Source organism: Labeo rohita, chromosome 17 (assembly GCF_022985175.1).
Source record: "Labeo rohita strain BAU-BD-2019 chromosome 17, IGBB_LRoh.1.0, whole genome shotgun sequence".
Taxonomy (NCBI): Eukaryota; Metazoa; Chordata; class Actinopteri; order Cypriniformes; family Cyprinidae; genus Labeo; species Labeo rohita.
The window spans coordinates 16,459,812-16,584,006 of record NC_066885.1 but is presented as its reverse complement, the minus strand read 5'-3'; the positions used below and the strand labels follow the sequence as shown (position 1 = coordinate 16,584,006).

The window sequence follows — 124,195 nt, the reverse complement described above, 5'->3', positions numbered from 1 at the left end:
AGATGAATTGTGGAGTAATTGCAAACTTGACATTTACCTCAATTAATAAATCATACGCTAAATGGACGGGTCACCGCTCTGTTGTCAGCCAGACGCTGGACGGTATTCTTCCGAGGTGAACCTTGCCACACAAGTACATCTAGAAGAGCTGGGGTTTTATATTCGCTGCATCTCCAGTCCTCTTGGTCAGTATGCAGATCGATACAGGAAGGCTCATGAGAGCCATTTAATGTCCGTGTGTCGATTATGTTTGGCTGTACTCCAGCGGCTCAGAGTTGTTTGTCACGATAATGAAATACATAATGCATGATGGGAAGGGAGAAATAAAGAAGCTACATCTGGTCCCTTACGAGAGAGGACAGAGCTGGAAGGAGAGCGAGAGGATGATGGAGAATGCCGTAATTCTAATCAGATGTTAATAGTGTCTTACGCGAGATGAGAAATGCCGACACGGATCAACCTGTTCTTAGCCATTTGTGAGAATCACAAAATAAAAACCCGATACAGAAATTAAATTACCGTACACGTCACCTGACCTCCATCTGTTCGCATCTAATTATTCTCACGTCGCGCATTAAAAGCAAGCAAACAAATGCAAAACCTCATAACACAACTGAGCTTCCTGTGCCTTGAAAATGAATAAATATTCTTTTATTCTTCTCAGAAGACATCCGCCGAATCACTCCTTTGTCCTCAAGCGACCTCATTTAGCCCCAGGGCTCAGAATCCCGTGAATCCTGTGTGATTAGTTTGCAGAATGAGAGACTTAATGTGTTATATATTAGTCAAATGCTAATAAATACAAAGCTAAAGTGTGACATATTATGTTTTCTTTGCTTCTGAAGAAAGTTAAAGATCGTAGACGCATTCGTTTCTTGTTCCTTTGGTATTTAATGCACTCTTCAGGCAGTTATATTTATTCATTCAGATTGTTTGTTTATCCATTTATGTATTCAGGGTTGTTTTTCTTGTGAACAATAAGTGAATGAACTAATGTGCTTTCTTATATGTCTGAGGTAAATCCAAGCACACAACGAACAAGAACACACACATAAACAGACACATTATAAACTGGCTTGAGAGAGAGAAAGAGGGAAAAGAGAGGAAACCAGTAGAGAGGATGAAAGAGGGAATTTAGATCCCCCCTTTTGAACTCCCTATCAAAGCGCATTGGTTTAAGTAAAGCAGCTCTAAACTGCATGGCCCGAGCTGATCCTCAAACTTCTACCGGGGTATGGAAAGAGAAGAGGAAAGGACCGCGGAAACTGACACTGCAATTAAACTAGGGTTCCCTTACGGCAATGCTTCTTAAATTTTTTTATGGTAACGCTGCACTTTGAAAGAAAAAAGAGGCAGCTGACCTCCAGAATATTTAATCTAAAAAGGGACAATGGATGCAAAGTTCACTTTTTCATGGTGTTTGCATATAAATGTGTCATAGCAGTGTGTGGACAATGATAAAAATCATTCCCTCTTTTTTTAAATCTCAAAAAAACCTATACTGTCTCAACTACCAAGCCGCTTTGATTTTCTGAGCAGTATGATGTCATATTGCTCAGGCCCCACCCACGACTGTCCCGTATTAGCATATTTATTAGCCTTCATATCCTCAGCCAGTTGTACACTGTCCACCATTTTCTCTGCACTCGAGCAGCTGTAAAAAGCATAACGGCTAATGCTAGTTCTTCCACTTTGGCGGTACACAAGAAAGGGGACTAGAAGCTGTTTTTTTTTTATTATTGTCAATGAAGGAGAGGCTTCACTACAGTGAAATAAACAGCTTTTGTGAGAAAACAGCAAATAATTTAATGAATCAACAACCTATCAGCTAATCTTCAACATTTGTGTTTTACACCAAACAATAGTTTTGGATTGAACTGTTTTTACAGTCTACATTTTTAAAAAAAATGCTGTTTTATGAGAGAAGTCACAGAGTTTTTGTCACTTTTTGTGGCTCATTGGAAATACGTGCCTATATACATTTATGCAAAACTGAAAAAAGCTATACCTATACCTATATGAACACTAGAGGCAGTAAAACTCAGACAACCTTTATTCCTTTTCACACAACCTATGATTTACAGTAGGGCTGCCCCCTAATAGTTGACTAACCATTAGCCGGCAAGAAGAAGTCGCGAGAAAACTGCACAGGAAGTAGTGAAGACGCACAGTCTGTGACGGACAGAACGTTAATGGCTGGTCTATGTAGTAATACAGTACATTGGGCAGTACATCCAAACACCTATCATTCAATGACCATAAAAGTAATACATCTTTTGAATCTGTAAAGACTGATGTTTTTTTGTGTGCACTCACAATAATGACAAAATGTTGTGCTTTTATAAAATAATTAAAGCAAACAGGATGCGCTTTCTGGCATCTCGGCTTCTGTGAACTTCGAAACTCTGTGTTCACTTGCCTTACTGACATGAAAAATATACCTATAGAGAGTGAAATGGCTACTTTCAAATGAGCCAATTCAAACAGAAAACAAATATTCTCAGATTATGTAATCCACATGAAATTTGCATACAGGTGCACCACTACTGCAGAGATGACAAGTCAGTGTCGCCAACTTCACCTCTTAAACCGAAACAAAACAAAGCACTAGTTTATCAATAAGTTATTATTAAAACGTTCATGCAGTCTTTTCCCTGACACATTCATTATTATTATATCTGCCAGTGCGCTTTTTTGTGCGCTTGAGCGCTTATTAGGCTATGCAGGCAATTAAAGGCTCATTACTATTATTTATATATAGGTTTATTAATAAACGTGCGACTAATTGTCAACTAATGCTTAAAATGAACGACTACTAGTCCACCACAAAAATCTTTAGTCGAGGGCAGACCTAATTAACAGGTACAGAGTTTTGATTAATAAAGCCTTTCACATAATTACTTGCAGAATATTATGTCATGACTTAAAAACTATTAAAAAAACTATTTGAAAATTGATACTTTTGAACGTTGTCATCAGAATTCAGTAGGTTTGCCCATAATGCACCACGAGAGTCGCACGTCGAACGAATTCCCAAGTCTAGCCAGAAGATTCCGCCAAACAGCCGAATCATCCATCCAATCATTTTACAAACCACTCATCCACGGTAGAGTAATTCTACACAGGTATAAATTCATTGTAAATTGATTATTACATTGTTTAACTAGGGTTAACACATAATTTCCATGACAAAGTTCAAGTTAAATCCTTTAATATTACTAACAGAGCTGCCAGGCTGCCAGTTGCAAATGATGATTGCAAATGATTATTAAACAGCAAGCCGAATTCACTCACTCGTTTTCATTTGCTCCTTCAAGTGAACTGAATTAGTGACCTAATATTAAATGAGGGTAGAGTGATTCAGACACAGCCAATCTCTAGTAAAGCATCAGCAAGTACACAAAAAATGAAAGAGAGGGGCGGGGTAAGCAGAGCTCATTAGCATTTAAAGAGACATGCACCAAAACGGGTCGCTGTGAACAGAGCTGTTTTTGACAAGATAAAAAGGGCGTTGTTTTACACAGCCACTGAGGCATTTCAACCAAAGTATGTTGCAACTTGTGGTAAACGTGCATCCGATGTGCCATTTAAAATAAAAAAAGAAAGAAAGAAAAGGATTGCTCAACAACATTAGGAGAAGGTAGCAAAGGAAAAGAACTGTGAAAAAGAATACAATAAAAACACTGCTCTTGGACATCAATTGTACACTGTACGTTTGAACAAGTAGATGTGAAAAAGATGTGAGAACTAGTTTTCCACAATTTGAGAACTACTGCCCTAAGGGTTTCATTCATACACTCCATAATATTACATCAACGTTACACTACAGGACCGCTGAACAGATTTTATTGCCATTTATTGTCAAGAAAGTTCAACATTTATCGCCCTGCTTGAAATATTTGGATCCGGTACATAAAATAACATTAGGGGACAAATGCAATTTTCTGTTCATTTATTTTTAATGCACAACCTTTAAAGTTAGCAGATTAAAAGATATTTGAATTTCAATGTTATGTTTTTCTAATGAAACACTCTGTTTGGGTGACATATTTTTATGGTGGGGGTAATGTCACTCACTTATGTAGCGTTTCGTATATTCCATTAAGGGCCGAGATCTAAAATTACATACAGATGTTGCTGAGAATTAATGAACTCATTTGGTTTAATGTTCAAAAGACATCATTTGTTTTATAAGAGCATGTATAAATGATAAAATGAGATTGATTTAAGTTGTAAAGTGTGCGAATAAATAGCTGTATGCTATTGTGCACTTTTATGTGCGCTTTTACTGGAGTGTAAGATAATGATATCTTTTCATAAAAGAAAGAAAATTGATGGGGTGGGAGGAGAGGGGGAACAAATAAATGGATGAACCCTGTAGAGAGAAGTAGAAAATGCTGAAAGGAAAAGGAGAGAATTAAAAAGACATTCTAAAAGCAAGTGGCAGAATATTACAGCTTATGGCTAAAATACAATTCATTATAGACTAGCCCTATATGTGAACACATATACTTACACACAACGAGTGTGCAGTTTACCTCCTTCCATTAGCTTGTTTTACGTATGAGAGTCAAAGAATCAAAGTTGCATTTATTTGATCACAAATACAGAAAATAGTAATATTATGAAATATTATTAAAATTTCAAATTTAATATACTCTAAAATATGATATATTTCTGTGATGCAAAGCTGAATTTTCATCAGCCATTACTACTGTCATACAATCCTTCAGAAATCATTCTAATATGCTGATTTACTACCAATTTCAGAAACAGTTGTGCTATATATATATAATATAGCTGTGATACTTTTTTCCAGATTCTTTGATTAATAAAAATTTCAAAAGAAACAGAATTTATTCTGAACAGAAATCTTTTCTAAAAATAGTCTTTACTACCACTTTTATATCAATTTAATACATACTTGCTGAATAAAAGGTATAGTTTTTACTGCCCCCAAACTTTGAATGGTATAGTGTATATTGTTAGAAAAGATTTCTATTTTAAATAAATGCTGTTTTTTAATGCATTATTCATCAAAGAATCCTGAAAAATGTATCACAGGTTACAAAAACAATATTAAGAATCACAACTGTTTCCAACACTGATAATAAATCAGCATATCCGACAGCATATTGAACAGACTTCAGCTTCTTTTTGCTGGATGACGGTAGAGCATAACAAGTTGCAGCACAATATTTCTTTCTTTTTTTTTTTTAGAAAGAATAGTTTAATTTTATTCAGCATGGATGCATTAAATAGATTGAAAGTGACAGTAAAGACATTTACAAAGTTACAAAAGATTTTTATTTCACATAAATGGTCTTTTAAACTTTGAACAAAGAATCTTTGGGAAACAAAACAGTTATTTACTATTATAATATTTAAACAATTACTGTTTTTTTTAAATATATTTCTAATCAAATAAATGCAGTCTTGGTGAGAATAAGAGAAAAATACAAACAAAAAAAATCTTACAGACTCCAAACTTTTCAACAACAATGTACATTCTTTCAAATTCCTTGTCAGTAAAGAGGAGCATGAAATGAGATGTGTACATTATAAAGTACTTTCCAGTACAGAACGCTATTAAACATGACACACATTGTGACGTGATGAAAATGACATTTTCTGGTTCATAAAAAAGTAAAAAGTTAAAAAAAAGGTGTAAAAAGTGTGGTTTATTTTCTAAAAGTTCACATATGCCAAAAGTGCCCACTGTTGAAGAAAAAGCCACAAACCCAGTGTCAATCAAATCTGACAACTCCTTCTGGTTGTGCACCTGTTCGGTGTCAGTCAAGCTGTTACAATAGTTTTTTTTTCTGCCATTGACATGTCATATTTACACAGGCCTTCCTCTCTTCAGACAGCCTGTCCTCATTTCTCATTCCCACTTACGTGTACACCAAATAGCTTGCAGGCAAAATGTAAAGAGCATAATTAAAAATGCATAAAAAACACTATGTATTTTTACTGCATCTAACCCAAACCTTAGCATAGCTGCTGGTAAAACAAGGCCCCACTTCAAGTCAATATTGCACACCAGCTTGTAATCCATCTGACTAAAGAGTAGAAATGACCAGGTTGGATCAGTAAGAAATATGTAAAACCAGCAGGGTAGTAATACTAGCTAACACATTTAATGCAATTTTATTCTACTACACTGTAAAAAATAAAAAACACAATTTGTTGAGTCACCTTAAAATAATTTGTTACCCTGCTGCCTTAAAATTTTAAGTTCAGTCAACTAAAATGAGTTTAGTTAACTTGAAATGTTAAGTTGTACTAAGTAACAACTTAGATATTTGTGTTTGCTAAACTTAACAGACGGGTAGGTAACCCAACTGCCTTAAAATTGTAAGTTGATTCAACGCAAATATCTAAGCTGTCACTTAGTATAATTTAACATTTCAAGTTGAATACACTTTTTGTGAGTTGACTGAAATTAAAATTTTAAGGCAGCCAGGCTACAAATAATTTTGTTTATTTTTGTTTATTTTATTTAAGTTGACTCAAAAAAATGTTTTTTACAGTGTAGGGAAAATAACAAATTCTCTTCAAATTCTCTTCATAGAATATCATAGTTAATAGGTGACTGAATGTTAGCTACAGAAAAAAAATGGCAAGAATTACAAAATGTGTCCCACGTGTCAACAGCTCGTAAATCAGCGGAAATCAGAAAGAGGATGCTAATCAAAGGAACCAAAAGTGCATTACATCTTCAGACCAAATGTCAGGTTGTTCTTTGAAACATGCTTTTATATAGAAAAAGTAGATTTGAAAGCATTTTAAAGATGTGAAGTGTTTTATCACCCTATACAATCTGACTGCATGTGAAAGTTGTTATTATCAAAGAAAGCTCAGCCTCCTCTTCCTCCAGAACTAGAAGCATCTGTACATGCTTGGAATAAACAGACTGGACAGATGAAAGTGATGTTTTAATCAGGACACCTGCAGCTGTCACATCTGTGTGATTTACAGAGCTGATATGAGGAGCAGGACTGAGGGGGGAGGGACGACTGAGGCAGCTGTGTCTGGACGCCACTTCAGTTCAACTGAAGGGACCACAGACAACGTCTCAGTGAACACCTCTTTTACCTTCCTTAAAGGGATAGTTCACCCAAAAATGAACATTCTGTCATTAATTACTCACCCTCATGTCATTTATTATGTCCCGTAAGACCTCGGAACACAAATGAAGATATTTTTTGATGAAATCCGAGAGCTTTCTGACCCTGCAAAGACAGCAACGTAACTGACACTTTTATGAATGTGCATCAAAGATAAGTAATGTCATTATTTTTGTTTTCTCTGCACACAAAAAGTATTTTCGTAGCTTTATTATATTACGGTTGAACCACTGATGTCACATGGACTATTTTAATGATGTCCTACTACCTTTCTGGGCCTTTGAATGTGTCGGTTACGTTGACGTCTATGCAGAGTCAGAAAGCTGTCAGTTTTCATCAAAAATATCTTCATTTGTGTTGTGAAGATGAATGAAGGTCAGGTTTGGAATGACATTAGGGTGAGTCATTTATGACAGAATTTTCATATTTGGGTGAACTATCCCTTTAAAACAGAATAAAACACAGTGAAGTTATTTATTCACCCTCAAGTTGTTCCAAACCTAAATGACTTTGTTCATATGTGGAACATAATATATATATATATATATATATATATATATTCTGAAGCACCTTTTCTGTCCATACAAAGAAAGGCAACAGTGTCCAAAACAACATTAGACCCTCAGTAATTTTTTACATTTGAAATATTTGTCAGAATACTTATTTATTTTATTGTTCAGTGGCTACTATAAGTATGCTATTCAAGGGTTTGTCTCCCCTTAAGGTGTAAACACTGAGTGTCCCAGGCATCATGCAAACACTGAGAGATGTCTGTTCAGATCTGTCAGTCTCTTTCCTGCTCAACCAAGAGTTTGAGGCTTGGCTACTGTAGCAGGCTGAGTCAGGTGGTGTTTAGCCCATGTGGGATTATGGCTGATGCATTTCATGAGAAAAAAAAATCAGACTTGGTTACAGCAATACAAGCCAAAATTCTTGCCAAAATACACAGAGACAGACAACGGGGCAAAACAAGGGAAAACATTGGCGACGGTTTTACAAGATGGAATGGAATGTTTGAGTTTTAATCAAGACACTGACATTGCAGAGTTTCTTCTCAACAGTTAAGCTAAACTCAAGTTTTTGCCACACGTTAGCTCTTTACTACAGCCTCAAACATCACGCCCACAGACCACCGGCTGAACGTCTGATGCATACAGCACACAAAATTGGAAACACTTCAAGAGTCTCAAAGTTGTCATCGGATTGGTTGAATTATACAGGATTTCCGGGAGACATGTGTGTTGCGTTCTTTAAGGTTCTGCCAGGAAACAAAAATCGGTTGCTTTACCTGTCAGTCATATGTCGTCTTTGGTGGGCTTTGGCCATTTAAAGCAGCCAAGGTTCCCAGACCTTCTGCAGTCAGTCTGCGGTCAGTCTGAAGGTCTGGCTATGTGAGACTAGCTCTTTACTGTCAAGCCACAGACAAAAGATATATACCCTTTTCTTAGACTTTGATAACATAATTCCACAGGGACATCGGACACTCATTTTCCACAAGTTGGTATGATTCTTTAGGTTCTTCATTAAATGTCTGCAACATACTTTGGTTAAAATGGTGTAAAACAACACCATTTTTGACTTGTCAAACAGCTCTGTTCACAGCAACCCGTTTCAATGCATGCTACTGCTCACTCCACCCCTCTCTTGCATTTTTTTGTGTATTCAGTGACGCGTTACCATCAAAAACAAAACTAATCCACTGTACCCTCAGTGGCTCTGATGTTGGGAGAAAATGAAGACTCGTATGTTCACTTTTACATCCAACTACAACACCTGCATTGCTTGAGCACGGAGACAATGGCGAACAGCATACAACAAGCTGAGGGTAGAAATATGCAAATACAGGACGACCCATTAGGGGTCTTGGGTTGGGCCTAAGCAATATGACTTCATACTGTTTTGGGGGGGTTAAATTTGCACATTTATATGCAATACACCATGTGAAGTGAATTTTGCATCTGATGTCCCCTTTTACATCGTAAGTTTTTTATATTTAAATTTTTACAAATTTTTATGTACATTTATAAAACTATATTTTGTGTTTTGTTACCTTAGCTTTATATAACAAAACTTACTGCTGCTGTAAGTGTTTCTATTACAATGGCTGAGCAAATCTGACATCTTTCTCTCTTTTGTCCAACATACTCAATCTCTCAAATTTGTTTCCTCTTTTGAAAGTCACAAAAACACTATTGTATATTTTTTCCTTTCACTGTTGGACCACATGAGAAAGCAAAAAATAACTTTATGTAATTTTCCTTCACCACTATAGAAATTTACCCAACTATGATGACTTCGTCTTCTGAGAACCCCAATTGTGAAAAATTGTGAAAAGGGTCCATTGTAAGGACAAGAATAATTGTAAGGGCTTGTTTGAAAATATACTTTTTTCCCCCAACATTTTTTCAAAAAATCTTGTTTTAGATTCAACTAAAGAAAGTACATCATAAAGGTTTGGAAAGACCTGATTAAATATTTTCTGGGTGAACTATTATTTTGAATCTGTAAACAGCATAAGTCACATTTTAGTGAATGCTCTGCTGGTTTTATACTTTGTATTATAAGTCTCTCCTTCATTGTTCTTTGAAATCTTAACAGTGTAATTTGTGCAACCTTCCACACACAAAATTATAGCATTCTGCCAAACCCCTGTGATGAACACTGCCACACATATTCACATGCAAATGAGCTTTTATGGAAAACTGCTTGGCAGAAGTGGCAGTTCTTACCAGAGGTTTGCCGCAGGTTCACTGCTAACACTACCTGAATGCTTCTGGCTAACAATCAAATCTACCAATTATTCCATACAAGTTTGTCTATACAAGATTTTTTTGTCTGAAAAAACATGCGGCTTTGATCATTGGACAAATATACAGAACATCATGTATGTTGCTATCTCTCTCTCTTTGTGGTCCGATGTATGTGTTAGAGACCTATCGATGATTGTGTTTGGCTCAATAATTTCACAGCGAGCTGAAATTTGTTTAGTAATGACGTCATATGGCGCATTGTTCATTAGAAAGCCCCCGGAGGTTTGAACACCTCTATAATGAATTTATTATCTTCCTGCTCCCTATAGCTTTTCCTTTTTTATCCTTTTTTTCCCCCTACATTCTCCATTTCTCTGCCTCTCTTTTAATCACTTACTCCCTTACCTTCAAATTCTGAGAAGCAGTTTTGGCAGGAGTATCAAAATGCAATAGTGCCAAAGCAATATGAATTCAGCTGCTGAAAACAATAAATTAGAGCATACTGGGGGGAGAAAAAGAGAAAAGATTAAGGACGAAAGGAATAGTTCTAATTACATTCATAAAAAAGTAGAAAACTACATTATCTTGTAGTTACCTTTTCTAATTTTGAAGTTTTTAAAATTATTAGTTCATTAAAAATTATTAACATTACTATTTTCATTTTTAGTGCAATCTGTATATTTGCCTTGTTTTCCAATAAAACAATCCAAGAATTTTTAAAAGAAAACGGCTAAAGTAAACAAGATGGTCATTCCACAGAGAGAAGAGAGGGGTGGGGTGAGCAGAGCTCATTTGCATTTAAAGGAACAACCCCTTAGAATGAGATGATTTTTGCGGAGCTCATTTTGACAAGGTAAAAAGGGTGTTGTTTTACAAAACCATTGAGAATTTTTAATCAAAGTATATTAGAGACTTTTCATTAAGACCCTAAAGAATCATATCAACTTGTGGAAAATGAGCATCCGATGACCCCTTTAAACCCTTAAAATAAATAACATTTCTGCAATCGTTTAACCATGTAATATTTACTTAGTTTGCTGTGGTGGGACACAAAAAACATTTTCTCCGACATGCTGTGACTAACAATAGAACCATAAAACACACCAAACACGCCACATAATTACAAAATGATTTTATTTGTGCGCTATAATCCAGATCTTCAGAATCCATATGATTGCGAGGAACAGACCCAAAATCAAGACTTTATCTGGCGATCTTCACCTCCATCCGAGCAGTGAGTCCAGTAGCAACAGCAAATAAACAAGCGCTGAAGTGCATTTTACAAATTCAAATACTGCCGCATCAAGAAACTACAGGTTTTACGGTAGGAAAATCGAACGCTCATTGGCTCTCGCCTGCATTCGTCACAGATTACGACATGCCGGGTTTCTGGTGGGAAGTGTTTGAAAGATGCGCGGGTGCCTTCTTCACGGTGTGGATCAGGATAATGATTTGAATGATATGTTCACCGATTAACTATTTAAATTTTGCTCTGCACCTCAAACAAACCTACTGTATTCCGGCTGCAACGCGTCGTCATTTGGATTACTTTTGGTACTGCTTTACGTTTTTCCAATAAATAAATGAATGTGATTGCACTTTTCTGTCTGCCATGTTTTTGTACAGAGAGAGTTATGATTAACGTTAGGTTTAGAGGCAGGAGTGGGATTAGTGACAATAAAAATATTTTAATGCTGTATTGTTACTAAAATGGTAATTTCCCTGCATATTTTGATCAGTTACATTTTATATCTTTGTATATTCGCTATAAAATTGGTAGGTTTAGGTTCGGGGGTAGGTTAAGGAGGCTAAAAATCTAAATCGCTTAATAAAATGATAAAAATACATATTTGCTATAAAATGGGTAGGTTTAGGTTTGGGGGTAGGTTAAGAGGGTTAAAAATCTAAATCGCTTAATAAAATGACAAAAAGGCACTGATACGAATGAAATAAAAGATATGTAAATATTTTACGTTTTTTAACTAAAATTACATAGCGATTTGTACATTTTAAATGTTGAAATACGTCTAAATTGTACATTTTAGCATCAATAAAAACGTACAAAAATGTACGTTTTGTGCCTCCAAATGTTACGTATAAATACCTACGTGTAAAAAACGAGACCAGGCTGTCCTATCCCACTGGCAAACTGTTTTTAGTAGTAGTAGTACTTTTTAAGCTAAGACTCAGATAACTTGGTTAGATTACTGCTAAATCAAGAAAAAAAAGCACATGTTTTAAGCAAGTCTAGAAATTTTTACTGGAAAACAAGAATTTTATTTATGCAGAGATGCTGATCTGGTTGTTTCAGTGCCTTTGTTTTCTCCGTTCCATTTCTAAGCTGCAGCACAAGCCTTCCTTTAATTTATTTAATGGTTTGGTAACATGCCATTTTCTGGACCTGCTCAAGGTCTGCTAACATTTGAGTTTGTTAGAGGTAAGGGGCAGGTCTAATTCATTTTTCAATATTATATCATCATAGTTTATTAAGTTTTCATTAAATTTGTTTAATTACAATTTTGAGGTTTTGTGTGAGGTCAGCCTGATTGATTATTCCACTAATTAAAACCTAAGACCACATAAGACGTGACTCTTTTTTGAATCTCCATATTAAAGCCCAGTTCTGTCCTGCAGAATTGCAGAATTTTGCTCCGTGTCCTTACTGTATATTTATTCATTTGCAGTTGGTGAGTTTTTGTCTGTTAATCTTTAATCTCAATTTTAACGATTTGAAACTGACATTAAATTCATTATTACTCATGTCTGAATATTTATGACTGAATTAAATGAGTGAATCTATATTTAAATTGTGATTTTATAGCTATAGGCTATAAAGCTGAGTGCCAAGATGCTACAGTACCTCTTAGAAAGACCTTTCAACACACAAGCGAATGGTTCTGGATCACTACAGCACTGGTCCCCACCCTTTACCTTTCTCTCCCCAGACAGCTGTCCCTGATCCCTGCAGTTTGCTGTGTCTGAGCGTGGTCTGACTCTGTTGAGCTCTGTGTACGTGTGATACGCGTGGCCCCCACCGGGCATGACTGCAGTGGAGAGCGCTGCTGCCTGTGGGAGGTCAGAGGCTGGAATCTGGTGTCATGCCATCAGAGGCTATTAAAGCACTGAGTCCTGCAGCGAGAGAGTCAATGAGCCTGACACTCCACCGTCAGCTTCTGCTCATCAGCCTGGGAGGGACAGAGATACTGCTGGGATTAACAAACACACAAACACACCTGCAACAGACTGTTTAACACACACACACACCTGCAGCAGAACATTTAACTCATAAACAAACATACACACACCTCTAGCAAACAGTTTAACACACACACACACACACACAATGTTTACTATAAAAACGACAACTTGCTGCAGTATGTACTGTAGTATGTAATATTGTATATATTTATGCAAAGTTGACAAGCTGAGAATTATTTTAAGATAAATAATGGATATTAAAGGAGAAGTCCACTTCCAGAACAAAAATTTACAGAAAATGTACTCACCCCCTCATCCAAGATGTTCATATCTTTCTTTCCTCAGTTGTAAAGTAATTGTTTTTTGAGGAAAACATTTCAGCATTTTTCTCCATATAGCAGACTTCTATGGTTCCCTGAGTTTGAACTTCCAAAATACAGTTTAAATGCGGCTTCAAACGATCCCAAATGTGGTTGTAAACGATCCCAGCTGAGGAAGAATGGTCTTATCTAGCGAAACAATCAGTTATTTTCATAAAAATAATACAATTTCTATACTTTTTAATGTCAAACGCTCATCTTGTCTTGCTCTGCCTGAAATCTGTTAGTTTCCGGTTCATGACAGTTAGGGTATGTTGAAAAACTCCCATCTCATGTTCTCCCTCAACTTCCAAATCGGCCTATATCGCTGTTTTACCTTTTTTGTTAAGGGTGTTTGATCTTCTTTGCATGTTCACTTTGCAAAGACTGGATCAGTACTTCTGCAGCGATGCAGGATGATTTTGAAATGATTTTTGAAATTGAGGGAGAAAACACGACTGGAGTTTTTTGACATACCCTAACTGTCTTGAACCAGAATACACAGAGTTCAGGGAGAGCAAGACGAGATGAGCATTTGAAATTAAAAACTATTTAAATTGTATTTTTCTTAAGAAAATAACCAAGTGTTTCGCTAGATCATTTACAACCGCATGTGGGATCATCATTTCTTTACAACTGAAGAAAGAAATATATGAACATCTTGGATGACAAGGGGTTGAGTACATTATCTGTAAATTTTTGTTCTGGAAGCAGAAATGTTCATATCTTGCTTTCTTCAGTCGAAAAGAAATTAAGGTTTTTGAGGAAAACATTCCTGGATTTTTCTCCATATAGTGGACTTTAATGGTCACCAATGGGTTGAAGGTCCAAATTCTAGTTTCAATGCAGCTTCAAAAGGCTCTACATGACTCCAGATGAGGAATGAGGCTCTTATCTAGCGAAACGATTGGTCATTTTCTAAAATAAATAAATAAATTTATATACTTTTTGACCACAAATGCTCATCTTCATGCATTACGTAATTACATTTAAAAAGTCACACATGGTTAGTTTTTCATCCGTGTGTCATCCGTGGTTCAAAAAGGTAGGGTAGGGCTAAAAACTCCATCTCCAACTTCAACATCATTGTTTTACTTTTTTGTAAAGGGTGTTTGACTTTCTTTGCACATTTGCTGGGTAAACACTGGGTCGGTACTGCCTACGTCACATGCGTGATTACGTTATGTGTGAAGTCGAGCATTTGTGGTTAAAAAATAATAAATTTTAATTATTTTTAGAAACTGATTGATTATTTAGCTAGACGAGAACTTTATTCCTTATCTGGGATTGTGTAGAGCCCTTTGAAGCTGTATTGAAACTGCAATTTGGACCTTCAACCAACTGGTCACCATTGAAGTCCACTATATGGAGAAAAGTCCTGGAACGTTTTCCTCAAAAACTCATTTCTTTTTGATTAAAGAAAGAAAGATATAAACATCTAAAATGATAAGGCTTTATTATCAGGTAAATTATCTGGATTTTTTTTTATTCTGGAAGTGAACTAATCCTTTCAAATACCTTTTTGTTTGAATTAAAATGAAAAAACAAAGCATCCTAAATGCTACACATTAATTTAGGCATCTCAATATTATAATGTGCAGTAGGAAATTCATCTTGAGTTTTGATACAGATTGCATTTGACAGTGTTATTAATAATTGAAAACATTTAAATTATTAAGTGTTGAAGATTAACTTTAATCTTGTATAATAATTATAATATATATATATATATATATATATAGTAATATAAAATGTAAAATATAAGGACGAGCAAGTGGCCAGTAGCGATGCATCGCATCCTTAATGAAAGCTCAGTGGATTTAGTTAAGATGCACATTAACTGCTAGATTTACAACTCTCTTGCCTTCACGTAAAGCTCTGTCTTACTTTTGACCGCTTCATCTTCCTCCAACAGTCAGCTTCAGGCCATACGCAGAAACGTAATGAGTTTTTAGCATGGTGAATTGATTGGGTTAGTAGAAATCTGACTTCCGAATAACAGGGATGAGGCAAGGCTACGTGCTAATCATCCGACTGCGCCTTGCTTGGACTTCACACTTTGAAGTTTGCCTAAAATAAATAAAATGGAGCTTGGGGTCTGCTGGTATTTATTCAGCTAAATTTAAAATGGAGTGTAAATCGCAAAGTATATAAATATTGCATCAATTTGTAAATGAAAACACATATTTAGAAAAATCAGTTTATGTTATCATCATACACTAAACTCTTGACCTGTCCCGCAGGGCTTTTTGTGTGGCTCTGTGTATCTATAAAATGATGCACATGTAAAGCACCTATTATGCCTCATTTTACAAGATGTAATATTAGTCTTGGGTGTCCCCAGAATGTGTGTAAGATTTCAGCTCAAAATACCCCACAGATAATTTATTATAACATCTAGAAAATGGGGTGTGTCTAAAAAAGAACCGTTTTGGTGCGTCAACTTTAAATCACTTTAAATGCAAATGAGCTGCATATCCCCCCCCCATCTTCAGAAGAGGCTGTAGCATATACTTCTCTGCTTTGCATACTACAGCAATAAACAGTCAAGGCATTGAGGGCACAATAAACCAGACCATGTAAACAAACACAGAAACACGAATCAGCCATCATTAAATAATTAACTGTCCGAAATATACACCGTAATAGCATATTTACATCTATGTACTCACTTTGTGTAAACGTGTGTTGAAAGAGGTGGATTTCCTCTGTGAACCCTGATAAACACAACCAGGACACAGAGACGTGAAGATGAAAGCAGTAGAAGGATCTCTGAGCCCCAGAGGAGCATTTTAAAGACATCAGACTGAGTGAGATCTCAAGTAACTGCACTCATGCAGAAGAGGCTTCCATCCAAGAGATTTTCAACTGGGAGAAAAGTGAGGCTTCTGAGGAATGTAGAAAAGAAGAAACATGTGCAACATAATGAGGTCAATTATGAATCATTTTTGAGTGGCACAAATCTGAAGAGGACATTATTGTGAGAACCTGCAGTATCAGAGTGAATTCTCCACGCCTTGCACTAAAATATTTTTGGAGTGTAATCCTTCAGATCTAACACTCCAAAAATGATTGTTGCTCCTTGTTTGATTTTTTAATTAAAATGATCTAATTTAACACAGTTTTTTAGTTTCATTGCGTACAATTCACATCTCTTTTACTTAATCTGTTTGTGTAAGGACTACATGAATAATTGCTGTTGGTATTCACTGAAACTGAACAGGGAACTTCTACTTCACAGCATACTTTGTAAGATTCTGAATAGAGACTATGCACATTCACAGTGTTTTTCAACAAGATGTTAGCATTTAATGTTATGCTGGAAAGATTCTGTTGATTTGTGCCTCCAAAAACAGCAGCTGTCAAACCGTTTGGTTATGTGGGAGGGGAATTAAAGTCACCAGAAAATCAATATTTACAATTCACATTTTTTATATGATAAATTATTTATCTGTGCACATCATTATTATTTTTTTAAACTCATGTGCCTTTGTAATCTTTCATCAAAAACATTAAATTCCCCTCCCCCTTCAATTCTCATCTATTTTCTATGATGTGCACTGGCGTGAGAGCGGGACAATAATCTATCACATCCAGCAACCTGTCACTCCCATAAGATCGCAGTAACAAAACAAACAACCACAATTCAATCAATTCTCAATGAACAAAATTATAGTCCCATCCTACATTTTGTTTTTCTGTCTCAAGAAGCTGTTTTATTTGGATATACATCACAACAATGAAAAAAAAAAGTAATTCTGACAGTTCACAAGTTCAATAAAGTTTGTTAATAGGCATAACTTGTATTTACATTTTTCTGCGATAATTCACCACAAGTAGTGTTTAATGCTGCAGATGTTATGGATTTGAATCACTCTATTCAAATATTTAGTATTACTTTGCTTCTTGCATATTTCGCAAAACCTTCAAAATAAAATGTCTAATGAGTGATGCTACAAGCACAGTCAGTTTTTGTTATAATTTCATGAAGCTACGAGAATACTTTTTGAGAAATAACTTTATGCAACAATTCCTCTCCTCTGCGTCAGCCTAACGCCATTTTAGAGAGTATCACAACGCATGCACGCCCTTGCTGTCTATGGGCGGGATTCAATCTTGGGACACCCAAAGCACCATATAGTGGTGCACTGCCCACAAGACTACTGGCGCCGACGACACGGAGCATCTTTTGTCTGTCGTTCTTCAGACATTACAGTAGACATATTTTGGTTTACAAACTGTATTGTTTCATCAGTTAGTGATGTTAGCGCTCGGCTAACTTAGCCATTCGTTTGCATAAGTTTTAAACAAAACGTTTTTATGTCATTATTTTAAGCATAGATTGGAGCACTGTATTATTGTTTTATGTAAAGGTGCATGCTTTGTCAATGGTAGGGTTTGCTCACTAACTTGCTCAAGTACTCCTCTCTGCACCAATCACAAGAGACTTGGCCAGCTGACCAATCAGAGCAGAGTAGGCTTATGGAAGGGAGGGGTTTACAGACATAACTGCTCCGAATTAATCATTTTGAAATCATTGAGAAATGACTCTAATATTAAATGTATATTCTGAGACCTTGCATTTATACCTTTTGTAGAGGACTCTAACACAATATTAGGACACTTTAAAATACCATATGACCTGCTCTTTAAAGGAGAAGTCCACTTCCAGAACAACAATTTACAAATATTTTACTCACCCCCTTGTCATCCACGATGTTCATGTCTTTCTTTCTTCAGTCGTAAAGAAATTATGTTTTTTGGGGAAAACATTTCAGCATTTTTCTCCATATAATGGACTGATATGGTGCCCCAATTTTGAACTTACAAAATGCAGTTTAAATGTGGCTTCAAACGATCCCAAATGTGGTTGTAAATGATCCCAGCTGAGGAAGAAGGGTCTTATCTAGCGTAACGATCGGTTATTTTAATAAAACTAATACAATTTATATACTTTTTAATGCCAAACGCTTGTCCTTCTCTGCCTGGACTGTTTTTTTCCGGTTCATGACAGTTAGGGTATGTCAAAAAATTCCCATCTCATGTTATCACTCAACTTCAAAATCATCCTATAATCGCTGTTTTACCTTTTTGTTAAGGGTGTTTGATCTTTTTTGCATGTTCACTTTGCAAAGACTGGGTCGGAACTTCTGCAATGATGTAGGATGATTTTGAAATGATTTTTGAAGTTGAGGGAGAAAATACGGTTTTCGACATGCCCTAACTGTCTTGAGCCAGAGTACACAGAGTTCAAGGACTGCAAGGCAAGACTGTTTGAGAATAAAAAGTATTTAAATTGTATTTTTATTATGTGAATAATCGATCGTTTTACTAGATAAGACCCTTCTTCCTCGCCTGGGATAGTTTACAACCGCATTTGGGATTGTTTGAAGCCGCATTTAAAGTGCATTTGGGAAGTTCAAAATTGGGGCACCATACCAGTCCATTATATGGAGAAAAATCCTGAAATGTTTTCCTCAAAAAACATAATTTTTACTTCTAGTGTTCTTTCAGCTAGAAGCTGCAGGGAATTTTATGTAAGAGTAAGTTTCTGGAGTTTTGCAAAAGTGTACTGTAGGTAAAGGCATGTTTTTCCAATGAGCCTAGGTTGAAATTGTTTGGACATGGTATACCTCATGCCGTGCCTACATGGAACTGACCCAGAAACCAGTCCAGATTTGTGAATAACACACTCGCACCACGTCTAATGTAAGGCTTAGCTGATTATAGACGGTCATCAAGAATCTCAAGCGTCACAAACACCTCTACAAATGCCTTGGAAATTACAAGGAAAATTCACATGTGTGAGTCAAGACACTGAACACTAGTGAACTGAACTTACTAAAACTTTATAAATAAGCTGATTTATTATGATTTCCAAAGCTGTAATGAAAGTGCAGCCATCTGTCATAACCTGAGTTGTGACAGCAAAATAATCAAAATGGAAGTAAACAATGAACCTGTGCAGTTTATGAAGCTCGCATGGCTTTATTTGCATTTGCGTGTGCTGTTTGTTTAAGGAGGGCATGTGGCAAATCTTTTTAGCGGGCAGTTCTGCTGAGAAAGAGAAAGAGGCTGCAGTAAGATGGAGGACCTTTCTAGGAGTCCAGATTTATATTAATTCTTCTTGAATCATACACCTTAATATAAATATGAGAACCTTCAGTCCCCATCCAGCGCTCTGTAGAAACCCCTCTATTAACATCAATCATGTCTTATTTTACCCACATTTATCATAATCATGCTCACATACTTTCTCTCTCTCTTCCACTCTCCTATTTCGACCTGCAGTAGAGGAGACAGGAGCAATTCTAGCAACCACAATTTTTCAGTTACATTTCTTCAGACATTCAGTTTTCAGATTTCTTACCTCCAATCTAAAGAATGATGACTTTGAAGTTACAAAAAATTATATTCAAAATTACACAGACTAAAGTAAAATTGACTGTTTCATGCAATGTTAAAACAAAAGAAAAATCTAAATGTTCGAAATACTATCAGTATGAAATACTTCAAATTACTGTTAGTTAATATTGTCATGACTTCAGAGTATTCTTAAAATATTATGACTTAATTCCTGAAATCCTATATTTTCATTTTAGTGTGACACTAATACAACATCATATAAGTTCACCCAAAAATGATATAATCTGTTATCAGTTGATGAATATATTGTAAGGCACAGTATACTTTATATAACATTGCACTAATAAACTAAACAAATAATTATAATGCAGCAACGCAGATGTAAAGTGGCAATGTAGAGTAAGTAGCAACATCTTTTTTTTTCGTATTGTGATGTATACGAGTAAACCTATGGAAGCTCCTTTCTGCCACTGAATACAAAATTTATAACTGCAGGATATAAACTCGCAACTGTGAGAAAAAAAGTCAGAACTGCGAGGTATAAACTCTGAAATTTTGACTTTTTTTCTCAAAATTGTGGAATATAAACTCACAATTGTGAGAAATAAAGTCAGAACTGCAAGATATAAACTCTGACTTTTTTCCCTCAAAAATGCAGAATATAAACTCGCAATGGCAAAAAATTAAGTCAGAACTGTGAGATATAAATTCGGAATTCTGACTTTTTCTCAGAATTATGGGACATAAACTCACAATTGTGCGAAATAAAGTCAGAACTGCGAGGTATAAACTCAGAATTCTGACATTATTTCTCAGAATTGTGGAATATAAACTAGTAATTGCGAGAAATAAAGTCAAAATTGCAAGATATAAACTTAGAATTCTGACTTTTTTCTAAGAATAGTGGGATATAAACTCAGAATTGCAAGATACAAACTCAGAATTCTGACTTTTTCCTCAGAATTGCAGGATATAAACTCGTAATTGCGAGAAATAAAGTCAGAATTGCAAGATACAAACTCGGAATTCTGAATTTTTTCTAAGAATAGTGGGATATAAATTCAGAATTGCAAGATATAAATTCGGAGTTCTGACTTTTTTCTTCAGAATTGCAAGATATAAACTTAGAATTGCAAGATACAAACTCGGAATTCTGACTTTTTTCCTCAGAATTGCAAGATATAAACTTGGAATTCTGACTTTTGTCTTAGAATAGTGGAATATAAACTCACAAATGCAAGAAATAAAGTCAGAACTGCAAGACATAAACTCAGAAATCTGACTTTTTTTCTCAGAATAGTGGAATATAAACTCACAACTGCAAGAAATAAAGTCAGAACTGCGAGGTATAAACTCAGAATTCTGACATTATTTCTCAGAATTGCGGGACATAAACTAGCAGTTTTGAGAAATAAAGTCAGAACTGCAAGATATAAACAGAATTCTGACTTTTTTTCTCAGAATTGTGGAATATAAACTAGTAATTGCGAGAAATAAAGTCAGAATTGCAAGATATAAACTCAGAATTCTTACTTTTTTCTAAGAATAGTGGCATATAAATTCAAAATTGCAAGATACAAACTCAGAATTCTGACTTTTTTCCTCAGAATTGCAGGATATAAACTCGTAATTGCGAGAAATAAAGTCAGAACTGCAAGATACAAACTCGGAATTCTGACTTTTTTCTAAGAATAGTGGGATATAAACTCAGAATTGCAATATATAAACTTGGAATTCTGACTTTTTCTTTAGAATAGTGGAATATAAACTCACAATTGTGCGAAATAAAGTCTGAACTCAGAATTCTGACATTATTTCTCAGAATTGCGGGACATAAACTAGCAGTTGTGAGAAATAAAGTCAGAACTGTGAGATACAAACTTAGAATTCTGACTTTTTTCTCAGAATTGTGGAATATAAACTAGTAATTGCAAGAAATAAAGTCAGAATTGCAAGATACAAACTCAGAATTCTGACTTTTTTCCTCAGAATTGCAGGATATAAACTCGTAATTGGGAGAAATAAAGTCAGAATTACAAGATACAAACTCGGAATTCTGACTTTTTTCTAAGAATAGCAAGATATAAACTCAGAATTGCAAGATATAAACTGGGAATTCTGACTTTTTTCTAAGAAAAGTGGCATATAAACTCAGAATTGCAAGATACAAACTCAGAATTCTGACTTTTTTCCTCAGAATTGCAGGATATAAACTCGTAATTGGGAGAAATAAAGTCAGAATTACAAGATACAAACTCGGAATTCTGACTTTTTTCTAAGAATAGCAAGATATAAACTCAGAATTGCAAGATATAAACTGGGAATTCTGACTTTTTTCTAAGAATAGTGGGATATAAACTCAGAATTGCAAGATATAAACTTGGAATTCTGACTTTTTTCTTAGAATAGTGGAATATAAACTCACAAATGCGAGAAATAAAGTCAGAACTGCAAGACATAAACTCAGAAATCTGACTTTTTTCTCAGAACAGTGGAATATAAACTCACAACTGCAAGAAATAAAGTCAAAATTGCAAATTTTGAATAAAAAAAAATTCTGAGTAAAAAAAAAGTTAAAATTGCAAGTTTAAATTTCACAATTCGGAGTTTAAAAATCACAACAGCCAGTTTATATTTCAAAATTCTGAGAAACAAAGTCAGAATTGTAAGATAAACACCATATTTATTTTTTACTCAGTGGTGGACACAGGCTTCCATATAAAACAGATTATTGAATAAAACAAAAAATGTAGGGGAAGTATATTATTTAAGATATAGTGAGATTATATTAAAATATATAATCCAAAACACCTAAACAGACTTATTAAATAATCTGTATTTATGTTACTGTTACCACTAGTGCATGTCTTATACCAAAAGATGCCATGTAGACACGTAGTAGTCAGAAAGTAATGAAGGAAAATGTAAAAACATGCTCCGAGGATTATTTTCCCTGTGAATGCTATATAACACAGCTGAGGGCTAGCAGAGGCTTCAAACGCCCCTCTACTTCAAAGATCCTCTAATACTGCCCCCTCTTTCTCACAGTCACACACAGACACGCACACACTTCTGACCGCTCTCTCAGAGATCACACACTCTTTAGGAACTAAGGAGGAGATTCGTCTCTTCCTATCCCCCTGTTGGTCTCTTCATTACTGTCTCTTTCTATCTCCAGGGCCCTTGTTCTACAGTGTTCATTTTTCCTGCACTTGTCCACTGTGTGCTGCTTTCCTCCAGTGATAGCCCTCTTTAAGCCGTGCACACAAAAACCCTGTTGTTCCCTCTGTCATATAGCTTGCTGTTTGCTTCCTGTCCTTCTCGCACTCTCTTTTTCCTCATCGCTCTAGGGTTGCCAGTAGTCTCCATTAGGAACGGGTGACTCACAGATGAAGAGGGGTGGAGGCGGTGGCTCATGGGTACAGGAAGTAACGAGGGAGCTGGCAAGAGCAGCTGATCAAATTAATAAAAGAAAGGAGTGAGACAAAAAAATCTACTACGTGGCGAGCTGTGCGATGGAATGACTGCAAATATACAAGCACACTGCTATACCAAACAAGAGAGACAAGGGCTGTAACTCAGTCAGTTCACTGTAGCAAAGAACTTTATAAAACATTTCTATCTTAAATAAAAATGCTGTTCTTTTTAAAGTTTTATTCATCAAAGAATCCTAAAAAAAAAAAAAAATCACAGGTTTAAAAAAAACAATATTAAGCAGTACAACTGTTTTAACACTGATAATAAATCAGCATATTAGAATGATTTCTAAAGGATCATGTGACACTGAAGATTGGAGTAATGATGCTGAAAATTCAGCTTTTCATCACAGGAATAAATTCTATTTTAAAGTATATTAAAATTGAAAACCACTATTTTAAATTGCAATAATATTTCACATTATTTCTGTTTTTTCTGTATTTTTAATCAAATAAATACAGCCTTGATGAGCAGGAAAAACTTAAAAAAAAAAACCATCAAAAATCTTACTGATCCCAAACTTAAGTAAGCAGTTTGACTGAAAAAAAATAAAAGAGTAAGATAAGAGTAAGTAAATATTCTTTTCCAACTGAATTCCCATCAGTAATACACACACTAAAGCAAGCCTGTCCCCAGGTTGCAAGATCAATACAACCTATTAACCTCTCTCTTTCTCTTTCTCTCTCTCTCTGTCCTTCTTTCTTCTGGGGCCCCTTCATTTGAGAATAGGCCTAAAATGTTTCATTTCTGCCATTTCTGGGGACCAAATATTCCCACAAGGATAGTAAAACCTGAAATCACCTATATTGCTGGGAGCAGTCAACACTGCCCACAAGGAAAACAGCTTAATAAATGTAGTAAATAACATCTTAATGAAAATTATAAAAATGCAGAAAGGTTTGTGTGAGGGTTAGGAGATAGAAAACATAATTAGCTCGATATTAAAACAACAGAAGTAAATGGAATGTCCCCACCATGCACATCCCTGCTCTGTTATGGTTTACATCAATAGATCCCAGGGGTTCTTTTGCTGCCAAGCAACAAAAGCTGAACAGAGGGTCATAATAAGGCTGAGTTATCAGTCACATATGATGCTATTAAATACCTGCATGCACTGAAACACATGCACATATCCATACAAACTTAGTTATTCTCTCACACGTTCACACACGATGGCTTTCAGTTCATGTAAAGCCACACACACATAGTGTGATGGACATCTCTGATAGAGAGCGGGATATTGCAAGCAGAGCAGGTCATGGAAGAGCTCTCTCCTTTATGATTAAGCCCGTAAGACATTGATATGAAGATATTTATCTGCTTCAGAGCTTCAAATGAAGCAGGAAACCAAAGCTGTGATTTCTCTACACAATACGAGCCATGGCGTATCTGCTTGGACTGACTTGCTCATTTTTGACAACAACTGCTTCATTCTACTCAGGTGTCTGCATTAATATTTTACCAGTATGGTTATGCGCTGAATCTTTAGATGTCTCCGATTTAAAATTTGGTATGTGGAATGTAGTATTCCAGACAACTCGTTATCCGGCGAGTCCTGTGGCTTATGGAATAAGGTAAGTCTGTTCCAAAACCTAATGAATTGCCTACCTAGGCAGAATTTTAAGGCATTGTTAAGTGCAACCCAGACATGAAGGCTGTGCCAATACATACCGATTAAAATTGCATGTATTCTTTAATAAAAAAAGCAATCCAAGAAAGTTCTAACAAGCTGAGTGAAAATTATTTAGCAAGCAGACAGAATGAAAATAAACCAACACTTCAGGAGTAGTAGGAATAAATGTTGACTATCAGTAAGTGTAATTAATTCCCTAGTTAAATCAATAAAAACAGAACTGTTACAACCAATAAAAATACAGATGCATATATTCTACAGAGTGTTTTCACAACGTGTCATCAATCGGCCATATTGGCAGCACTAAACATAATGCCACTGAACCGAACGAAACTTGCATATTTTGCTTTTTATTGCTGCTGATAATATTCAATAGTCATGTTTTGGGCTGTATTAATCGTTCAGACCTGAAAAAAAACATCTAGAGTACTATAGATAGGTTGACCACCTGGCAAAAGGGCTGTTGCGGGACATATATGTGATTTTGCGGGACAATACGGGACACGTGTGAGACTGATACATTTTCTACTGTTATGCTATGTAAATACTGATTACATCCATTGTCACATGCAATGATCTGTTTCTGAGTGCGCACATGCAAGGGAGAGAAGGCGAGTCTTTTTTTATGAGTGGGAAGAGAATCCACTTGAGAGAAAAGAGATTTGTGCTTGGACATTTACAATAATGTGCTCTAGACATTTGTCATTAAAATAACACCATAGAAACCATCTCCAACGAACTATTAAAATAAGAAGTCGCGCCAGAAAGCTGCATAGATTTTTTAAAAATTGGTTAAAATGAATGGAGAATATCGTGTTTTTCCACGTGTGCTCGACCATTTCCGTCCGTGGTCACTTGATGAGGTGCGCAAATCCTTTGCACAGAAACTGTGCCGCAAAAATAAATAAAAAGCTTTCTTAAAAAGACAAAAGAATGCATGGATGTTTTTTTTTATATGATCATTAAAAACCAGCAGACTGATGAAAATACGGGACATTTTCTCAATATGCAATGTGCGGGACAAGGGGTGAAGATGCAGTGCGGTACAACGCAAAGCGGGACAGGTGGTCACCCTAACTACAGACTGCCAAAAGTAGTACATTAACCGTGCAATCCACGCTGGTCTTTATTGCCAACATGGCCGCGCATCCGAATAACTGACCAAATCCTGACATAAGTGCAAACTCTCTATAGTATTATTCGATCAGCAACGTGCCCAAGTCAACCAAGGGTTGGATGTAACTTACCATGGTATTTACATGGTAAGGTGTACAAAAAACAAGGCCATATATAAGATATACTTTTTGGTCGTGTACCGACTCATACGTATTTGACCTGCCATTCAAAAGAACCGATTCAAAAGAGTGATTCATTCGTGAATCGGGAATCGCTGGTTCTGCTTATAATAGTCCACAGAAAATACGGCCACGTGATTTGATTTCAGAAATATTGTCAAGTAATATATATATATTTTTTGGTGTGTACCTCACCAGACAATGATTTATGAGTAAAACAACTGGAGCACAAGACACACCTACGGAAATTGTCTTGTTAAATCGCCGCCCACCAAAAAGAGATGGCACTAGGCGATTGTGCCGATACCTCGTACTTAGCAAAAGCCATCTCTATTGTTTAACAGTAACCATACACTGACAAAATAATATTTTTATAATACGTTTAAAAAAGCAGAAGTAGAAACTATGTTCCAAAACATGTTCCAGCTAAGATGAATTTTTATAAGGTAAGCTAGTCCTACAGTATTTAAAAATGATAGTTTGTTTCAGTATGTTATGTAATATATTGAAACAAAACATCTACTTTTTAGTATGGGAGTCTCATATTTTAACATCTTTCACTTATGTCCAAAGAAAGATAGAAAAAACAAGGACGGTCAGGAGTGATTAAATCAGGCTGAAAGAAAGATGGCTATGATAAGGCTGGACTGAGTGAGTCTGTTTCTGTTTCTTCATTAAAGTTTCATCGCCAGGCTGCTCTGATTTATTCCCTCCTGCAGGACAAACAGCAGACAGCTCCATCTCTCTCTTTCTCTCACACACACACAAACACGCAAGCTTCACCTGTTAAGCAGCTGCACTCATGTTTCATTCCCTCTGCCATCCTTGGGGAGGCTCTGTAGTCTTCATTAGACACGCACAGAAAGGCCAGACAATTAATATGATTTTGCTCCTGTTGCTGATGCAAAACTTGCCTTCCTCATCTCGATGCAAACTCTAATTATTACATAAAAATATGAGATCTGCCCACAGATCAGTGTTCAATCAGCCCTTAAAGGTTTCAGTTTGCTGCTCGGTTTCATTTCATTTTCACTCATTCAAAAGGCGTCAGGCGTTGGTGTAACACAATTGAACTTGAATATACAGTGGAATCCATAACCACTAATGCAAATGCATATGCATTTGTTTTGCAATTTTTCAAATGCAATACCTTTTTTTCATTACAAATTATATTATCTCAGTATGAGTAAAAAACATTTCAGAATGTGCTTTAATGGCAGCAGCATTTGAGCTGGATGAGCACCACGTTTGTCAAACCTGATGATCATTATCCAAAGAGCATCTTGTGGTTCAGTGGAAACAATAACATCTGATCATTTATTTATTTCATTAGTGACCTATATATAGTGCAGGATTTTAAACGTTTCTTAATTTTAGGTTTCAAATTGTTCATATTTTCTGGTGTATAATCAAAAATCAAGAGTTTAGAATCTCAAACTCAGTAATCAGTGAAACAGCTCCCCTAGTGATCCAAGAATAAACTGCAAGACACAACAAGCTAAATGAGAAACAAAATGTTTGACAGAACATACTGTGATTGACAGCTGTGTAACAGCTTGTGTCTCATTGATCAGTCAGGTGTCTCCACTTACAGCCAAATGACACTGTTACCTCTGATTTATCTACATTTCTAATTAGGAACACACACTGTTTATCAGATCTGCATTTAAAGCATCTGTGTGATTGATTCCCTTCTTTAAAACATCTGTGTGATTGATTCTCTTTTCTATATCGAGAAAAACACCTGTGTTTACCTACTAAATCCTAAGTAGAAAAGCATTCACAAATTTTGCAGTTCATTAATAAATTAATATAAACCTAAAATAATAAATAAATAAATAAATAACAATGAATAAATAATTAATACAAAGCCCTCTTTGTTAAGGGCAATATGGGAGTCCAAATTCCCCTCAACAAGCCACCCAGGTACAATCATTTCAGCAGCTGTCACATTTTAGTCTGGATTTATCTCCTAAGGATTTTGGAATTCATAAATGTTACATCAGATCAAACCCCAGCCCAGTGAAGCTTTAAGATATTTGACTTTCAGAAAATAAATCTCAAATATAAACACACAAAACACACACTGATTTTATCAAATAGTATTAATATTTGTTCATGCAGGATAGTGTAGCAGCAGGGCCACGTATTCAGTTGTCGCTAAGTGTTGTATGTTGAATCACACTGAGAAAAACAAAGAAATTTTAGGGCTTGCTTAGGTTCCAATTAAATTACTTATGCGTATTATGAGTTTTTTTATGTTTTGTTTAATTTACATTTGAACGCTGGCTCCGTCAGCAGCGCCACACACATTCATCGTGGTACTCTTGTGAACGCACACTGAAGACAGATGGAAGAGAAGAAATTGTTGAATAAAGTCAATATTTTAGTTTTCTTTGCACACCAATAGTATTCTCGTAGTTTCATAACATTTTGGTTTAACCACTGATGTCACATGGACTATTTTAACAATGTCCTTACTACCTTTTAGGGCCTTGAACGCGTCAGTTGCATTGCTTTATATAGGGGAGCGTGGGCACAACCTAACACTTTTTGAATCTCTCAGTTTGTGTAAATCCACGTGGGGTTCAGAGTATAATTGTTTATCCACGTTCATTTCACACTTGTCTAGTACAAATATGTAACTTTGTTTCATAATTACAGTGCGTACATTTTTTGTTATTTACCTCAAAAGAAAGGAAGTGAAAAGTGACAACATGCCCCGTATGTGGGGTACATTGTAACATTTGAGGGACACGTTGTAACATGACCATATGACATTTTAAAATCTGTGGTAACAGTATTATAATCGCAAAAATTGACTTCTGTCTGTCGAATTGAATTCTTAGAAAAAAAATGCACACCCGAGGTGTAACATCGCCACCTCAGGTGTGCATTGTTTTCTAAGAATTCAACGGACCGAAGTCAATTATTCTTTACATAAAGAACTGTGACACTCCAGCCTTATCTGCCCCCATGTTACCTGACACCACCCTACATAATACGATTTCACAAGAATATCTGTCAGACAGAGCTCTGAAAATCCATACAAGTCATCGCTATGACATGAAAACGCAGGAGGTACGCCCCGCAGAGCTGCTTAAATTCACAGAGAGAACAAACAGCGCCTGGGAGAATTTATACTGTTGAACCCCAGAGTAAGTGACCCTTCAGTGAGAACCAGGGCAGAACAAGCCTCTGGCCTCCCAGAAAAATATCTGATCCAAACCGGTCCTGCTGCTGAGTGTCACGCTGTAACCTCAACCTCTCCGTTTTGCACAGTGATGTGGAAGGAAAAGAAAGTATTCTTGAGTGCAAGAGAGAGTTTTATCAGAACTTAGATGAACCTCAGGTTTAGGAGCCCTGAACTTCACAATACTGCCAGGTGGAGACAGCTTTTTTGATTTTTAACACTAACAAATGTCTCAAATTGGATGGAGGAGGTCTAGCTTTTTTAAGCAAACTACTTTTAAAGGGTTTGTTCATCGTAAAACCCATCTGAAGAGGTGGAATAACGTAAATCACCTTGGCTATTGTAGTCAGCAGGACAGACAGCGTGATTTAAAAAGTTCTTCTTGGCGAGTATATCAGCCATCAGCAGTTTAGCAAAGAGCCCTTGAAAGGGAAAAAAAACCCAAACAAATTCTGAAAGGACATGAACCTGAGTCGTAGTGCCCTCTTCTGGAAACCAGCTGTGGAAACTGTCAAAATATAACATGACAACGTGAAAATCTGTTTCACACAGATGTGCTTTAGGACAAAAACATTCACATTTTTTTAAAGTGTCAATAAAATTCTGGCCTTCAAGTCGGGCTGTCACAATATATATGGAGGCTCACGGAGAATATTAATACGCAGACCTTGAGCACATTAAAGACAGAATTCATGCAGAGATCACAAGCTATGACCTTCTGTCATGAGAGATTTTGCTTTTCAATTGTGAATGACATTTCTTTTTGGTCATTTATCGCTGTTGCCGTGAATACAGACCCAGCGGGAGACTTTTAAAATTAGATTTTTAAAGAAGAAAGAAGACTCCTTGAAAATGTAGCCATGCAGGAAATATTCAAATTCAAAAAAGTTCTCGATACATTAAAAAGTAACAAAGTCCTTGAAGTCTGCAGGTGGTATTCATATTCTGGAGAGTGTTTTATTGGACAAATCTATATATAATCTGATGCTTCAGAGACAACAAATATTAACTTTAAGGGGTCATCAGATCCAAAATTCACTTTTGCGTGTTGCTTGAACATAAATGTGTGTTGACACTGTGTGTACACATCCACCCTATAATGATAAAAAAAAAAAAAAAAAGAATAATAATCACTTTCTCAAATCAGGCTGTTCTGAGACTCCTGGCTGAATGATACTGAAGATGCAGGGAATTAACATTACTTTCGTTTTTTAAGGGAATGCGGAATCTACCTAAATGTGTCCATGTTCGTCCAAATCATTCATGATCCAGCTTCACCTACAGAAGAAGTGAGTATAAGTTGTTTTTTGCAAATCGCCTTAGGGCTGGGAATCGATTCCTCGATTCCGAGGCGTTGGGAATCGAGAGTCGATTCTAAAAGTTGGAATCGATTCCGTCAGGGGGAATCGACTCCCCATTCAGAGCCGTTTTCAGGTTAATGAAGCCTATGGGCGCCTCTCAAACGAACGGCTGCATCAGACTAAGGCTGCATATCTCGGCTGCTGCCATCAAACGTTGCTGAACGTCGATTCACGAAAATAAACTTAATGAAAAGAGTCAGTACAGAGCACGTTTGAGTTTGAGGATGCAGCCTTCCGTTAAGCACTTTTTAATTTGCCTCTTGCTCGCTAATAGTGATTAGAAGTTGGATTCGTTTCCACGAAAAGTTTCTTTCTGATACATCGTTTTAATGAACCAGTTCAAAAATGATTCATAAGTTATTTTACGGTGAAACTGGCTTATATTGTCCACATGAGCGCTGCACAACAGAATAGATCATGACATGATCGAGGGTCTTCATCCTATTTTCATCTTAAATAAAATGCTATTTTTAACCATTCTATCACCCTGTGATAATTCTGAAAGAAAGCGCCGAGAGCACAGATCAGTGGCAGAGAGTGCGCGTCTGACCGACAGATAAACCGCGAACTCTTATATTAGTATTGTTGTTAAAGGGGTCATCGGATGCTAAGTTCACTTTTTTCATGTTGTTTGAACATTAATGTGTGTTGGCAGTGTATGTACAAATCTACCCTATAATGGTAAAAATCCATGCAGTGGTTTTTAATTAATCTGTAAAAATAATATCCCGTCACACCGACAGAGGCCACTCCCACCATAGTTGATTGACATGAGCTCTTACCTCAGACCAGCTGTCACAGTCCAGTAACTTTCCTTGTTTCGATGCCAAAGCAGGGATGTAAGTTAAACAAGAATATCTCCGATTGAGATAATGAACATAGTGGTCGTCATTTACTCCCGACATCTGAGCCACTGAAGATGCAGTAGATTACATTTGTTTGTGAGTGGAATGCGCCTCCCAATCTACATATATCCGTCTATGTTCGTGCGAATCATTCATGATCCAGCTTCACTTACAGCAGAAGTGTGTAATGATGGCCTTTCCTTATAATGTGGTAGTTAGGAAGTTTAGCGGCTAAATGCAGCTAAAGTAAACAAGATGGTCACTGCACAGAGAGAAGAGAGGGGCGGGGTGATTAGAGCTCATTTGCATTTAAAGGAACAACCCTTAGAATGAGATGATTTTTGCTGAGCTCATTTTGAGGTAAAAAGGGTGTTGTTTTACAAAACCATTGAGAATTTTTAATCAAAGTATATTAGAGACTTTTCATTAAGACCCTAAAGAATCATATCAACTTGTGGAAAATGGGCATCCGATGACCCCTTTAATAATCTGGTTATTTTGTTTCAGTGTCCAGTTTGTTAATTTTGTGCAAAGCATACGGTTGAAACATTATCCAACTAAACTGCACTCGTCTTGTTTCATTCGTGCAATAAACGCATGTCCACTGCTGAGCTGTGGGCTATGACTAATTTCATTGGCCATGCAGACAAAATTATAATTCAAATACAGAAATGTACCACAATTTTTTAAAAACAAAGCTTCATATTATGATAAGGTTACTTTCTGAGACCTTCATATCCTTCAGTCATGGCGAAATTAGGTTCCTCCAATCTAAAAAACAAGAATCGAAAAAGAATCGAAAACAACAGTGAGGAATCGATTCTTGGAATCGAGTCCCATCGATTCAAGAACCAGGAATCGGAATCGATTCCAAAATTTTCAGAATCGAACAGCCCTACCTTTCCTAATAATGTGCTAGTTAGCAAGTTCCGCAGCTAAAGTTTACAGAAGAGAGGGGTGGGGTAAGCAGAGCTCATTAGCATTTAAAGGGACATGCACCGAAACAGCTCAATGTGAACAGGGCTGTTTTTGACAAGGTAAAAAGGGTGTTGTTTTACACTACCATTGAGAAGTTTTAACCAAAGCATGTTATAGACTTTTCCTTAAGACCCTGAAGAATCATATCAACTTGTGGAAAATAAGCATCCGATGACCCCTTTAAAGTTACATTTTGATTTCAAGGAGTCTTTAGATGGTTGTACTTTCACACTTCCAAGCATGTATACTGTTGAAATCACACAGAGGACGTTACAAAAGAGTCAACAAGTACTGAAAGTAGCAAGTATTTATTCAAGGTAAAATTATTTACATTGTAACCAAAGACAACATCCTGGAAAATGGTACAAATTGTTTCCTTTAATATATATATATATATATATATATATATAATATTTATATATTTCTTGTAATTGTACTTTTAACTTTATCTAAAATAATGCAATAAAGGGGGGAAAGTATAAAATAAAGACAATTTGGTGAAAGTAGTCTAGCAGTCTAACATCAAATATGTACAGAGATATTTACAGTTGAAAGAAATAAAATCAAAATTCAGATCTGTAAATTAACTTATGGTAAAACTTGCTTCAGTTTTACAAAATAGAACAAGCTTTACTCCATATGGCTCTGCTTCAGCAAAGATCTGAAAGGAATAGAGGACACTTTTGCTTACTTCGGTCTGAAGGATGCACGTTTTTTTTTGTGTTTTTTTGTTTTTTCTAAGAACTTTCAGCAGCTTCCAGCCATTCTGCAGACATAACACAGGATGAAAATGCTTGAAACATAATTAAGAAACACATTTTCCTGAATCACGTCAAAAGAAAACTATTCATACAATTATAAAGAAAACAATTCATAAAATTATAAAACAAATTTCAATTGTTCCATTATATTAAGAGTATAATTAAATTAACAGAGGATGAGCTTCTTAATGGAGTCATTCATGAACCAACTAAAACATTTAAAAAATTTCAAGTGCTGTCTTTTTTTGTGTGTCTTTTTTAACATTAAAATGGAGCTCACACAGCACAGTCTATAAAACTAATTAAAGAAACATTAAAAATGAAACCCAAAAAAAGTTTTTAATCTTTTTTTTAAAATCAAGGGTAACATGGTGATTCTTCACACAGAGAAGAATTAACGCTACAGAAGCCAGTGGATGATCAAAGAAGCAATGAAAGTAAGCCCCTACAATTCCTCCCTAGGTATCCAGATAAAATCATCAAAACTTTTAACGTAGTGTGTAGTTTTAAAAGAAATCAAACATAATAGCTTGGTTTCAGTATATGTGAAAGAAACAATGACATGATCATAAAACACTCTTTAAGTAGGACTACAGGATTCCAAAAAAAAAAACACAAGGAAATTTCACCTTAATTGATGAATGTTTGTTTGTTTTCATATTTGCAAGGTCTTTGGTTCATTAGGCATCTTAGGCTTTCTTCAGACTGGCAGCAAAAACGATTTGCTTTCTTTTTGTTTTTTTGCTGACCCGTCTACTCAAATCTAATCAAAATGTTTGGGTCCAGTATGATTTCTTTTTTTTAAAATAAAAGAACACTTTATTCAGCAAGTCAACTGACACTGAAAACTGAAGTAGTGACTGAAAATTCAGTTTTACCATCACAGGAATAAACTACTTTTAAAATGTATTCAAATAGAAAACACTTATTTTGAATTGTAATAATATTTCATAATATTACTGTATTTTTTACCAAATAAATTCAGTCTTGGTGAGCATAAGATCTTTCAGGAACATTAAAAACAAATCTTACAGACCCCAAACGGTGTATTTTACAGAATGCATAAAATGCCTCTTAATGCTTGTGTTCATGAGAGGCAAAGTTTTCCAGTTTCTACAACTCTGTCCTTGTACAAGAAATTCTCTTTACTAATGTAAATATTACAGATACAGACTGTTCTGTTTGAACAAACATCTTGTGTAAACAGCCAGTCCTAAAACTCAGATTTGAAAACCAAAGTGGATTTGCCCACAGTGTGAACAAAGCCTCAGCCCTCAGTGTTTGAAATCTCAATAAGTTACTAGGTTTAGTGTAAATCTTTACACTACAAACAAGGACAACTAGCTTAAAATCATTCTTTTGTTTCAAAACAGCTTAGTTTGTGTTTTACATGAGGATCAGTGCTTCAAAAAACAAATATTATGCAAACACACAGCGGAGTGTGTGTATATGTGTGAGCATGAGAGAAAGACAGCATTTGAAAAACACACAATGTAAAAAACAAGCAAAAACAAAGTGAGAGAAAAAAAAAACACATGAAAGTCTCTGCAGCGAGCCAATCGGGTGACGTGACCGTAGCGACGCTTAACCACCTTTACAGCCGGATCTGCTGCCTCTCGTCCTGAAGGGCCTAAGGCACGTTGCCAGGTCCAGATTTATCCCACGGAAGAGGGGGAACTGCGACACCTCTGCTAACAGTGCTCTAAATAATCAATCACCCGTGAGATAGATTTCTGTCCTGTGGTTCCAACAGAACACTGACAACAGGAAAGAACAGAGAGAAGTTAAAAACTGATTTAAATGTCACTTGTCAGACATGAGAGCACAGCCGCACGTTTTATAACATCAGTGGCACCCTACACCTGGCATTACATTGCATGCATGGTGACTAGGGGCCAGCTGTATAAACACAATCACCCCCCTTGTCATCCAAAATGTTCATGTCTTTCTTTCTTCAGTCGTATAGAAATTGTTTTTTGAGGAAAACATTTCAGAATTTTTCTCCATATAATGGACTGATATGGTGCCCTGAGTTTGAACTTCCAAAATGCAGTTTAAATGCGGCTTCAATAATCCGCCACAGGGAAATAACGAAAAGAATATCGAAGTAAATGGTAAAACAGTCTGCACTACAAACCAGTGAGTTCATAATCAAGATAATACATTAAAATAATATGGTAAGACACACCAGTGTGCAATATCAAGCAGCAAAACCAGCTTTTTGTGCAGCTAAAAATAGCTGTAAGTGGATGAGACCGGAAGCCAGACACAAAAATGTACAAATGGCTGCACCCACTCTTATGGGAAAAATAAGGTGGATATAAATTGTATTATTTTTATGAAAATAACCAAGCGTTTCGCTAGATAAGACCCTTGTTCCTCGACTGGGATCATTTACAACCGCATTTAAAATGCATTTAGGAAGTGCAAAGTCAGGGCACCATATCAGTCCATTTTAAGGAGAAAAATCCTGAAATGTTTTCTTTAAAAAACAATTTCTTTACGACTGAAAAAAGAAAGATATGAAAATTTTGGATGACAAGCGGGTGAGTACATTAGCTGTACACTGTTCTTCTGGAAGCGGACTTCTCTTTTAAGAACTAGTTTGACTAACTAACAGTGGTTATCAGTCTTACTTTTCAGAGTTAAATTACATCATTCTATGTTTTTATGTAACTGACATTAAAAAGTTATGCAGAACAATGAGGTGTCTAGTGTCTTGTAAAACTAGTCTAAGCGGTTTATGCAACTGGCCACAGATTCCAATTTGATAACACATTAAAAGACAGGTGCAAATACAGCCAAGACACACTCTGATTTGACCATTGAAACCACATTTACATGCCTTTTTTGGGTTTTTTAGGACCACTAAAACCATATTTGGATGCCTTTTCAGTATGCAATCATGCAATATGTACAAAAGAATTTGCATTAAAAATGAATTATATTTGACCACTTATAAAGTTTTGCTGTTATTTCTATTCATTGGTAAAATCATGTAACACTTGTAAGGTGCAAAATGTTTGATATCATTGGTTGTACTTACCGTCAGGTTCATGAAATTAAGGAATTTCTTCAACATTTCCGTCATGATAGAGAAGTCTCCCTTAGGAAGATTTTCCCGTACGGTTTTCACATTCAACTGAAAAAGAAAATGTAAAATTTAAACTAAAATTTTAAATTAATTAACAAAACAGTTTTTTTTTTAGAAGATGTCTCTTCCGTTTTGGTAGTGTATTTTTGAAAGACGTCTCTTATGCTCACCAAGGCTGCATCTGATCTAAAATACAGTAAAAATGGCAATTATATGAAATATTATTACAACTTAAAATAAAAGCTCATTCCTAGTTTATGTTAACTAATGTATTTAACTAATGAACCTTATAGCAAAGTTTTACCAAAATACATTTTTTTGTAACATTACAAATGTCTTTACTATCACTTTTGAACAATTTAATGTATCTTTGCTGAATAAAAGATTCAATTTTTTCCAATACACACACAAATGATTAAATAAAATACAAACAACAAAAATAAATGCATAAGTAATAAATAAATAAATAAATAAAAAATTACTGTGCTCAAACAGTAGTGTTTTTAAAACAGCCTTGGACATATCATTTAACAACAGACTTAATTTCTTAATTTTTCTTTCTTGCCACTGATCAACAGAAAAAAATAATAATGTCAAAATTCAAAATATATCTTTTAGAATAAAGTAACCAAATCCTAATTTTAAAATATAAAATATGTGACCCTGGACCACAAAACCAGCCATAAGGGTGAATAAATAAGCTTTACATTGATGTATGGTTTGTTAGTTGGTTCAACTATTTGAAAATCTGGAATCTGAGGGTGGATGGATAAATAAATAAATAAATAAAATGAACGAATAAATAAATAAATTAATAAATTAAACTGCCTTTAAAGTTGTCCAAATGAAGTTTTTAGCAATGCATATTATTAATCAAAAATTAAGTTTTAACATTTATGGTAAGAAATGTTCTATCAAGATATTTTGTACATGATCTTTATTTAATCTCCTAATGATTTTTGGCATAAAAGAACAATCGATAATTTTGACCCATATGTATTGTTAGCTATTGCTACAAAAATACCTGTGGTACTTAAAACTGGTTTTGTGCTTCAGGGTCACATATAATTTAGGACTTTAAATGCATCTATGACCTTTAATGATAAACCTACATTATCAGTGGCATGATTATGCGTGTGCAGTCACAAGTTTTCAGCTGATTATAGTATAAATACACATCTATCTGTAAGGTTCAACGTCTGGTGAACCTTCTCCATTATTGTGGCAGAACATACACCATGAAGATAAAAAGAACACTCCAAGCAACTCAGTGAAAAGGTAATTGAAAAGTGCAAGACAGGGGATGGATACAAGGAGTTTTCCAAATCACTGAAAAACACTGGGAGTACTGTTATATCAGGTAAGAAATAGAAAAAGTACTGGCACAGCTGTAAATCTACCCATGACAACCCTGAGGGAGCTACAAGCTTCAATAGAAGAGATGCGAGAGACCGTGCAGAACTGTTACCAAGTTGTTTCAGCACTCACAGCTTCATGGAAAAGGGCTACAGAGAAAGACACTGTTAAAAATGTCATATGACATCTCAGCTAGAGTTTTCCAGAAAGAATGTGGGAGATTTTGAATCCAGCTGGAGAAGGTTTGAGTCTGATACGATCAAAATCAAGTTTTTGGCCATCAGACTACACGTGATGTTGTGTGTAAGCTACACACTGAGCATACTCAGAAACACACCATCCTCATGGCGGATCATGGTGGCGAAGCATCATCCCACAGGGATGCTTCTCTGTGCCAGGCCCTAGAAAGGCGTATAAGGGTCCAAAGAATGCAACAGAAGAGGGAAATTCTGAAGGGAAACTTGCAAGACACCAGCAACATGGGAGAAGATTTGTTTCCCAGCAAGACAGTAAACCCAGGCATGAAGCCAAAGCTAGAGGAATGGCTTAAAAACAACATTAATACCCTGAGGCAGCCTAGTCAGAGTCCAGACTTCAATTGAGAATTTGTAAGTGGACCTGAAAAAAATGGCTCAGGCTCAGGAACTTCAAGCAATCTGACTGAGATTTCTAACTTTATGCAATTCATTTGTGATGAAATCCGAGAGCTTTTGGATCTTGCATAAACAGCAATGCAACTGGCACGTTCAAGACCCAAAGAGGTAGTAAGGATGTTGTTAAAGTAGTCCATGTTTCATCAGTGGCTCAACCGTAATGTTATAAAGCTACTAGAATACTTTCTGTGTGCAAAGAAAACAAAAATAACGACTTTATTTAATGAGCTGGGCCTTGAACGAGTCAGTTATGTTGCTGTCTATGCAGGGTCAGAAAGCTCTTGGATTTTATCAAAAATATCTTCATTTGTGTTTTGAAGACGAACTGAGGTATTATGGGTTTGGAATGACACGAGGGAGAGTAATTATTGACAGAATTTTAATTTTGTGGTGAACTATCCCTTCAACTGTAAGGGGCTCTAAAGTCACAAAAAAAAAATGCACAAAACTAAAAAGCTGCTTTGGTTTAAAACTAACCAACTAGCTGCTCTCTGGAGCAACGAAAGTATGACAGAAGTGATGCTCACCGGACTCTCCTGACATAAACACCCAAGCAAAAGAGCTGAGTATGACGCCACAATGCTGTCCTCCATGTGTTTCCCAGCATGCTGCAGGGCTGAAAAAGAAAGACAGGACATTTACATTAAAGCTTGCCTCTAAATATAAAATCAAGTGAATTATTAGGATATTATTTATGTATTTATTTGTTTAAATTTACACACACACGCACAAACACATATATACACATACACACAATAATTTTATATATCAAATGATTCTGGTTCATTTCAGTGAAATTTCACTAAACAATAAAAAGTCTGAAATTTCATCCATTGTTCAGTAAAAAAAAAAAAAAAAAAAAAGTGTTATGATTGTAAACTGTGTAGTGGCTGTTACAAAATCTGCATAGGGAAATATTTAAAAAAATAGTATTAAAGGTCCACTGAAGTGCTTTGAAACATGCAGCTATATTCTATATTCTTACTCTGTAATTCGGGTCAATACAGTTGGGGTATGTCGAAAAACTCCCATCTCATTCTCTCTTTTCCAAATTCAAAATCGTCCTACATCACTGCAGAAGGGCCGACCCCGTGAACATGTAAAGGAGGTCACACGCCCTTCACAAAACAGCGATGAAGGATGATTTTGAAGTTGGAGGAGAAAATGAGAGTGGTGAGTTTATCAACCTACCCTGTCTTGACCCAGATTACACAGAATACGCATGCGCATCGTAGAGCTAGACAAGACGAGCCAAATCAAATCCAAGCCAAGTCACAACATGTAATTCATACCTTTATTGAGGTCAAGCTCCTCTTCCTCCTCTTCTTTCTTGTCATTTGTGTCATTTGTGTCATTTGTTTCCGAGGCGACCCACTGGATCTCTCCAGATGTTTCCTTCCACTCTCCACTCTGGTCTGCCTGAGATTTGGGCGCCTCACTTATGAGGTCATCAGTCTGTGCCTCGGCTAACACTGCTGCTTGTTCCCGTTCAAGAAAGAGCTACACAAACAGAAACAATTGGTTTAATTGGCCAATATCTATCACACTTGCATGGCCATATGAAACTTTTACATAGTGATATTGTGTCAGAAATGTGGATATATTTCTGTCAAATTTTAAGGAAAGGACGTGACGGGTGGCCAAATATGGTGACCCATACTCGGAATTTGTGCTCTGCATTAAACCCATCCAAGTGCACACACACAGTAGTGAGTAGTGAACAAACACACACACACACACACACACACACACCATGAACACAGGCCCGGAGCAGTGGGCAGCCATATTGCTATTGCTGCGGCACCCAGGGAGCAGTTGGGGGTTCGGTGACTTGCTCAAGGGACTCAACTCAGTCATGGTATTGAGAGTGGAGAGCGCGCTGATGAAAACATTCACTCCCCCCACCTTCAATCCCTGCCAGACCTGGGACTCAAACCCACAACCTTTCGGTTACAAGCTTGACTCCCTAACCATTAGGCCACGCCCCCAATTATTACATTATTAATGTAGACATGTATTAAATGTATTGATAGAGAAGCAATGGAATATAATTTGTTGTTTTTGTGATTAAATAGCATTTATGCATTTATAGTAAATGTATTTAGACTACGGTTTTTCATACAAATACCTAGGAACCATATTACATTTTTACCATGGTACTGAGGTGCCAGATCTGTGGTTTTAACTGTTGTTATCATGATCTATGGATGATACTATGGAAGAGTAATGGTCAATTTAAAAAAAAAAAAAAAACACTCAAACAGTCAGAATAATTAAATTTCACCATAAAAATATGAGGTGCTACATTTTTTACAGATATTACTGATTTTGCTAATGAACAAATCTACATCTGCATCCTCAAGCTACTATCAAATGTGTATTTCTAACAGACCAATTTTTTATATATATTATTATTATCAGGTAACACAAACCTGTTTCTTGATTTGAAACAGTATTACTCATTAAAACTTGCAAAGCTAAGAATTTTTTTTCAGTTAAGATATTTATTTTGTTAAGGAAAAGTGACTGGAAAAAGTGTGAAGAATTTAAACAAATATGAAGTGTTTGTCATGTTCTGACCATAAAGAATATTTTAAAGCCATATTTAACTGGTCTGGTTTTTGACAACTTTCACATTGTAGCAAAAATCTGCCTTTAAACTTGAAATAAAAAAAAATTGACATTTATTGTGATAATTATTGATATCGACTGATATGAAAAAAAAATTATTGTGATAATTTTTTGGCCATATCACCCAGCCCTATATGAAACCATCTCGCAGATCAAAAGTGGAGACTACATTCACCTGAACCAGAGCAGCCAGCGCATTTGACGACTTTGCTGTCGTGGGTCCCTTCTCGGCCTCTGTTTTGTCCTCTTTTTGTTTTGTCTTACTCTCCTCCCCTCCTTCTGTCTTCACATCATTCTCCTTCTTCACATCTACCTCTGTCTCCATTAGGTAGCTCAAGTCCACCTCCATCTCCACTAGACAGTGTCTGTTTCTGGCACTGTACTCCACCAGATTTATCAGCAGACCCAGACCCTGTGCACAGATAAAACACCATCACACTCACAAAACACAAGTCACGGCACACGTCCTGACGTCAAAAACAAGTTGATACTAAACAAAATAATAGAAGCAGTCAGCTGTACAGAGTACAAACTCTGACAGTTGTCTTAAGTAAACATCAACAGGAGGGAAAGAAAATGTCCTAAAAACCCTGAACCAAAGCTAAATGAACTGTCTTTTTTCCAAAGTCTAGATGAAAACTTCACAGTTGTTAGACATCTAAAAACCTGAAAAACCTCAAGCACTGTTTTGTTCATTTGCGTTTTTGTTCTATTGTTTTCATTTCATTGCTTGACATTCTTTTTTCCTTTTATTAGATTTTCGATTTACATAAACTTTCTATTAAACCCTGTTAACTTAAATAGTTCCCTTAGTACTTGAAGCAAATATTCCTTAATTGAGAAATAACTAAAGAATACATCCCACTGTTTTAAGTCAATTTACTCACATCTTCTTACTCATATCTTATAATAGGGCTGGCAAAAATAATATGTCAAACTCCTTATATTCCTCTGAACCAGGTTTTTTTGTTGTTATTAACATCAATTCTCAGCCAATTTTCATGTGTATGAATGATGAGAAGACATTATTTCATGCGTAATCCTAATTTCAGCGTTGGAATTATGGCCAGTGATAGAAGAAATGGAAACATGATGCATTGTGCAACATCTATGGTTATTTTACTACATCCAAACAGCGACAGTAGTAGTTGAAGTAGTTATTTATTTTTATTGCCCTGTCAGCCTCTAAGGCTATTTTTGTGGCAAAAACTGAGTTGGAATAATACAATAACACATAAACACAAAATAAAAACCAAGCAAACACAAAAATACAGCAGTTAAAATTATACAAGATTTTTTAAATTAACATAAGATAAAAACTCTGAAATCTTTTCTCTCTAAAGTCCCTGAGTGAGCGTACTTCATAAAAGATTTTTTCTACTTGGATTAAAACCAGGACAGTATAATAAAATATGTTTAATGGAAAGGGAGGTCCAAACACTAACAGAAAATTGTGTGAAAACGATACTTTTAGCTATTTTTAAAAGCTAGTTTAAAGCTATTTTTAAACTTAGGTTTTAATTTTAAAAGTGTAAATTTCTTTGACATTAAATGGATTAGTAATATTCATTGCTAAGAACGTTATTTGGACAAATTTAAAGGAGATTTTCTCAATAATTAGATTTTTTACACCCTCAGATTCCAGATTTTTATATATTTATATATTCATATATATATTCATATATATATATATACACACACACACACACACACACACACACACATACATACATACATACACACAGCCCACTAAAAGTTTGGAAACACCCCTGGCAAAGTGTGGTTTTGGACGATATCAGCATAAATCCTTATCATTTTTTGGTGCAAATACATTGAAGTAACTTGACATTTTCATTGAAGACCAGCAATAATAATTTTCATTTTGATTACATAATAATGGCAATATATACATGTCAAAGTCAGACATGCCCCTTTGCCAGCTGTGATGCCTGGTTACTGGTTTAAACTTGGCCCAGGTTTTTAAAAGATTTTTGGGTCAGCACACATTAATAACTTCAACAATTGATTGCCAATTAAGTTTAGAATACAATGAATTTAGGCCCAGATTATGCAGAGCTGTAATAGCTGCTAATGGTGGATATTTTGATAAATTGAAATTGAATTTAAATTTTATATTTTTATATATATATATATATATATATATATATATATATAGATAGATAGATAGATAGATAGATATTTTATATATAATCTTATTTTGTGAAAAAACTATGTAACATTTTTACTGATATTTTTTAACTCCGTACCATTAAAATGCAGGGCTGTGTAATTAATGTCATAATGTCATTCTCACCAGGACACGGATGTCGAATCTCTGCTCCTGAGGCAAATAACGTGGGACCTTCAGAACACAGTCCAGTGCAGTCTGTATGAGGCCATCCTGCTCACCTGTTTTAGTGCTGCCCCACTCTGAGGGGAGAGAGAGAGAGAGAGAGAGAGGATGTGAGAGTTATATTTAATTCGTATCTTAATATTTCTACAATTTCAGTTATTTTACACTTTGTTCATTCTGCATTCATAACTGCAGTACTTGGCGAGCACTGTATAAATTCTCTTACCATTATCATGTGTGAGGTTGAGCAGAACTCCGATAACGGCTCTCATACAATCCTCCACGGCCTTGCCCACGTTGCTATGACTACTCTGCGGGAGGGCGGAGCTTGATGAAGAGACCTCTCGGCTGTAACGCTGTATCATCTGCTCACAATGATGCAGGGCCCTACACACACAAAGAACAACCTTAGAATGACAAATGTCCTGTCATACAAAAGCAGCACTGCGACTACACTTTCGATATCATCACACACCTTGCTGAAGACACTATGAGCTGGGACTCCTTGTAGGCGATTAGATAAGCCTGGTTCTCAGGGTTATGGACAGTAACCTGGATGTGAAAGAGAATTATGCTGTCAATTAATTACACACAGAAATAACATGCATTTTCCTCAAGCGATGTCAAAGGTGACGCATTAACTTGCAGACAACATTTTTAAAGATGTTAAAGGGACAGTTAAAGGGACCCAAAATGAAAATCCTGTCATTAATTACTCACACTCATGTCGTTTCAAACCTGTTAGACCTTCATTCATCATTGGAATTCAAATTAAGATATTTTTTATGAAATCTTAGAGATTTCTAACCCCGCATAGACAGCAATGCAACTACCACGTTCATGTGGTTTAACCCTAATTTTTTATTTTGTCACATGGACTATTTTATTGATGTTCTTACTACCTTTCTGGACCTTGAACATGTCAGTTGTGTTGCTGTCTATGCAGGGTCAGAAAGCTCTCGAATTTAATCAAAAAAAAAATATTTTTTGTGGTTCGAAGGCAAACCACACAGTCTTACAGTTTTGGAACGGCATGAAGGTGAATAATTAATGACAGAATTTTCACTTTTTGGTGAACCATCCCTTTAATTAGCTTATAAATGCCTTTTTTCAATTTTACATCCTATCCGTTTCATTCTGTTTACTGCTATTTCTAAAAACTGACCAGATCTACAGTGCAAGTATCTCTGACACCAGAGGAGAACTGGTGGCCTGCAGCAATCATTACACATAAAATTAAGTCAGTAAAGTCAATGTTATTAATTACTGCTGGTTATTTAATTATTGCAGGTTTTTCTTTAAAGGAAATCAATTAAAATTATCATTTCATTACTATCATCATCAGGTGTCAACTCACACTCTCCAGAACTCGTAAACAGCGCTCCGCTCCCCAGAGTGATGCCACCAGACTCTCTTTATCTTCTTCTTTATTCAAGTTCTCCACACATTCTTTCACTAAAGGAAATTAAACATATTTGTAGCCATTTCCTTCAACAAACATACAAATCAAGTACAGATATACTGAATTAGGGTACCTTTATCTACAATGTGGTCCAGTCCCCCAAGCAAGCGCAGCTCCTCCTTAAACCAGTCTCCGGCTCGCTTCGACGTCAGAGACAGTAATGTCTCCATCGCTAAGTGACCCGTCTGAGATGCAAAAAGTAACAATTTGGAAAATTGCATTTAAGCAGATGTGCATACCAAGTAAATAGGAGTTAGACCATCGTTCATCTTCAGAACACAAAATTAAGATATTTTTGATGGAATCTGAAAGCATTCTAACCCCACACAGACGGCAATACAACTACCATGTTCATGTGGTTTAACCCTAATTTTTTGTCACATGGACTATTTTATTGATGTTCTTACTACCTTTCTGGACCTTGAACGTGTCAGTTGCATTGTTGTCTATGCAGGGTTTAGAAAGCTCTTGTATTTCATCAAAAATATCTTTTTTTGTCTCCGGTCTGCGGCTCGCTTCAACGTCAGAGACAGTAGTGTCTCCATCGCTAAGTGACCCGTCTAATATGCAAAAAGTAACAGTTCTGGACATTTTCTTTAAGAAAAAAAAAAATATATATTTTCAAAAGACTCATTCAATTTTAAAACTGAGGCAGCACTTTACTTTTTAAAGACAGCTAATATTTTTATATATATATATATATATATATATATATATGTGTGTGTGTGTGTGTGTGTGTGTGTGTGTATATATATATATATATATATATATTTTTTTTTTTTTTTCTTTAGCAAGGATGCATCACATTTATCAAAAGTGACAGCGAAGACAAAATTTGAACAAAACTGTCAACTTTCTATTAATCAAAGAATCCTGTGTCATGGTTTCCACAAAAATTAAATAACACAACTGTTTTTAAAGGGGTCACTGGATGCCAAGTATACTTTTACATGTTGTTTGAACATTAATTTGTGTTGTCAGTGTATGTACAAATCTACCCTATAATGATAAAAATCCATGCAGTGGTTTTTAATTAATCTGTAAAAATAATATTTCCTTTTTCAAATCGAGCCATTCTCAGATGCCTGACGTTGTGGCATCACACCCACAGAGGCCGCTCCCGCGATAGTTGATTGACATGAGCGTCTTACCTCAGATCAGTTGTAACAGCCCAACTACCATGTTTTGATGCCAGAGCAGGGATGTAAGTTAGAAAAGAATTGAGCGATTGAGGTGTTGTGTTGCTGGATGCAATAATGAACGTAGTGGTTGTCATTTACTCCCGACATCTGAGCCGCTGAAGATGCAGTGGATTACGTTTGTTTGTGAAGGGAATGCGCCTCCCAACCTACATATATCCGTCTATGTTCACGCGAATCATTTGTGATCCAGCATCACTTACAGCAGAAGTGAGTATAAGGTTTTTTTTTAATGAATCTTTGTGATCGCCTTTCCTAATAATGTGCTAGTTAGCAAGTTCAGTGGCTATACGCAGCTAAATGCGAAGTCAACAGGCTCGTCACTCCACAGAGAAAAGAGAGGGGCGGGGCACGCAGAGCTCATTTGCATTTAAAGCAGCTTCTACCAGAATGAGATGATTTTTGCAGAGCTCATTTTGACAAGGTAAAAGGGTGTTATTTTACACAACCATTGAGAATTTTTAACCAAAGTATATTATAGACTTTTCATTAAGACCCTAAAGAATCATATCAACTTGTGGAAAATGGGCATCCGATGACCCCTTTAACATAGATAAGAAGAAATGTTTCTTGAGCATCAAATTTTACAATGATTTCTGAAGGATCATGTGACACTAAATACTGAAAATTCAGATTTGCCATCACAGGAATAAATGACGTCAAAATATATTCAAATAGAAATCCTGTATTTTTTTTAAAACAATGATTTTAAAAAGTAATAATATTTAACAATAATACTGCTTTTAAAATCTTACATACCCCTAACTTTTCAAAGGCAGTGATATGTTTATAAAGAAAACTTGTCGAAAATAAAAAATACCAACCATCAAAGACTGCATTTGATTTCCTATGCTTTCTTTGCTGTTCAACAAAACTTTGCTACAAACAGCTAAACATAAAGACGGATTTTTGCTGCCTGTCTGAACAAAGCCAAGGTGAATGGAAGAACACTTCTTCTAAAACATTCATTTGTTTTCTGTGTCGGTTTTGACATCTAAAGATGAGAAACAGAAGTCACTCACTGTGATGTTTTCTAGGTCCAGATGTTTGTTGTGGACTGTTTCGCAGAGTTTGCGGATCTTCTCTTTAACTCGGCTCATCTCTTTAGCTGTTAACTGGTCTGCTACGGAGTCGTCCTGCTCAAGTTCCAGCAGCCTGATCATCAGCTCCAGACAGGACCGGTCCAGATCCATATTGAGCCGGTCTCGACTCAGTATGTACATCAAAGACGCCGTGCAAAGAGCCAGGTTCTACCAGATCCAGAGGAGCAGCAAAAGAGAGAGAGAGAAAATAAAAGATGTTCTGAACACTTTTAGGACTGCACTAGCATATAAATAGACTCATTAGATATGAACTAAACACCACAAAACTTTAAAAAACAAGTCACTTAGCATTATAAAAATCACAGCTTAACTGGAAGGCATGGCCTCTAGTGACTTATTGCTTTATTCTAAACATCTGTCTTGACTCATTAAGAGGATTTAATTTATTTTTACTAAACATCCTTCAATACACAAATTCGAGTCAGGCCGAAAGAGTTAAGGCAAACACTCACGCTCCATCTGTGTAAACCAAACTAACGAGATTCACAGAGTAACGGCTCAGCGTCTGTTTGCATTTCTCCCTTGTCTGCCGGCGGAGATGATTACATCTCCAATTAATGTATACTAATGAAGTAAACAAACTGTTTTTCCACACAGCATTGTAGCTGTGTTCATAGTGATAGAGCTGTGACAGTTTGGAATGATGCTTAGTTATACAGATTAGTTGGTTTGTTGGTAAATTAAAGATTTGTTAGTGTTTACGTGATTGGTTTGTTGAATATGCTGGATGAGACACTCACCGGGTGTTGTTGGGCATCACTGAGCATCTTGAAGACCTGGGCCACCTTCCCTCTGGCCCTCAGGTGCATGCGGAAACTTGGCATGGCACAGCGCGTGGCCAGACTGATTATACTACAGTCAAAAATAAAGGAGGAAAAATGTAATAGTGGTTTCTGTTATGTGTCTTTGTGGGTAAGAATGCATTTTAACTTGCATATATGTGACCCAGTACCACAAAACCAGTCATAATTTTTAATTATTTTATATATATATATATATATATATATATATATATATATATATGTATGTTTATATATATATATATATATATATATATATATATATATATATATATATATATATATATATATATATATATATATATATATATAATATATATATATATATATACACATACATACATAAATAAAAATATATATATATATATATATATATATATATATATATATATATATATATACACACACACACATTTTTATATATATATATACAGTAGTCAACATTTGAAGTGGATCAAAACATTTCATAAAAGTTGTCCTAAAACCAAAACAATACCCATTCTTGTCTTAGGCCAACTTTGATTAACTTTTCTGATCCACTTCAAATGTTGACTACTGTATATATATATATATATATATATATATATATATATATATATATATATATATATATATATATATATATATATATATATATATATATATATATATATATATATACACATACATACATACATGTATATATAAAAATGTGTATATATATATATATATATATATATATATATATATATATATATATATATACACACACACACATAAACACACACACAATTTACAATTTTTTTTTTTTTTTTTTTTGGGCAATATTTGGCCAAAGCAATGCACATATTACTAAACAAAAATTAAGTTTATATTTTATGGTAGGAAACTTACAAAATATCTTGATGGAACATGATCTTTACTTAATATCCTTATGATTTTTGAAATTAAAGAAAAAAATGTTCATTTTGACTCATACAATGAATTACTGGCTATCGCTACAAATATACTCGTGCTACTTAAGACTAGTTTTGTGGTCCAGGGTCACATATGGGGGTTTTAGTGTGCTTCAGTTTTATTTTTGGTAACTAAAACTATGAAAAGTGTTCATTAAAATAAAGCTAAAATAAAATGCAATGTAAACATTACATTTTTAAGAAATAAGCTGAAGTACTAAAATTACTAAAACTGAAATAAAAATAAAATGTAAACAAAAAAAAACTAATACAAAGTGTCAAAATACTTACAACTTAAAAGAAAATATTACTGAAAAAAAAAAAAACTACAAAATAAATGTTAAATAAGCAAAGTGAAGTCAAAATATACATAAATACTAAAAGTATAACATTACACATATTCAAACTGTTTTGGTATGGCTATTTCAGGTTCAGAATGCATGTTTCAGCCGCGAAAAGAAATCAGTTAAAATCAGCTTGTAAATATGTCATGTTGCATTATATTTCTCTCAGGTTAAGTCATTCAGTGTCCACATCAACAAAAAGAGCATTTTGCTAAATATAAGCACTGTTACTATATATTAATTATATTTTACTTTCCCTGTTAGTGATGTTTTAATTATTTAATGTATGTTTACATATCATGAAAATAAGTTATGACAGCCACTGCCATAACTTGGAGTAGAAACTAATTTTAGAATTAGAATCAGAAGTTAATTTAAAAACTGCCTTGTGTGCAGTAAGGCAGTTTTTTATTTTTATTTGTTAATTTGAGTGTTGATTATCATTATATCTTAAAACAAATAGCGGCTGAATTTAATAGTTTGGGCTTTGTTGTTACATTTTTGTTGTAACATTTAATATAATGTGCAAAAGAGCGCCCTGTGCAGTTTATTATATTAGATGCAATCGATTGTTTTATATAATTTTATACAGGGCTCTGTGCTTACTTTTTTTTTGTTAGGAGCACTTGCGTCAAAGCTTTTAAAAAAATTTGATTTTATACAATAGAACAATACAATAAGAACAAGTAGAATACGTTACCAATCAAATAAAATCAGTATTAACAAAATTAATTTTGACTACAGAGGTGGCAAAGAAGAACACAAAAGTGGCTTGTTCCACTTTTAATAAACAAAAAACTATTTGTTTTTATTAGAGATGCACAGTGGCTCAGTTGTGACTTGTTTTAAACTATTTTTGATGACGAAATAGAACAAAATCAGGCAACAGTGTTATAGTCAGACAATTTAAGTCACTTAATATTAACTTCTTGTTTATTTAACTGTTGCATTGAATCAATATCTCATTTACAAACTCCCATAAAAATGATTAAAAGCTGTCACTCATCTTAGAAAATAGTGACTGAAATAGTCACACTGTAGAGCTCTGTTTATATAATTTAATTTATTTAAAGACAGAGCAACAATCTGTTCATTAAACTATTGTTTATTAAAAAAGAAAAAATAATTGCAATATTTATTTTAATATTAACATTAATAACATTAAACGAGCCAAACCATAATATTTGTGCAGTTTCACCTCTAATAAATACTATGTATGCATATAAATAATACTAAAAGCAACGAAATGTGTTGCAGCGAGCGACTTAGAGTTGTACTGAGCCAGTTTCATAGTTTACAATCATTACCTGTGATAATTCACAGCTGTGAAACAAAAGTGTGAGGTTCCAAATCACCCAGAATACCACTTTCAGCAGTTTGTCTCACCTAAGGCAGCGTGTGTTGAGGGGTTGTGTGCTCTTCAGGCCCGTCTCCAGATACTCAAAGTCATCAGTGAACTCCTGATTCTCCCCAAACTCCACTACGTCATTAAAGTGCTTCACATGTTGGACCACAGTGTACAACTACACACACAGGCCAAGAAAGAAACAGTTACATTAAAACATGAGCACATCCTTGTTCAAGTCAGCGCTGTTATTGTTATCTAAATCTATATGAAATAAAATAAAGTTGAAATAAAAAGTTTAAGATGAAGTACTAAAATGACCAGAACTTATGAGTAAAATAAAAATATATTAAAGCAAAAACAAATGTAAAAAAAAAAAAAATTACAAAAGCACACAAAATTAAAACTTAAAGGAGAAGTCCACTTCCAGAACAAAAATTTACAGATAACGTACTTTTTATTTTTTGAGGAAAACATTTCAGCATTTTTCTCCATATAGTGGACTTCTATGGTGCCTCGAGTTTGAACTTCCAAAATACAGTTTAAATGCGGCTTCAAACGATGTGGTTGTAAATGATCACAGCCGAGGAAGAAGAGTCTTATCTAGCAAAGCGATCAGTTATTTTCATAAAAATAACACAATTTATATGCTTTTTAATGTCAAGCACTTGTCTTGTCTTGCTCTGCCTGAACTCTGTTTTTTTCCGGTTCATGACAGTTGAGTTATGTCGAAAAACTCCCATCTCATGTTCTCCCTCAACTTCAAAATCGTCCTATATCTGTGTTTTACCTTTTTTGTTAAGGGTGTTTGATCTTCTTTGTATGTTCACTTTGCAAAGACTGGGTCGGTACTTCTGCAGTGATGTAGGATGATTTTAAATCGATTTTTGAAGTTGAGGGAGAAAATACGATTGGAGTTTTTCAACATACCCTAACTGTCTTGAGCCAGAATACACAGAGTTCAGGCAGAGTAATGATGAGCGTTTGAGATTAAAAAGTATTTAAAATATCTTTTTCTTTGTCTAGGATCATTTAGAACTGCATTGGGATAATTTGAAGCTGCTTTTAAACTGCATTTTGGGAGTTCATATTCGGGGCACCATAGCAGTCCATTATATGGAGAAAAATCCTGGAATGTTTTCCTCAAAAAACTATTTCTTTACCACTGAAGAAAGACATGAACATCTTGGATGACAAGATTATCTGTAAATTTTTGCTCTGGAAGTGGACTTATCCTTTAAATCAAATCTAAAACTACCACTATAATAGAACATAAAAGAATACTAAAATAACACTGATTTAAGCGGACAAATTTCAAAAAGAATCATTAACATCATTTCCCAGAGTGCAGTGCTCACCTCCTTGTGCTCCTTCCTGCATTTTAGTGCCGTGACGATGTCTTGGTATGGCTCAGTGGGGATAGTGACAGACTTAATGACTTTAGGAGGAGGGGGCGGCGCTTTAAACACTCCATCATCTTTATGGGAGTTTGTGTCTTTGCTGCTGCTACTGCTGCTGCTGCTGGACACACTGGCCTTCTGAAAGAGAAAAACAACAACAATAACTTTATGGTGTGCAAAGACAGGAAATGAATGAAGGTCAGAGGTCATGAATGGAGTACTTTACATACAGGTACAGCCACAGTATGAGAGGAAGCAGAATGAGGCACTTCCTCCGGCTCGGGTTGATTCCAGTGACGAGCGTTATATACGGCTTTAGCAGGAGACTGCATTAAAAAAACAAAAAACGCAATTTTAAATTGTAAACATTGAAAAGTAGCTTTTTAATAAAGTTAATCTGTTTACTTTTTTTTGGCCCGCTGAAGATCTTGCGTCCGATCTCCTTTGACTTGTTGGTTTGCTTTCCATGTCGTTCCTTCTGTGAGCCTATGGCTCCTGTCTCATCTAGTGACTCCTGAGAATCTGAAAATAGATTAAAAAAAGGAAACACATCATAAATCCAGAGATAGCTCTACAAATAATCGTTATCCATAATTGTAGTTTAAATTTTCCATCATGCTCAAAGGAAATAATGAAAGCATGCATTAGTGAAGAAGTGTGCTTGTGAGTACCTGTACTAAGGCTGCTTTGACTCTGTTGACTGTCCTGCGAGTCGTTGATCTGGGAACTGCCCATGCTAGCTGCCAAAGCTTCCGCCGCTTTCTTATTCTTCTTCCTCTCTTTAGCTGCAGAGTCGTCCTCATCCTCACTATCGCTCTCACTCAGATCATCAAAACCAAAGTATTTGATCTTGTAGCTGGTGCTGCCAGATGCAGTGGCATCTCCATCTGTGTCCTGAGCCTCATTCTCCTCAAAGCCAAAAAACTCCAGTTTCGTCTCCTTTTTACTTTTACTCTGAGTGGGTCTAAACCTAAAATAAAATTATAAAGAGAGTATGAAAAGAGAAATCCAGATGACAATATGCTAGTGTTCTGCGTTCTACAGTTTTCTGCATCACAAGAAAATAAATCATATTAATTGCTAATTGAGCTAAAAGTTATGAGCAAAACTGTAAAACAATAACACGTACTGCAAAATTCAAGATTCCATTTTTTCCATTTTAATTTGTCTATACTCTGTTCTATTGGTTAAATTAAATAATACTGATCAAAAAGCATGTCTAATTAATCGACATCATGAAACGTACACAATTTAACAGCAATTTATTACAAGTTTAAAAATTTTCAAAAAGTACATTATTAAGGTTCTATAAAATATAAGGTTCTTCTCAAATTCAGTTTTATTTTTTACCAAATTTAATTTGGATTCCATTTTAATGGTTTCATTAAATTTTAATAATTAAAAGCATCTCTAATTAGATGATTTTATATACATATATGAAAAAAAAAATAACAATTTAATATTAATATAATATAACATAAAGGACAATATTTGGCCGAGATACAACTGTTTGAAAATCTGGAATCTGAGGATCTAAATATTGAGAAAATCATCTTTAAAATTGTCCAAATGAAGTTCTTAGCAATGCATATTATTTATCAAAAATTAAGTTTATTTATATATTTATGGTAGGAAATGTACATAATATCTTCATGGAACATGATCTTTACTTAATATCTTAATTTTGGCATAAAAGAAAAAAATATATAATTTTGACCCACATAATGCATTGTTGGTCATTGCTACAAAATACCCGTGCTACTCACAAATGGTTTTGTGGTCCAGGGTCACATATGACATGACGTCAGTTTCTCAAAAGAAACGGTAAAATTCTCATGAAGTGACTCTTAGAGCAGTTCTAGAGATTATGTTTATGTGTTCATGTACTTGTATATTGAGGCGGCAGAGGCTGAAAACACCACGAGCGTCACGCACGCTTCAGTATGTGTGGTAAACTGAAATGCGCATCTGCGCCATTTCTTCACACAGAGACACACAGAAGATACAGGATTCATATTTAAATAGTATTTTTGCAGTCTAATATTCACACACACTAGTCCATACTGAGTTTTAAAATACACAACATTACAAAAAAAATTACTGTTTAAATAACTACTGATATTACCTGCTTCCAATATAAACCTAATCAGTATAATCAGTATAATCAATCAATATAAACCGAAAAAAAGACTTGAGTGTGTTTATACTGCACCTGGTAGGCTTGGAAGCTTGTGTGTCTGTTTTCCTCCTGAAGGTTCCCGCCTCTCCCATATCAGCTTGCACTGGGCTGACAAAATCATCCACGGTCCTTTCTATTGAGTCCTGGATGGTCACATTACACACAGACACACAGGATGGGTGAAGAACCGTGTAGTCCCTTACCCGGCCCCGACCTGCAGGCTTGACTTCAGAACTACCGGCAACCCCTGCAGCAGTGGTCTTCACCAGCACAGAGGCCGGTGTTGAACTCACAACAGGAACTGGCATATCACCAGCTCCAGAACTATCCGTCCCTTTATTCCGTGGTCGTCGGTACACTCTGTCGCTAGATGGTTTAAGAAGCGGTAGCTGTTCAAAGTCAACAGGTTCCACTGGAGGTTCAGGTTCAGCGGGGCACTGTTCTGAGCTTTTGAGCCCATCAGAAGTGTTCCCAGCCTGGGTAGAACTCCCCTCGCCGGCCCCTGGAGGAGAGTCCTCCCCGAAAGTGTCCCATAGTTCGGAGATGTTTCTACTGTGGGTTTTTAAGCTGGAGATCTGGGAGACTGGTTTGCTTACTGTGATACTGGATCTGTTCCAGGTTCCTACAGTGGTAGTGACATGTGATGAGGCTGGAGATATTGTAGCTATAAAAAAAAAAAAAAAAAAAAAACAAGTAAGAAATTGAAGATTGAAGTTGTGTGATTAATAAAGTGTTGGTTTGTAGTGGAAAAAATTAATCAAACACAACTTATTATTTAAAATAGTCTTGTCTGAATATAAATTACAGCAATATAAAATACATCATATATATAAAATTGTATTTTAAAAACAAAATATGTTATAAATATTATAAAAATGGTAACACTTTACAATAAGGTGTCATTTGTTAACATAAGTTAATGTATTAACTAACATGAACAAACAATAAACAACACATTTATTACACTATTTATTAATCTTTGTTAATGTTAATTAATAAAAATACAGTCATTCATTATTTGTTCATGTTCGTTCACAGTGCATTAACTAATGTTAGCAAGCAACTTGTGATTTTAATAATGCATTAGTAAATGCTAAAACGAACTCTTAAGAAATGCTGTCGAAATAATGTTCATTCTTAGTTCATGTTAACTTGTTAGCTAAAGTTAACTAATGAACATTGTAAACCGTTACCATAGAAATATACTATGTAAAATATTACATAAAACAGCATTTTTACATATAAACAACAATAGCAATTTGTGTGTGTGTGTGTGTGTGTGTATGTATATGTGTATATATATATATATATATATATATATATATATATACATACATATTTTTTTTCCTTTCTTTCTTTAAACGAAAGACATATTATAAATTATTGCATATTAACAATATTATTGTTGAAATATGTCATATATATATATATATATATATATATATATATATATATATATATATATAAAAACATGATATTTTTAAAAATGATAAAAAATGTAAAACTGTAGAAATGTATATATTTATTACATACATACATACATACATACATACATATATATATATATATATACATAATAAATAAATAAATAAATATATATATATATATATATTTCTTCTTTAAATAATAAAAAAGTAACCATTTAAAACATTAAACAATGAGAAAAAAAACCTTAAGATAAGATAACCTGTAGGGAAAATACACTCACTCTCACTCACTCAATCTTAAGAAAGCAGAATAAAGTAAGTTTTTTTGTAACGGTGCCTTTGAACTATTACATAATTGTGGCATCTGTAATGGACCCTTTTCACAAGCCTGTGATGACGCGTTTCAACGGTCACCATCATCATAAATATTTTAAAGCTTTTTTATATTTTGATTTTTAAGAACATGTATGTACATTCATAACATATACTTTGTATTATATCACCTTTCGTCAAGTTACAAAAAAACAGTTAACGCTACGCGAGGGTGTTTCTAATGCCGTGTCTATGGGAGGGACAGTAAATTTGACATTGTTCTCTCTTCTGACTGCCGATATCAGTCTCTCTCAATTTGTCTCTCTCAATGACTTTAGAAGACTTGGGATATAGCACACTGATCATATGGACGATTTTATGATGATTTACGGTCTGTTGCATCTTTCTAGAAGTTTGAAAGCTACAGTCTCCATTCACTTCGTCTGCATGGAAAAGAGCGACCATCACGATCATCAAAATATCTTCTTTTATGCTCCACAAAACAAAGTCATACAGTACATTTCCTTCAAACCCCATAATAAATGTTTCCACGGTCGGATGTAGATATAATTATTACTATTAGAAGTTTTATGATCCTTAGAGGGTTATCACAACCTGAGTCCTTGTTTCACTGCTCCTCTAATGGTTGTAATTAGCCTTGCTAAAGAGCCAAGGGAAAGTGTTGAACTGCATAGGGCTGAAAATATCCTGCTGAGCCCCAGAGTCCATGCTAGTGTGCTTACACGAGCACCTCGACTTCAGCAGAGTTACTGCTATTCTCAGCACGGAATAAAACCAGTATAACCTGCTGCAGAAAGACACAGTGACTTCACCCCACCATAGCACAACGGTGTGAGGTCATCACAATGACTCAGACATCATAATATGGGTCTGACTACAGTGAACGAGGTCATATTCACTAACCTGTAATAAGACCAATAAAGCACCCTAAATTACTCCAAAGCCAGGTGCTTGGGCTAATTAAAACAATGGCACAGGCACAATAATAATTGTGTCATAACATCATTTTTCACTGTGAGTTATAAGAAACTGCAAAGCCTTAATGTGGTTATTACATTACAGACTCAATGGCACCCATTTACACCTGACTTTACAGGGACAGTTCACCCATAAATTAAAATTCTGTCATTTACTCACCTTCATGTCATTTTAAACCCTTAAGACTTATTTCATATCTACATTTTTAAATATGCTTTTATTAATGCAGAGTGACGCTTAAATATTTCAGATTTGTGAACTCTCAATGAATGGACAAAAATGAAGACAGAATATTAAAAATATCTTAATTTGTGTTTCAAAAGACTTAAAAGCCTAACTTCAAACCATTCACTGAAAATTATTTTTTTTCATGACAGATTTATAAGAGAAGCAGCAATGTGTGATTTGTAAAAGAAAGTGTGATCTTTTCAATGAATTGGTTGTTAGGGCTAAATGAATCGTTTAAAATTGTGAAGAATTTTGAAGTGCATAATTGATGCATACTTTGCTCTTATGATTCTTTCCACAGATTTAAATGAGTCCTTCAGAATGGAACGCAGCAACTGTGAAAGTCATCTGGGCTTGGATGACAGAATCAGTCCCCAGAATCAGAATTTTCATTTCTGGTGAACTATCCCTGTAAGATCAGTCTCAGGTAAGTGTTTGTGCTCATGAACAATGTGCTCTACAAAAACAAACTTCTTTGATTGGTTAATTTTCTTACCTGGGCTATTCATACCGAACACCCCGGTGCTGATGCTCTGGCTGCTCCCCAACGTGGAAGAACCAACAGCGGTCACCGCTGTGCCCTGACTGGGCTTTTCCGTCTGGGTCTTCAACTGCTCGTTCCCGGATCCTGCTGCATCTGAGCCCGTCTCTGATTGTGGAGTACCTCTCGATGTGACAGTCTTGGATTCGTCGTCGCTATCAAAGCCAAACGGGTCCTCTGAGCTGTCGTCATCATCAAAGCGGGGTCGTTTAGTCAGCTCAGGAACCTCTGGCTTGAACGAGGGCCGTTTGACCCCCAACTGTGCCTTATAGGTGGTCTCTCCCCATTTGGTGCTAAGCGTAGCTTTCTTATTTGAAAACACCTCGTCAAACTTCGAGCTGGCCTCTCCTCCTTTCCGTGTATATGTTTTACTAAATCTGGACGTCATGTTGACGTTTGTTACATATTCTCTATGGGGAACAGAAGACATGAAGAAATAAAAGGTCAATATCTCAGCACGCAGTAGCAAACCTACAGATGTACATGCAATAACACATTCAGTTCAGTCCTAATAAAGCCTACTGTATCATATTTGATACATAATTCCTCTAAACTATCAACATAATCAAAACTTGTACCACATGCCTTCAGGCCAATGACTGAGCTCATTCTTTTTATACTTTTATATAGTTTGCACAAAATCATGTTTAAATCTAAGAACTGATACAGTGATAAAACAGGCTTTTGAGGAATGTTTATTTCTGATCATAAATCTAAGAATGCAAATATCGTCTAACCAAGACATATTATTGGGAGGTACAGTGTGACAATTGATATTTATATGCATTTGATGTAAGTACTCTGTTATACTCTTACAAAAACCCCACTGACTTACATTATACGTTATCAGAATTTCATCTTACTCTCTTCATATAAATTACATCTGCACCAAATTGCATATTTTCACTCAGTTTGGGTTTCTGAATAAAACTTTTAAGTGTGAGCTCCACATTCTCACTATATAATGCTATATGGTCAATTAAAGCCTTATGCATCAAATATGATACAAAACATAAAAGCAAACTCTTTTAGATTTTAGGTGTTATCAAGTGTTACAGGATTACCATAGTGCAAGTAGGCGTTTAAAAGAAATAAAAACAAACGAACTGAGGGGGACATTTAACTTCTTTATTCAACATGTTTCTGAAACCATTATACGGGCAGTTCACGAAACATTTAAGCAAAATTCTCATTATTTACTCACCCTACTTTGCTTCAAACTTGCAAGACTTTCTTCAGAAGAACACAGACAGACCAACACCATGACACCTCAGTCACCATTTACTTTCAGTGTATGGAAAAAGATACAATGAAAGTGAATGGTGACTGAGGCTGTCAGACCTTAACATTCTGCCTAACATCTTTTGTTTTCTCCAAACGAAATAAAGTCACGCGGGTTTAAAGCAACACAGGGGTGAGTAAATGAAGACAGAATGTCTAACTTGGGGTGAACTATTGCTTCAGTGACTTACATTACGAACAGAAACATTGTTCATTTAACAGATGGTTACATGTTTGCACACTCACCGATCCGCCGTCTTTCCTCTGGGCCTCTGTGCTCCGAGCAGCCGCTAGAAGGAAGCCCGGACGATCTGCTCAATGAGCAAAAGGGCAAAGCGCGACCGCAACGCGGTGCAACTGGCAAAAGCACAAATTAGGCCAGATCGTGAAGTACTGCTGTTGTTTATTTGTGGAGAGCTGGATCGGTCGGACTGCGATGCGCCATTAGAGTCACCCCTCCTTCTCCGCCCCCAACGTCGGCGTAAAGCCTAGCGTCACACCACAACGCCGCTCATCCAATCAGAGGTGCGCGCACTGGACGTCCGCGCAGCAGACGGAACTCCGATTCGATTAAATGAATAAGAAGGGGCGTTTTGATTGGAGGACAACGGCGACTTGTGGGCGGGGCTTCGCCGTGAGGTCAGGCAGGTCTTGAATGTTAGAAATTATTTGTATATTACAGCAGGAGGCTGTAATGCCGTGTCATATGAGTGTGTCATTGTTTGGACTCATATTTTACAGAATGTAACACAACAAGTTTTTTAAAAACGTTTTTAAAAATATGTTACCTGCATATGAAGAACCTGGCATGTCATGTAACCGCTTATTTTCAAAGCGGGTTTTCTCTCATTTATATTTTCTGCAAAACTAACATACAATATTTGATTTTTTAGGTAGTAATTTTGACAATCATTATGTTTTGAGCACATTTTATTTAAATAAACGTCGCTCTGTGCAACTTTTCACATCTCACCAGGAGATGTCGCTATTGTGAAGCCACCGTTCCTGAACGTTATTGATCAACGATTGTAATTGTGAAAAATGCTATCAGGATGAAATCCGGTTTAAATAAGTCTTTAAATAAGTCTTTAAGACACGGTGCCACGTCTTGTCAGAAGCAGTAACTAGTTTTAGCAGTCATAAACGTAGCAAAGTCGTATTTATCATCGTAATTATAGTTCCCGCCAAAATATTGGTTACTACTTGCAAAATAAAACAAAATGATAAGGGATAACGTTTAAAATTAGTTTTCAATAGCTTTTCAGATTCTAATGTGTAAAAATATTGGTGAGACAACAGCATGTACACTTACAAAAAAAGGTTCACTATATTCTATTTTATTTAATCTGTATTAACAGTTTGAATCAAGTATATAAAGGAATAACACATCAAGACAAAATTATATTTTTAAACATCTTTTAATGTTCAAAACGAAAAAAAAGAAAATGAGAATCCTAATAATTATATGGAATCATTTATACTTCCACTTAAAATATGCAAAGCATACATCATATCATTATGGCATCATGTCATTATAATATAGAAATATTGTAATATTGATTGAAAATTAACCACAGTCATATCATGTTCATCTTCAGATAAACATTAGGAAATAAAGGCATACAACTCCAAAGAGGATTCACAGAAAAAAAGAATATGAGAAGAACTTGAACTTGTTACTTGGACAAAACCACCATAAAAATAAAATCATCTCTCAAGTAAAAAAAATACTTTTGTTACACAGCAGATCTCACATAGTCTCTGGCTACACTGTGCAAAACATTTCATAATTAATGTTTAAAAAGAGGTCTGTACAAGTTGCGCAAACCTTAATTGACATCTAACGGTCTTACAGAGGGGCTAACATCCAGTTTAAGTGGGGTTCATGAGCAAATTTAACTACATATGAGAGCATTTAACCTGCAATTTATGCATTATATGTTGCTAATATATGGCAGATTCACATTTACATGATTCCCTGTCATCACAGTTTCATATTCACAGTTCCTCAAAATAAACGTTGCAACATCCCAACAGTCTTTTTGGTTTTACTTCTTAGCTGCATGACTTCTGTAGTGTTTATGGGCCTCGATGATCTCTGAAACGACGGAGGGGTCGTCCAGCGTGGAGACGTCCCCCAGGTTGCTCGTGTCTTGCATGGCAACCTTCCGCAAGATTCTCCTCATGATTTTTCCAGAGCGTGTTTTAGGAAGTCGCTTCACAACCTTAAAAAGAGAGAAAGTAGATGCTTTCATAGACAGCTGACAAAACAAATCTCTAAACCATCTGTGCAACAGATCTGCACAGACAGTGATTTTAAAACAGAAAATCTGTTCTGTGATCAATCATAATCTTTTTTGTAAATGATAAAAGAATAATATAGATTAAAAGTTAACATTGTACAATAAAGTTCAATAAAAAAAAGTCAATGATTTTACCAGGAAATTATCAGGGATAGCATATTTAGCTATTTTGGTAGCCACTAGGTGTCTCAGATCTTCCACAACAGCATGCTGGTTCTCAGTAGCAGATTCTTTCAAAACCACAAATGCAAATGGAACTGGTAAAAAAGAGAAAAGAAAGTAAGATATATGTAAACACTGTAAAATCGGATACGCTTTCATTACTGAATGACTGATTTTGTGACGGTCAATTAACCCTCTATTACTTTTTTAGTGTTGTTTACACAATGACCAAGGGTGTCGTGTAGCACACAGTGGAAGGGGTCAAAAGGTCTCTGGTTGCTGGGTTTGTTCCAGATGGCTCATGAATGAAAACAGGTGAGATAATGTCTCACCTTCTCCTTTGATCTCATGGGGAATTCCGACCACTGCGGTTTCAGGAACATCTGGATGTTCATCCTGATAACAGAGAAACACATAGTAAACAAAAAGTTTGATTCTACACTACCTTTGAAAAGTTTGTTTAAAAGTCTCTTATGTTTACCAAAGCTGCATTTAATAGAAATAGTAAAACAGTAAACAATAAATTACTATATTTTATATAGTAATTTATTCCTGTGATGCAAAGTAGAGCTGAACAGTTTTAGATAAATTGAGAATCACGATTTTTTTGGTTCAAATAGAGATCACGATTCTAAACTAAGCAAAATAACATGTAATTTACTAGAGGCTGTGCAAAATATAAATAGCTGCAGTCTTTTTAAAAATGTTTCATTTGAATGAATTATTTTAAAAAAATTGTTTGAATGAATGATTCAATGACTCACTCATAAATACTTCACTTGTTCATTACTGAATGACTCAACATACTGAATGAATCTCTTGAATGAATGATTCAATGAAATGCATTTTTTTAACATTAAAAATTAAAACGCTACACTGGCGTTTTCATTGCGTTTCAGAAACGATCTCCATCTACACTAGACAACCAAAAAAAAGCATGTCACATGACCATTCAGGCTGCATACGTCATCAAGGATGTCTTATTTAAAAAAAGTAACTGTAATAAAATTGTATTAGGTGTAAAATACTGCAATTTCATTTTAATGTTGCAATTTAACGGTTACCTTTTTTAAATGAGCCTCCGAAATGAGACGCAACAAATAAGCATGATGTTATTGTTTACATGGTCATTAAGGATACGCAAAGCGATGTGGGCCCACGCCATCGTTTTTAAAAGTCTTACACTGAAACGCAACCCCAGAGTTTTCAAACTGAAACGAGGTCTGCAGCGTTTTTAAAAGTCTCCATTTTCGAGGGTTGAAAACGCTGGAGGAGTATAAACGATAGGTGTAACTGTAGCAAAAGTTATGCATTTTAAAACAAAACTGCACTAGTGTAAATGTAGCCCTAGTGGCAAAACAATGTAATCAACAAATGTTATTTCAAGCACCAATTACTTGCAAAAGATGATTTGCCAACCCGATCTCAAGGCAATTTGTGCATATTTTACGAGGTGGCTAATTTGTACGAATATGTATGGCCTGGCTCGAATTAAATTCAAATTAAGTTTTTGTTTTGAAAAAATGAAGAAAACATACAAAATGAGGTCGTATGTATTCGTACAAATTAGCCACCTTGTAAAATATGTATGAATTGGTCTTGAGATAGCGTTGGATTTGCTGTATTTGATCGCTAGAATGGACATCAGTGTTTATAACCAAACTAGAAATGGTTGAAAAGACGCAAAGCTGTTTCATACCAAAACAAGATAACTGCTCGAACACAGATTTGAATGTTCTATTACGACTTTATCAAAGGTTTAATAGACACAGACAAATCATTTACATTTAGAAATAAGATCGCATGCGTGTTTAAATTGAGATTGCAATATTTTAATGATTAATCGTGCAGCTCTAATGCAAAGCTGAATTTTCTGCAGGGCTTCGTTACTCCAGTCATCATTACGACATTTCTTATTATTATTATTAATTAAAAAAAAAATAGTAGTGCTGCTTAATATTTTTATACAATTTTTCAGGATTCTTTGATGAATAGAAAGTTAAAAAGAACTTTGAACTTCTATTTTAAAAAATATAAATCTTTTTCAATATTATAAATGCATTTAGTCATTTTTGAATTGAATAGAAAAAAAAGAAACACTTACTGACCCCAAACTTTTAAACAGTAGTGTATTTTCACACCTCTGTAAAAAAAGACTCTGTATAGAACTTTATTTATTTATTTTTTTACACGTTTTGTTTCAGGTCTGATTCATTTGCCCAATTATCCACCTTTTTCTTCCTGTGTACATTTTATGGGTCTGTCTTCCAGTCTCATTTGCATCCAGCTATTTTTAGCTGTACAAAAAGCTTGTTTTGCTGCTTGATATTGCAAATTGTTGTTTCTTAACATATTATTTTAATGCGTTATCTTAATTATGAGCACACTTGTTTGTAGTGCAAACAATTTTACCATTTACTGCTCTATTTATTTCCTTATAGCAGCTAATGAAGCGGAAGTCTCACCCATATGCTTACTTCTGCGTCTGCGTTAAAGAATAACATGGATTGTAGTGTTGTGCATTCCAGTGATTTGAAAGAAAGCGTTGGGCTCAGGAATACTGAATTAAGCTTGTGATAAAGGAACTTAGGGTCTCACCAGTGCATCTTCTATCTCAGCGGTGCCCAGCCGATGCCCACTGATATTAATGACGTCGTCCATTCGTCCTGTGATCTGGTAGTAACCGTCTTCAGTGCGGTACGCTCCATCACCCGTAAAATACTGACCTGTGACAGTTAACACCTTAATACTAGTCCACCTTGTATCTTTGATCACTATTAAGTTAACTTTTAATGAGGTAAAAACTGAAATGGATTGCAATCTACAACACGTTTAAAGAATCCAAACAGATTATTTTGACATTTCCCCAGCTAGGACTTGCTAACATTCCACTCATGCCCTCGCTCTGAAGTCAAAGTCAAAAAGAACATTTTAATAATTCAACAAGTATCCAAACTTTTCTGTTTCATAACTTTTACAGCAAGGATCTTCAAGAGCTTGTGGGGTCTCGCTCACCTTGGTACGGTTTAAAATATGCATCTACGAATCTCTGGTGGTCTCCAAATATGGTTCTGGCCATTCCAGGCCAAGGCTGGCTGATGCACAGAGCTCCACTGACATCATTTCCTGTTATTATCTGTCCCTGTTGATGAAGCAAAATTGATTATTCTACATTACTACAGACACGTGCACTGAGAGGTCTTGCCTCTTCTCAGCTGATCCTAATGGGAGGGGATAAAAATCCCTCTGAATAGCCCCGGAGCTTAACAAAAGACCGCCTCAGACGAGATTGGACGTGCTCCAGCATGCTTACTCCTTTTTTTTCCAGCTGCAGTAGAGAATTTGTGGGCTCAAAGTTCATCACTGTCTGTCACACAAAGCTTTCTTTAATCACAGCAGGAGAAGCTGGACGCATAGATCCAGGCAGAGCCAGGCAGAGCAGAAGACAAATATACCCCATGTTTAACCCATGTCTGATTAAGACAGTCTGCAAGCAATTATCTAGAACAGTTGTTAACTACACTAGAAAAAACAGGAAGAGCTAATTAGAACTAATTGTCGTAATTTACTTTGACGTGTTACAGTGCGAGTATGTATTTTACATTATCTCACAACTGAGACTTTTTTGTATTTGTGACCTTTTGAAGTTCACAGATTAGGACTATATTTCTCAATTGTGACTATTTCTTGCAAATGGGGCTTTATATCTCACAATCATGTCTCTTCTCAATTGACACATTTTTCTGATTATGAATAAATCTCAAAATTGTAAATTAATTTTCTATAATTGCAGCTTTATATTTCACAATTATAACTTTATTTCACAGCTGTACCTTTTTATTTTTACATGAATATATATTTTGGTTGCACTTTTATTTCTAACATTTATGACTTTTAATTTATAATTGTAACTATTTTAGATTATGGCTATAGCTTACAATTTGTTTCTCACAATTTTTTAATTTTACAATTTTAACTTTATATTTCAAATTATTAAGAATATATTTCAGCTGCAACTTCATTCCTCAAAATTATGATGTTTTTCACAGCTATAGCGTTATATTTTAGAATATTACTACATTTTACAGTTGGGGATTTATATATTACAATTATGACTTTTTCACAATTATAACTTTAAATTTCAAAATATTACTACATATTACAATTAGGGATTTATATATCACAATTATTCCTTTTTCACAATTATAACTTCATATTTCTGAATATTACTACATCTTACAATTAGGGATTTATATATCACAATTACGAATTTTTTACAATTATAACTTTATTTTCAGAATTTCTTATTTCAGTTGCAACTCAGTTTTTCAAAATTATGACCTTCTTCACAATTATAGTTTCATATTTACGAATATTACCACATCTTTCAATGGGGGATTTATATATAACAATTATTACTTTTTCACAATTACACCTTTATATTTCAGAATATTACTACATCTTACATTTGGGGATTTATATATCGCATTTTATGACTTTTTTCACAATTATAATTTTATATTTCAGAATATTACCACATCTTACAATTGGGTATTTATATATGACAGTTACAACTTTATCTCACAATTCTCACTTTTTATTTCAGATTACAACTATATCTCACAGTTGCTACTTTGTTTCTTGCAACTTCCACTTTATATCTCACAATTAAGACTTTTTATTTCACAATTGTCACTTTTCTAACAATTATGACTTCTTTATTTTACAACTTTAACTTTATTAATAATTTTAGATTATTATATTTCAGCTGCAACTTTATTTCTCAGTTATAACTTTATATTTCAGTATATTACTATATCTTACATTTGGGTATTTATATCTCAATTATGACAATTACGACTTTATTTCTCAATTATGACAATTATGACTTTATTTCTCAATTATGACAATTATGGCTTTATTTCACAGCTGTCACTTTTTATTTCATATTATATCTATATCTCACAATCACTACTTTACTTCTTGCAACTTCCACTTTATATCACACAAGGCCACTTCACATCTGACTCTGAAGAATTTAACTTGCTAAAAATGCATTGCATGTTCCTAAACAACAACTGGCCAAGCAGTGAGTCAGGACACAAATAAACAAGTATGGATCACCTTCTCCCCGAGTAGTGCCGGCTGGATGCCAAAAAAGGGTCTCATAGCCATAGCAGGCCGGATCTCTGCTCCCGGTTCAGCTGGGAGTGGAGCGATACAGACACCGCCAGTTTCTGAGGAGAGAAAGATGGAGCCTGGTGAATTATCTCTCTATTTCTGATTAACATCACACATGGTGTAAATCATCCCATCAGTGCTGCCAGACTAAGTATACAATATACAGACAAGAACAGATTCAGCGATTGACAGTCTTATGCAGAGTGCATTTTACCTGTTTGCCACCATGTGTCCACCAGAGGGCATCGTCCATCCCCAACCACATTATGAAACCATTCCCATGCTTCATGATTAATGGGCTCTCCAACTGCCAACAGATCACACATTCACATGGTCATTTCTATAGACAAATTCATCGACCAACCCACCGCACTTAAAAACTTGTCTCTAAGTTGATATGACTGAGTGACCTGGCAATTCAGGGAAATCTTGGCCTTATCTTTTTTAAGTGGAACTGGCAGGTGCTAAAGGGACAAACAAAACCCAGACTGGCTATGCATCTAGTGTCCTTGATGTTTGGCACAAAGTAAGATTTTCCATTGTTGATTGAGGCTGTGTGACTAGACTCATTAAAATTTATCCAGAGTAAGAAGGCTAAATTTTAACCTTGGCTGAACACTCACCCATTCAGAGCTGACTATAACAGGGTGGAGGAAGTACAATACCTGGGCTAGCAAAACAAAGGTTTTTGGTTCAAACCCTGAAAAGGGTGACCCTTACACTGAACAGCTGATTAGTTCCCCTTCCTCATTGTGCCCTTGCAATGCACTTAGCCCTCTTGAAGAAACCTGGGGTCAGTTGTAATGCATTGCTAAAAAGACACACAGACTTCACAAAGAGTTGATAGAATTCACAGTGTTTTTTGATAACAGGTCAAATTTATTTTTGTAATATAATATATACCCTTCAAAAATCTGTGACCAGTAAGTATCTTATGCTCACCAAGGCTGCATTTATTTGATCAAAAATATATTAAAAACAGAAATAATCCAAAATATTATTACAATTTAAAAGAACAATTTAAAAAAAATGTAATTTATTCCTGAATCCTGTGATGGCAAAGCTGAATTTTTGCCTTTTTTTCTTTTCTTTTTTTAAATTTTTTAAATTTTGCAATTTCTTCAGTGTCACACGATCCTTCAGAAATCATCTTAATATGCTCAAAAAATTTTTTAATGCTTAATATTTTTGCAGAAACCATAAGACTTTTTAGAATTCTTTGATGAATATAAAGTTCAAAAGAACAGCAAATATATATATATATATATAAACTTTATAAATGTCTTTATCACTTTTGATCAATTTGATGCGTCCTTGCAAATAAAATACTTTTTTTTAATCTTACTGACCCCAAACTTTTCAATGGTAGTGTACAATATTCCAAAATATTTTCAGTTTTGGGGGTAACTCATTACAAGTTTTGCAATCAGATTACTTTTTTCAAGTAACTAAAGTAACAAATTTTTAATTTACTAGAAAATATCTGAGTTTCTTTTTCAATACAGACATAAATTTACACTTCCTTCAGCCTGAGCGCTTATTCACTTTTGGTGTGAAAGGGCTTTTACATTTCCCAAAAGTAGAACATACATTTACATATATTAATTAAAGTAGTGCTGTCAGTCGATAAAAAAAGTTTTAATCTAATTAATTACATGATGTATTGTTTGATTAAGCTAATTAATCGCAAAATAATGCGCCTTTGAATCATTGATTCACATGATTCGCTCAAAACGTGGATTCATTTAGAAACTAAACACCGCTGTGTTGCTCTGAGACGCATAACAATTCTGCTATGGCTTCAAAGGTAGTATGTTCTCTGCAAAATTGAGCAAAAACATAATATAATGTTTAAACTATAACACAATATCAATTTCTTATTTACTGAATTGTACAAAATCACATTTAAGCTTGTGATAGATCGGGACAAAATCAGCACTCGTGTCATATTGCTCTTGCTGCCTGTGAGATATCATATGATATGTGATATATATAGAAATATAAAACAAAACACATACAGGGGCATTTCACATACAGCACCAATATTGGGCGGGGCCAGCGTGTTAACTGCGTTAAAATATTTTAATCATGTTATTTTTTCATAACTAATTAATTAATGCGTTAAGGCCCTGTCTAGATTTTAAAAAGTACCACAAAAGTAACATAACATTACTTTCCACAGAAAGTAACTAATGTAATGGATTACTTTTAAAAGTAACTTTCCCCAACACTGAATATATTCAACCACCAAAAAGTATATATTACAACAGCTGTACTTGTGGCTGTACTAGTCTCACCTGATGCAAGTGTCTTCAGTGATGATCTGTCATATTTCTTCACCCAGTTTTCTTCATATTTCAGGAGTAATCTGATGGCAGTGGGAGCTCCATAAAACTGGTTTATTCTTAACCTCTGAACTGTCTCCCAGTAACGACCTAAAACAGTCACAAAACACATTCTAACAGTCAAGACAATGACAATAAAGAGTCCGATTTACAACCACTACACATACATTATGAAACTACAAAAAAGTTGAACATGAACATCAACAATAATTTTGACTACAGACATCATGAAAAAACATGTCTTAATTGATTCCAACTTTTAAAAAAGCAAATTTAAGCAGGTTTTATTAGGAGACCATCAAAGGAAATGTTTCCTGTAGAGGTCACACTGTAAAGCCCACACTGCTTTACGGCCACTCATGAAGGCTCATTTCCATTAAAATACACTCATAAAGGCAGATAAGACTTACTATGCAGGTTAATGTGTCACGCGATTTTATCTGAGAACTGAACAAAAGAAGTTCATTCACTTTTAAAGGGCTGGGAGGGGCACTAACACTATCTGACATGATCTAGAGGGGTCATCACCTCTATCAGAATAGATGAGAGGAGGAACATGACCAAAACAATTGCTAAACCCTAAGGACTGAATAGCTGCAAAACACTTCGCTAAAAAGAGAATGACCCCATTCAGAAGTTTATATACGCTTGATTCTGTGTAAACAGGTGTGTGTAAACTTTTGAACGGGGTCATTTTTATAAATTCAGCTATTATTTTCTCTTGTGGACTATATGTAAACATCTTTTATGTGAAATATCTTATTCAGGTCAGTACTAGATAAAAATATCATGCATTTTGTATAATCTTATGTTGGTAAAATAATTAACACTTTGCAGATTCTGCAAGGTGTATGTACACTTCTGACCTCAACTGTATATACTGCATGGACCATTAGTATTGGTAATTTCTTTTGATATCTCACCTGGATTAGGGTACACAGGTGTGCTCTCAAACAGAACAGATGTGGCTCCATTACACAGGGGTCCGTATACAACATAGGTGTGACCAGTAATCCATCCGATGTCAGCAACACAACCAAACACATCTCCAGGTGTGTAGTCAAACACATACTGCAACAACAGACGGGCGTACAGACAAATAATAACGCTATACATCATATCATATAATAAAACATTTGGTATAAGCTTTTAAAACAAGACACTGTTTCTGAACCATCGTGTGCCGCTAAAGACTGGAATAATACAGACACCCCCACACAAATATAAATATAGATTTTACTGGGATCAGAAAAGCACAGAGACACACCTGATGTGTGAGGGAAGCATAGAGCAGGTAACCAGCCTGTGTGTGCACGATGCCCTTGGGTTTACCCGTACTGCCTGAGGTATACAGCATGAACAACATCTCCTCGCTGTCCATGGGCTCTGGAGCACACACTGAAGACTGTCCTGCCATCACCTGACACAGAAAAAGAAAAAGTTAAAAAATTAAAGAGAAAGAGTTCAACTTCCTGAAATCCATATCATGTCTCGTAATCTCTTAATTAGCGTTTCAACCGTGCAAAGACGTTTGTAACAGCTTGTAAACAATGTCACGTCACATTTACCTCAGAAAAACACATTCAGTAACCATTAATTCGTTAGTCAGCTAGAACAAAGAACTCTAGACAGGAGTTAAAACTAAGTACCATATAGCATATTAATATTAATTTTTACTTTTCTTCAGTGTTTAATTTATGTTTAAATAAATTTGTCAAGTTTTTATGACAGCACCATTTAAAGGTTTATATTTCAAAAAATGAATTGGAATAGAAATACAATTATGTAGCATAACTGTAACTTTATTATTCTAAACACTTCACTGAGAGTAATTTAAGCATTTGTATACAAATCATTACATTTTAACCTTCAATATTATAGAAAAGTAGTACCAGCTGACTCTCATGTGTATTTTACAGCATTAGTTGAGAGATTTATTTTTCCTTGAAAAAATTTGACATGTACTATACCTGATATGTATCTCAAATATCGAATCGGAAATTGAACTGAATCGCAAGCTTATGAATCAACATCGAATTGTGAAATTTCAAAACCCAGCTCTACTAATAGTATACTTAACTATGTTTAATGCTGTTTAAATCATTCAGTTAAAATGCTAAATCATATGTTAATCCTGTAAAGATAAGCTCAGTAGGGGGAGGATGAGGTGTGAAGTTGTTTATTATTGTATCGTGGTGTGCTTGTGATACGGATGTTGCACACAGCAGGAAGAACAAATTTCCACACCTTCACACACAGCTGTGACTGGAGAGTTTCAGGAGTTGCCCTTGGTGTTCTTTAGAACTGAATCACACAAATGCAATATAAATTCAACCATCACCTTTATATCTAATATTTTAGTTTCTGTTCAGTCACTGTTCATTTTCATGCTTTCATGAAGGTAGCAAAGGGTTAACTTTCAGTTATCCCATTGTTATTGTCTTTTATTTTATCTGTTGTGTAATTGAATAATAACCTTTGTTTATGCTAAATGGATTTTCTGCTTGTTTTGCCAGCGTTAATGTTGAAGACTAATGTGTTTTCTGCAAATAACGAGATTAAATTAGCTATTTACCCTGCAACCAAAACATTAATCTTATAACTCTAAAGCCCATTTTAACTTAATATGGAGAGTTCACATAGACCCAAACCTGCTTTTCTGCAGTGTGATTCTGTCCAATTTTTCTCTTTTTTTATATCACATGTAATCTAGTATTTCCCTGAACTGCCCTACAAATAGAATACTGCCAAACTGGCCGACATGTGACCACTATGACCAATTCCAGACGGGAAAATTCCTACCCTTGTACAGCGTGGGAGAACATCACTATAGAGACAAAACAAGATGGGCTGTTCCCCAACTTCTCAAAAATGAAGTGGAAATAGAACTATACTCCTAGTTTTGTGTCCTAATTAGATACAAATTAGGGACACATTCCTTTTCCACTTCCCAAACCACTACAAAGCTTTGCAAAAAAACGTTTTTGGTAGATGAAACCCTACAGAGTGTAAACCTAGCAAAAAGTGACTAGCTGGACAGATATAAAATACTTTGAAACATTTATATATTTGATGCTTAGGCAAATGTAAACCACTTAATCTAAAGCTTTTCTCCTTTGTTGCAGTCATGCTACTGTTATTTTTCATGGCTGAACAAATTGTCTTTCAATGGCATATTTGTTTTGTCTGGCACATTGGTAAAAACAGCAGACAGGGTTCAGCAAGGTTCATTTTGAAAAATGAATTGTCCAATTCATTTTTCATTGACCAATTCAAATGAAGTTCTTAAAAATGCATATTACTAATCAAAAATTAAGTTTTGATATATTTACAATTTTACAAAATATCTTCATGGAACATGATCTTTACTTAATTTCCTAATGATTTTTGGCATTTAAAAAAAAATCTATAATTTTGACCCATACAATGTATTTTTGGCTATTGCTACAAATATAGGCCAGCGACTTAAGACTGGTTTTGTGCTCCAGTCTCACCTTTATTCTTTGCAGAGTCTTGTGTGTTTCTGGATTTAAATGTGTATTTTTACATTTATTTACACTTTTTTATTGCATTGCACTTGTTGTTGTTTTAACAATGTTATTTATTAGAGAATATAAGTGTAATCTTTGGAGATACACTTACTTTAGTAAATTGTAGAGCAATAATATCTGAAAATGATAAGGTACAGTGCTGCCTTTTTTCAGTTAAACACAGGCCTGGCAGAGGTGTTTAAAAAACTAATTAAAAAAAGGCTTTCTAATCTGTACACTTTAGAATCTCACTGTTCTGTGATTTACCTCATCTAATGAAACGTCAAGTTTGCCCATCGGAATGCTATTGTTAGTTCTCTTGGTCACAAACACATGCCGGACAGATGGGCAGCTCTTCACTGCTTTATCCACTGTTGACTTCAGATCGAAGATACGGCCGCCCCTCACACCTTGGTTGCATGTGATGACAAACTCGCACTGGGCTGTGTGTATGGAAGAGAAAGAAAAAATTAAACAGACACTATCCAGACAATGTACAACAGCTGATACAGCCAGTGAGCAAATAGACTTGGTAGCTAAATTTAAATATGACAGCTATGTGTAAACACACTTCATTTAAGGTAATTTTTAAAACAATTGATAAGTTCACTGTATTTTAAGAAAACTGTCTCAACTTAACCACTGTCACTGGATGATATTTGTTCATAGTAAGATCAGAAAGAAACATCTGCTCATTGTCTGTTGTATGAAATAAGATAAGAAAAGGCCTCTATTGCAACAAACGCCCTTTGGAAATGATCTCTGTCCATACTATCACGTACACCCCCACATGAATGCACTGGGTTTTTGTTTAGCTAGCTACCCTTCCCTAATTTGTACAAAAACACAACATGGAAACACACTTGACCCTTCTGTCAAGCTTAGCATTCCTAGAAGGTATACAGTAACTTCACTAGAATTTAATAACCAGCAGAGGATTTTAAACTGTGTAGTTGCGTTTAATAGTCCACAACTGTTTAATGTTAAATGTTTCAATGTTATTTAGTCTTACTGCACACAATTCAGTGCACATAAAAAAAGTCTTTATAATCTTTCATCCAAATATAAGAACTTGCTCTGCCAGGGCTATTTTCTATTTCTATACAAATCTATACTGCCCTCCAAAAGTTTGGAAACACCCCTGGCAAAGTGTAGTTTTGGACGATATCAGCATAAATCCTTATCATTTTTTGCTGCAAATACATTAAAGTAACTAATATGTAAATACAATTTTCATTTTGATTACATAATACTTGGTTACTGGTTTAAATTTGGAAATTGAGTCGTAAATCAAAAATTTACGTTTTTTTCTATGTATAAACTGTTTATGTAATAAAATATGTTTTTGTAGTTTGTGTTATGTTGTGTCTTGTCCCTTATCAGTGCAAAATTATCACAAATTAAAAATGATTCATTCCAGTATCCAAAATCCCACTTTTCTAGGGCGTTTCCAAACTTTTGGAGGGCAGTTTATATAGATACAGTAAAAACAGTAATATTGTGAAATATTATTAAAATTTGAAAAATAACAGCTTTATTTTAACACACACTACCAGTCAAAGGTTTGTGAACAGTAAGATTTTTAATGTTTTTTAAAGAAGTCTCTTCTGCTCACCAAGCCTGCATTTATTTGATATAAAGTACAGCAAAAACAGTAACATTTCGAAATATTTTTACTATTTAAAATAATTGTTTTCTATTTAATTATATATTAAAATGTAATTTATTCCTGTGATTTCAAAGCTGAATTTTATCATCAATTCTCTAGTCACATGATCCTTTAGAAATCATTCTAATAATCTGATTTGCTGTTTAAAAAACATTTATTATTAGCATTCATCTGATATAATTAGAAACTATAATTTGTAACATTCTAAATTTTTTATCTTTATTATCACGTTTGATCAATTTGAAGTATCCTTGCAAAATAAAAGTATTATTTTTAAAAAAATTTTGTTTTGCAAAAAAAAAAAAAAAACCTTTTAAAATATTTCACAATATTACTGATTTTGCTGTATTTTGGATCAAATAAATGCAGGCCTGGTGAGCAAAAGAGAATTCTTTTAAAAACATTACAAATCTTACTGTTACAAAAACATGTGACTGGTAGAGTATTTTAAAAAGTAATTTATTCCTGTGATGGCAAATCTGAATTTCTTGAGCCATAACTCCAGTCTTCAATGTCACATAGTCCTTCTTTCAAAAAAAACTATATATTTTTATAGAAACCACTTTTAACTACTCATTTAACATTTGGCAAACCCTACATTTTTGTAATTAAATATCCTCCTAAAATATGTTGTGGGTGCTGTTTCATGTTTCCTTTAATAGACAAGAAATTAAACCAACTGACCCTTTGCTAAGCCCCGCCCTAAAACATTAATGACCAATCCCATCTTAGCAACTGTTGCCATGCATCATTTTTTCAGACATGCTTTTGCTCATCTAACATTGGTGTGTGTTTAGATGGTTTCAAACACAATTTTACAAAAATTAGCAACAAATTAAAAGAGCATGTTATTGCTAGTTCACTTTTAATAGTGGGTACCCTTAGAGAATAATCAGTATAAATGACCTCAGATTGAATTATTGTGTACATTTTGCTCATGTAAAAACATCACGGTTGTTTTTTCACTGATTTGTAATACTTGTAAAGACTACTTTTCAGCTACTGAGACAAGTTCACTGGTTTATGACCATGTTTTACTCACCATCCCGAATTCTGCCAGCCAAAGCCTCTGAGCTGAACCCTGCGAACACCACAGTGTGTACGGCACCAATACGGGCACAGGCCAACATGGCTGCTACTGCCATAGGAGACACAGGCATGTAGATGGCCACCCGCTCTCCTCTCTGGACACCATAACTCTTTAAAGTGTTGGCAAGACGACAGGTCATCTCCAGAAGCTCCCTAAGATTTGAATGTTTTACAGATATTAACATACAGGAAATAATGTAATTTCAAGTAGTTCAAGTGCTGAATTAAAGTGGACTTACACATGAAACATGAGGTCACATGGTCATAATGCCCTAAACTGACATTTATTATGGGGTGTATTTATACTATAATAAAGTACTGGCAAGTTTTTGTTGGTCTAATGAACATATTATTATGCCAGATTGTGTCTGAGGTAACAGGTTCAAAGGATGAGACACGTGTCTAAGCAAACAACTTTCTAGTACAGCCTGTACTGTACATACGTCACGTCTCAAGCATTTCTTGATTTTCTCCATATGTTTGTGAGATCAGTGACAAAACACTTTCACTTTCATACTGCGTATCGTTGTCTTTGTACTTCCTGTTCACTTGTGGAAGCAGGAAAGCGATGTGTACATGTACGCTGCTAACGGTGTCATCCTTTAAACACATGACTGATTGTGCAATCTGACTGTTTCTTCACAAAACACCCTCAAGTGATTCCTGTCTGACCTAGAATGAGATACAGGGAAACTAATCTGCACATCTCTGCAATAAAAGATGAGAAACAGTTCATTTTCAAGGTTCAGTGCACAGGCTAGATCAGAGGAAACGGCCTGCTGACTGTCATGTTTTGTTAACAGCGTGGACAGTAGATCCTGTAAATATTTAGCCTACTGTTAACAGCAGTGATCTGAACCACAGCCAGGAATATTCAATCCTTATTTCAAGCACTAGAGAGTGAGGGGGATGCAAATTCCATCACGGGAACCTCAAAACCTGCTTTTGTTCTCCATATGAAAGTGCATGTGAAGGAATTCCCCCCAAACTCTGCAGTAGCGTGCTCTCATATTACATGTTAACCGTCTCAATCCCAGTATGGCCAGAATTATCACAACATTATAAAGAACAGTATGAAAAGTTTGAGATGACGTTTAACAGTGTTATTAAATTTTTAATGTTTTCAAACATTAACTTGTATTAGATGACTGCAAAGGTAATCTAAACGAAAAACTAGGGGAATTAGCATAAACATGCAATGCTAGTCTTATTGTGAGCAGAATTCATTGGGAAAATATGATAGTTGCTCTCAAAGTCACTGGAAAATGAACTTGCATTGATGTTATTAACTGAAACTTTTATAAAAAATTGAAAGAAGAGGATCTTAGTTCCATTCACATGTAACACAATTTTAAGTCAATAATAAAGTCCATCAAAGAGCAAAAAACGTATCTAGAAATGCGCTTGCCGTGCATCCAAACAAAAGGTCTGCATGCCGACATGCTAGCAATCTTTATTTATTCTTATAAAGTGTAAAAAAATGCTCAGTGCATATTCAAATCATATTCAATCGTTTAGGTTGGATGCACGGCAAGCGATACCTAAAAAAAATATAAATATTACATGAAAAAATAATTAAATAGTGCTGTCAAATGATTAATTGCAATTAATTGCATCCAAAATAAAAGTTTGTTTTACATAATATATGTATGTGTACGGTGTATATTTATTATGTATATATAAATACACACACAGCATGTATTTTGAAAATATTTACATGTACAGTATATAAATTTATATTCTAATATTTTATATTGTATATAAATATTTTTAATATATAAACTTAATATTTTTCTTGAATATATACACATGCATGTGTTTGTATTTACATATACATAATAAATATACACAGGACATACATTTATTTTGGAAACAAAACCTTTTTTTTTGGATGCAATTAATCACAATTAATTGTTTGACAGCACTATAATGACTGATCTAAACACTAAAATTACTAAAACTTAAAAATATATTAAAGCTAAACTGAGATATTTAAAAAAAAATGAAAAAAGCACATAAAATTACTGAACTAAAATTGAAACGAAAACAACATATATAAAAAAAGTATAATTCAAAATATTAATAAATACTAAACACTATTGGTGACAATTATGCAATCAATAGGGAGTTACTGGAATAAATTCTAAACTAGCAAATAAAAATCACTAAAAGCAACCAGTGTTGGGCGTAACGCATTACAAATAATGTGAACTACGTATTCAGATTATTTTTCAAAGTATCTAGTAAAATAACGCAATAATTTTAAATGTACAACAAGGTATCCGAATTACTTTTTCAAATAAGTAACACAAGTTAATTTGATTTCTTTTGTTCCAGTGTTGAAAAAAATTAGGAGTGAGGTGTAGATCAGAGGTTAGCCTTAGACATATTGATTTCACCAAAAACTTACTTATATAATTTTTCCGTTATGAAAAATAAATAAGCAAGCCCAGCCCATGTGACAAAAACTAACGCAAAAGTAATGTAAAAAGTAATTTTTTTTTTAAATTAATTAAAATTTAGTTACTTTGTATGGAGTAATGCAATAATATAATCCATTACTTTTAAAAGTAACTTTCACCCAACACTGACAGCAACATAAAATCAGATACTAGTTTGTTTTAAATAAAAAAACACACATGCTAGAACTGCTTGCTTTGAACTCAGTGTGTTGAAAATGTGAAAGTGGGGGTGAACGAGGGTAATGGGGGCGGGGTAATGATAAAGTGCCACATGTGAATTTCTCAGGAGCTTGAAATGTACCTGTATGTGATCTTTTCTTCTGTCCCAGGTTCATCTTTCTCCCAAATCAAGGCCACTCTGTTTGGATCCTTTGCCACGTGCACGTCCAAACAATTCACTGTCAATAAGCGTAAGAGGAAGTTACTGCTGTGTTTACTGTTGACAATAAAATTGCTCTTTATGCAATTATAAAGCATTTGAAAATGTAAGTATAATCATCTCAGTTAAGTTAAAATACACTCATGACTTGTTGTCCTGGTAGACAGAAAGCTGTGGAGGTTTATCGGCGATCAAAACTGTTAAAAAAAAAAGATGTGATACTCACCAGAGACGTTCAACTGCCCTCCAAGAAACCAGTTGATTTTCCCGCTGGAGAGATCGCAGTCCGTCACTTGATCGAAAGGCTTGGTCCATGCCAGCCTTTCCTTGGCGATGGATCCCCAGAAAGTTTCTGAATCTTTAATTGACAGCTCATATAAGTCTGCGTATGTCCTTCCAGCGAGATGCGAGCTGAGGTCCGGTTGAGCCGCGCTGATGCTGTTGGACAGAGACCTCGCATGACCCCGTGAGATGAACACTTTGCGCAAACATTTCTTGTTCATAAAGATAACATTTCCCCTGGTCAAAGAATTCAGCAAACTTATGCTCACACGTCCAGTCATTATTCCACCAAGTCAGTGCTGGAGTGAAGTTTGCTCAAGTTTCTACAGCCCGTGACTGTTCCTCACAAGAGAGGGAGGAGGAAACTTGTTGACAAAGCGCTCGCCTGAAGAAAAACTCACTAGTACAAACCGCCCCTTAAATCAGCTTCACTGTGATCCAAACCATGTCATGAATCACAAGAGCTTTGGCTGTCACAGTCGATTCCAACGCTGCAATTTCCTTTATTGATCGGGAGTTTTGGATGTTACAAAATATCGGATTGTACTTAGTGCACACTTTAATGATTTCAAAATGAGACGCGTAAACATATTTTGTGTACATATTCTGTGTGAAAACATCGTTTTAAAGCATATGTTGCATATTATTTCACATGGTAAAGTGATTAATTTATAATGACGTTTGGATCAAACGGTTTCACTTTTCGGTTTCTAAAACTGGATCACGACACGCTGTACTAATATTGGACTCAACTACCCCAAACTCATGCTGCCCCCTAGTGGAAGAGGGGCAGTTTTTTGCTGAGTTAGATGTGTTCCTGGATCAACATATTTTGACTGGTATTAGTCAAATGTTGACCCTAACAACATTTTAATCCAAAAATTTAATCTTGACCACATCCCTACACCTAAACCTAACCTTACCCATGAGTAATCCCTAAAATCAGAGGAAATTATAGATGAATGACACTGATGTACAAGCACAAAACACTGACTGTAAGCCTAAACTATAAACTGTTTTTTCAAATCTGATTGGTTAATCACAATGTTGTTCCAGGGTCAACAAAGATGTTGATTCAGGAACATGTCGTACTTGGTAAAATCAGGTTCTGCAATCAGATAGATAGATAGATAGAATTTCTTCAACAAGTTTCCTTCTTTGCAAGACAAATTTGGATCTGGAACCCTGTCCTGGCTAAAACGCAGGCTATGAATTGGTAGCCTAATGTGCTGTTCTCATTCTATGTGTGTGTGTGTGTGTGTGTGTGTGTGTGTGTGTGTGTGTGTGTGTGTGTGGAAATGAGCTGCATTGCACCATAGATTTTAGTTCCCTACACACACCATCAGAAAGTCTCTGTTCTTTTGGGCCTCTCAGCAAAATGTGCTGCCTCGTGGCAGAGTTTGGACTGAGAGCAAGTGATGATATTTAAATGTTAGTGTTATTTATGAGTTCCCCTTTTCACCTGTAAATAATTATAATGCAAGCATATTGTGGGCGTTTTTGTTTACATTTGTTCCTAACCTAAGAGTTTTTTTTTTACTGCAGTAAGTACTGAGCCATTGTTTATTAAAGTCAAAATAACGGCATTCCGGTCTAACGAGAAGTGACAGTATTTGTGATTAATTATAAAGCTACATCTTACCGTAATTCAGAGTTAATGCCTGCCAAAAGTAATTAAATGGTTAAAATACTGTGATAGGACGTAGTGGTCGGATTGGCCAATCAGGATGTAGGGGCGTGGTGAATCTCGGAAGTGTAGGGCGGAGCTTCGCGGCAGCGTTTAGCGAGCACAAAACTTGTTCTGTGGGTTTATGTGAGTAACTGAATCAAATAGTGCGGGAAGTGTTGCGATATGATGATGCAGTGGGAAAGATTGCGCAAAGAAATCAGTTCTTATGTTTAAAGTCGTGAATGACTGTTTGAGCAAATAAACTAATTTTGATGCACTTTACACCCTGATTGAACTATTGAAATGGATTGTCATGAAAACAGACCACAAGCTCCTCACATTTCCTTGAAATATAACAATGTTATATATATAATTGATATATCCCTTGATATGTATTCCAGTATTTTGTAGAATTCGTGAAGCGGTTATAAAGAAATTCATAAAACGTATTTATTGTTTTGTGCGTATTATAGAGGGTGGCATCTTTTAGATGTTAATAATCAGTAAACTGCTTGACTATGCAGGATTGTTATTTATAAAACGCTTTGGTAATATCCTCTAAAATACGATTTTAGCGTACTTTCAGCCTAGTTTATTATATTTTGCTGCAGTTTTTTTTAAATCAAGTTGTCTGCACAGCAAGAACACTCCCTGTGTACTAATAACTGACCTATTGCAAGTTTGATGAATAACCAATTAGTGTGCATTTTCTTAACCTACAGGTTCAGCCTTCATGACTCCAAAATGGGAGCTGGTATCTCTACCTCGATGGGAGATGACGGCATACTGGATTTTCTCCTTCTCCTCCCATCTCTATTCTTTCTACCAGTTACACAGGTTTTCTAAAGGTGAGCTGCCATCTGACTCAGAAAAAAACACAAACCCCTAGGTTACAAAAAAAGGTTTTTAGAGTCTTAGATCTCAACACAATGGTTAATCAAGGGGTACAATTGTTAATTAGCAAGAGAAGATTCAAAGACCAAACCTAAAATACAGTGCCTTGCGAAAGTATTCATACCCCTTCATTTTTTCATATTTTTTGTTGCTGCCTTATGTTAAACTGCTTTAAATTACTTTTTTTCCCACATCAATCTACACTCCATACACCATAATGACAAAGCACAAACAGAATTGTCACAACTTCGTAAATGTATAAAAAAAAAAAAAAAAAAAAAAAATGAAATAATTACATTGTATAAGTATTCATACCTTTAACTCAGTATATAGCTGGAGCACCTTTACAACCTCGAGTCTTTTTGGGTATGATGCAACAAGCTTTATTCATCGGCATTTGGCAGTTATCTGCTATTATTCTTCTCACCTCTTCACCTCTCAAGCTCTGTCAGGTTGAATGGGGGTAGACCAGAAATCAGGTTTGTCCAGAAGTATTTCAGAGAAATATTTGATTGGGTTCAGGCCCAGGACCACCCAAGGGCAGTCACAGAGCTGTCTATAAACCAATCTAGCAGTGTACTTGGTTCATTGTCCTGTTGGAAGGTGAGCCTTCTCTTAGTCACCACTGTAACCAAGTTTCCTCTCCGTCAGTTGCTCAGTTTGGCTAGGAGGCCAGCTCTAGGAAGAGTCCAGGTTATTTCAAACTTCTTCCATTAAGAGTAACAGAGACTACATGCTTCTGTGAACCTTCAATGCAGCAGATTTTTTTCTGAACTCTTTCCCAGATGTGTGGCTTGATCCAATCCGGTTTCTGAGCCGTACAGACAGTTTTTTCTTTTTTTGCTTAAAGGCTTGTTTTTTCTTTTATTAAGATGTGTGTGCCTTTCGAAATCATGACCATTCAGATGAATTTGCCGCAGGTTAACTTTATTTGATGTGTAGTAACATCTTCAACCAATATGAATGCTCATGAGCTAAATTTCAAGAGTCCCAGATATGGTATGAATACTTATGCAGTCATTTCATTTTTTTATTTTTATATGGTGTATAGAGTGTAGATTCATGTGGGGAAAAAGTCATTTAAAGCAGTTTAAGCTAAGGAAGCAACATAGCAAAATGTGGAGAAAAAAAAAGGGGGGTATGAATACTTTCGAAAGGCACTGTATATTTAAAAAAATAAGCCAAACAAAATTGCAACTGAACAAGATGCAAGTTGCACAGGCATTAGACAACCACCACCCCACTAATTTTTTTAGCTAGATATAAACAAAATATATGAATTATTGAATACCATATACCTGTTTATACCTAAACTTATCCCAAATTAATATAAAATATGATTTTGCTGCATTTTTAGTACACACAAGGGGCTTTACGTTATGACTTGTCAGTTTGAAAAGGCCTGCTGTAGTGTGTGGGGGGGTGCTCATTCCTGTCGTGTTAACTGCTGACTCTAAGGGCTCTGAAAAGGTTGTGCTGTCATTTTGAGGGACGATGGGATCTCAGGTCAGCAAAAGGCAACACACAGCACCCATTTTATCTCTTTCAACCAAAACATGCCAGTCAAAAAAGTGCAAAAATAAAGCTTCTGGCGTATCCTCATGCACAGAAAAAACACTGCATAAATAATAACAGTGGGTGAAATCTTTTAGCCATCACAAAAACACCATCCAGTTGACTTTGCTGCATTGTCTCAGTGAAATCCTTTTGAATAAAGCTGAACTGACAATTAAAAATGCTAAGCAAGACATTTGCTTGTGGATAATAAATGGAAGAAAATCAGCCATTCAGTGTTCTTAAGTTTTATTCTCAGGTTCTAACAAACTAGTTCATTTTTATCTTAAATATTGCATGTTGTGTTTTAATCGTTTAGCGAGGTCTTACTTTTTTAAATCACATTGGCTCTGACGTAAATCAATATACAAAATATGACTCACTTAAAATCTACATCTAGGCAAACATGCCCATGGGACAACTTTGTGCAGTCTTTGTGTCCCAACACAGCGCAGCCACCAGATGGCACTGTGGTCTTACTTCTATTTCCATGTACACTTTTATTTCCAGAAAAAGTGTGCATGTTTATGATAGTGTGGATAGATCCTTGCCTGCCAGTGCACCCTGCAGGAAAACCGTCTGTCGAGGTGATGAGAGGTCCGTCCTGAGAAACTGGATGAAGAAAGATGTAGGGAGAGACGGATGGAGAGAGAGAGGGGTGGGGTGGAGAAAACAATACCAAACTGACACTGCATTGCAGGGGAGAAAGGCGAGTTAATGCATGTGTGCAGAGAATATGCAAAAGATCTTATCCTTCATCTAAAACTTACAACTGCAATATCCAGTTTTCAGAATTTGTTCATCCATTTTGCAACACATGGGTTAAAGTTCTTATATTCTTCGCAGTTGATTTAAAGGGAAAGTTTACCTAAAATGAAAATTCTGTCATCATTTACTCACCTTCATGTTCTGACTTTCTTCTGTGGAAAACCAAGGAGAAGTTTAGCAGAATGTTAGAGCTGTTTTTATCTTGGAGCTGCAAAACTTTCCTTTGAAAACCATACAAGTTTGGAATGACATGAGGAAACATTTTTTGAGTGAACCATCTATTTACAATAAGTTGTGCTTTGAATCCATCATGTCTCATAATGTCCGTATCATAAAAGTCAGGAATGATGTGGATGTTGAATAAACGCAAACACAATTCTGATTCTAGTTAGCTAAAGTAGTCCTGTGTGTGGACTTTGAATACCTCCTGAATAGTGTGTGAGAAATGTGTTTCCTGTGTGTGATTGACAGAGCATGAGGTCAGTCTGGACAGAGAGGTGCAGCTGGAGAGAGGATTCCTTATATGGGGATTCAAGAAGGTGAGAGAACGCATGGTAATTATATTAGTGACTTTAATCAGAGTGACATATTTGGCTGATGCACCCCACCAAGCCCAATTTCCTGTTTCCCGCTCAATCATCAAGTTCCTTTTATACAGACACTCTGTGTGTGTATGCATTTGTATATGTGTGTTTTTCTGTCTCTGTTTTTAGGACCCTACTGATTTTGAGTGGAGTTTTTGGAATGAGTGGGCGTGGAGATCTCTTCTGTGGTCTCTAATTGGCCATGCTGTGGTGTCCAGATTGGCGGGTCATTTTCTGCCTCAGGTAAGTTTAATTTAGAGCAAATGAAGTCATAAAATATTTGCGCACTTCATAATTTTTCCTTATGCGTTTGTGCTATAGTTCCGACTGGCAGTCTTAACGGCGTATGGCGTCATCTCAGCTTGTTGGCTTCTCGGAGTGCAGGGTTTGACTCTTTTGATGCTGCATCTGAGCATCTCATTGGTGGTTGCTCAGCTACGTAGCCCCATCCTCTCATGGTTTTGCACCCTCCTGCTGCTCTGCACACTCAATGTCACTGCCCTCCAGGATTTACAGGTGTGTGAATATGTCAGTAATGGCTGTAAACCATGTATGTGAGGCACCAAATTTTCTCCTCCTCTAAAGCTGGATGAAAGTGTCCAATTTAAAGGGTTTGTTCACCCAGAAAGAATTCTGTGCTCATTTACTCACTTTCATGCAGTTCCAAGTCATTATGGCTTCTTTTTCTTTTTCCTGGAACACAAAGGGAGATATTTAATGATGTGCTGGTTGCTTTTTTCCCATGAAATTATCACATGCGATGGCTGAAAAAGGACGCGAAACCACATAAAAGTATCATAAAACTGTCATAAAATTGACCATAAGACTTGTGCACCATACTCAGTATTCATGAGGAAAATGGGAATGCCTGACTTCAACAAATGGTACATGCTGTGTGCATGTTTCAATCTGAGAATATTTATTTAATATTTGAATTGGTTCATCTAAAAGTAGACATTTCACTCTCTATACGTATATTTTTCGTGTAGGTAAGGCAAGTATACAAAGAGTTTCACACTCAAGTTCACAGAGACCAAGATGGCAGAAAGTGTGTCCTTAATTCTTTTACAAAAGCACAACGTTTTGTTGTTATTGTGAGTGCACACAAATAAACGTAGAATCTTTACAGATTCGAAAGATGTATTGCTTTTATCTGTATGCTTTTATCAAAAATGACGGAGTATTTTAAGTGACCGCACCGGCTCCTCCATCTGTCATGCAGTGAGCGCACTACTATTCAGCTTCCACACTCATCACAGACATTTGATAGCACGCATTTTTAGGTTAACATTGGATTGAGCAGTCATGTAAAGCTGCTAATACCTACATTTAGATAAAAAGCTATATTTGAGGTCGATGAATAATAGGTGAGCGTTTGGATGTCCTGCCCTACCTGCAAAGCTACCTGAAAAATTTTTCAGAGCTGGTGCACCTAGGGCAAAAGCTGCTGTAAACGCAAAGAACGGTCGCACCAAATGTTGATTTCATTTAGTTAATAGAAGGTAATTGATGAAGAAAATCTATTTATGACAGCATCCTCATTTTACAGCATTTTTACACAAGTGCCTAAAACTTTTAACAGTTCTGCAGCTTTGCAGGTAGGTTTCTTGAAGCATCCTGGAGACTTTGTCACAGTTCTTCTAGATTTAGTCTGTCTGAGTTTGTTCTGTTTCTTCATGTCATTCCAGACAGACTGGATGATGATGAGATCAGATCTCTGTGCAGAGCACTCGCTGTTGTCAGACTCCTTGTGCAAGCAAAAATCTCACTGGATTATTACGATTAATGGCAAAATGAATGTTTGGAAATGTAATCTGATATTTCCTACTGACACACTACAGCAAAAGACCGACTTTAACTGACTTTAAACCATTTTTTAGCTGAAGAAAATACTAGTGGCCTAAGACTTTTGCACAGTACTGTAAGTTAGACAAGAATATCTCAGAATGAGCGATTGAAGTGTTGTGTTGCTGGATGTGATAACAATGAACATAGTGGTTGTCACTTACTCCCGACATCTGAGCCGCAGAAGATGCAGTCGATTACCTTTGTTTGTGAATGGAATGCGTCACCTGATCTACATAAATGTGTCTATGTTCGTGTGAATCATTCGTGATCCAGCTTAACTTACAGCAGAAGTGAGTATAAGGGTTTTTTTTAATGAATCTTTGCGATCGCCTTTCCTAATAAGGTGCCTGTTAGCAAGTTTAGTGGCTAAATGCGGCTAAAGTAAACAGGCTCGTCACTCCACAGAGAGAAGAGAGGGGCGGGGCGAGCAGAGCTCATTAACATTTAAAGCAACCTCGACCAGAACAGGATGAATTTTGCAGAGCTGATATTATAGACTTTTCATTAAGACCCTAAAGAATCATATCAATCTTGTGGAAAATGGGCATCCTATGACTCATTTAAGTTAAAAAGCTCCCTGCAGGTAAAGATTATTAGTGAATAACTTTGCAACGTTTTGGTCTATTTCTCACACAAATCTGTTTTATGTCTTCAGAAGACTTGAAATATAGACTATGAATCACAAGCAGTTTTGGGCCCTTTTTCTTTTACTGTGACCTTTTAACGTGTATTGTAATTGCATGGAAAAGAATGACGAGCAGATTCTTCAAAATTTCTCCTTTTGTGTTACACAAAGTAAAGCATGCAGGTTTTGACTTTTGTAACCATGAGTAAATGATGACAGAACTACTGTTTTTTTTTGTCGCTGTATCTGTATTGATGAGGTGAGGTGCGTGGAGAGACTGAGGGATTTGTCCAGTTCAGGATCAGGTCCAGCAGAGTCTATGCTGTCTCCAGGACTCTCAGAGCACATCTGCAGAGCTCCGCAGAGAGAATGGAGATGAGACTGAAACAAGGCTGCATTAAATGTCACCATTCTCTTCACACAAACACTAGCATACACTCTCCAACAGTCTCCCATGCAAACATTCAAAGTCAAACATTTACATGCACAACAGTGCTTGCGTATTTCCTTTTTTCTCACACAATAGATGTTATAACAGCACAACAAAAAGAGCCAGCTGACTCCCAGAAGGTCTTTTTGTTTGTTTGTTTCTTTATCTGCTTAGTCACTTGACACAGTGAATGATTGATTGACAGCTGTCATTAAATATCCGACTGAAGGGGAAAGCAACAAGATTAACAAGCTTGTGCAGATGGAGAGTGGGAAAGAGACCGAGGGAGTATTGATCTGAGTGACAAATGAGTTCCCTCCATGCCTCGAGTTTCTCTTTGATTAATTGTGACACAGGCCCAAAGCTTCCCCTCTTAATTAAACCTTCATTTAATTATTATTTATTACTCAGAAGCAGTCATTAACATCCCCATCTGAAGAACAAACAACTGTAATTTAATCTATTGTGATCTTTATTCGCTTTTAATGATGTCTTTTTTCAGCACATCTCTGTTTACCTCAGTAACTTATGAGCTGTGAAAAACCCACAGGAAGATAGCAATACCCATGCAGCCACTGCAGAGATCGCCATAATGACATACAAAGAAAAACAGCATCAACCAGCGACTAATTTCAGAACGCTGCCCTGTCATTTAGTGTAATTTAGAGGTGGTTATAGCTTTATTTTTGAGTGCCGATAATGAGTTTTTGAAAGTGGCTGCTGCTGTGTCTGCTGGCTGGGTGCCAGCTGTCATCTTCTGAGCATGCCCAGTAGTTCATATTAGTTTAGTTTCGCCACATAGGATCGGTGGATGTCGATCTGAGGTGAAGTATTTTGGAAAGATGGAGCTGTGGTTTACAATGGTTATTCATCACTTATACAGTAGCCTAGTGAATACTGCTCAGTTGCTGTATTGTTATGGAGCTGTCATTGAAATGCAAAAATCTTTATGACATACAAAAGACTAAATAGACATGTTTGGACAGTTGCGCTTAAGGGGATCATTCACCCAAAAATGAAAATTTTGTCATTAATTATTCACCTTCGTAATGTTCCAAACCCAGCAGACCTTCGTTCACTTTCGGGAAACACACGTTAAGATATTTTTGATGAAATCCGAGAGCTTTCTGACCCTGCATAGACCGCAACATAACAAGCGTTGAATACTGACCCAGAAGAGAATAAAGTGTTAAAGTCGTTATTTTTGTTTTCTTTGCGCACAAAAATTCTTTTAGTTTGATCAAATTAAGGCTGAACCACTGACGTCACATGGATTATTTTAAGAATGTCCTTACTACCTTTCTGGGCCTTAAACAGGGTAGTGTGTGTAGTTGCTATGTATGTAGGGTCAGAAAGCTCTCGGATTTAAATAAAAGTATCTTAATTTCTGTTCTGAAAATGATGATTTAATTAATGACAGAATTTTCATTTCATTTGAGTGAACTATCGTATAAAATCTCTGAGTAACTTCATTGGATATAATATATCGAACACTATAATGCACATTAATAAGAGAATTAGCGATACCTGACTTGGAGTTAATTGATATTTATGGAATTTCATCATCGTTTATGTACTTTTACGGTATTTAGAAATATTTTAAAGTACTCCAACATTCATTTATCAGTTTATAATGATAAAGTGAGAAGTATGGCAGTGCTAGATTGTATTCAAAGAAAAAAGAAAAAAAGACAGTTTTACAGGCAGTTTTACAGGTGAAGTGTGTCCTTGCTGTCTCACTGATGGCACATTCCAACAAAGTTGGAAAAATAATGACTGTTTTAAAACATACAAAAGCCCACAGAGGCCATAAAATAAGTTGTAATCCTGAATAAAGTAAATTTATTTTGGGGGCTTTGGCAGAGTTACTGGAGGATGACAGGAAGTTATTGGGGGAATGGGATCTGAATACATTGGTGCAAACTTGTTTTTTTTTCTGTTTTTGTGGTCAAGCTGCACAATGGTGCCTTCTGCCTGTGATTTTCTATTTTTATGAATTTTGTGGATTGTGGTCCTGCTTCACCAGCTCTGACAAGATTGTCTTCCTCCTCCTTTTTTTAAACCCAGTGGCACCTTTGACTGATGTAGTAGTAATAATAATAATGAAATAAAACATTAATAATAATAATAACAAAGGCCTTCCTGCTGCTACCACAGAGGCATGTGCATCCAGTAGCACCAACTTACTAATTATATTTTTATTTCAGGGTTTCTTCACTGTCTTATGATGCAGTTTAGATTTACAGACACTGATTTGTGGTTTCCTAATATGTTTAGTTAATTTAAATGTTTTTGCCTTTCTTTTTTATTTGTCTCTAGCGTGGCTGGTACACTTCTGAGGACCAGTACTACCTCTTGCTCTTTAGTACTGCTGTTTGCAGTTTGCGCTGCATTAGCTTTAGTCTGGAGTCGTGCTGGCGCCCTCTGAATACCGGAGGACCAAACCACTGTTCCCATCTAGAGGAAAAAGGACTGAAGACTCTAATTTTTCAGTTCTACAAGCTGACAGCCTACTGTTTCTATCACCCTCTGTTTTACAACGGACCCATTGTGACCTACAGAGACTTCAGTGAACAGGTAGAAAAAAGGTAGAGATTCATAAAAGGTCTGTGCTTTATCCAGATGTGCTGTGAATGTCTTTCTCTGTCTCTGCAGATGGAAAGGCCAGTGTGTAAAGTCTCTGTGGTGTATGTGTTGAGTGGAATACTGCGTGTGTTTGTCTGGTGGTGTTTAGCCGAATTCATGATCCACTTCATGTACATGCACGCTATTCAGAGCAACGAAACCTACCTGGAGATGCTGCCGCCCTGGGCGCTGGGTGAGTTTGAAGCTGCATATGAATTCATGAACTTTCATAGCATATATTGAATTTGATGAAGAATGTCTCAACAGACTTTAGTGATGCAAGTGTGTAGAATGCAATTTTTGAACTATGATGTGCTAGCATTAACCACAAATACAGACTAGAATGCATTAAATAAATACACTTTTTGTGATGGTTTGTAAAAAGTCTTTTAGGTTACATTTATTTCATGGAAAATACAGGACAAACCATAATATTGTGTAATACAGTGGTCAGCATTTGAAGTGGATCAAAACTTTTCATCAAAGTTGTCCTAAATCCAAAACAATACCTGTTTTTGTCCAAGGACAACTTTGATAAACTTTTTTTGATCCACTTCAAATGTTGACTACATTACAATTTAAAATAACAAATTTTAATATATTTTAAAATTGTACAATTTATTTTCTGTGATAGGCATAAAATAAGCATAAATAAGCGTCATTTATGCAAATGAACATGAAATTATTCTAATATGGTTTGTTGGTGCTCAAGAAACATTATCTGTTATTATCAGTGTTGAAAATAGTTATGCTACTTAATATTTTTGTGGTAACTGATACACTTAATAAGTATTGATTTCTTTAAAAAAAAAGTCTTACTGACTTCAAATGCTTAAACAGTAGTATCTAAGCAGAGCTAGCTAAATTACAAATACAAATTGTACTGTTACTGTACGTGTTACTGATTACAGATTACATGATGAAAACTGTAGTTAACAACATAATTAGGTTTCTCATTTTAGGTAATGTATTGCGTTTTTTTTTTTTTTAATCAAATTAGTTTTAAACTTACCATTAAATGTACCATATTGATATAAAAAAAGCAAAAAAAAATCTACATAGATATATATTTTTTTATATCAACACCATAAAATAACATAACATTAGTGAGTGTTAGAGAGTGAATAGTGAGTTGATAACCTAATAGTTAATTAAATCATAAAAATGTAAAATAAAAACAGTTTAAACCCTTGAACACTACAAATATAAAATTTTATTTGTTTACCTGCATGTCAGTGTGACCATTAACCAACATCAGAAAACTGTAAACATGTGAATGTGTTGCTAAATTATTTGAAATATTAAATAAATATTTTTACTTTAAGGGGTTTGGCTGACAGAAATGTTTGGGAATCCCTGCGTTATATGAACAAACATTAACGAACATGAAAACAACAACGTTACACACCCAAAGTCTTCCAGGTCTGAAACGTTTTCGTCGACTTCCAGAATCATTTTGCCACAATTATGAATAATTGTCATTGTGTGAATAATATGTAATCATGTAATCCATAAAAAGTAACTGTAATCCAATTCTAAGCATTTTAAAATGTAGTGTACTCTAATTATATGAACAGTGGTGGCCAAAATGATTAGAACACTAGTATTTTCACCAGCTAAAAATGTTTGTAAGTCAGTTATTTCAGTTTACATTTCCAAACATTTATTTTGCCATTAATTGTAATAATCCAGTGGGGTTTTTTTTTGTTTGCACAAGGAGTCTGACAGCAGCCAGTGCTCTACACAGAGATTTGATCTCATTATCATCAGGTCTGGAATGACGTGAAGAAATAAAACAAACTCACTAAATCCAGAAGAACTGTGGCAACATCTCTAAGATGTTTCAGGAGACCTACCTGCAAAGCTACCTGAAAAACTATGTGCAAGTGCACATAGGGCAAAAGCTGCTTTAGATGCAAAGGATGATCACATCAAATGCTGATTTATTTTAGTTAATAGAAGTTAACTGATAAAGAAAATCAACATTATTTTTGACAGCATCCTCATTTTACAGAATTTACAGCAAACTTTTAACAGTACTATAGCTTTGCAGGTAGGTTTCTTGAAGCATCCTGGAGACATAGCCACAGTTCAGTGAATTCAGTCTGTCTCAGTTATTTTTTCTGATTCTTCATGTCATTCCAGACTGGATGATGATGAGATCAGATCTCTGTCTGGAGCATTGGCTGTTGTCAGACTCCTTTGTGCAAACAAAAATCTCACTGAATTATTACAATTAAAGGAGAAGTCCAATTCCATAACAAAGATTCACATATAATGTACTTGCCCCCTTGTCATCCAAGATTCATGTCTTTCTTTCTTCAGTCATAAAGAAATTATGTTTTTTGAGGAAAACATTTCTGCGTTTTTCTCCATATAATGGACTGATATGGTGCCCCGATTTTGAACTTCCAAAATGCAGTTTAAATGCGGCTTCAAATGATCTCAAATGCAGTTGTAAAAGATCCCAGCCGAGAAAGAAGGGTCTTATCTAGTGTAACGATCGGTTATTTTCATAAAAATAGTACAATTTGTATATATTTGTATACTTTTTAATCTCAAACGCTCGTCTTGTCTTACTCTGCCTGGACTGTTTTTGTTCCGGTTCATGACAGTTAGGGTATGTCGAAAAACTCCCATCTCATGTTCTCCCTCAACTTCAAAATCATCCTATATCGCTGTTTTACCTTTTTTGTTAAGGGTGTTAGATCTTCTTTGCATGTTCACTTTGCAAAGACTGGGTCGGTACTTCTGCAGCGATGTAGGATGATTTTTATATGATTTTTGAGGTTGGGGGGAGAAAATACGATTGGAGTTTTTCTACATACCCTAACTGTCTTGAGCCACAATACACAGAGTTCAGGGAGAGTAAGAAGATGAGCATTTGAGATTAAAAAGTATTTAAATTGTATTTTTTTAATGAAAATAACCGATCGTTTCGCTAGATAAGACCCTTCTTCCTCGGCTGGGATTGTTTACAACTGCATTTGGGATTGTTTGAAGCCACATTTAAACTGCATTTTGGAAGTTCAAAATCGGGGCACCATATCAGTCCATTATATGGAGAAAAACGCAGAAATGTTTTCCTCAAAAAAACATAATTTCTTTATGACTGAAGAAAGAAAGACATAAACATTTTGAGTAAATTATATGTGAATCTTTGTTTTGGAAGTGGACTTCTCCTTTAATGGCAAAATCAACGTTTGGAAATGTAATTGACACACTACAGCAAAACATAGAACTTAAAACCTTTAACTTAAAACCATTTTTAGCTGGTGGAAATACTACAGTTTCAGTCATTTAGGCCACCACTGTATCCAGATTACATGTAATCAGTTACTAGCCAGCACTGTCTCTAAGTAAAAACTTTCTTGGTACCTGCAGTGCTTGCACTTGAAAATAGCAACCCCACAGTCTTATAGAATAGCAAAGTGTCCAGAATTTCATGCAGTACATGATCTGAGCGTTGTTAGCTTGCTATATCATCTTCCTTTTTTGACATACTGCTGATTGCCTACTGTGAAGCAGGGAAGTAGTTTTTATCCAAATTATGTCTTTCAGAACAGATACAGTCTGTCATTGTACAACTGCTGTTATTTTGGGTGCTAAAGCGTTTATTACATTATTATCTTGCACAGATGTTCATGACGAAAACACACACACATAGTTTGAGCCGTGTGCAGCATCTTAACTTCTGTCTATTGATCTGTGGAGGTTGCTGATTTGTGCTGCCTGAACTTTGATTCAAAACCACAGACTCTGCTAGAGGGAGCAGTGTAGAGAGGGTCTATACAGCAGGAACATCAAGTCATTATCGCCACTTTGTACCTGTTTTGTACAGAAAGGGCTCGTCGAAATTCTGTCCTATTTTTTACAAGCTTTTAGCTCTGTACCAGTGGGATATGGGAAAGACAGATGCTGTTCTCAGTTTCCACTGACGCACAGAAAGAGGGAGAGATGACTAGAGAGGATGAGGATGATCGAACTAAATTATGAAACAGTTCAGAATAAAACTGAAATCTGATATAAATCATTAAATCTGTGGTTCTTCTCAGCCAGAATGGGATGAAGGGCAGAAATGAGCTTCACAAGCACTGCATGGCCAAAACTGTGGCACCTAGAACAGCCCTGTCATTTCAGATGTTTAAAGGGCAAATGTCTGTGTGAGATCAAGCACATGGCTGCTTTACTTTTTAATGTCATCTAACCTCTCTGTCTTTTTCACCTGCAGGTGGTTTGGCTCTTGCGTTGGTCCAGTTTTTTTACGTAAAGTATCTGGTTTTGTTTGGAGCGGTGTCTCTGCTTGTTAGATTGGACGGACTGGAGCCGCCCAGGTTACCACGCTGTGTCAGCATCATGTACAGCTTCACTGGGATGTGGAGGTAAATATACACACACTTCCCGTGTTCTGTCAAACCTCAGAAGTTCCTACTTTTGACTTTATAGAGCTGGACTAGAATGATTTTGGAGTGATACTTCTGTGTACCAGCAGGGGGCAGAGCAGCACTGCGTTCACTATAATTGATTTAAGCCGTGAAACGATTGGCACAATGGCATAAGACTCACTTACACCAATCTACAAGCACATTACAGCAGCATAACAAGATCCATGCTTTCTGTTTAATGTCACAAACATCTTGCCTCAGAGGTATGGAATTGAGTGTTCGGCCTGTCTGATGGAGTTTAGCGCTCTGAGGTCTCGTGAGACGATGTAGAACAGGCTCATACATGCAGGCTTCCTGCTAGCCGATTGGATTTTACTCTAAAAGCTTGAAAGCTTGATGAAGATACACAGCATTTCAACTTCAGTAGTCTGGAATGGTCTCCTAGGCAACCAACAGCAGTCTGGAAACAGTGTTTTTCATCGCACTCTTTAAACTTGGTCAAATACACACATTACTACTGATTTATTGCCTTATATTTGCTATTTTGCTTGCTTTCATAAATTCGTAGTGCAATGTGCAAAGGATTCAAATCTTATTAAATAATAATAATAATTACTGAGATACCGTTAAAAAGGTTTGGGGTTGGTAAGGTTTTTTAATGTGGAATGCTGCACCAAGGCTGCTTTTATTTGATCAAGAATACAGTGAAACATGTTATGTAATATATTACAATTTAAAATAACTATTTTCTGTTTAAATATATACATTAAAATATAATATTCCTGTGATGACAACACTGAAATTTCAACAGCCATGACTCAACATCACATAATATTTCAGAAATCATTCTAATATGCTGATTTTCTGCATTTCTTGTTATTATCAATGTTGAAAACACTTATGCTGCTTACTACTTTTGTGAAATTACCATTTTAATTTTTTTCAGTATTCTTTGATGAATACAAAGTTCAATAAAACAGAAATCTTTTCTAACGTTAATAATGTCTTTACTGTTACTTTTGGCCAATTCAATGCATCCTTGGGGAATTCAAATATTAATTGTCTAAAATTTTGGATGGTAGTTTATATATAATGCACTACCAGTCAAATGTTTTTGGACAGTAAGATTTTCAGTGCTTTTAAAGAAGTCTGTTCTGCTCACCAAGCCTGCATTTATTTGGTCCCAAATACAGCAAAAGCAGTAATATTGTGAAATATTTTTACTGTTTAAAATAACTTCTTTCTATTTTAATGTATTTTCAGATGTAATTAATTCCTGTGATTTTCAGCATCATTACTCCAGTCTTCAGTGTCACATGATCCTTCAGAAATCTAATATGCTGATTTGCTGTTCAAGAAACGTTGTTATTATTATTATTATTATTATTGATATTTAAAACAGTTGAGTACATTTTTTTCAGAATTCTTTGAATAGAAAGATCCAAAGATCAGCATTTATCTGAAATAAAAAGCTTTCGTAACATTATACACTATACCATTCAAAAGTCAGTGTGTGTGTGTGTATGTATGTGTGTATATATATATATATATATATATATAACTTTTTTTTTAAATGAATACTTTTCATTTGGCAAGGATGCTTTAAATTGATCAAAAGTGATGATAAAGACATTTATAATGTTACAAATTTCTATTTCAGATAAAAGATAAAAGTTCTGTTCTACTGAACTTTCTATTCATCAAAGAAACCTGAAAAAATCTACTCAGCTGTTTTCAACATAATAACAATAAATGTTTTTTTGAGCAGCAAATCAGAATATTAGAATGATTCTAAAGGATCATGTGACTAGTGTAATGATGCTAAAAATTCAGCTTTGAAACCACAGGATTTGATCTATAATGATGTATTATTTACTACAGTATTAACCACCGCTGCAAAAAAAAAAATCATGAGACAAAGATTCTAAAAGATTTTTTTAGATTCAGTGTTAATTTAAAATTATTAAAATTGTTTTATATTATTTTACAGTAGTAGAAACTAACTGTAATAAGTTCACAAACTGTATTCCCCATGGAATGAAATTTTGTAATGATCTACTTTACAATACCAGTGATTGTTAGTTAGTGCTGGGTGGTTTGACAAAAAAAATCTGTATCACCTTTTTTGTTTTGTTTTTTGTTTTTTAGGATTCTGCCGATTTAATGGTTTATCACATTTTTTCCCCTGACTAGGCCTTTATATTAATCAGAACCAAAAAAAGTTAAAGTTCTCTTTCTATATTTCACGCATCATGAACAGAAAGCTTGATCTGCCTGCTACAGTATTTTCTCCTCTTTGCGTCCAGCTTCAGCATCTCTGCCTTCTGGTTTATTTGTTTTAATTAGAATGAATTGTGTTATTAATAGTTCTAAAAGTTTTCCAACCATTAGTCAGAAATTTATCCAGTTAACTTGTGCTGGTATGCATGTGTTTTTTTTTTTTTTTTTTTATAAAGTCATACCATTTGCGTAATGCAAACCGGTTTACCATTTTAACCTTTATATCGTCCAACACTATAGTTAATTTTAATAACCGAGTGGATCATTGTCACTTTGCCGTGTAGATAGAATGACACTATCTTCTGTTTCCTGTGTAATCGTGCATGTTTTGTGTATATCAGCAGATCTGCGCTGCAGACAGCTGCTGAAGCTCTGAGAGCCGGAAAGGTTAAGCACCAGTGTGTGTGTCTGAGTGGTGATAAAGGTGATGGAGTTTAGAGTGTGATAAATGAGAGCTGTAAGGAAACAGACGTATGCCGGAGACTTTAGCAGGACCTGCTGTAAGACCCCGTCTGGCTTCAATCCCACGCGGAGAGGCAGAGCTCAGCTCCTCTGGACCCCTAGCGCAAAAACACACACACATACTTTTTCTAACAGCTCAGCATAGCCTCAACACACTTGCACACACTGATATACTTCAAAACCCCACTCACATGCCCATCTCTGTGTTTAATGGCTCAGAACCGCCGGATGCAACATACCATGTGGAGACAGTACCCCATACTGCAGGACAGCAAAATCTCTGATTACAGAGCAAATGTCCTACAGGGAGCGAACGAGATTGAGAACAACAGAGAGAGGCTGAGATGTTGCTCTTGCCTGTAGTTAAATCTGGAGATGGTTTTGTGTGTGTGTGTCTGCACACATAAGCGTGGATGTGTAAGCATTGCTGTGTGTGCATGTGTGTGATTTAGTATGGTCACTATCATGGACTGAGTTAACGGCGGTTGAAAGGTTTATGGGTTGCTATAAAACACTCTTCATTTAGTCTAGCATCAATACACTCACACACACATGCTCTATACGGTTTTGCTGACTCCTGCCTATAGCTATCTGATCACTCTCAGTGGATCTATTGTTTTTATGGGTCAGTGTAACAAGGCTATTATTTCCAAATCTGTTTGTTTATTTAAAAAAAATAATAATTTGACATTAAATCAAAATTGGTTGTCTTAATGCATGTCTTTGGTTTTATTGTGAGTAGGGCTGTCAAACGATTAACTGCGATTAATCGCATCCAAAATAAAAGTTTATGTGTTTACATAAAATATCTGCGTGTACTGCTGTGTATATTTATCATGTGTGTATATATATATATATATACATATATAAATACACACACATACATGTATATATTTAAAAAAATATTCATGAGTATATATATATATTTATATTTACGTAAACACAAACTTTTAATTTGAATGCAATTATTCGTGATTAATCGTTTAACAGCCTACATTTATTTATTCATTTATTTATTTTAATAACATTTCTTTAACTTCCTTATTGTTATCCATAACTTGCTTTTTTGTGATATGCTGACTTGACATATGCATGACCATGGTGCTTTTAAAAGGATATTTCACCCAAAAATGAAAATTACCCCATGATTTACTCACCCTCAAGTCATCCAAAGTGTATATGACTTTCTTCTTTCAAACGAATACAGTCAGAGTTATATTAAAAAATGTCCAAGCTTTATAATGGTAGTGAATGGGTGTTGAGATTTTTGAAGTCCAGTAAAGTGCGTCCATCCATCATAAAAAAGTACTCCACATGGCTCCGAGGGGTTAATAAAGGCCTTCTGAAATAAATGGATGCATTTAAGAAAAATATTCATATTTAAAACTTTATAAACTGTAATCGCGCGTAACATCCAAATTTTTTCGTTTTGTACTTCTAATTTGTGACTGGTGTTTTGTTGCTCTCTACATTGCACTTCTCCATTTACCACCATGTTTGTTTACGTACGTCCTACGTCATCCGCTGGAACGCCACTCTCTCGTGAACGCGTATGACAGTTAGCCTAAGCTAGAGATTTCGGTTTATAAAGTTTTAAATATGGATATTTTTCTTACACAAATGCATTGATTTACTTCAGAAATCCTTTATTAACCCTCCAGAGCCATGTGGAGCACTATTTATGATGGACAGATGCACTTTTTGGACTTCTAAATCACAGCACCCATTCACTGCCATTATAAAGCTCGGAAGAGCTAAGTCATTTTGTAATATAACTCCGATTGTATTTGTCTGCATGAAGAAAGTCATATACACCAAGGATGGCTTGAGGGTGAGTAAATCATGGGGTAATTTACATTTTTGGGTGAACTATCCCTTTAAGTCGATTGTAATCCAGTCAGCTGATAGATAAAATCAAGTGGGGTTTTTTGCTTGTTTGGTAGCCATTTCATTTCTAATTTGAAAATCATATAAAAGCATTTTTGAAACCAACATGAATGAAAAGATTTCTAAAAACGTGATCTCTAGATGTCTACAAAGACTGCATTTCTAAAGTTTTTTTTTTTTTTTTCTCCCTTTTCCTTCTTTTTCTTTACTGTCATTGATCTTTATACCAAGCTAATAAATAGTAGCTGTCCCTTGTCCCTTAAGAGCTCTCACCCATTTTTAGATTTTCACCAGAACATTATTTAGTATGTTTACTGACACTTTTTCCTCACTGGGACCATTATCTGCTTTTTTTTACTGCCCTTTTTACTACCCTTGTGGAGACATTAGGTCTCTCTCTCATACACACATACTGTACATACAGTGAGAACCAAGGTCAGGTTTTATGCTGATCTCTGTTCTCTCAGTCATCTCACCTATAGTTTAGTGGGATCATGCCGTTTACACTGTCTGAGCTGTGAGAAATGTTTACTGAAACTGTTTCCGTCAGGCCTGCTTTGTTAGTCTGAAGTAGTGAAGCCCTATCTGGTGGAAACAGCAGGATATTGAGCGAATCTCTTCCAATGTGTATCTCACGTTCAGCTTCATGAATCACCATCTGACTCATACGGCTCATGAATGACACCAGACATGAGATTCCAGCTCAGTTTGTTCTCGGCGTCTGTTTTAATAGCTCCTTGTTTATGTTCCACACGCATCTAGTGGAGTCAAATTGCCAATTCAGAGGAAATGTGTTGAATTGAATAGAATGGTAGCTTCTTACTGTGGTCCCTCGGGCCTGAAATACAAACAGGCTGTATTGTAGTGTTTCCCAAGCAGGAAAATTAGATTTTTGGCTTTGTTAAATCTGGAAAATATTAAAAAAGCTCCAAATTATGTAATAAGGTTCTGTGTTTATTTTTAGCAGAACTTTTACTACTTTATTGTTTGATAGGAATTATCCCTTTAAGTATGTACAAAAACGCATTGGCCAGACATTTGTGTAGTGTGTCTTTGGGCTAAAACGGAAGAGACAAGCACAACTGCATGTCTCCACATAATGTTTTATTAATATAGAGTGAAATTACTTCTGCTTTATCTGTTCTCCTGGCCTTCCCGGATGACTTTATGTCCCGAGAGCTGAAGCAGATTTCATCAATAGTTGCTAATGAATGCTGGGAAGTGCTGGAATGAATCAAACGTTCCTGGACAATCTGATTAAGGAGTCATTATGTATTGTAGACCCCAGACCCAATCCATCCCCCCTCCAGATACTTTCCCGCTTTTGTTTTGTCTTTCTCTTCCTCTCTCTCTCTTTCCAGATGGATACTTTTGCAGCACTGATGATTTTGATACTTTCTGTTGGCTCATGAAATCTTCATGTCGGGGCTTTCTGACATGTTAGCCGCCATCTGCTTGCACGTGTCCGTTTCCCCTCAAACAGGCCTGTTTTTAGAAGCAAGCAGCTCCAGCTCTTTACTGCTGTCTCTGGGGTCTGGGTGTATTTGGACTCAGTAAGCGACAGACTGAACTACATATGAAAGCCTTATGGCTAGAAAACCGTCTGTTGGTGTCATATTCAGATTGTGTGTTTCCTCTAATTGGATGAGATGAAGGAAATATCCATTGCACTGTCCACTTACTCTATGCACATCCATCACTGTTAATTGTCAAATGAAAATTTTGACCTGTCTGTCCATTCACCCATTCTTACTAGCTGATCGATGGCAAATAGCATTATGTCAGGATAAAAGAAGAGGGATGAAAGGTGGATAGATGGACGAGTAGAAGGAAAGTGAGGATATCAATAAGAGAAACTGTGGCTGTAGTGATGACCTGAGGACTTCTGTTCACACCTGCTCAGAGGAACAGGAGGAAGGGAAAGTCCTGCAGAGAAATAAATTGAGAGTTACAAAGGCTGAATCAATATTTTTGCTGTCATGATGGTTTGATTTGAGTTACATGTCAAAGGGCAAAACAGAAACCCTGTGTGATTAGTGCTAGAGAAAAGAACACAATGTGACTTGATATTGTTTGTTAGAAACAATATTAAAGTTGAGATGCGAACCTGGTAGACCTGTAGTTTCTAAAGATTAATCTATTTTTGTGAACCATATTTATTTTAAGTAATTTCAGTCTAGTTAGACTTATTTTTTACAATTCACTTGCCTAATAAATGTATTTATATATTTTTTTTATTTTTAGAAATTATTTAAAAATTAAAAATTATGTAATATTAGAAAGTATATAAAAAATGTGTGTGTATGTGTAATATAAATATAAATATAAATATATATATATGAAGAGTTCAGATGCAAGAACCATATTTATTTATTTATTTGTATTTATATATAACTTCTTTTTCATTCTTTTATTTTTTACTTAAGACTAGAGCTATCTAGTGACCACAACATCATTTGGACTTGAGAATGATTGATTTTTTTTTTTTTTTTTTTTTTTAAGTATTTTTATTTTTTAATTTATTTATATTTAGATTTATTTTTAATGTTATACTGCATATATTTATGTGTTTATATTTGTGTGTGTGTATGTATATATGTTTTGTCTTTATTTTTTAATTTTGTAGTAATTTATATTTTTATTTTTTTAATAATACTAATATCACTAAATAATTAGAACATTATTTAGTATGTTTATTCAGACGTTGTTCTCATGGAGACCAGTCACTTGTGTAGTAAATATATATAGATTTTTTTATGTATTTTTATAATTTTGATTTAGAATTTTTTTTAATATATTTTTATATTATCTAAATATAATACTTTTTTTTTTAACCTTTTTCTCATTATTTTATTTTTTACTTAAAAAGGCCAGTTATCTAGTGACCACAACATCATGTTGAATTGAGTATGATTGACATTTTTATATTTATTTTTTATTTTTTACTGCTTATATTTATGTATTTTTATATTTTTTATTTTTATTATTTGATTTTGTAATCATTTCTGTTTTTCATTTTTGTTTATACATGCATCATTAAATAATTAGGACATTATTACTACGTTTGAGACATTTTTCTCTTGGGTACATTTACCTGTGTAGTAAATATTTTTATATATTTTACTTATGTTTTGTAAAATATATATTTTTAAATTTATATGTACATTTTTTTTTTAAGAATTTACATTACTTAACTTTTTTTCATTGTTTTGTTTTTTACTTAAAAAGACCAGAATTCATTTCTGTTTTTTTTTTTTTTTTTTATAATACTTAATTCACTTAATTCGGACGTTATTAGTATGTTTATGGAGACATTTTCGGGAACATGTAGTAAATGTATTTATATTTTTTATTTATTTATTATTTTTTTAAATAATACTTATAACACTAAATAATTAGGACCTTATTTTATATATTATTATTATTATTTTTAGTAAATGTATTTGTTTTTTTATTTATATTTTTTAAATGCATATTATATTTAAATTTTTTTTTTTTTTTTTAATTTACTTAAAAAGACCAGAGGTATCTAGTGACCACAACATCATGTAGACTTGCGAATACACTTTTGATTCAGGCCAGTAAAAATCCTAGAAACCCCAGCAACCACCCAAAACACCCTAGCAACCACTTGACAACATCCTGACAACAACCTGATCTGTGACACATAAGCATGTGACACACAAGTACATTCTCTCACTCACATTTCCTTCTGAAAATGTACAAATATAGTTTCATATGACTGCGATTAAAAAAACAGATCATTGTGAATTTTATTATGTGCATCCCAAACCTGCCACAAACCCCAGTGTAACACCACACCTCAACTAGACAAAGTCCAAAACTGTTCTGGGATCAGACGCGTAGAGAAAATGTCTCCTAGTGCTCCTACGACTGTCTCACCAAATGCCATCGTTTGTCCCCAGAGATTCATTAAAATGGTTTCCTCAAGCATCTCATTTATGCAGATTCTCTTCTCTTTTTGTCTGTTTTGGGTGTTGACTGATTAAACACATGTTTGTGTTATGTCATGTTCTACAGAAGTGTGTGTGTGTGTGTGTGTGTGTGTGTGTGTGTGTGTGTTGCCACAAAGCATCTGTGTTTAACCCCTGAGCTCACTCATTACTTTCCTTTGCTTTTCAGACACTTTGACGTGGGGCTTTACAAATGGCTCATCAGGTACGATTTCTCAGTTTCTTCTTATTTTGTGTGGGTGTGCCAGAGAGAGAGAGATATTTTGCACTGCTATGGACACGGTTATCTCTTGTTGCAGATTGAAAAGCACATGAATAATAATCATAATCAAAAACCATAATCACTAGAACAATTACACGTTTCTGATTCACCATTCTGGCATAATAAACTGGCAGTCTTGCATCCATTTTCTTTTGTTTTTCACCGCTCCCTTAATTTTCAGGAAATTTACTGATATATAGCACACAGATGAAACCTTTTCCAATGTTCATATTTAGCAGCAAAATCACTTTTTAAGCAAGTTTTAACAGCAAAACCACTTTAAACTGGTGCATTTGCATACATAGCTGAAGATGAAAGCCAAAAATTACGCAATTATCATTTAGAAAGAAGAATGTTGCTGTTTTTGCATTGTTAGATGTGCTTAGGCCATTAAGGTAAAGTTTCTTAATGCACTCATAATATGTTACACTGTGATTTGCAGATTTGGTGCAGTGGGAGAGACTCACACTATACACTTAATAGCCCTGTATAGAAAATAATCGAACCAAATGACTCATTTACATATAAATATACATGCAAATCAGTTAATTATATATATATATTTTGGCTCAAAATGATCCAATTTTATGCAGATGAGCTTCATAATAGGGTGTGTTCCACACACTCAAGCCATCGCTGTTACTGCAAACTGGCAACCGATAATGAACAGTTTTTATTTCAGCAAGACACAATGGATAAATTTGGCACTGGTCATGATTGGTCACCCAAGAGTCCAGAAACACGGCTCAGCTCAGTCTGTCTCGCCGTCGAAATTGTTCCACTGTTTGACTGCGAGATTTTTTTTTATAACAAGTAGTTCTCTTTTTTTATGCCAGAGACAGTTTGCTTTTTCTGTGATTTGATTTACACTGACAATAGTCAGAATATGATGAATATTGTAATTTGGATGGATTCAGCTTTGCTGAAAACTATTTTAGAGTTGTGACATTTGAAACAGCTGCTGAATTTTTCCACAAAATTCCTGAAACCTCAGAATAATATTAGTAATAAAAATAAGATCAGCGAAATGTGAAGCTATACACATTTTTGTGTAATTTAACAGAATGTATTATGCAATATGTTATATACAAACAAAACACATATACATGTTTAATAGATCTGGCAGGAATTCAGACAAATTATTCTCTGGAGCAGCTGGACAGATGTCTTCAAGCCGCCACTTTTGCTTTAATGATATTTTTCTTTTTGTCTAAATACTCTCAGGGACTCAAATAGGTTGTTTCAGTCGGGAAACCCTTCAAAAAAATAAAAAAAAAACCCTCTTGAGGTCCTGGCGTAATGTCGTCTGCTCAGCTGTTGCATTTCCTGACACAGTTATTCATATTCTAATGTCCTCCAGCTGTATGGAGAGATCATTGTGGAGGTTTTGGAGAGAGAGCTCGGGTTGTGTTTTCGTGCTGGGTTTGATATTGTCAGTCTTTGGCAGGGCTGCGATCTCCACAGACAAAAGATGTTTGATCAGGGTTGTATTAGCATGTATTTAGCACGATGAGCATCTTATTCTATCACATGCTGGAAACTCGCCAGTTTGTGTGAATATGTACATTGGAAATGAATGTTATGTGTCATGCTGCTTGAGCCAAAAACAGAGACCCACAAGTCCATAAATTATTTAATGTTTTATTTGTAGAACATCTGGGGAAATGACAAGACACCGTGTCTTGATGTTTACGAAGGAAGACGATCCAACAGAATGAATAAATATTATCAGCCTGAGACCAATTCGGGCCCATCGCAACACTTAAAGCAAATATTCATGCACTATATGCGTCACAAATGAATGTTATATCTGTACTAAATTGGTTATTTAGGGTTGTGTAAAGTTTTCTTTTTTTCCCCCAAATTTCGTTTAATTTTTTAAAGTAAATTCTTTGGTTTCTGTTTTATTCTGGACTTAATTTTAATGATTTAATTACATTTTGATGATAAAAAGGATGCCTTGTGTTCTTGGTAGATTTGGATATTTTTCTTCTCTAACATTCTGCTAATTTAAGTTTTGCTAATTTTCCTGTTTTTACTTTTATATTACCTTTTATTTCATCTAACGTTTACCTAAAGGCAGCTGTAATACATTGTTTAATAGTGCAGGGGCATTTTTTGCCCCTTTATCTAGAATTTATGGGGCATTTTTGTTCATTTTTGTCACAAGCCCTCATTAATTTCCAACCCTGATCATACAAAACGCTTGTTATTTTTTATTTAGTACTGACCTGAATGAGATTTCACATAAAGGATGTTTACATATAGTCCACAAGAGAAAATAATTTGGAATTTATAAAAATGACCCTGTTCAGAAGTTTACATACACTTGGTTCTTAATACTCTGTTGTTACCTGACTGATCCACAGCTGTTTATTTTTTATTTTTTTAGTTGTCCCTTGTTTGTCCTGAACAGTTAAACTGCCAGCTGTTCATCAGAAAAATTCTTCAAGTCCCACAGATTGTTGGTTTTTAGCATTTCTGTGTATTTGAAACCTTTCCAACAATGACTGTATGATTTTGAGATCCATCTTTTCACACTAAGGACAACTGAGAAACTCATATGCAACTATTACAGAAGGTTCAAACTCTCACTGATGCTCCAGAAGGAAACACAATGCATTAAGAGCCGGGGGGTGAAAACTTTTTGAATTTAAAGATCGGAGTACATTTAACTCATTTTGTCTTCTTGGAAACATGTAAGTATCTTCCCTAGCTTCTGAAGGGCAGTACTAAATAAATAAAAAAAAAGATATTTGGGCAAAATAAGAGAAATGTACACATCTTCATTCTGATCAAAAGTTTTCACCCCCTGGCTCTTGATGCATCATTTTTCCTTCTGAAGCATCAGTGAGTGTTTGAACCTTCTGTAATAGCTGCATACGAGTCCCTCAGCTGTCCTCAGTGTAATAAGATTGATCTCAAAATCATACAGTCATTGTTGGAAAGAGTTCAAATACACAAAAATGCTGAAAAACCAAAGAATTTTTGGGACCTGAAGAATCGCAGCGACAAACAGGGGAGTCATGAACAACTATCACTAAACCAAAAAATCAGAGCTGTGGATCATTCAGGTAACAACACTGTATTAAGAATCAAGTTTATGTAAACTTTTGAACAGGGTCATTTTTATAAATTCAACTATTATTTTCTCCTGTGGACTATATGTAAACGTCTTTTATATGAAATATCTTGACTATGGAGTGGACATCTATAGATATGACATCTTAATTTTGCTTTTAGCGGACCTGTGAGGAGACTCACTTTCAGAAAGATAGCAGAAGCGGTGGGAATACAGCACAGAGAGCTGATGTATATACAGTATTTCCTGCTCAAATGGGAAGTGTCCCATTGCTCCCTGAATGCCACCAATCAGAAAGCTGAGAGTGTAAGAACTTCTGTACTTTCAAGCAGGAACACTGAGTTTGAATTAGAGTACGTTCAGAATTTGAGTATGTTGAGTAACAGAAAATCAAATTTTCATTGCGAACAGAAAATCAAAAACATTTCCATCTCTTCCTGACCGTATCTTCTCCATCTTTCTCTCTCTCTCTGTCTGTTAAAATGTGTAGTGATTGCAGTGTGGCGGAGAGTTGATCTGCATAATTGGAGTGTGAATGTGGGCTGTGTGTGTGTGTGAGCAAGCGAGTGTTGTAAAGTGCATTTGGAGAGATCTTAATGTGCTTTTAAATGTGCAGTAATTGTGAAGAGCTGAGTTTTGGAGTGTGGAGATGTGGGAGAGGATCTTCGCTCTCCGTTCGCGTGACTCACCGCTGATCTTAAAGCATCCACAGACACACGCCGCGCACCCCTCCTGTCGTGCTATTGTCTGCTTGAACGCCTCGCTTTCAGCCTGTTGAGTGTCATCTCCTGTCTATTGAAATGTGCTCACAACAATCAAATCACAGACGCAGTTCATATGAGCTTATATAAGGGCGAGAGAGGGCTGAGATTATACTGCGGTGGCCACAGAGGCAGAACGAGACCTTATTGTTTCTGTTCATAATGAAAATGTGCTCATAAACACTTTTCTCAGCAGGGCAACGTCTACGCTTGAGCTTTAAAAAGCACATTAACAAAAGAAACAGAAACCGAATACAAGATCCAGCAGGACTGCGGGGTAAATCTGTACTAAAAAAGAAGCAAAAATTAACCGTGTTACAGCAGATTTCATTACCTTACCTGGGTGATAATACGTTCAGTTCAGGAAGTGTGAGATGAATGAAAAGTTAGTGTGATTCATTAAATGGGTTTTAAGTGCATTTACCAGAGTTTGACTTTATAATTGTTTTATTCTGTAATTTATTTACAAATCAAGTCCAAATAGGATGTTTAACAGAAGAAAGATCACTTGCACGCTGTTTGTGGCAGAACATTATTATCATGAAAGCCTAATAAGTATGAATATATATATATATATATATATATATATATATATATATTAGTGGAGATGCTGAGTTGCCAAAGGCTGATCACCAAATCCAAATTTTGGTATCAGTATTAAAGGATTAGTTTACTTCCAGAATTAAAAATTCCTGATAATTTACTCACCCCCATGTCATCCAAGAAAAAAGAAATTAAGGTTTTTGAGGAAAACATTCCAGGATTTTTCTCCATATAGTGGACTTAAATAGGGATCAGCAGGTTAAAGATCCAAATTGCAGTTTCAGTGCAGCTTCAAAGGGCTCTACATGATCCCAGCTGAGGAATAAGAGTCTTATCTAGCGAAACGATTTGTCAAAAAAAAAAAAAAAAAAACTAGCTCTGCATCGACGACATCAAGCGTTAGATAATTATGTTGGAAATGCCCCTTTTTACAATATGTAATATAACTCTCAGAAGTTCCAGCTCAAAATACCCCACAGATCATTTATTATATCATTTTGACTATTTCGAGTGGAAGCAGAAACACGCCGTTTTCATGCATGTCTCTTTAAATGCAAATGAGCTGCTTCTCCTGCCCCTTTTTCCAGAATAGGGCTATGCTCTTACAGCTCCTACCTCAGATACTCTGCTGAAAAAATGTCTGTTTGGTTTTAATTATCATGTCTATCACACTGAAATCATGCCTTTTAAACCAAATTAGTTTAAACTTCTGATATAGGGTTTTCTGAGTGCACACATCCAAAGCATGTGCACAGAAAACGGCTGTCACACGACATGTGAGTACTAAAGTTACAAAAACAGTTGGTTATGTCTGTGAAGGTAAACAGCTAGGAAAGAAATCACGTTTATATTAGATCCGTGTGGCCATGGTGTAATATACAGTAAATAAATCCACTGCTTTTGTCTCATCTGAGGTTGGGACTCTAAATAGTGTTCTGTGCTTACCTGTGTCACCAAAGAGAGAACAGTTAGCATTTTTGGCGTAAAGAAGAAGTCCACTTCCAGAACTAAAATTTACAGAAAATGTACTGCCCTTGTCATCCAAGATGTTCATGTCTTTCTTTCTTCAGTCGTAAAGAAATTCTGTTTTTTGAGGAAAACATTTTAGGATTTTTCTTCATATAAAGGACTGATATGGTCCACCAGGTTTGAACTTGATCATCCTACGTTGCTGCAGAAGTACCGACCCAGTCTTTGCAAAGTGAACATGCAAAGAAGATCAAACACCCTTAACAAAAAAGGTAAAACAGCGATATAGAACAATTTTGAAGTTGAGAGAGAAGATGGGAGTTTTCCGACATACCCTAACTGTCATGAACTGGAAAAAAACGATAACCGATAACCAATGACCGATTGTTTTGCTAGATAAGACCCTTCTTCCTCAGCTGGGATTGTTTACAGCTGCATTTAGGATTGTTTGAAGCCGCATTTAAACTGCATTTTGGAAGTTCAAACTCGGGGCACCATAGATATCCACTATATGGAGAAAAAGGCTGAAATGTTTTCCTCAAAAAACATAATTTCTTTACAACTGAAAAAAGAAAGACATGAACATCTTGGATGACAAGGAGGTGAGTACATTATCTGTAAATTTTTGTTCTGGAAGTGGACTTATCCTTTAAACTTTCGCCACGGCGTTAGAACTGGTACACCATTGTTGCTTGCAAAAAACAAAATAACTTTGCCATGGGTGGAAATGTGCAGATTAAGAGGCGGTAATAGTATAATAAGATCACCTTCCTACTTTACTCGCTCGTTTTTTCACATGCTTGCAGAAAAAGGCTTACCTAAACAGAGTTACTGGGTTTTTCACGTTCATGCGCCAGGGACTCAATTATAGCACTTAAACACAGAAAAAGTCAGATTTTAATGAAACGTCACTTTTAACAACAAAATTTCTGTCTTGTTTTAAGGACATTTAGATCATTTTACTAGAAAACCAATACAGAGCGTAATTTTGCTTCTTTCTGGTTGGATCAGAGGTGCCTAAACCTGCTCTTGCAGATTGACTTTCCTGCAGAGTTTAGTTCCAACCCTAATCAAACACACCTGTCTGTAATTATCAAGTGCTCCTTCAGATCCTAATTAGCTGGTTCAGGTGTCTTTGGTCAGGGTTGGAGCTGAACTCTGCAGGAAGGTCGATCTCCAGGATCAGGGTTGAGCACCCCTGCGTTAGATGATAACTAAGGGCCATAATGAGCCTTATCAGTAAACCATCAGTTAGCGTATCAGTGAATAGGGGAGAAACAGACACATGAATGCTGAAAAATAAAAATAGAAGAGCAGATTTTTTTTTATTTTTTTAAGTGAGATAATATAAAGCACAGTTGATCTTCTTTTCTTGATCTCTACACACGCTGTCAGCTGGAGCCGTGGTCAGGGGCTAATCTTATCCTCTTCACTATCTCTCTCACACACACAGATGAGTCAAGTCCTCCACTATCCCAACAGCCTCATTAGAACAGATTGGTGCTCTCTCAGCCCTGAAATGGAAACTCTACAATACTGGCGTAGAGGGAGATCGGGTCTAGTTCAGAATTCTCTCTCTCTCTGCTGTCTGTTATCATTGTGAAGGGAATGGTGGCAGTTTTACAGACAGTATGTCATCTGTAGACACTTTTTCTCACATTTATCTAACAGATAGTCATGGCTTTATAAACATTTAATAACTGGTTTAATCGTAAAAATGCAAAATGCAAAAAAGGTTGTTTGGAGGATTTAAAATATCATTATCTAAATATTAAAACAATGTAAGTGTCTGTCTGTTTTCAGGTACATATATGTACCAGTGGGTGGCTCTCGTCACGGTGTGTTCCGGAAGCTCGTCTCCACAGCGCTGGCGTTTGGGTTTGTGTGTTTCTGGCATGGTTGCCATGACTACCTGCAGTACTGGGCCTTGCTGAACTGGATTGGGGTGTTGGTGGAGAAAGTTCTCGCATTCCTTTTCTCCTCTCGTCCTCTTCATCACGTTATTGTGAGTTCGCACAAACCCTCTCCGCTTACATTATCAGCTTTAAATAAAGATCAGTGTTTATAATGAAGTAAGGTCACCACATAACATGCTTATTTGATCTCATTTTAGGTGCGGTGTCTGTCACCTCGGATGCAGAGGCGTGGCCTAGCGCTTATCTCCTCCCTCTCCACTGCTTTTCTGATTCTGTCCAATCTGTTTTTTCTGGGTGGGATCCATATGGGCAGAATCTTCTGGAAGAGGGTATTTGTTCAAGGTGGGTCATTTAAATGTATGCACTTTCCTACATAGTGAAAATAAGAAGTACACTACTTTTAAAAAAGAGTACTTATGGAAATATATAAAAAAAAATCTTAGGTGTGAAATTAATTTGTAAATAGTTTGCTGACAATTTACTTAAAGGGGTCATCGGACGCAAAGTTCACTTTTTCATGTTGTTTGAACATTAATGTGTGTTGGCAGTGTATGTAAAAATCTACCCTATAATGATAAAAATCCATGCAGTAGTTTTTAATTAATCTGTAAAAATAATATCCCCTTTTTCAAATCGAGCCATTCTCACACCCTCAGAGTCCACTCAGATCAGATCAGCTGTCACGGTCCAACCTCCATTGTTTCGATGTTGGAGCAGGGATGCAAGTTAGACAAGAATATCTCTGATTGAGCGATTGAGGTGTTCTGTTGCTGGATGTAATAATGAACATAGTGGTCGTCATTTACTCCAGACTTCTGAGCCGCTGAAGATGCAGTGGATTAAGTTTGTTTGTGAAGGGAATGCACCTCCCGATCTACATAAATGCATCTATGTTCATGCGAATCATTTGTGATCCAGTTTCACTTACAGCAGAAGTGAGTATAAGGCTTTTTTAATGAATCTCTGCAATCACCTTTCCTAATAACGTGCTAGTTAGCAAATTTAGCGGCTAATTGTGGCTAAAGTAAACAGGCTCATCACTCCAAAGAGAGAAGAGAGGGGCGGGGCGAGCAGAGCTCATTAACATTTAAAGCAGCCTTGACCAGAATAGGATGATTTTTGCAGAGCTGATTTTGGCAAGGTAAAAAGGGTGTTGTTTTACACAACCATTGAGATTTTTTAACCAAAGTATATTATAGACTTTTCATTAAGATTCTAAAGGATCATATCAACTTGTGGAAAATGGGCGTCCAATGACTCCTTTAACATCATGCTATCCAAGATGTAGATGAGTTTGTTGGTTGAATGGAATAGATTTGGTGGAATTCAGCATTACATCCTCTGCAGTGAATGGGTGCCGTCAGAATAACAGTCCCAACAGCTGATGAAAATGTAGTTCACAGTAATCCACAAGTAATCCACACGATTCCAGTCCATTAGTTAATGAAGTAAAAAAGCTGTGTGTTTATAAGAAACAAATCCATCATTCAGGTATTTTAATTTCCAACCATTGCTTCTGTCCAAAGTATTAGTCCATAATCCATAATAGCGCTTGTAATAAACCTAGCATGCTTTAGTAAGTTAATTGACACATCAAAGTAAATGTACTTTAAAGATTACCATTTTAAAGGGAAAAATTGATGATCTCCCCATGATTTACCCAGTCTCATGTCATTCTAGGTGTGTATGACTTTCTTCTTTCAGACAAATACAATCAGTTTTATTTAAAAAATGTCCTGGCTCTTCCAAGCTTTATAATGGCAGTGAATGGGTGTTGAGATTTTTAAGTCCAAAATAGTGCATTCATCCATCATAAAAAGTACTCCACACAGCTCCTATGGGTTAATAAAGGCCGTCTAAATCGAATCAATGCATTTGTGTAAGAAAAATATCAGTTTTTAAAACTTTGTAAACCGTAATCTGCTAACTGCCATATGCATGTTCACGAGAGACAAACTAGAGATTACGGTTTATAAAGTTTCAAGTATGGACATTTTTCTTACACCATTGCATCTAGAAGGCCTTTATTAACCCCTGGAGTCGTGTGGAGTTCTTTCATGATGGGTGGATGCACTTTTTTGGGCTTCAAAATCTCAACTCCCATTCGCTGCCATTATAAAGTTTGAAAGAGCCAAGACATTTTTAATATAGCTCAGATTGTATTTCCTTAAAAGGGTTTAGAGAAACGGTCATGAAAGTGATAATTAAGTACAATTAAATGACGTTTTATTTCATTAATATATTATCATATATTTCTGCAAGTACTTGTGTGTGTGTGTGTGTGTGTGTGTGTGTGTGTGTATATATGTGTATATATATATATATATATATATATATATATATATATATATGAAGAGTATATATGAAGAGTTCAGATGCAAAACCAGCTAAATCCATCATCTGATGTGTTTCTTTAAAAAATGCCTTTTTATCAGGCTCAGATGTATAGGTTTCTATGTAAGTACCGGTACTTCTGATTGGGCTGAGGCTGGTATTTTAGCGAGTTTGCAGAAAAAGTATTTGATGGACGTATAATATGTGTCGAGAGCATTCACTCAGTATCATTATCTCATTTTTGACCGAGATGGCTTTTAGCTGGTTTTGCATCTGAACTCTTCATATATATATATATATATATATATATATATATATATATGTGTGTGTGTGTGTGTGTGTGTGTGTGTGTGTGTGCGCTTTTTGCACTTTCAATACAATTAAGCACTTTTTTTACAAGGGTAGAAAGTCATTCACACATGTCATCAGTCAGATTTATTTCCCCTCAATCGTAACAGCTGACAAGCCAACCACAGATGCTGACGGCGTGTTTTTAAACTCTGGAAATGTGAAAGTTTTCAACCTTTTAACATTTTGTGTGTGATGTTGAGGCAGTAATTCAGAAGGAAAGCTGTAATGTAATGATGTGGGACTGCCTGTCATTTCATCCCAGATCAGACACAAAAGTGAGGAAATGAATTCATTCTGAAGTGCTCACAACACATTTTGTGATGGAGAAGAGCTGAGTCACTGTTTTGTGGTGCTTATGAGATGTTACAAATGATTTTGTAAGATTGTTTGCAGGATCAGAGTGGTTTATGTATTATTATGCTTTTTCAGCATTGAAGTGGAGTATAAAATTCTGAGCATTAAAAAACTAATAAATATTCAAGTCACTATTTCTTGATCACTAATCAAATAAGCAGATTTGTTACACTGATCATGTGACTCTTTGTATAGGCAGTCAGCTGTTCTTGATTCCATTTAAGCTCTTTGGATGATCTCAAATCATCATCATGATGATGTGACATTTATGCAGCTCCAGTGCTGCTGCGGTTGATAATAAATTGTATGAAATCAAATCAATAAGATGAAATCATTTGAAAAAGTCTTCACAAACTGCTTTAAGATCTTGCTGGTAGCATTTAATGGCAAATGAAGCACCAGTGGGCGGCTGGGCATTTATCTTCAAAGAGTTATAGAGATAGAAAGATAAAGGTAGGTGAATGTCTGTCTGGAAGTTTCTAGAAGCTGCTATTCATGCAATTGCCATCGGGTACCATAAACACCACAGAGTCTTAACAACGGTCGCCATGGAATCATTCATTCTTGACATCTCTGAAAGGTAGCCATGCTGATCTCACCCACCCCCTACAGCAGCTGTCAGTCAGACGCTGACGAAAAGGTTTAGTGCCGCTCAGTTAGAGGCAGGAGGAGCTGCAGGGTACAGTAAAGCTCAGAGAGAGACCTGCTGGGCACAGAGACTCACAAGACCCTGAAGTTATTCATTCGTTTGTTCATTTCATTCTCTGTTTAATATAGGAACTATATTCTGCTGCTTTAGTTACATTTAAAGGAGAAGTCCACTTCCAGAACAACAATTCACAAATAATTTACTCTTCCCCTTGTCATCCAAGATGTTCATGTCTTTCTGTCTTCAGTCGTGAAGAACTTCTGTTTTTTGAGGAAAACATTTCAGGATTTTTCTCCATATAATGGACTTAATTGGTGCCCCGATTTTGAACTTCCAAAATAGTTTAAATACAGCTTCAAAGGGCTCTAACCAATCCCAACCGAGGAAGAAGGGTCTTATCTAATGAAACGATCTTTTTTTTTTTTTTGGAAAATAATTTTTTTTTATACTTTTTAAGCACAAAAGCTCATGTAGCACAGGCTCTGGGATGCGCGTTCATGTACTATTGAATCACGTCAAAAGGTCACGCGGAACGTAGGCGGAACTACAGACCCGGTGTTTACAAAGCGAACGCGCAAAGACTAAGAAAGTGCAAGTAAGTAAAACGCTGTTTACAAGCAAAAAGGTACAACGATGTGGGACGATTCAAAGTTTTTCGACATACTCTACCTTTTTGAGCCAGGGTACACAGACGATGAACTTGTGGTGATTCGAAGATGTGATTCGTAGTAGTGATGGGAAGTTCGGATCATTTTACCGTCTCGGACCTTTGAGTCTCATTCAGCAAAATGAATTAATCTTTTTTTCAAGTCATTTCGTTCATTTTAGCAAAATCAGCATCACGTGACAGTAGGGCTGCACGATTAATCGCACGATGTCGTGAGGCGCGTTTAGTCATTGAAGCCGGTACTTTGATTAGTAGTAAAGCTCCATTACGTGCGTTCAGTACACAGAGCAAGTAATACACAGAGCCGTAAAGCACTTACAAGCTACGCCAAATCGCGCGCAAAATCGAATTCGATTTGGCGTAGCTTGTCAGTGCCTTACGGCTCTGTGTATTACTTGCCGCTCCAGCTGAACGCACGTGATGGAGCTTTACTGCTAATCAACGTACCGGCTTCATTGACTAAACGCGCCTCACGACATCGTGCGATTAATCGTGCAGCCCTACGTGACAGCCCCATAAGATGAACGAACAACTCGAAAAACCCGAAGACTCGAAACAGGTGAACTAATTCCAGTACAGAACCTAATAGGATGTTGCGCATGCATGACTGAACGAATCACTCCCTGAGATGACTCGTTCTTCACGAGTCACATTAAAGATTCGTTCAAAATGAACGAGTCGTTCAAGAGCGGCCCGTGGACGCGCATCCCAGAGCCTGTGCTACACAAGCTTTTGTGCTTAAAAAGTATACAAATTTTTATTTTACGAAAACAATGACAGATAGTTTCGCTAGATAAGACCCTTCTTCCTCGGCTGGGATCGTTTAGAGCCCTTTGAAGCTGCATTTAAACTACATTTTGGAAGTTCAAATTCGGGGCACCAATGAAGTCCATTATATGCAGAAAAATCCTGAAATGTTTTCCTCAAAAACCATAATTTCTTTACGACTGAAGACAAAAAGACATGAACATATTGGATGACAAGGGGGTGAGTAAATTATTTGTAAATTGTTGTTCTGGAAGTGGAGTTCTCCTTTAATATGTTCACTTAAAGGGATAGTTCACCCAAAATGAAAATTTTGTCATTAATTTCTCACCCTTATGTTGTTCCATACCTGTAAAACTTTCGTTCATCTTCAGATCACAAATTAAGATATTTTTGATAAAATCTGAGAGATTTCTGACCCTGCATAGACAGCAATGCAACTGACACATTCAAGGCCCAGAAAGGTAGTAAGGACATTGTTAAAATAGTCCATGTGTGACAACTGTAATGTTATGAAGCCACGAGAATACTTCGTGTGCAAAGAAGACAAAAATAACAACTTTATTTGACAGTTTCTTCTCTTATGTGTCAGTCTTTGACAGGCTTTCACACAGTACCACGCAGCCTTTCTGACATAATTTAAACTCGGTGCATCCCTTACTATGTCTACAAAGTATATTGGTTGTATTTTAATATTTTAAAATGATTTATGACTACATTTTGTTGCCTGTATGTCTTTTCACATACAGAAGGTCTGTTTATTTTATTTTTATTTTGTTTTGGGCGAGCGTTCTATGATGTAACAATAACCTTTTCTTTTTCTTGCCTCTGTAAGTGTGTGTGTTGACGTGTCTCTGTTCCTTATTTAATGTAGGTGGGTTTGGTGTGACGCAAGTTGAGTCATGTTGAGAGGATTTGTGTGTAGTTGGAGGACAAAGTTCAGAAAACACACTCGCACAGATCTGTAGTCTTACACAGACAAAATTAGACACAACACACACTCTGAGCTTCTTTTCGTCTGACTTTTTGGTAGCCTTACTGCTACATTACAGTGTTTTGTGTCTGTTGTTGGCATGACAAAGTGCATTAAGTGGCCAAAGCTGTGACTCCAGCACCTGAAGGACAATGAGGTGTAACCAAATGTAATCAGCACCCTCCCTTCTTTCATTTACTCTCATTTTCTCTCTGCTTCACTTCATCCTTCTTTTCTCGGCCCTGATGCAACAAGGCAGGTCCTTTTAATGAACCCACCAGAGACAAACACACACACCTGTCTGGTGTGTTTTAACAGCTTGGGGCTCTTAGTGGACATGTTGAGGGGGAAGTGTAATTATGAGAATCTCCTCATGTATATATAACTTTGGTAATAATAATTAGAAGTTATTTATAAAATAAATAATACTTTAACAATATGAAGGTAACACCAACGGAAGCAAATAAGAGAGACTCTAATACAAGTATTCTAGCATAACACAAATCCATAAGTACTTGAGAGAAGCAGATATATAAGTGCATTAAGTGAAGTGCTCCGGGAAAAGGTGTCTTCAAGTGTTTTAAAGATTATAATGGATTCTGCTGTTTAGGTGAAGGTTGGGAGGTTATTTCACCACCAGGGGACGTTGAGTGATTTATCTTGCAGAAATCAGTTGTTCCACATGGTGGCAACATTGTCCCAGGTTTCACAGTAGAAAACGAAACTACAGGGACGGAACAACAACAAAATAGCGAAGACGGCAACAACAACAGACGATCACATTGACAAGTGCTTGCGTAAGGATATGAGACAGCTTTGGTTTAAGAGTTTAAAAATATTTGTTATTGGTCACAACTCACAGGAGAGTATAGAGAAGACACTGGACATGGATGAAGCTTTCTAGAGCGCGTATGTCGACTGTCGTTCGATGCAGTGTTGCCAAGTCCACGACTTTCCCGCGGAATTGGGCTACTTTAACACTGTTGCCGTGGGCTGTTTTTCATGTCCGCTGGTTGAAGCAACCTCAATATATATACGCAATATTTAGCCCCTGGAATGCTAATTTGACCAGGGGAACCTCGCCAAAAATGCGATTGGGCTAGTTTTAAAAAGCAGTTGGGCAGGTTTTGTTGTGAAAACCTGGCAACCTGGAACAATATTTACGAGGCAGTTCTTGTCGGATTTCATTGGTGATTTCAAATATGAAATTTAATCATAAGCTTGGTGAACAGTTTTGGAGAATTTGATGTTTCCCCATTCAAAGAAAAGCTGCACTTGCCTGCCTGAGAGGCGTTTCAAAGATGGCCGCCAAGTGAAATGACTTGCCTTAAAGGGATTTTGACTGTACGCATATGCTAGCTAGTTTACCCTGCTGAAAAAAAACACAGCTAAAAGCAACCTTAGCTGGTTGGCTGGTTTTAGCAGGTCATCCAGCCTGATTTTAGAGGGGTTTTGGCACTTCCTTAGCTGGTCAGGCTGGGAGATCAGATGGAACAACCAGCTAAAACCAGCCTGACCAGCCTAGCCAGGCTTGGAGACCAGCTTAAACCAGCTACTTCCAGTTTAAACCAGCTAAGACCAGCCTATGGTATTCATACAAAAACAAAGTATACTTTGGGCTTAAACGTTTTAGAAAGGGACCTTGTACCATGCTGCCTTTACACCGTTGTTCATTTACTGACTGCAGGGGGCGAAAAAGAATGTAAATGAGATAATGAGTGAATACGCCCCTGTGGTCTAATAAGATTTCACGTTATATCTGTTAATCTGTGTGTGGTTATACATCAGAGCTCACGTGGGGGAAATTATCACTGGATGCCGCAGTAACTTATAGTAAGCACAGCTACATAATTGAATCTGTACAAGAAACCACCAGACTGCAGTGTGTTTTGTGTATGTAAATGTTGAAATTGCAGAACTCCAGACTGAGATTAAAATGATTGCAAATGTGGCCTAAAACAGTCACTGGTGCTTTGTGTCTGTCCATATGCAATTTTGCCAATCATAGTGACATTTACATGCAACAAAATAATCTGTTAAAGGGTTAGTTCACCCAAAAATGGAAATTCTGTCATTTATTGCTAACCCTCATGTCATTCCAAACCCGTAAGACCTTTGTTTATCTTCTGAACACAGGTTAAGATTTTTTTAATGAAATCCAAGGGCTCAGAAGGCCCAAAAAGACTGTAAGAACATCATAAACAAATGACTCTTATAAACGGCAAAGTGGCAAATTTCCATAAGTCAGTTGTTAAGAGCCAGTAATGAGTTTACAGTGGACACTCAAAGAATTGTGAGTTATGTCGAACTTACATCAGTAGTTTCCTGACTGGTTGTTTATTTGATAATGGGTGGTTAAACGTATAGTTCACCCAAAAATGAAAATTACCCCATGATTTACTCACCCTCAAGCCATACTAGGTGTGTATGGCTTTCTTCTTTCAGGCACCTACAATTAGAGCTCTGCTGCTTCCAAACTTTATAATAGGAGTGAATGGGTGTTGAAATTTTGATGTTCAGTAAAGTCCATCCATCCATCATAAAAAGTATTCCACACAGCTCCAGATGGTTAATAAATAAGTTTGTATAAGAAAAATATAATTTTTTACTTAGAATCTTATTATTTGTCTTTTATGTGACAATACAGACTGAATAATGATAACAAGATATTGTCCATTATTAATCCCTTCCAATTCATATTAACAAAAAACAAACAAACAAACAAACAAATAAATAAATACCAAGTGAAATACAATATATATAATCAAACTATCAGTAAATAACGAAGAAGGTGAGAAGTGATGAACGCGGAAGCTCAGTGGAGAGAGCAAAACAAAGCACTGGTCACAAATTAAAAATACAAAACAAGTATTTGTAGAGGAAAATGCGAAAGTAAAATTTCAGTATAAGCCAAGAGAAAACTGGTTTCCCTCTGTTGTGAACAAAACTTGGTTTTCGCAAGACTAGAGCCTAAATCCTACCTCATCCGCTGGAACGCAACTCTCTTCTGAACACTCGTATGCTTGAGATTATGGTTTCGTTTTAAATATGGATATTTTTCTTACAAAAAAGCATCAATTCACTTCAGAAGGCCTTTATTAACCCACTGGAGACGTGTGGAGTACTTTTTATGATGAATGGATGCACTTTATTGGACTTCAAAAACTCAACACCCATTCATTGCCATTATAAATCTTGGATGAACCAGGACATTTTTTAATATAACTCTGATTGTATTGGTCTGAAAGAATAAAGTCATAAACACCTAAGATGGCTTGAGGGTGAGTAAATCATGGGGTAATTTTCATTTTCGGCTTAACTATCTCTTTTAAAGATAAATATTCACATCATCCTTCTTTTTTTTCTGGAGACCTTTGTTCAGCAGCCTTCAGGCATTGAGAAATCCAAATGACAAATCTATGTATTATCTTGTTTGTAAGCTTTCTAATTCAACCACAATTCTAAGTATTCTTTCTGCATACCTTTATATTGTACCATTCAAACTCTCTCTTTATTTCTTTAACAGGCTGGTCTTCTGTGGCCATTCCAATGGTTGCTTTTCTGTATTGCTTTGCTCAAGTTGGTATTGAGTGGGACATGAGATGACGACACACCGCTCAGAGTGGAATCATGGAAAGACAAAGATTCTCACAGATAACACACTGGTTTTTGGAGCTTTTCCTTGGTTTGGACCAATCACAATGTGGACAACCAGCATTCCTATCAACTCCTACAATATCATGTGTTTGTATAATAGCTATGCTGTATTTGACCAGCGCGTGTGTGGAAATGAAATGGCGTGTGTGCGCCAGGTGTGTTTTTGATGGTTAATCCTGTAGCTGCTTTATTTATGAGTTTGTCAGAACACTGATGGTGACACATGTCTCTGATCAGCGGCCAGGATACAGCTTGACCATTGCTCTCTCTCTCTCACTCGTCCCTCCATCTGTGTAGATTTCCATCCTCTCGTTCATTTTGTCCCTCTGATCTTTCTTGTCCTGATCTCTCCGTCTCGTCTCATGTTTTTATCCATCATTCTGTCTTTCTCCTTGTGTATATATTCTTCTATCTTCTTACTAACAGTTCAAGCTGCTCTGTGTGCTTAATCACTGACCTGCTAGCCTGAAGTTTCTCCTTTATTAGAGAGAGGCAAGACATGCGTATGTTTCAGTGTTAGGGGGGATTACACTTTAAAGAGCTTTATCTCAGCAGCGTACCTTTATCAGTATCAGATTAATCATTCATAATCCCTTCACAAAAATCTTCCACTCTCTGTTTCAATTTTAGTGTGCTTTATTGACAAGATAAAACTGTATTACTGCATTACCACATAAATAGTTTTTTTAATTCAAATAAAAAAGTAAAATGCAAAGAAAATAAAGTGTAAATATATATATATATATATATATAGCATCAGTTTGCTATGATTGCAGTCTCTCTCTCCATCTCTTCTCTGTGATTTGATGTTATTTTAGTAGATGGTATGGCAGAGGTCATGCATGACCTGCCCTTTCTGTGAGTCATACAGAAATTACTCAGACATCACAAGTTACACAGGTCCATTATGTGCATATGTGTGTGCTTCTCAACACAGGTCGCTCTGCTATTAATCAGCGTTGATTAATTGTTATGTAACACTACACACTCTTCAAAGTGTACATAATTGCAGTTACAAATGTAACAAACTCAGACTTCCCCTCTGCTTCAAGTTAGCAGCAATGTCCATTTACAAGCCATTATTTTTGTAATGTTTGTATAGGGATATACCCAATTCCAAATACCCTATTTAGAAAGGAAATGACGTGTACTTTGGAACCCCTGAAGGTAATAAATACGAGATGGGAGGAAAAATATATTTCAGTGCTAATTCTCTCGCAGTTATGTCTTTGGGTAATTATACTGTATATAAACTGGGTGCATCAGGGAGCCGATATTAATATGCGGGGTATTGAAATCTGTTTTGAATGCGCCTTAGCTTACTTTCCAGATTCGCGTTCACGCCTACTTTGTTTATACTACTTACCACACATTTAACAATATTTGGTGTATGCCGGTGCTGCACAGGATCTGCAAATCATTCGCCATTGTCTCATCAGTCATCTCTCCTTATGTGGTAAGTGAAATTTTAAGTACTGTGCAGGCTAAGCGGGGTTAAGTTGGTTTTGTTTTCAATATTCGTGACACATTCAGCGATAAACACCAATAACCTACAATATGTGTTTTATTGTTATTATATTGTAATATTATTGTTTTTAGTAACTGAACTGATATAAATAGTATAACATGCCATTAAAAAAACACATTATTACATATTGTCAGCTGTGGCTTTATGTCCCATTTTTCTCCTTTGTTCCATGGTGTCAGGTAAATATCTTTTTAATAAAACTGAATTTTATTAAAACAAAAGGATTTCAATTTTAGCGTCATATTAAAATAATACAAAGAATCATAAAAGAATCTAGATAATGTTTTCCATAATTCATGCATGAAAGGGTTAAAGGGCCTATAGACATGAGACCAGTGTCAATCAATAGAAGGGGACAGTGGACATTTTTCACAACCTCTTTTTTTTACCCCTACTGGCTGATTAGGGAATTGCATGTCCAAAATTGACATTCTTTTTAAAATAACTTTCATCAGCAGGATCATAGAGACATGAGACCAGTGTCAATCAATAGAGGGGGACAGTGGCCATCTTTCACAACCTTCCATTTTACCCCTACTGGGAGAAAAGGGAATTGCATGTCCAAAATTAACCTTCTTTTTGTAATAAATTTTTACATTACAGAGACAGAGACATGAAACCAGTGTCAATCAATAGAGTGGGACAGAGGACATTTTTCAGAACCTTCCAATTTACCCCTACTGGGAGAAAAGGGAATTGCATGTCCAAAATTAACCTTTATTTTGTAATAACTTTTTACAGCAGGTGGATAGAGACAAGAAACCAGTGTCAATCAATAGAGGGGGACAGTGGCCATTTTTCACAACCTTCCAATTTAACCCTACTGGTAGAAAAGGGAATTGCATGTCCAAATTTAACCTTATTTTTGTAATAACTTTTTTTACCAGTAGGAGTAAAACGTAAGGTTGTGAAAAATGTCCACTGTCCCCCTCTATTGATTGACACTGGTCTCATGTCTCTATCCACCTGCAGAAAAAAATGTATTACAAAAAGAATGTTAATTTTGGAAATGCAATTCCCTTTTCTACCAGTAGGAGTAAAACGTAAGGTTGTGAAAAATGTCCACTGTCCCCCTCTATTGATTGACACTGGTCTCATGTCTCTGTCTTCCTGCTTTAAAAAGTTATTACAAAAAGAAGGTTAATTTTGGACATGCAATTCCCTAATCAGCCATTAGGGGTAAACAAGAGGTTGTGAAAAATGCCCACTGTCCCCCTCTATTGATTGACACTGGTTTCATGTCTCTATCTTCCTGCTTTGAAAAGTTATTTGAAAAAGAATGTTAATTTTTGGACATGCAATTCCATAATTAGCCAGTAGGGGTAAAAAAGAGGTTGTGAAAAATGTCCACTGTCCCCTTCTATTGATTGACACTGGTCTCATGTCTATAGGCCCTTTAACCCTTTCATGCATGCATTATGGAAAACATTATCTAGAATTTTTTATTATTCTTTTTATTATTTTAATATGACGCTAAAATTGAAATTCTTTTGTTTTAATAAAATTCAGTTTTATTAAAAAAATATTTACCTGACATCATGGAACAAAGGAGAAAAATGGGACATAAAGCCACAGCTGACAATATGTAATAATGTGTTTTTTTAATGGCATGTTATGTTATTTATATCAGTTCAGTTATTAAAAACAATAATATTACAATATAATAACAATAAAACACATATTGTAGGAAGTGGAACAATAACAGTAGTTACATATATGCAGAAACCTATTAGCAATATAGGCAAATCATAAAAATCAAATCAAAAATTGTTGATTGTATGAACTTACTATATTTTCATCCTTATCTTACTTCCACTGTCGTCTGGGATATTTTCTATTATTCTGTACTAACTCCTTGAGCTGTGCTGTACCTGATTGGCAGGCAAAATGCAAATTTGTCTCCATATGTATGTATAAAGTGGCCATTTAATGTTATAATAATACATTTTATGTTGATATATTTGTTATAATAAAATATAATTTATAGCATCTTTGGAAAAAATTGAATAGATATACTAGCAGATTACAGAAATCAGACTTTATGGAATTTGACTCTACTGTTGAATGACGTCCACATACTTGGACAGTTGGTTTTTGTTGAATAAAAATTACATTTTGCTCAAATATTTTAGTTTATAAAATACTAACATATTACTCTAAATGGAGTTAAATAACTGTCCACAAATGTGGACACCATGCATGAAAGGCTTAACAAAGAAGCGATTACAAAAACACCGCCCACTGAGCTACAGCAAAAAACTAAGAAAACTTGCACTTTTTCCACGGTCCCTTACTGAATGCTCCGCTGAGAGCGAGCTCTCACGGCTTCATGCACATTGCGACGGCTTGAGCGGGGCAGTGCTCATAATATAGAGCGAAAATACTGAAAATGAAGGCTGTCAAACATCATCACCTTTGCTCTTTTAGTGGTCACACCCTTTAGACTTTTTTAGGGCAAGTCGTTTTAAAGTTATTGGCGTTTATCGCTGAATGTGTCACGAATATCGAAAACAAAACCAACTTAACACAACTTAACCCCTCTATTAGAGCAGCTCTATCAGCCGTGCCAGCCAAACCTTATCCCTTGCCTACAGTAGTCAAAGTCTGCTTCTTCAGTAAAGCTAAGCAGGCCGCAGCCTGGTCTGTTTTTGGATGGGAGACCCATTAGAGAAGGCTCAGGCTGGCTTGCTGACCAACTCTTGTCCTTAATAATCAACTTGGCCCAGTGTTAAGGATGGTAGCGCATCCAGACGGCAGATATTGAGCTTGTCAGCATGTGCTACCCCTCTGTTGGAGCAGCTTTCTTAAGGTACCGACATCAAGTATGTCTTTTGCATGCAGTAGCCAGAGTCTGGTTCCTCACTAAAAGCTAAGGAGACCAGAGCCTGGTCTTTACTTGGGTGGCTGACCAATATGAGAAGACCTAGCATGCTGCTGGGGCCAGCTATTATTTGGCCGACCAGCAGGGGGCGCTCATTCCCTGACATGTTTAAGATGGTAGCGCATCCT

General features: G+C 35.6%; 3 protein-coding genes across 3 annotated transcripts; 1 reads left to right on the top strand and 2 right to left on the bottom strand.

The window, feature by feature from the left end:
- Positions 1 to 33,827: 33,827 nt before the first annotated feature.
- wapla (WAPL cohesin release factor a) lies at positions 33,828 to 59,450 on the bottom strand. The gene is made up of 20 exons (XM_051133588.1): positions 59,235 to 59,450; positions 57,663 to 58,117; positions 54,234 to 54,864; positions 52,693 to 52,991; positions 52,428 to 52,543; positions 52,252 to 52,347; positions 51,980 to 52,159; positions 50,663 to 50,799; positions 47,938 to 48,049; positions 47,117 to 47,344; positions 44,969 to 45,080; positions 44,791 to 44,888; positions 43,909 to 43,985; positions 43,660 to 43,820; positions 43,395 to 43,510; positions 41,256 to 41,492; positions 39,742 to 39,949; positions 38,977 to 39,065; positions 36,393 to 36,488; positions 33,828 to 35,103 (listed from the first exon to the last, which is right to left on the bottom strand). Exons 2-20 carry the CDS (start codon positions 58,093 to 58,095, stop codon positions 35,038 to 35,040), a joined length of 3,492 nt encoding a protein of 1,163 aa, XP_050989545.1. The 5' UTR covers positions 58,096 to 58,117; positions 59,235 to 59,450; the 3' UTR covers positions 33,828 to 35,037.
- An 859-nt stretch (positions 59,451 to 60,309) lies between these two features.
- On the bottom strand, positions 60,310 to 78,827 carry acss1 (acyl-CoA synthetase short chain family member 1). The gene is made up of 14 exons (XM_051133122.1): positions 78,335 to 78,827; positions 78,031 to 78,127; positions 75,221 to 75,420; positions 72,777 to 72,952; positions 70,247 to 70,399; positions 69,903 to 70,050; positions 68,932 to 69,069; positions 66,849 to 66,941; positions 66,578 to 66,690; positions 64,469 to 64,595; positions 64,052 to 64,179; positions 61,786 to 61,849; positions 61,427 to 61,548; positions 60,310 to 61,213 (listed from the first exon to the last, which is right to left on the bottom strand). The coding sequence occupies exons 1-14, from the start codon at positions 78,669 to 78,671 to the stop codon at positions 61,037 to 61,039; spliced, it is 2,073 nt and encodes a 690-aa protein (XP_050989079.1). The 5' UTR covers positions 78,672 to 78,827; the 3' UTR covers positions 60,310 to 61,036.
- Positions 78,828 to 80,121: 1,294 nt separating this feature from the next.
- On the top strand, positions 80,122 to 121,271 carry hhat (hedgehog acyltransferase). The gene is made up of 12 exons (XM_051132606.1): positions 80,122 to 80,203; positions 80,782 to 80,907; positions 83,747 to 83,814; positions 83,989 to 84,102; positions 84,181 to 84,375; positions 89,082 to 89,339; positions 89,418 to 89,580; positions 93,619 to 93,769; positions 102,545 to 102,580; positions 109,796 to 109,997; positions 110,106 to 110,250; positions 119,528 to 121,271. The coding sequence occupies exons 2-12, from the start codon at positions 80,793 to 80,795 to the stop codon at positions 119,605 to 119,607; spliced, it is 1,527 nt and encodes a 508-aa protein (XP_050988563.1). The 5' UTR covers positions 80,122 to 80,203; positions 80,782 to 80,792; the 3' UTR covers positions 119,608 to 121,271.
- The last annotated feature ends 2,924 nt before the right edge of the window (positions 121,272 to 124,195 follow it).

Bases quoted from the DNA above. Each gene is read 5' to 3' on its own strand.
- hhat (XM_051132606.1), top strand. From the start codon at position 80,793: ATGACTCCAAAATGGGAGCTGGTATCTCTACCTCGATGGGAGATGACG. The intron at 80,908-83,746 runs GTGAGCTGCCAT...TGTGATTGACAG, and splicing joins GTTACACAGGTTTTCTAAAG to AGCATGAGGTCAGTCTGGAC. The intron at 102,581-109,795 runs GTACGATTTCTC...GTCTGTTTTCAG, and splicing joins CTTTACAAATGGCTCATCAG to GTACATATATGTACCAGTGG.
- acss1 (XM_051133122.1), bottom strand. From the start codon at position 78,671: ATGACTGGACGTGTGAGCATAAGTTTGCTGAATTCTTTGACCAGGGGA. The intron at 66,942-68,931 runs GTGAGACTAGTA...ATCTGTTGGCAG, and splicing joins ACTGAAGACACTTGCATCAG to TTGGAGAGCCCATTAATCAT. The intron at 66,691-66,848 runs GTAAAATGCACT...TTCTCTCCTCAG, and splicing joins GGACACATGGTGGCAAACAG to AAACTGGCGGTGTCTGTATC.
- wapla (XM_051133588.1), bottom strand. From the start codon at position 58,095: ATGACGTCCAGATTTAGTAAAACATATACACGGAAAGGAGGAGAGGCC. The intron at 52,544-52,692 runs GTACTCACAAGC...ATCTATTTTCAG, and splicing joins TCAAAGCAGCCTTAGTACAG to ATTCTCAGGAGTCACTAGAT. The intron at 39,950-41,255 runs GTGAATGTAGTC...CTGTTTGTGTAG, and splicing joins CGCTGGCTGCTCTGGTTCAG to CTCTTTCTTGAACGGGAACA.